Source organism: Chelonia mydas, chromosome 2 (genome assembly GCF_015237465.2).
Source record: "Chelonia mydas isolate rCheMyd1 chromosome 2, rCheMyd1.pri.v2, whole genome shotgun sequence".
NCBI classification, from domain to species: domain Eukaryota; kingdom Metazoa; phylum Chordata; order Testudines; family Cheloniidae; genus Chelonia; species Chelonia mydas.
Genome location: NC_057850.1, coordinates 204641913 through 204786091, shown reverse-complemented (window position 1 = coordinate 204786091; position 144179 = coordinate 204641913). Strand labels below are relative to the sequence as shown.

At 40.7% G+C, this 144179-nt stretch overlaps 1 protein-coding gene across 2 annotated transcripts; it reads left to right on the top strand.

Moving 5' to 3' along the window:
- The first annotated feature begins 71340 nt into the window (after positions 1 to 71340).
- On the top strand, positions 71341 to 140636 carry ITGB8 (integrin subunit beta 8). 2 transcript variants are annotated; one of them, XM_007069512.4, is made up of 14 exons: positions 71342 to 72070; positions 89936 to 90021; positions 94832 to 95006; positions 102625 to 102871; positions 104389 to 104554; positions 109505 to 109663; positions 116728 to 116823; positions 116915 to 117004; positions 125151 to 125285; positions 128593 to 128998; positions 132552 to 132777; positions 135097 to 135200; positions 136673 to 136836; positions 136928 to 140636. In XM_007069512.4, exons 1-14 carry the CDS (start codon positions 71944 to 71946, stop codon positions 137048 to 137050), a joined length of 2304 nt encoding a protein of 767 aa, XP_007069574.1. In that variant the 5' UTR covers positions 71342 to 71943; the 3' UTR covers positions 137051 to 140636. The 2 variants fall into 2 exon arrangements, with proteins under 2 accessions (XP_043397032.1, XP_007069574.1); XM_043541097.1 differs by lacking the exon at positions 116915 to 117004 and having other exon boundaries at positions 71341 to 72070.
- Positions 140637 to 144179: the final 3543 nt, after the last annotated feature.

Below are 144179 nucleotides of genomic sequence, written 5' to 3'. Positions count from 1 at the left end.
ACTTCTGCTGGTGAAAGAGACAAGCTTTCATGTTACACAGAGCTCTTCCTCATGTCTGGGGCCTGGTCTACACTACAGTTAAGTCAACACAAGGCAGCTTATGTCAACCTAACTATGTCAATCTACACTAAAATTTCACTCCCACCAATGTAATTGCCCTGCTATGCTGACTTCATAACTCCACCTCTATGAGAGGCATAAAGTCACTGTCAATGTAGTTAAGTCAACGCAGTGTCTGTGTAGACGCTGGATTGCTTACGTCGACTGTTACTGGCTTTCAGAAGCTGACCCATACTGCCAGTATAGTGAGTACAAGCACTTTTGGTGAGGACATGCACCACTGACACAAGGAGCATAGTGTGAACACACACAAGCGATTTAAGTATGTGGCAGCCATATGCCGACGTAACTTAAGTCAAAATAATTTTGTAGTGTAGGCATGCACTGGGAAAAGTACACCGAGTGTCACAGCTAAATACAAGGTGGAACAGATAGTTTAGCATAAGTTGTTAACACATATTCTAAGTTTTGAGTTGGTGGGTCCAGGTCTATAAGGAGCTTGTTTCTGTTGATGTCAGGGGGTTGTTTGAAGGCCAGAAGAGGGGGTCAGGAAAGATTTTTTCAGGATATGGTCCCCGTTGAGCATGGGTTATAATTGTTTGATGATAACCTGTTTGGGTTCCAGTGTGGGGTGGTAGATGACAAGAAGAGGGGAGGGATTCCTTTCCCGTATTGAAGTAGGTTCTCTCAGGGTATTTCGGTAGTCCCTTCCATGATGCAATCTGCTTCTCTGGTAGAGTGTCCTTGTTTGGTGAAGGTGGGTTTGAGTGTGTTAAGGTGTATATCCCAGACTTTCTTCTCAGAGCATATTCTATGGCATCTGAGGGCCCAGCTGTATATAACAGATTTTTTGTTGTATTTAGGGTGTTTACTGGATCTGTGAAACTAAATGTGGTGACCCATCGGTTTCTTGTATATAATAGTCTGTAGGGTTCCACTGTTGAAGCTGATCATGGTGTCAAGGAAGTTGATGCTGGTGCAGGAGTGTTCCAGACAAAGTCTGATGGATCAGTGGCATTGCTGAAGTTACGGTGGAAATCTATGAGGGAGTTTAGGTCATCTGTCCAGAGGATGAAAATATCATTGATGTAGCTCAGATATATCATTGTTTTTGTGGTCCATTTGTCTTCATTGGGATTCTGACCATGTCAGTTACATGTTAGCTTACTCAAGGCAAGAGCACACCTTTTTTCCAGTGAAGACAAGGCCTTTGAGAGGAGCAGCAAGTCTAACACTTTTACAGACGTAAGGTAACTGGAAAACTGGTTTGGAGAATAAATAGGGGGTATCTTATTTAAGTCATGGGAGGTGTGGACCCAGAGTGAGGAGAAGGGGGAAAATGAGATCTCCGAACACTGAAAAAAATTCTTTCCTTCTTGGGTCAGTGAGGGGCTTGGAACTGTGACACTAGGGTGAGAACCGGAGAATGCGTTTTGAAATATGTATATATTTGTGTTTCCTTTCTTGAACTGAAGCTGAGAACAACTTGCCAATTTAGTTTACACATATTATAAATCCAAGTATGTTAAGCAAACTGCTTCTTTTTGTGTTTACTCCATATTCTCTGTTTCCTTAAAAAAAAAAGCATTCAAAAGAGGTTCTGGAATCTAAACCCCTTACTCTCATGTCAGTCAATAAAGCCCAAGCGAAGGTGCCCACTCCCCATAAAGGCTGTGGTGAGCAAAGACTCAGGGAGATGCCAACGGAATCAAGGAAGAGTTGACAGTGGGGTCCCAATTCTTAGTGTTAGATTGGCCCCAAGTGTAACCCACACACCATCAGGGTGTGGTGTTCTGTCCCATTTAGTGGTACTGAGACCACTTAAAGAGAGAGAGTTAAATGAGTCCGCTCTACAGTCTTAGCTAACAGGTAGTTGGCATTTAGCTCATGTGGTAAAGGCTCATGCACTAAGCTCCAAAAGTCCCTGGTTCAATTCCCACCGCCGACAACCAGTGTCTGTCAGCGTTACACAAGCATAGCAGCTCCTGTGGCAGATAGATTGTGTTTTTCACCTGCTTTCTCACTAAATCCCTTGTCTTAATTAAAAGAGAGTGATTCATTTATACTAAATCACCACCACAAGTTCTCTTTTGGTGTTCTCTAAAAACATTTAGCTGGCAAGAATGTTGAGCCAAAGAATGGGACTTGAGCCAGGAATTTCTCCTCTTAAAATAGCAGTTGTTCAGTGAAGCAAAAGGTGCTGTGCTATTCTCAGCCGGATTGTCTCTTGGATTACTTCTGATACTATGCGTCTAGATATAATTAGTGCATTGTTCCCAACTGCATACTGCTAGTAAAGGACAGATAATTAGAGAGCTCTTTTGGAGGGGAGATTCCATTTCAATTTCTTTAAAAAAAAAAATCAGGAAAAAGTCTATTTTTCCTTTTCAAACAAACTATCTAGGCACAGCAAGGGCAGTTTTTAGTAGAAATTAAGAACCAGAATCTGATCTTATTGTAAATCCAGAGTAACTCCACTGAAATAAATTGAATTGCTCCAGTTTAAAGCCTTGATTCAGCAAAGTATATAAACACATGCCTAACTTTCATCACGTGAATAGTGAAATTGGGCCAGATTTTCAACAACTACAGTGCTGAGCTCTTTTGAAAATCTGGCCATAAGTGTCACAATGGGACACTTGTTTAAGTGCCTAAATGAGAGCTGAGTCCTTGAAAATCTGTCCCTGAGTTATTTAGAAAACCTGGATCATTGACGTCAGTAGGTATGTCCACATGGATATAAAAGACCCACGGCACAGCCGCGGCTGGCCCAGGTCAGCTGACTCAGGCTTACAGGGCTCAGGCTGGGGCTCAGGCTGAAAAATTACGGTGTATACATTCGGGCTCAGGCTTGAGCTCAAGCTCTGGGACCCTGCGAGGGTGGACGGCCCTAGAGCTCGGGTTCCAGTCCGAGCCCAAAAACTCCACTACAATTTTATAGCGCACAGCCTGAGCCCTGCAAGCCCAAGTCAGCTGACCTGGGCCAGCCATGGGTGTTTAACTGCTGTGTCCATGTCTATTAAAAATTGCCCTTGCTGTGTAAATGACTATTTGCTTCTCTTGTTCAAAATAATAGAAAGCAAACAATATGTATTTATCAGCTAGAGTTTTATTTATTTATTTTTGAGCAAGACAAGTAAAATTCTGAAAAAATACAGTACTTTCATATTATTACTTTCTACCAGGTTCTACAATCTTTTCCTAAATTTACATAAATCACAGCACAATTATAATATCTAGAGCTATGAAAAAATAACTTGTATTTTGATATTGTGTCTTTATTCTGAGGCTCTCAAAGCTTATTACAAACAATGAATCACAACACTCCAGTAAAACAGGTAAGTATAACTTCTCATTTTACAGCGGGGTAAAACAAGGCATATGAAAGGCTAAGGCCGTGTTCAGCCAAGCATTTAAGCTTCTGCTTCACGTTAACTGTACTTGGACTTACTCACATGCCCAAGTTTAATTGCGTTGCTGAACTGGGGCCTAAGTAACTTGCCCTACAAGTCAGTGGTGAAGCTAAGGATGGAATTTGAGTGCTGACTTCCAGTCTCTTCTTGTCATCACTTGGCCAGATTTTGCTGTCAGTTACACTAATGTGTGTTTACTCAACAGAGGTAAATGGAATTATACCAGAGTTCTATTTGGGTAACTGAGAGAATAATCTTGTCCATTACATTTTTTTTTCTGCATAGGTACATGCCTACCACCTTAACTATTCATTAGTCATATTTACCATGTAGGTGCTTAAGCTAAGGAACTATAAGGAGTTGCTTTCAAATGTCAGCTTCAACTGAAAATAGGACTAAAGGTTTAAATAATGTACACTGGCTCCTGGTGCGGTCTTCTGAGGGGTCTCTGCTGCTCCTGATTGGCCCTCCTTAGTTTACCTTCGGTCAAGGCAGTTCTTGGACCCTCACCTCTAATGAAGTCTAGCAGTCTGCTTCAGTCTCTTGGCTGTGTTCGTGGAGGCAGTCTGGTGCAAGGATGTCGCCCTTTGCTGTCCGAGACCTTTCTGCCTTCCTTTCCTTCTCTGTACTGTCCCCTTTACAGCAGGCCTTGTTTCCTCTATTGGCTGCAACTATGTGTGCCTGTCTTTATGATTGGCAGCACTGGCAGCTGCAAGGGGGTGGGGTCAAGCTGCTTGCTCGTAAACATGTAAGGCTCTCCTCCCCCTTCTGTCTATGCTCAGTGTGGGTTTTGTAGATCCCATTACAAATGCCAATGGCATGAAAAAGATGTATTCAGTTCTGTGCAAAGTTAGCATGAATCTGTAGAACAGAGCTGATATTAATTTGTTTTGATAATATACACATCAATTCATAGATGAAATATCTCAGAGTTCAGTTACACTTCTTGTTTACTTTCCTAGATCATTAAATCATATTTATATCAATAAAGTAATTAATTGAATTATTCTGTGCCTTTAACAGATGCCTTAAGTGCAGAATTGTGAATCTGATCCTCTTTTTCTTATCTTGCTCTTTTCACAATTGTACTAGTTACATAAAACAAGGCACATTATTTAACTTGAACGAGTATATCTATGGGTGCAGTAGCAGTGTAAAGAAAAGAAGAAAAAGAGTTCCTTTGATAAGAACACATTTAAACTATGTAAGAATTTAGATGTTGAAATTAAGACCCTGATTCAGAGAAGTAATAATTGCATGCTTAAATCCCTTTGAGTCAATGCAATTTAATCACGTGTTTAAAGCTAATCGTGTGCTTACGTGTTTTGCTGTATAGGGCTGGAAACATCTGACTTAATTTTTTAGATATATGCTTAAGTGTTTTTCTGAATGCAGATTTAAACAACAAAGGGTATGTCTCAGTTCTACCAATTGCATGTCCTAAGTAGAAAGTGTTACAATCTTGAAAATAATAGCAATCCACCTGTTAAAAGTTAAACTTCCAAAAGGACTCACAAAGGAGATTCATTAATCTGTAATATACTAAATCGGACATTGAAATATTGTTTGTATCATGTGACTCCAGTGGGTGTTACTGATCCTTTGTGTATCCTAAATCTGGTGTAATTGCTGAAAATGGACACAGTTGCTGGCAGTACTGCTCTGTGCAGGAAAGTAGGACCTGATATAACTCTCCATTTGTGCATCTGGCTGTGGAAGAGCTTCCAGGCAGGAGGAGATGTGCACGCTCTCTGCGTGGGACCACTGTGTTCCACATATGGGTCTAGTAAGAAGAAAGTAACGTGCGCGTGTCAGGTTTTCTGTCAATTTTGTGCTTGCCTGTGGTTTGAGTTTCAGCTGTTATGTTTGAGGGAGGAGGGATGGGCTTTTAGTATTTCTTAAAACACAATTTCCCAAACACTAGAAGAAAACCTGCAGCAAGCATATAACAAATAAGGCTATATAAGGACAGAGTATGCAAATCCCTACGTGGCCGAGCTGGTTGGGACAGGTAGCTAAGTCCACATTATTACTGCTTTTGAAGTCAGTGAAAGTAATTAAGGTATCTGTGAGGACAAATTCTGGCCCATACAGTTCAGACATACTGCATCATGTGAAGTTACTGGGCAACAGTTGTTTCTCCTGGCCTCAGGATGAAGTAATTCTGATATGCAGCCATTTGCATGTATAGAATGTAGTGAGGTTGATCTCTGACAACCCACACATGGTTTTTTCCTGCCCCACATGCAGGAGCAGACAGGCGGTACATTGATATTGGCAGGTAAAAATGGTGAACAAGCCTTAAGCAACCCACTGCAGCATGTGGAAAAGTCACTTTGTCCAGGTAGTTTGTTTGCACATGGAGTCATGGAAAAGTGGCCTGCAATAGGAGAAATTGAATCATTGCAGCAGGTTTACAACAAACAAAAGGAAGTATTTTTTCTCACAATGCACAGTCAACCTGTGGAACTCCTTGCCAAAAGATGTTGTAAAGTCCAAGACTATAACAAGGTTCAAAAAAGAACTAGATAAATTCATGGAGGATAGGTCCATCAATGGCTATTAGCCAGGATGGACAGGGATGGTGTCCCTAGCCCCTGTTTGCCAGAAGCTGGGAATGGGTGACAGGGAATGAAGCACTTGATGATTACCTGTTCTGTTCATTCCCTCTGGGGCACCTGGCATTGGCCACTGTCAGAAGACAGGATACTGGTCTAGTTGGACCTTTGGTCTGACCCAGTATGGCCGTTCTTATGTTCTTGTGCCAGTTCAGTCCCCATATGTATACTAAAAGTCTGAAATGGCTATGGGGTGGGTTATTAGGCCAGCTTTTTTGCTTCTAGAACAAATTGAAGAAGGAGGAGGAGAAAGAGAAGGAGAATCATGAATTTAAGAATTTAAAGGGAGAATTTAAAGGGACTATAAGGGAGATTCTGGGAAAGAAAATATAAATATAGTGAAACTTTTTTTATGCAACTACTCAAGACTACAGAGAACAATTGTTATTGTACAGCGTGACTGTCATAAATATAAAGGAAAGGGTAACCACCATGCTGTATACAGTGCTATAAAATCCGTCCTGGCCAGAGGCAACATCCTGTTACCTGTAAAGGGTTAAGAAGCTCAGCTAACCTGGCTGGCACCTGACCCAAAGGACCAATAAGGGAACAAGATACTTTCAAATCTTGGGGCAGGGAAAGACTTCTGTTTGTGCTCTTTGTTTACGTGTTAGTTCTCTCTTGGGACTGAGAGAGGCCAGACAGAAATCCATCTTCTCCAACCCATCCTAATCCCACTCTCCAATATTGCAACCAGTATAGGTAAGTCAGGCAAGGCGGATTAGTTTATCTTTTGTTTTATGTGAATTTTCCCTGTGTTAAGAGGGAGGTTTATTCCTGTTTTCTGTAACTTTAAGGTTTTGCCCAGAGGGAGATCCTCTGTGTTTTGAATCTGAATACCCTGCAAGTATTTTCCGTCCTGATTTTACAGAGGTGATTCTTTGACCTTTTCTTTCATTAAAATTCTTCTTTTAAGCACCTGATTGATTTTTCATTGTTCTTAAGATCCAAGGGTTTGGGTACAAATTGGTGAGGATTATTATCAAGCCTTTCCCAGGAGAGGGGGTGTAGGGCTTGGGGGGATATTTTGGGGGAAGACGTCTCCAAGTGGGCTCTTTCCTTGTTCTTTGTTTAAAACGCTTGGTGGTGGCAGCATACGGTTCAAGGCCAAGGCAAAGTTTGTAACTTGGGGAAGTTTTTAACCTAAGCTGGTAAGAATAAGATTAGGGGGTCTTTCATGCAGGTCCCCACATCTGTACCCTAGAGTTCAGAGTGGAGAAGGAACCCTGACAGTGACAAAGGCCAAACAAAATTGTGCTGGAAATATTATCTGAAATCCTTAAAGTGGTTCCCTAGGATAGTATACAGGTATCTATTGGTGCGGTGTTCTATATTTCATTGTACTTTTAAATGTATGACATCTAACAAAATGAACTTATGTACGTATTGGTCTTTAATAATTGAGAGTGGCATGTTTTGGAGGACCTATGTAAGGAAGTTATGGGGATAATTCTGTGAACTGCTGAGCACTTCCTGCCAGGTGCTGAGTGCTTTCAATTCCCATTGCCGTTAGTGAGAAGTGACACTTGTTAGTGTGTTGTCTTCATTTTGAGATTGATTTATTTCTGTAAACACCCACAGGAGAGGGATAAGAAGAAATAATTAGGTATATTGAATTTTGTTTATTAAATGACATAGGCGGTTTCAGGAAACATTTTACAACAAAACAATGTAATCTGTGATCTCTGAAGCTAACGTCTTGAAGTGTAGAATACAATTATCTTGGCATTTTTAAATGATTTTTCAAAAGAACAGCATAAGCCCTGCAGAGAGAAAGTGAGAAAGATGTTATTATTCAGGGCTGATGGAATTGAGACTGAGCCAGATTCAGCCGTGATGCTACTCGTCGCACTGACTTCAGATGTTTTACACCAGTGGTAATTTTGCCCAGGCGAGTTGGATTTCTGGTGACAACAACAAATAAAAAGGGTTGTAAGTTTTTCTTAAAACATTGCAAATAAACCACCCATTTCTAGAAAACTCACACACACAAATCAATCAAGGCTGCGTAACATGGCATCAGACTACATTTTGGATCATAGAGGATGTTTTTCATTAAAATCTCCTTTTTGTAGACATTTCTTGCTATAGGACTGTGACAGGGCACTATAAGTGGTAGTACCCTGGTCACTGCAGTTCAATGTGTAATGACCCTAGGTCTAGTGGAACAAGCCTGGAGAAAACCGACATGCTGGAGGACTTGTGGGGAAGAGAACAGTTCAAGTAGGGGGCAGTGAAGCAGGCAGTGCTAGGCCAGGGACACCTAGAGGAGAAGGAGGGCAGAGGCTTGACTGACTCCGAGGAGGAGTAAGCCACAGACAAGGCACAGGATGCAGATCAAACTGAAGAGAAAGAGGAAGCCTTGGTGAGTGAACATACCCCCAAGAGTCCTGAAGCAGGGGCAAGGTAAACAAGGAGAAGAGAGGGATCCTGAGATTGTGGCTCTAGGGGGACAATTCATGGGGGTCGATACAAGCCAGAAGCAAAGTAAACTGGAGGAAAGACCTATGGGATATGATTGGTGTGATGATCAATGGGCCAAGAAAGAGCTGTGGGGGAAACCTCCGGACTCTGTGTACCTTGTGTAGGTGGAAAGCAGGAGTCCCTCACTGATGGTCCATTGAAGGCCAGTCTTAAAGGGTGCAGGAACCCCCAGTAGAAATTAGGGCTGTCAAGCAATTAAAAATATTAATGGTGATTAATTGCACTGTTAAACAATAATAGAATACCATTTATTTAAATATTTTGGATGTTATATATATTTTCAAATATATTGATTTCAATTATAGCACAGAATACAAAGGCTACAGTGCTCACTTTATATTTATTTTTATTACAAATATTTGCGCTGTAAAAAACAAAAGAACTAGTATTTTTCAATTTACCTCATACAAGTACTGTAGTGCAATCTCTTTATCATGAAAGTTGAATTTACAAATGTAGAATTATGTACAAAAAAATTGCCTTCCAAAATAAAACAATGTAAAACTTTAGAGCCTACTAGTCCACAAGTGGGCAGAAATGATGACAATTTTATTCACATTTTTATGTAAGCACTTTTAAAAAATAAAAATTTTGATGGAATTTTTTTGACCAGCTCTATTATTAAAGTAACTTATTCAAGGTCACACAGAAAGTTGGTAGCAGAGCTGAGGAACTGAATCCAGATTTTCTAAATCCCAGTCTAAAATCAACCTTCCTCTCAGTTCTGTATTTCCAAATTTTATACCCCCACGCGTTCACTGAAGTGCCAGCTTCCTCTAATTGTATTCATTTTTATTGTTCCTGAAAATCGTGAAACTAGGAAAAGAGCAAGATCTGAAGAAAACAAACTCTGTTTGGTAATGCACAGCTGAAAGTCTCAGGTTCATCTTCATCAGAAACGGCAATACAGCCAGAAGAGAAATGTGCATTTATAGCACTGAACTTCAGCAGAAATACTGATGCAACTGAGATACACAAACACCTTGAAAAATTATTTTATCTAATTAGAAAAGTAAAAAACAAAAGAGTAGCATTTATTTTTTCCTGACTAAAACATAATTCGCCCTCACCTCTTCTCTTCTTCTTTCATTTCACTAAAAAATGGTCCCTAGTTTAGTGAACCATCACAGAGCAGAAGTTCAGAGGCCCCGTATAATACCGTAGAAAGGGAAAAATAACGTTCTATACATTAAAAATCACAATAAAATTCTAACCACATATGCTTAGGTTTTTCAGCTATCTACTGTTAAGTTACTTTATAGCATGAGCAGGCATTTCAACATCTTTAATATTTTACATGCACACCTTAATGATGTAATGGTTTTATCAATATGGGATAGCATAAATATGCTTTTATGCATGTTTTTTTTCAGTACCGAGTTCCATTAGCAATTAGTTTAATTCACTTGTGTACTATATGGTTAATTTCCTTTTCCTTTAGGCCCGGATTCAGGAAAGTACTTAAGTGTTTCCTTAACTTTAAACATAAGTAAGTGATTAAAGTTAAGTATGTGCTTTCCTGAATTGGGGTATTCAAACAGAATTAAAGGGCTGAGATTCAATATTGTTGAAAAATTGTCAGTATTTTAATACACTGTAATAGATGCCACGTGGAATGTTGCACAGAAGATGTGAAGTGATGTTTATCTTTCGTGAGTTATATTCAGAATTATTTGAATCTTGAGATTATTGAACGTGATCTGTATATAAATAGTGGAAATTGGGGTTAACAGACCCACTTTTAAAAGAGAGGCTATAATGTCTTTTACAATTATTTCCATTGACAAAACATCAGTGATTTGTATCTTAAAAGCTTTGCAATAAAAAAAGCTGCTATAAAAGGGCTTTATTATACACATACAAAAATGCTGGAACCTCACATTGGTTTTATAGTAGGATAAATTCTGCTCCAGAGGTTACTACTTTGCCAGCTTTTTCCTATGGAGACAGAAATATTCCTCTATGAAATACAAGGGTTGGAACACATTACACTTGATCAGCTGAAAAGAGTGTGGATTTCTGCAAACCCAAGTAAGTGAAATACAGTTTCAAAGAAAGGAAACTATATTAAAAATGTATTTTGTATTTTAGTCAACAAATCAATATATATTATAAATGAAGGATTCATGCTGGTGACTAGATGTAGAATTAAATAATAACATGAATGAAAAGTTGAGGTAACACTTTCTAAAACATTTTAGAATTTTCCAAATAGAAAAGGGTTTTATTTTGATTTTTTTATTATTTCAAAGTGTACAATATAGATGATAAATTTACCTTCTAATTGCCACGTCACTGAATTTAAGTAATCTGTTTACAAAATTAGGGCCAAATCCTCACTAGCTCAAATAGTCCTATTGACATTACTGAGGTTTGTCACATGAATAGGGCAACCTGGCAAGTTTGGGCCATTTAATACAAAGCAGTGCAAGTATCACAGAGCCATATCCTGCCAGCATTTCAGGCACAGAACTTCATTTGAAGTCAGAGAAAATAATGCAATGCATAAAACATGATTGTAGCTTATGGCTCTTAGAGAAAATCAGTGATAGACTGGCATAGAGAGCATCTAACTTTGGTAAACAATGGAATTTAGTTATATATCCCCCTGCCATTAGAAGGTCTGTTAGAAGCAGCTCCCAGAGGCACCAGCTCAGAAGCAATCGCTGGGGGGAAAATGACAAAGTGAAATGTTTGTTTGGCGACACTGGAAGTTTATCCGGAGCCTTCAGAAAGGAGTGAAGCTGCACGGACTCCAAAGGTCTGTCTTACCTGTATGCTTGAGACATGGACAGCCTGTGAGGACTAGGACAGGGAAAAGGAGGCAGAGTTACCAGGCCAAGAACCTGATTGACATACAGTGACACCTAACTGTAGGCCCAGGATAGCTAGCATAAAGCCTGGGTCCAGGCGGACACATGCACTGAGTTCAGACAGTCAGTTCAGACAGTGTTTTGGAGAAAGGACCTGGCTGCAAAGGATCAGGCTCTAGCAGCAGGAGGAGACAACCGCTCAGTGGTAAGAAAAAAGACATGAAACAGATGTTACTACCAGGGCTGATTAAATGAAGTTGACTGTGTTGTGTACCTTCAGGAAAGCCAGTAATTAGTGGGGAGATTTTCAAAGGCACATACAGCAGTTGGGCATCTATCTCCTATTGAATTTCAAGGGGTGCTGGGAAGATAACTGCTAATGTGAAAACTGCCCACTAGAATTGTTTTTACATATCAGTCTTGAAATGTTTGAAGTTTATGCTTTAAGGAAACGTTTCTAGGAAGTTATCTGACTTAATCTTTTCAAAGTTCCACCTCTGCACCCACCTCTCAGCAAGTAAAAGCACACCAGACTTCAGCAGCACTTAATCAGAATAATGCCACTGTAAAACTGTTCTGTGATTTTCATGTTAAGGAAACCTATGATAGGGCGCACTCACCCCACGCTGGACTGAGGGGGGTTAACCCTACATTGTGGGCTGAGGAAGCCATGCAGCCTCAACTTTCCTGGGCATGCTCCAAATGCACCAGTATAAAAGGGAGCAGCTCCGCTCAGTTGGGGCTGGCTGCCAGAGGGTAAGGAGGCATGCTGCAGGCTCCAGCCATGGATCAGCCAAAGCCAGAGGCCATAGGAGCTGGAGATGTTACAACCCAGGCAGATGCTAGGCTACCCACAGAGGCTCTGAAGAGTCTAGAGTTGCTGTGGACAGCACAGCCCAGGGAACCCAGAGACAGCCAAGATATCCATACCGCAGCGGCAAGAAACATGGTAGGAAGAAGCCCAGGGGAGACAAATAGTGGCCCGGTGGCTAGTGAACTGGAGTATGGAGTCAGTGTGTTTTGGTTGGATTCTCCCCTGCTGACTTGGTGGCACATGCTCCTGCCACTACCAGGGCCCTGGGCTGGGGCCCAGTGGAGAGGGAGGGCCTGGGTCCCCCTACCTGGGCAGCCACTACCTCCCTTTCTGGGTGTGGTGGCCCCCTATCCAGACTGAGGCCACTGGCCTTTGGGCCATACTGCCCTGCGAATGGGGGTAAATCCATTGACTGTGGCCCCTGTGCCACCCTTCCCTGCTAACAGTGGCAGATACAGTGACTTTGGTCCCTAGGCCTTGCGGCCTGGCAAACTGGGGCAAATCCATTGACCCTGGCCGCTAGGCCTTACTGCCCTGCCAAGAGGGAGGATCTATTGACTCTGGCCATTGAGCCATACTGCCCCGCTGAGCAGGGCTAATACATTGACTTCGGCCATTAGACCTCATTTCCCTGCTAATAGAGGCGAGTATATTGACTCTGGTTATGGAGACATAGACGCAGGTGACATACACCCTGCACGCTTACACCTAAGGGAGATGAGGCACACTTGCCCCGCACTAGACGGGGTCCCTCCAACCCTGTCACAAAACCTCTCATCACTTAAGGCTAGTCTACTCTATCGCATTACCCCACTGATGCAGCTGTGTTGTTGTAGCCCGTCTAGTGAAGACACGCTATGCCAGGAGGAGAGCGCTCTCCCTTCAGCATAATTACGCCACCTCAGCGAGAGGCAGAAGTTATGTTGGCAGGAGAGCATCTCTCATTGACTGAGTGCTGGTGTGGACAGCGCTTAGGTCGATGTAACTTGTGTCACTCAGGGGGGTGGCTTTTTCACCCCCCTTAGTGACTTAAGTTACATCAACTTAAGCGGTAGTATAGACTAGCCCTTAGTAATTTCCCAGTTGAACCTGAAAATGTGGTGACATTGGACCCAGGGGGCACATTGATCTAAAAGTAGACAACAGAATCCCTTAAGAGGGAGGAATAAATGGGGTTTTACTAATCCTGGGAGGCAAGGGGGAGTACAGTTATTACAAATAATCATAGGACCCTATGATAACATTAGCTCCACACGCTGTATTGGCAAAATGTCATGCTGTCTGCCGCATAAAATAATATAGCCTCTGAAATGTTGCTCTTAAAAAAAAAAAACAAAAACAAAAAACCATGTGGGGCCTGATCCAAAGCCCAGGGAAATCCAGAACAGAATAATGTACAGCTCTTACAAATGTGCATGGACAAGCAAAGGGGCCAGCTGCAGGAAGCACTGGGTATGATCCCCAAATGAAGTCACTAAATGCTATTATCACCTTCCTGAAAAGATCAGACTGAGAAATACGGAACACAAGTTGAGGGTGAATTTAACAGCAGTTGGAAGCAATAAGGTCATCTGCCTTTGCACTGCTGATAGCAGAAGCTCACTAGTCAGTTCTGTCTGAGCAGCACATTCCACAGGTTCGGTTTGGTCCCACTGCAGATATTTAAACCATGTTGATAGTGGGGTTGGGGATGAGGTAACCACATATACTTTTTCTCTGGCATCTGTCATGGAATGACTTGGTGGCTGTTACACACACGGGATTTAATGCTCACCTAGCTTACACGAGCTAGTATAAATGAGGAGGGGCTCTACTGGAGTCAATGGAGTTACCTGGTTGTAAAATTGGTGAGAGAGGAAAATCAGGCCCAAAGTTTAAGCTACACCCCCCATCGGCCATGGCTATTCTATGGTCCAGTTTTACACACACTTACTCCCATGAGCCGCCTTTACATGTGCAAGTCATCCCATTGACTTCAATAGTCAATGCTCACAAAAGCCTAAATAGCAGCGCTTAGATACTATGATATTAGATAGAAATGACCCTTAGATTTCACAAATGACGTAGCCAAATTATCAAAACTGAAATATTATCAGATCTAAACATCCCACAGTTAATAGAAATTCTGGCTGTCTTGCTAATTCTTTTTTGTTACCTTCTCTTTTGATATTCAGACATCACGTGTCTTCTTAAGGGACAGGAGCAGTGGTTTTCTTTCATCTTCTGAAATTACTCAAAGCAGTATTTCTGTGCATTCTTTTTGCAATAGTGAGCAATTTAAGTGAGGTAAAATCCATGGGTTTTTCCCTTGCTCAGTTCATGTAATAGTTGTCACATATTAATGCAAAAGATTTTAATACTGTTCTACAAGACTTAAGGATAGTTTGGAGGTATCTGCTTCTCGTCTGTTTTAACTGAGTTGTCCAAAAAATAGACACACTGGACCACATTGCTCCCTTCTGTGAAGAAACCCATTAAAGGGAGGCAGAGAATCAGGAAACCTTGAGGAGTTTCAGGCAAATCATGTCTTTAGAGGAGTAGTTTGGGACACTGGGGAGCACAGAATTAGGGGAACTTGAGGCCTCCCCCAGAATCTGCAAAGAAAGGGCCTCCTGGGGTGGGGGAGGAAGCATGTGATCATGTAATTCAATGGGGATGAACTAAGCTTGCATGGGCATCCTTAATTCTGGCATTTAATTTCTGAGTGCTAACCTCAGTAGCATTTTTTTAAGAAATAATAATAAAAGGAGAGGGACTGGCCATATCAAGTCACTCCCATCCTTCGTTGGATGGAGGGGGACAACACCAGATGTTACTTGATGGGGAAGAAGGACTATCAGGCCCCCCTACAGATATTGGAGGAGATATCAGGCTGTAGTATCTTCCCATAAACCTGGGGCCTGTTATGAGGGTGTGGGGGCTAGTGTCATGGACCCTTTGGGTTGTAAAGAACTGTTAGGAGAATAAGTCCAGAGGGCTTTATCAAAGTTTTTCCTATTTTCAAACAAGCCTCCGGTAACTCTCTGACCCTTTGGAGGATTATCCTCAATTAAACTGAACTAGAAACCTTTGGAAGTGCTCCCATTGCTAGGAACAGTATTCTTGCTAAAATAGATGCGCAGTTTGTCACTGAGATTTGAAACAGCGGGTTGCTTTTACATGAAATTGTTTGGGGAGTTGATTGTATTAAATCAGACATTCTATAAAAATGCCATTTTTTAGCGTGATTAGCATGCAACATATTTTTCAGTCTACAGGGAAATCAGTCAACTCTTTCCCTTCTTTGGGGGCTTTTCAGTTTTTAGTTTCACATTTTTCTCCTACGTCTCAGTGCCAACAGAGGTCATTCTTGCCAGCGACTGTGACTGCAGCTCTTGATGACAAATAGCTCACTTCAGCATGGAAATATGATTTTTGTGGGGGTGGGGGAACTGAACTATGCTCACTAGTAAGTGTCTGAAGGATCAGACCCTAAGTAAATTGGGGCCATCTAATAATAGTATCAGCAAAGCCTTGTATAGTTAAATGATCTAATGACAATGAAGGATGTTTATCAGTAAAAGCAAACTATCCTATAGTCTTTTGTGTGTCTATGATTCTCATTAGCATCAGGATGGACACATGGGCAGAGATGGCATACACAAATCCAGTGTTTAACTGGTCAAGCAATTTAGGTGCAGCCCTGCATTGATACAGTGCAGAACAGCCACATACAGGGAGCCCTCCATTGGCCATTCCACCTCAGGGAGGATCAATTGCTCCTAGAGCTCCCTGAAATGAGGGGAAAGTGCAACTGCTAATGCCTCCCTTCAGGGTTGACTGCCTGGCTGCTTCCACTGTCTGGTGGCCTGTGAGGCTATGGGGAAAATATTGCATCCCCAAACCCACATAAAGGGCATAGTCTATGATTGTGCCTAGCTGGTGTGTCTGTGTGCGTGCACACTTTGTGGTGACTTACCTCACAGAACAGCTCAGCACTCTCTGACCCCTAGCCCAAGTGTAAAATGAAAGTGAAATGTGCCAACATGTATTTGTTCACTGAGCAGCCTCCTGTGCGTCTGTTGGGACTGCTTCAGATGCTCAGTTGGAGAGTCGCATTAATCTGTGAATGGAATTAAAGGACCACGTTTTAAAACAAAATCAGTAACGTTGTTAGCCTGACAGTATGATGCCCAGAGTACTATCGGTGCCAAAGACTCTGCAGTACAGTTTTAGCCCTAACAATAGCACTAATCTTTAGACGACTGATGTCCCTGTACCTTAGGTTTTTGTACTGTTGGCCATCACTGTAGTATCTGAGCATCTTCCATATAATGGCTCCTGATGAACTCGATGGAATCTATGGCTGTTGTCTTTTTGGTTATAAAAAGCTTTGCTTGGGGTAGGTTTTTGCTGTTTTTTTTTTCTAAAATGGGGTCAGATAAAAGGAGCTGATGTGAAAATCATTCTGTTTAAGGTGGAAAAACTATTTAATAAAAAAGGTTTTGCAGCCATAGGTGCTGACTTCGTGGGTGCTCCGAGGCTGGAGCACCCACGGGGAAAAAAATAGTGGGTGCTTAGCACCCATCAGCAGCCCTACCAATCAGCTTCCCCTTTTATCCCCCCATCGCCTCCCGCCTGCCAGTGGGCCCTGCCGATCAGCTCCTCCCCCTCCCTCCCAGCACCTCCCCGCACTCCCACCCACTGTGGATCAGCTGTTCAGCAACATGCAGAAGGCGCTCAGGGGATGGGGCAGAGCGAGGGCAGGGTGCTTTGGGGAGGGGGTGGAACAGGGCAGGAAGAGGCAGGGTGGAGGCAGAGCAGGGGCAGGAAGAGGCAGGGTAGGGTCTTGGGGGAAGGGGTGGAGTGGGGGCAGGGCCTGGGGCGGGTGCAGTGGGGGTCAAGCACTCCTGGGGAAATTAGAAAGCCAGTGCCTCTGTTTGCAGCATTTCCTAATGGTGGTCAGAGTCTTTATTCATTTAATCTCCTCTAGAAGTTTGTTTCACAGCCTCTCATTTGCACTCTTCATTCTGGCCTTTGTATCTGCACTGTCCCAGAGGAGCACAACTGTCTTGATGGGTCCTAAATATATATTTTTTTTTTCTCTCGGGCCAGATTTTCCTAAAGGCATTCATCTTGCCTTCTGCAGTTATTCTAGCAGCGTTTCATGTCCAACCTTTACGTGTGCAAAAACTTGAATTCTGCACGTAAATCAGATAGTTAACCCATTCATGTGTAAGATTTGAGTTGTACATGTAAAAAACAAGAGCCCGTTCCTGTTCCCATTGGGAGCATAATCAGAACCATAGGCATGAAAAATTGTGGGCTCAAGTCTTCAGGCCGCTTTTGAAAATTTGGCCTTTAATCAAGTGATTTGTCAAAATACTTAGGATTTAGGGAAAATCCAGATGTGGAACTTTATTTGTTCCAAGAAAAGAACAACAACTCAAATATGACTGGAAAGTCTCCTACAGCGAGTAATGAAGAATCCTTGGACTAGTGATAGTACTGTATATCACGCTTTCATCTGGCAGATTAACAAGCATAAACATATTCCAGAGTATTAACAGAAGCACGGAAGCATTCAAACCTTGTAAATGAACAGACTTGGGGTCCAGTCCTGTAAAGTGTTGAGCATTTTCAATTCCCACTGTTGTCAATGGGAGTTGAAGGCACTTAACACCTGACAGGATCACACTTTTATACAGTAAATACTGTTATTTCTAGAGGAGGGAATTTCCTAAAAAGGCACCTAAATAATCCCCTAAAACAATGTATTACTCAATAGGAAAGATGGTCCAGCAGTTAGGGTACTAAGCTTGGATTCCAGAGACCTTGCTCTGTCAAAGACTTCCTGTGTGCCCTGGGGTAAGTCACTTAGTCTCTCTGTGCCTCAGTTCCCATAAAATTGGGATAATAGCACTTCTGTATCTCTCAGGGGTATTGTGACGCTAAACACATTGAAGACTTTAAGGCACTCAGATGCAACCATCATGGGGGCCGTGGTAAGCAAAAATTACACTGTTAATGAAGCATTACAGATTGATTTATATATTCACAATATTTTGCCTCATTTGAGAGAGAGGACAATGAAATCATAAATTACAATAACAAAAAAGTCAGTCTGTGCACTTCAAAGTCCAGACACTGTGTTTCAGTTGAATTCAGCCATTAGCTTGGAAGTTAATTTTTGGCCTGCTATCATTTAAAGCTATTTTTAAATGAGATGTCACTAGAAACTTGCTTACTCTCATCATTTTTGAAAGCTGTAAATTACAGCTGTAAATGGAGGAGTGGCAGTAGTTATTCCTTCCCTCCCCGTCCCCTCTTCGCCCCACCACCACCAGTGTGAATCATTCCAATACATTAATCAGAAATATTAAAGGTTTGGTTCCTTTAAAAGGAATACCCCACCCCACCTGCACGCACATATGCACACATACACAGTTTCTTATTTTTTTACATTCAAGGCCACTTAGTCTATTATGCTTAAATAAAACATTTTCTAAAGGAGTATATTGGTATTTTTATTTAGACCTGGGGAGAGCTATCCTAGAGCTGCTTAACGTGTTAAGATTTGATAGATCATATGCATGTTTCTCAATGATTTCCAGATGAAACCTGCTGAAATATAAAAATAAAAAAGTTTTCTAACTGCCAGCCAATTAAACTCTATCTGGAACCCAAGTCAAACTGAGTCCTTTCAGGCTCACACAGCATCAGCAATAAAAATTGGACAGCTGGAACTCGGTTAACAATTCTGCGCATGATACATGAGCCAAGTTAGAATCTAGCTCACTCTGTCAGAATTTGTTGATTCTATTTCTTATTTTTTGTCCTGTGGTAGCCCACTAGCCTCTGGGTTTTAGGTTACTATTGTGCTAGGTATGGAAAACACATGTACTGACAGGCCAACTCTGCCCCAAATGTTTGCAAATGCACAGGGCTTATGAGTGAAAAGTTTTAAAAACTCAGGCTACACTTAAGATTTAAATCAACGTAGCTGTGTCACTCAGGGGTGTGAAAAATCCACACTCCTGAGCCACATAGCTATGCTGACCTAACCCCCAGTGTAGATGATCTAGGTGGATGGAAGAATGCTTGGGGAGGTTGTGTTCCTATAGGGGAGAAAACCCTCTATGCTACAGTCAGTGCTATGGTGCCATAGCTATGCCAGTATGATCCCCATCATGTACACACAGCCTTATATTAGTTACTAAAATAAGTGGGTGTGATGCCGAATATACTTAGGGGGCAGATCTGTTGGGCAAGAAGGTGCTATTTTTACATAGTCACTTTTTAGAGCATGAGTTTGCATATGCAAAGTCTATCGTTTGTGCATATGTGCTAGTGTTAAAAATGTGTGTGAAAATGTGCACAATGAATGTATTCTATTTAGGTTATTGCATTGTGTCCATCACCATGGAATGATGTGTTCCTGGTCTGAAATTCATCTATGAGTAACCTGGCTTTGCATGGAACACATACACACACACCCCTTCAGCCCACAGGAAGATTATCGAGCTGTAGTGAAGCCCCTCTGTTGCAGTTATTCCACTCAATATGCTAACATAGATGGTACAGTTTGACAGCAGCTAGTATCTGGGGAGATTGGGGAGAGACGGAGCTGGAATATGAATTCATGACTCCTGCACATTCCAGTATTGCCAGCTTTTGCAATTTTATTGCAAGTCTGGCAATATTGGGTGTTTTTTTCTAAAACCCCAGCTCCTGGAGTTAAGTGATTAGGGAGAATCTCTGCTTTCATTTTTTATATTTTTTTTAATGTTTCAGGAAAAGGCTAAAAAGCAGAAGGCAAACAAAAGGAGACAAACATTTTATTATTTTAATAATATGATTTTTAAGTTAATCTCATGATTTTGAGGGGACTGTCTAACTCATACATTTTGAATGGCTGGGTTTGGCGGTTCAGCCCTCCTAGTAGAAATTACAACAGTAAACTCACACCACACAACAGAACCACTAACCCAGGAACCTATCCTTGCAACAAAGCCCGTTGCCAGCTGTGTCCACATATCTATTCAGGGGACACCATCATAGGGCCTAATCACATCAGCCACACTATCAGAGGCTCGTTCACCTGCACATCTACCAATGTGATGTATGCCATCATGTGCCAGCAATGCCCCTCTGCCATGTACATTGGTCAAACTGGACAGTCTCTACGTAAAAGAAGAAGTGGACACAAATCAGACATCAAGAATTATAACATTCAAAAACCAGTTGGAGAACACTTCAATCTCTTTGGTCACTCGATTGCAGACCTAAAAGTTGCAATTCTTCAACAAAAAAACTTCAAAAACAGACTCCAACGAGAGACTGCTGAATTGGATTTAATTTGCAAACTGGATACAATTAACTTAGGCTTGAATAGAGACTGGGAGTGGATGGGTCACAGGGGTGAAAGTAAGTCCAGTGACTTACCGATACTCTGGGGCCAGCTCTGGCCCCCGGAAGGGGTGGGGCCTAGGGCAGAAGGGGTGGGGTTGAGGGGGTCAGAGCCAGCTGCACCCCCAGCCCACCCTGTAAGGTAAGTGCCCCATGCACAGGGGTAGCAGCAGCAGCCCGGGGCTCCGGGGGCTATTTAAAGGGACCAGGGCTCCCCTGCTTCTACCGCCCCGGTCCTTTAAATAGCCGCCGGAGCCCTGGAGTAGCGGTGGCATGGGCTCTAGCGGCTATTTAAAGGGCCCAGGCGGTACAAGCAGGGGAGCCCCAGGCCCTTTAAATAGCTGCCAGAGCCCTGCAGCCGCTACCCCAGGGCTCCAGCAGCGGGGCTCTAGAGGCAATTTAAAGGGTCTGGGGCTCCAGCCACTGCTGGGAGCCCCAGGCCCTTTAAATTGCCCCCTGGGGAAGCCGGGCTGCCCCAGTATGGTGCACCGGCTCTTACCGGTACGCCGTGCCGGGGCATACCGGCTTACTTTCACCTCTGAAGGGTCATAGGGGGCCATTTAGGGATCAGGGGCAATAATTGGGGATTGGTCCTGATTTAAGCAGGGGGTTTGCCTAGATGACCTCCTGCGGTCCCTTCCAAACCTGATATTCTATGATTACACAAAGTAAAACTATTTCCCCACGTTTATTCCCCCCCTCCAACCCACTGTTCCTCAGACGTTCTTGTCAACTGCTGGAAATGGCCCACCTTGATTATCACTACAAAAGGTTTCCCCCCTCCCCCCGCTCTCCTGTGGTAATAGCTCACCTTAAGTGATCACTCTCTTGTTACAGTGTGTATGGTAACACCCATTGTTTCATGTTCTCTATGTATATAAATCTCCCCACTGTATTTTCCACTGAATGCATCCGATGAAGTGAGCTGTAGCTCATGAAAGCTTACACTCAAATAAATTTGTTAGTCTCTAAGGTGCCACAAGTACTCCTTTTCTTTTTGCGAATACAGACTAACATGGCTGCTACTCTGAAACAGTAAACTCTGTGTTTCTGAAAATGTGATCTGCAACAGAGCCCTAGGAGGTGAGCAATTTGGAGTAGTAGCGAGGCTTTGTTGTTGGGTGGGTGTTTTTTTGTTTGTTTGTTTTAATGTTAGTAAAAATAAATTTAGAGTTCAGTGGGAGTTAATGTACTCCTACAGAAAAGAATAGTGTACATTAAAACATAAATTTACAAGATTTATACAACTGTTTAAAGTAATGGAAACTGAAATTTGTAAGTGGTAGATTACGCTGTAACAAATCCATAGCTATCTGAGTTCACAGTTGAGTCTATACTGCACACTATCATCACTCAAATTTCTTAACTGTGGTGAGAGGACCCAGATTCTCCTGCTCCAAAAGCACACAGCCCTACCTCTAAAGCTAAAGGAGAATTTCTGCCAGCTGCTAGCACTAAGGGCCTATGACACAGATGAGCATTTCTGATTCTAGTAGAAGGCAGCTGTGTGCAAACACACATGTATGCACACTAGTTCAGTACAACACCGAGACCCCTTGCAAACTGAGCTGCTGCATCTTGATCACATCTACTAAATTGTCATCACTTAAGCAATAGAATGTTTTTTACACAACTGACACGTCTGTGATGTGTATTTATCAGAAACAGGATTTCTATCCATCTTTCATGAAGTTCAAAAATATGTTTATGAAACCACAAAATGTAATGGTGCACACATCAGTGCTTGTGGTTGACCTACTTTTTCATTTTTGTTATACACTTAGGACCAGATTTGTAAGTATCTTCTGGAGACTCTACACTGCTCTGGTGATGTAAAGCAGCAGTAAAACCATCTGAAATGACTGACTCAGGTGGTTTACAGCTGTTTTGCATGAGCAGAGCAGTACAAAGCACTGGAATTTACCAATAAATCTGGACCATAATATACTGGTTTATACATTCATTCCACTGTGAAATCAATAAGCACTTTTTAATTGATTCCAATTCACACTGAGACAACTTCCTTCAAATGTGCACTAAAGACAAGCTTGTTTCTGCATATGTCTATGAATCAGTCTGTACTTATCTGTAGACTAATGTATGCAACTGCATTGACTATGAACTTTATCACTTTGAACTGCAGATCAAATCTGTAACAGTGTCTCATATTTTGTATTAATTAGTGTTTTAACTTGTTCAGTATTTTGTTTTTTTTTATTTGAGTCAATGGACATTTTAATTCTTCTCTTGTTTCAACCTTTGTAATCTGTGGGGAAGAACCTTGCTAGCTACTCAAAACATGAAATATTAAAAAGGTCAAAAAACTCAGAGTTATGACTAGACCAGAGTGAGACATAAATCATGTAAAATGGGACAAACTCTGCTTGTGCTTGTATGTTGATGCAAATGTATTGACTTCCGTGTAGGTACTCAGTGTGCAGCTAACATAGCCAGCACCTATGAGCATCATAGCCTTCCTCACCTGTGTACTTTATGATCTTATCAGGAAAAACGACTGTCTTTAATGAACATCAGTATTTGGGCCTCAATTTGATGTATCGTCACAAAGATTTCACCTCCAACAGCACAGTGACCCCATTTCAAGTCCTTGGTTCATCATTTTTGGCCTCTGGTTAAGTTCTAACTCAGATGGAGAGTTCCACCTGTGGGTAACCTAAGAAAAGCTAATATGAAAATATATAACAGTTGTGATTTACACTGATTTACAGATAAAGAAGACATGAGGGAGGTCCAAATTTAGTATCTACTAACCTATGCACAGTGCAAAGGAATAACGGCATTAAACAACTCCACCACAGCTTCTTGACCAATTGTTGCCACTTTTAGCAATGCTTTCCTGGCACACTGGTCAGTATATGTGTAGTTCTATAGGTTAATCCCAATTTACCCACTTTATGGGTAATAAACTCATCAAATAGGAAATTACCATGACCCTCTGTCCATCAGGATTTCACGGTTTGCTTCTAAAGTTTTAGCTCATTGAGATTACCTAAAAAGCAAGAGGAAGAACCAACTATTACCATATGTTCAGCACTAACAGCCATTCATTCATGTGTTAAAATGGAGTAAGATCACTGGCAACACTCATCTTCTGAATATTCTAGATATCTTGAGAAAACTGTCTATCTCTGTGACAGACTCAGACCAGAAGGATAAGAGAGTGGCCTTATTGGGATCCAGGAAGCGGGCGGGCTTTGCTAAAGGATCCCCCCCAGCCTAAGGGGGGGGTCCACAGGACCTGGGAAACCAATTAATTACGGGGGACAACTAATGAACAACGGGGACAAGAGTGCGGTCAAAGGGTCAAACGATAAGAGAGTAGCAGAAGGCAGGTATATCAGTCTTAGAATGAGCAGGTACCTGTTCCCTGGATAGCCAAACAAAGGCTACTCCAGGCCAATCAAGACACCTGATGCCACTTAACCAGTTAAGGTCATTAGGCTAATGTTGGCACCTGACCCCAATTAACTGGCAAAGGGTCAGTTAAGACTGTTAGGCTAACGAAGACTGCTGGAACCAATCAAGGTCTCTCTCATACTGCTTAAAAGCTCTCCTCCCCCAGTTCTCCTGGGGGAGAAGTCCAGGTGAAAGGAGATGGAGGTGAGGAAGCATTGCTGTATCCTGAAATAAGGGTGAAGTTAGGAAAAAGGGGACCATGGGGGAAGTGGCCCAGGGAATCAAAGCAGCTGCAGTGGTGAAGGTGAAACCACCAACAGCTGCTACCATTAGGGTCCCTGGGCTGGAACCTGGAGTAGAGGGTGGGCCCAGGTTCTCCCTCCTCCTCCTTCCCCCTCACCCCCCCCACCCACCCCCCACCCCCGCTCCACAGAGATCCCCTTGAGAGGGGAAGCAGGCCTCGATCCAGCCAGGAGGCCGAACTGTGCCTACTGAGTTCTATGGAGTGAGAAAGACTGTGGGGTATTTCCCCTTCCCAACCGCCATACTGGCCTGTGATGAAAGTAACTTAATAGGTGTGACTCTTGCTGCTACACTGTGAAAGGAAGGTCACATTGGGGCCTTAGTGAGTTTCTGAGGCCACTGAATCTGCCTGGAAGCGTGGGACCCACCAATACAGGCTCGGAACTTTGTCACCCTCTCAACCCACTTACCAGCTAATCGAGAATTGTTTGTATATTGGAACCTTGCTTCCATTTATTGAATTGTGTGGAACTTGAGCAATATGGTAATCATTCTACTGATGGAACTCTCTCTCTCCTGAACCGGCTTTGGTTTGTATTTTAATCATCAGAATTTGGGGATCCAAATTTATTACTGGTGTAAGCAGGCTTAATTCCATGGGCTTTAATGGAATTGCACCACCAATGCTGGGAAGGAATCATCACAACTTTCTCTGCTACAATATGCTGTATTGGATATAAACAGGTATCTTTTTTGCCAATCCAGAGAGCAGCATCATGTAATCACAAGATGGGAAGAATTCTGGAGCAAAGCCAATAACTGTGTGATCTCATTTGGAATGGTTTTTCCAAGGTAGTGGGGTGTGTACATTTCTTGGCTGGTGACTCTTCTTAGATGCTCCTGGAGTACACCATCAAACTAAGCCATTAGGTTGACAATTTTAAGGAAGTTTCCATTGTTTGGCACATACAGCTGATCTGAAGTGCCACACAGTGCTAGGTTTTGTGTAGCAAGCATTCTCACAATGGCAATGAGCCTTTTCAGAACATTTTGCCAGTAAAGAGACTCTGATGCAATCTTCTCTTGATGCTGATCATCTAGGGTGGCCTTTAAACTTAGTCTCATCTCAAGCTCTTTCCACCTATGGGATGCTCTCTGGCATGCCATGAGAAGGCAGCAAATCATCAGATTTCTAGCCAGATTTTTCCAGTCCTTTGTTCCTGTAGAACCCAATGTGGCTAGGACATTAGACTGAAAGTTTGCAACAAAAACAGTATGCAGCATTCGGGGTTTTTGAGTACATAAGCCATGGCCTCTCCACTTTGTCACCACTGGGGATTTCATGCCAGTAATGTGTTGGATGGAAACTTCTATTTTCATTGTCTTTGGGGGACATTAAGTTTTTCACTTGCAGTGGCCCATGCAGTACAAGGAAGTCCCTCAGGCTACTGCTCAAGTGGGTCCACGGTCCTGGATCATCTAGACTTAAGGAACTAAACTCAGCAGCAGCTGTTTCTTGTGCCTCCACCACAAGTTTCTCTGATCTACACTTTTCTTCAGGAATGTGCATGGTTACATCCATTTGAGATGGAGATATGGGTGCTGCAGTAGTTGCCAGGTCACCTGCACTCTGACTTAACTGGAAGATCAGGCATCGCCTCACCACTCACATCCTCACTGGGGCCGGAAGGCTCACCGTGAGCATTTGTGTTTATAAAAAAAACCAAGGAGTGCTTGTGGCACCTTAAAGACTAACAAATTTATTTGGGCCTAAGCTTTCGTGGGCTAAAACCCTGAGCTAAAACCTAGAGCAGAGAGAATACATATGCACCAGCAGCAGACACAATTTTCTACACTCTGAGTCCTAGTGGCACCCCCACACAGTCTGGCACCTGAGGCGGTCACCTCATTTCGCCTCATGGTAAGGCCAGTCCTGTGGGATGAGAAACATAGGAGAGAAGTATGTACCCATAGATTAGGGTTTTGTAAAGGTTACCCAGTTTTGAAATCTGAATTGAACTTCACATGCAAATTGATAAGACTTGAAAATGTTGTGGGCTCAGTAAATGAGGCTCAGTGAAAATTGGACCCTTACTGTTGATTGAATATCCTCTTTGCAGAGACATCATTATTTAACATTTCTATTTCATGTCATAGATGTGCATGACACTTTAAGTAGAAACTAAAGATATGAGGTGAAATCCTGGCCCCATTGGAGTTGATGGGAATTTTGCCACTGACTTCAATAGAGCCAGAATTTCAGCCCTGACCCATGGAGTTTACAATCTAGGAGCATAAACTCACAGATACTCCCATTGACCTCAGTGGGATCACTCACAGTAGTAACTGCTCCATTGCTAGTGTTCACAGTATTGATCCCTAAGTTAAATACAACAAAGCATGATGCAGAGAACAGTTATGATGAAGGGAAGAGGATGGAGATGAGGTAGCTTGCGTTTACACGTTATGGCTCAAATTAGGACTTTTTTTGAGGGGGTTAGGGTTTGATTCTGTAACAGCTCACATGTGTAGTCTCCCCTTTCAAGCCTCTGTTTTCTTCATCTTGTCTCCTCATCCAGCTCTGATTGTTTTGTGATGAGAGATCCACCGAGGGCTGTCCAGGAAATGGACTTTCATGGAAAACAAATAGGTTTTTAGTTTTAAAAAAAAACTTGTCCTGAATCATACTGAAAATCCAAAATCTTAGAAACTGAAGTCCACAATTCTTCATTTCAGAAACACCAATACCAACAATATTTCTGAAACGACATATGCTTCCATGTTTCCTGGGCTTCCTGCTCCTGGACAGCCTGCCTGGTGTGCTGCTGAGGAGCAGGGAGACTGGCAGCCCTGAGAAATTAGATGAAGGGTTCCCAAGGCTTCCCGTTCCTTGACAGCCCACCAGGCAAGCTGCCTAGGAGCCTGCAAGCCCTGAGTGTGTGGAAAAACATTTCATCAGACTATTTCCAGCCAATTCTACTTCTATAGCTCTCTCCTTCACTTCATTTCCATGAAATCAGCCATGCAGAGTGATATCTAATCTAATTTTATCCATCTATTCATTATGGCTCCAACTTTAGCTTCAAATCCTAACTTCTCTCTCCAATTAGTTTTGAAACCTCTTTTAACTGTAGTGTGTGTATGTATATATAATCCCTGCAAATGCTTAGTTGTTCCAGTTTGTATAGTGCCCCTTGATCTTAGTGCTTTGCTTTTTTTAATACCTGTCTCTTGGGAGGAAGGAAGAGCAAGCACCTCCTTATCGAAATATTTTGAGGTAGGCTTTCCAGTAATTGCACTGACAGTTTGCTCTTCCTGAAAAATCCTTGGCGTACATAATTAGCTCATGTTAAAGAGCACCATGGTGCTCTTCATACCCAGTACAGGTTGGTGACAGCTTTGTATTAAATAAAATGAAAGACCAAGTGAAAACCAAAATACAACGTCCATAGAATCCTAGCTGCAAGTTTAGAGATGGAAAAGACTTGTCAGTCACCTTGTCCAGCTATTGCAGGGCTGTTTCCTTATCGTACTGCAATGTTTCCCCTTCATCGCTAGCTTTGAGTGGGGCTAGAGAGATGATATAAGGGAATGTAGAAGCTAAGTGGTTTTGCTGTTTCCTGTAGCCAGCTCTAGGGGAGACATCACCTTTTATAGGTAGATAGGGCCTCATGCCCCACAGATTTAGCCTCAATGATCAATGTGTTTGTGACTTCCAGTTTTGATTACTGCATCTCCTCATTTATATCACTGAAGCATCATCAAACCCTGAAATGGCTCCAACTGGTAGAAATGCAGCAGTTTGTCTATTTTGGCAACACAGTAACCTCTGCGCTGTTAATGAACTCTGTTTTTAAAGGTCTCTGTGCTAATATTCTCGGTGCTCAATAGGATTGACCTGAACTACCTGAAAGATCGCCTCTCTGCCTTCATGACCATTACGTTCCTCCACACCTATGTGCCAATAGAACTATTGCATGTATCAGCCAATAGCATGAGGTTTGAGTGCCAGAGACAGAATATTCACTGGAACTGCCTATATCGTAGGGTAATAGCCATGGACTTGAGTGTTCAGAACTGAATTCAAAGCCCATCTCTTGACGTAATGTTCTCACAATAGCTTTCCACATACATAGTTACCTGCACACGCACACGCATACACACACTCCATCTACTCCATCTCCATTCAAGTTTATTCCTACAACTGGGGAAGGGAGAATGTTTTTGTAAATTGTTATTGTTACTACTTGGGAGTACTGGGGTGACAAGTGTCTATGCAGAAAGATATTAAGGTCTGTTGGATTGAAGGAATTGTGGTTTCTCCCCTTCATTCAGATACAACAGAGTTTCCATTGGTGTCACAGTTGCAGGATGGTGCTGAACTTGATCCACACTGGAATATAGAATAAAGACGTACCAAGCAAGTGTTACTGCTACAATCTGAAAGCAACAGAAGAGGCTAGATTTAGGGAAGACCAAGGAATGAAGGAGAGAAGGCTGAGACAGATGGAGGACCTCCTATAGAAGGCAAACAGAGAAATGGGGAGATCTGATGCCAGCTAATGGGTGTGGAGAGCTTGGTTTATGCTTCTTGGTACATATCTTATCTGAACTCTGTATAAATGTAATGTAAACAGAATCCATTTAATAATTTCTAGTGTCTTGAACTTCCAGAACTGTAACTTTTTTATCTAAGGCATCCAAGTGTGAAATACCTGCTGACCAATCAGTTTTCAGTGGCTTGGCCGGAATGATAAATTATTCAGTGGCTTCAGTCACATGCTCCATTTGTAGCATATAAAATAGTACAACTTTATTGGATTCAAATCTGTCCTGACTTTGGACTCTTTTTTTTTCTAAATATTGCATCATATGATTTTAGACATTATTTATTGTTCATTGGACCAATTCTCTGTGAGATGCAGGAGGTTTAAGACTTTATTGAACTCTTACCAAAGGAATTTCAGTATATCTGTTTGGACAATATTTTAAATTCTGGTCTCCTTTATTTTGATGGAATAAACTTGCACAGTTGGCATTATCCTTTAATAAAAATGGTTCTTATATTCAAAGAAAAATGATCCCACCTTTATTTATTCAGATGCTTCCATATAATCTCCAGTTCTTTGGGTACTGAACTGAGAGTCAAGAGACAAAGATTGCATTCCTGGCTCTGCCACTGAGCTGATGTTTGACCTTGGGCAGATCATGCTATGTGGCTAAATTTCACCATCTGTGAAATGGAGATGTTTACCTGCCAATCGAGTTCCAAAGAACTGAAGTGTGGCAGGTTTTATGACTTCCCTTGGGACTTTATTGCAAGTCAAATCATGCTCAGTCTTAAAAATTTCTACTGATATTTACCTAAATTTTGTTTTGCTCAATATCATCCCATTCCATTACTCCCTAGTTATACTCCCATGTTCCTTCCTATACGATTCTCTAAACTTTATCCAGGCTCTTTGTTCATCACCTGCCAGATAACATCCTCTCTCGCAAGGTTTGTAAATCCTTTTGACAAAAGATAACATTTTCAAAAGTACCTAGATTACTTGGAAGCCTAAAATGCATTTTCAAATGCATCAAAGTCACTTGCACTGTTAGTACCATGGGCTCCCATCTCTGATACATAAGTTTTACAATAGTATAATTCTCTTGAGTTCAGTGGACCAACTCCTGATTTGAAATGGTATCAATTAGAGGAAAATTTGGGCCCACAGTGTCATGTTAACAATTAGTAGACCTGATCAAAAATCAGAATTTTCATCCTACAGAAAATTGATATTTTGACATTCATTTTTTTCCCCCAATTGAGACAAAGTTGAAATATCAAAAAAAATTTCTGGACTGAAAAGTTCCAAAAATTTTTGATTTGTTAGAAAAATATCAATATTTCCAAAACAATTTTTAACATTCTTGACATGTTTTAACAACCTGTTTCATATGAGTCAGTTTGACATTAATATAGTATTCCCCTGACCTCCCACAGTGCCTCATGGGAATTGTAGTTTGGGTTCCTCAGGCCCCCATTCTCCTCTATAGTCCAGGCTAATTGACCAGACTACTTTATCTCCCATGATGCACCACACTCCAGGACATCCATGATGTATCATGGCAGCTCAACTAGAGGAGACTCCATGGTAGGTTGTGGGGCCTTTGCTCATGGGGGAGAACAGGGGCATTAGTTACCTGAACTACAACTCTTATGAAGCATCACAACAACTCAGGCGGACACAGATTAATTTGTCAAGGTTCCTCCCCCACTCTGAACTCTAGGGTACAGATGTGGGGACCTGCATGAAAAAAACCTCCTAAGCTTATCTTTACCAGCTTAGGTCAAAACTTCCCCAAGGTACAAAATATTCCACCCTTTGTCCTTGGATTGGCCGCTACCACCACCAAACAAATACTGGTTACTGGGGAAGAGCTGTTTGGACACGTCTTTCCCCCCAAAATACTTCCCAAAACCTTGCACCCCACTTCCTGGACAAGGTTTGGTAAAAAGCCTCACCAATTTGCCTAGGTGACTACAGACCCAGACCCTTGGATCTTAAGAACAATGAACAATCCTCCCAACACTTGCACCCCCCCTTTCCAGGGAAATGTTGGATAAAAAGCCTCACCAATTTGCATAGGTGACCACAGACCCAAACCCTTGGATCTGAGAACAAGGAAAAAGCATTCAGTTTTCTTACAAGAAGACTTTTAATAGAAATAGAAGTAAATAGAAATAAAAAAAAATCCCCCCTGTAAAATCAGGATGGTAAATACTTTACAGGGTAATTAGATTCAAAACATAGAGAACCCCTCTAGGCAAAACCTTAAGTTACAAAAAAGATACACAGACAGAAATAGTTATTCTATTCAGCACAATTCTTTTCTCAGCCATTTAAAGAAATCATAATCTAACACGTACCTAGCTAGATTACTTACTAAAAGTTCTAAGGCTTCATTCCTGGTCTATCCCCGGCAAAGACAAAATATAGACAGACCCACATACCCTTTGTTTCTCTCCCTCCTCCCAGCTTTTGAAATTATCTTGTCTCCTCATTGGTCATTTTGGTCAGGTGCCAGCGAGGTTACCTTTAGCTTCTTAACCCTTTACAGGTGAGAGGAGATTTCCTCTGGCCAGGAGGGATTTTACAGGGGTTTACCCTTCCCTTTATATTTATGACACGCCCCCCAAATCTCAGCTAGGGTGAAACACTGGCTGGGATTTCTTCCTGGAGCTCTAGGAAAAACAGAGTTAATAAGACACATGCATCTCTAAATATACTACCAAGTACATAAAGACTAACAATATTTTCTACATCTCAAGGACGATTTTAACCAGTTGATTCTGGGAAACTTTCACGGGAGAGTGCATCAGCCACTTTGTTAGAAGCTCCTGAGATGTGTTGGATGTCAAAATCAAAATCTTGGAGAGCTAAACTCCACCGAAGAAGTTTTTTGCTATTTTCTTTGACCGTGTGAAGCCACTTCAGTGCAGCATGGTCGGTTTGCAGGTGGAAACGCCGTCCCCAAACATATGGGCGTAGCTTTTCCAGAGCGTAGACAATGGCGTAACATTCTTTTTCAGTGACTGACCAGTGGCTTTCCCTCTCAGACAGTTTTTTGCTGAGAAACACTACAGGGTGGAATTCTTGATCAGGTCCTTTCTGCATTAAAACTGCTCCCACACCACGCTCGGACGCATCTGTGGTTACTAGGAACGGTTTGTCAAAGTCTGGGGCCCTTAGTACAGGGTCAGACATGAGTGTCGCTTTAAGCTTGTTAAAGGCCTTCTGACACTTTTCGGTCCACTGAACCGCATTTGGCTGTTTCTTTTTGGTTAGGTCTGTCAGTGGGGCGGCGATTTGGCTGTAGTGCGGTACAAATCGTCTGTAATAACCGGCCAAGCCTAAGAAGGATTGAACCTGTTTCTTTGACTTTGGGACAGGCCACTTTTGGATAGCATCCACTTTGGCCTGTAGGGGGCTGATAGTTCCTTGACCCACCTGGTGTCCAAGGTAAGTCACTCTGTTTAGGCCTATTTGACACTTCTTAGCCTTAACAGTTAGTCCTGCCTCCCTTATGCGCTCAAGGACTTTTTGTAGATGTTCCAGGTGGTCTGCCCAGGAATCCGAAAATATGGCCACATCGTCAAGGTAGGCGACTGCATATTCTCCTAATCCTGCTAGGAGACCATCTACAAGTCTTTGGAAGGTGGCGGGTGCATTTCGCAGCCCGAAAGGGAGTACATTAAATTCATACAGCCCGAGATGTGTGGTGAAGGCTGACCTTTCCTTGGCAGATTCATCTAGCGGTACCTGCCAGTACCCCTTGGTTAAGTCCAAGGTAGAGATGAACTGGGCCCGTCCCAGTTTCTCTAATAGTTCATCTGTGCGTGGCATTGGATAGTTGTCTGGGCGAGTTACAGCATTTAGCTTACGGTAGTCCACGCAAAAACGTATTTCCCCATCTGGTTTGGGAACTAGAACCACTGGAGATGCCCATGCACTTTCAGAGGGGCGGATTACACCCATCTGTAACATATCCCGGATCTCCCGTTCTATAGCAGTTTTAGCTTGAGGAGACACCCGGTAAGGTTGGACTCTAATTGGGCGAGCATTACCTGTGTCAATGGAGTGGTATGCCCGTTCAGTCAGTCCTGGGGTGGCTGAGAACGTTGGCGCGTAGCTAGTGCACAGCTCCTGGATCTGCTGTCGCTGCATACGCCCAAGGGTCATGGAGAGGTTCACCTCTTCCACACCACCAGCACATTTCCCTTCGTAGTAGACACCTTCAGGCCACTCAGCGTCGTCTCCTCCCTGGGCTGTAAACTGACAAACCTTTAATTCTCTGGAATAAAAGGGCTTTAGAGAATTAATATGGTACACCTTAGGCTTTCGGTTGGAGGTGGGGAATGCTATGAGATAATTAACAGCTCCCAGGCGCTCCTGGACCGTGAATGGCCCTTCCCACGACGCTTCCATTTTATGGGCCTGGAGCGCCTTTAAGACCATGACCTGGTCCCCTACTTTGAAGGAACGCTCTCTGGCATGTTTATCATACCAGGCTTTTTGCTCCTTTTGAGCATCCTGTAAGTTTTCTTTAGCAAGGGCTAAAGAGGTTCGGAGGGTGTTTTGTAGGTTGGTTACAAAGTCCAGAATGTTAGTTCCTGGAGAAGGTGTAAATCCCTCCCATTGCTGCTTCACCAACTGCAATGGCCCCTTAACCTCACGGCCATATACAAGTTCAAATGGGGAAAACCCTAAACTGGGGTGTGGTACAGCTCTGTAGGCAAAGAGCAACTGCTGCAACACTAGGTCCCAATCATTGGAGTGCTCATTTACGAATTTACGTATCATGGCCCCCAAAGTTCCATTAAACTTCTCCACCATGCCATTTGTTTGATGGTGGTAAGGAGTGGCAACCAAGTGATTTACCCCATGAGCTTCCCAAAGGTTTTTCATAGTTCCTGCCAGGAAATTAGTCCCTGCATCTGTGAGGATGTCGGAGGGCCAACCTACCCTGGCAAAAATGTCTGCTAGTGCCTGGCACACACTTTTAGCCCTGGTGTTGCTTAGAGCTACTGCTTCCGGCCATCGGGTGGCAAAATCCATGAAAGTCAGTATGTACTGCTTTCCTCTGGGTGTCTTTTTCGGAAAAGGACCCAGAATATCCACAGCTACTCGCTGAAATGGAACTTCAATGATGGGGAGTGGCTGGAGAGGGGCTTTGACCTGGTCTTGGGGCTTTCCCACTCTTTGGCACACCTCACAAGACTGGACATAGGTAGAAACATCCTTGCCCATTCCCTCCCAGTGGAATGACCCCCCCAAACGGTCTTTGGTCCTGTTCACCCCAGCATGGCCACTAGGGTGATCATGGGCTAAGCTCAAGAGCTTGGCCCGGTATTTAGTTGGAACTACCAACTGTCTCTGAGGATGCCAGTCTTCCTGGTGTCCACCAGAAAGAGTTTCCTTGTATAAAAGTCCTCTTTCTACAACAAACCTGGATCGATTAGAAGAGCTGAGAGGCGGTGGGTGGCTCCGTGCCGCCGTCCAAGCTCTCTGGAGGCTTTCATCTGCTTCCTGTTCGGTCTGGAACTGTTCCCTTGATGCTGGAGACATCAGTTCCTTATTGGATTGTGGACCTAGGCTTGGTCCCTCTGGAAGCGATATAGGGGATGGGGCTGTTTCTGTTGACTGTGAACCGCTCTCCGCTGGTGAACTATGTTGGGATTCAGGCTCCGGCTGAGCCTCTTGTGTCGGGTTATCGGCTGCTGTCGGTTCAGGGTCGGTGGGGCCCTCTGGTGTTGAGGTTGCAAGTACTGGATTCAGTGCTGGCAATGGGTCTGGTGTTGGTTGTTCGGCTGGTTCCGGTTCTGGGACTGGTTCCGTCTGGGTCTCTGGGACTGGATCCACTACTGCTGTTGCAGACATTGGTCTGGGGTCCGGATCCATCACCTCTGACCGGGTCCTGATAGAAGTTTCCGGAACAGAGCTAGGCCTCACGGCTTGGTTAGCCTGGCTGCGGGTGACCGTTCCCACCCTCTTGGCCTGCTTCACATGATTGGCCAAGTCTTCCCCCAACAGCATGGGGATGGGATAATCATCATAGACTGCAAAAGTCCACGTTCCGGACCAGCCCTTGTACTGGACAGGCAACTTGGCTGTAGGCAAATCGAAAGAGTTGGACTTGAAGGGTTGAATCGTCACTTGGATCTCTGGGTTGATTAAATTGGGGTCCACTAAGGAAGCATGGATAGCTGACACTTGTGCTCCGGTGTCCCTCCACGCGGTGACCTTCTTCCCGCCCACACTCACAGTTTCCCTCCGCTCCAAGGGTATCTGGGAGGTATCTGGGCCTGTGGACCTCTGGTGCGATTCCGGTGCAATGAACTGTAATCTGTTGGGGTTCTTGGGCAGTTGGCCTTTACATGCCCCAGCTCGTTACATTTAAAACATCGTCCAGCTGACTGGTCACTGGGGCGAGGAGGGTTGCTGGAGAACGGGGTGGAGGGACGATAAGGGGTCTGGAGGGTTCTTTGGGAGGTAGGTGGGGCTTTGGGCGGCCCCCGGTAATAGGGTGTGGTCTGGGGTTGTCCCTTCTGGTCTCCGCTCCAACTGCGACCAGTTTTCTTCTTCTCTGCCACCTCCACCCATCTGGCTCCAATCTCTCCTGCCTCGATTACAGTTTTGGGCTTCCCATCTAGGATGTACCTTTCTATTTCTTCAGGAACACCCTCTAAGAATTGTTCCATTTGCATTAGGAAGGGCAAATTTACTGGAGATTCAACACTTGCTCCGGATATCCAGGCATCCCAATGTTTCACAATGTGGTAGGCATGTCGGGTAAATGACACGTCTGGTTTCCACCTTAGGGCTCTGAACCTCCGACGAGACTGCTCGGGTGTTATCCCCATTCTGACTCTCGCCTTGGATTTAAACAGTTCATACTTGTTCATGTGTTCTTTAGGCATTTCAGCCGCCACCTCAGCTAAGGGTCCACTGAGCTGCGGCCTCAGCTCTACCATGTATTGGTCAGTAGAGATGTTGTACCCAAGGCAGGCCCTTTCGAAGTTTTCTAAGAAGGCCTCAGTATCATCACCTGCCTTGTAGGTGGGGAACTTTCTGGGATGGGAAGTGGTACCTGGAGAAGGATTGCTAGGGTTTGTTGGTATATTCTGCTGAGCCTTTATCTTCTCCACCTCCTCCACATGCTTCCTCTCTTTTTCCTTCTCCTCCTCCACATGCTTCCTCTCTTTTTCCTTCTCCTCCTCCACATGCTTCCTCTCTTGTTCCTTCTCCTCCTTCTTCAGCCGCATGAGTTCTATCTGTCTTTCATGTTCCCTTTGTCTTTCCTCAGCCTGAAATCTGGCTAATTCCAGCTGTAGTCGAGCTGCAGATTTTGTCATTCTAACCTCTCTGTTTTTAACTAACTTTACACCCGAGGTTTAGAATAAACAAACAAAACTTGGCTGTAAAATTTTGCTGTGCTGGAATAGAATACCTATTCTCTGATAGTGATTGTCAGCCTACAGAAAAAGACAATTCCCTTGTCTCTGCTCTGGGCCCAAATCAAAGCAAAAACTTCCAGCTACTTTGAAACCTGTTTACCCAGCCCAAAGAAAAAACAAGTTTCCTTTTTAAACTTGTGCTCCTTGTAAAAAATCAAAATCCAAAAAAAAAAAACCCTGCCCCTTTTGTCTCCAGGCAAATGGGTAGAACACCCCCCCTTCTATTTACTTTTAGGGAAAAAAAAAACTCTGGGTTGGAAGACTGTGAATTTCCCTGCAGGAGTTAAGTACCCTGCCTCCAGGCAAAGAAAACCTGCAATTCACAAAGATAATCCCCTTTTGTCTCTGCTTGGCCACAAAGCAGAGAAAAAAACAAGCTGCTTTCAGTTTCAGCTGCTTCTGGACTTCCTTTTTAAAAATCTGTATTTCTAGTTCAACAAAATCTCAACTGGATCTCAAAATGATTTCAGGTTAATCCCACCACTCTGCCACCATGTCAAGGTTCCTCCCCCACTCTGAACTCTAGGGTACAGATGTGGGGACCTGCATGAAAAAAACCTCCTAAGCTTATCTTTACCAGCTTAGGTCAAAACTTCCCCAAGGTACAAAATATTCCACCCTTTGTCCTTGGATTGGCCGCTACCACCACCAAACAAATACTGGTTACTGGGGAAGAGCTGTTTGGACACGTCTTTCCCCCCAAAATACTTCCCAAAACCTTGCACCCCACTTCCTGGACAAGGTTTGGTAAAAAGCCTCACCAATTTGCCTAGGTGACTACAGACCCAGACCCTTGGATCTTAAGAACAATGAACAATCCTCCCAACACTTGCACCCCCCCTTTCCAGGGAAATGTTGGATAAAAAGCCTCACCAATTTGCATAGGTGACCACAGACCCAAACCCTTGGATCTGAGAACAAGGAAAAAGCATTCAGTTTTCTTACAAGAAGACTTTTAATAGAAATAGAAGTAAATAGAAATAAAAAAAAATCCCCCCTGTAAAATCAGGATGGTAAATACTTTACAGGGTAATTAGATTCAAAACATAGAGAACCCCTCTAGGCAAAACCTTAAGTTACAAAAAAGATACACAGACAGAAATAGTTATTCTATTCAGCACAATTCTTTTCTCAGCCATTTAAAGAAATCATAATCTAACACGTACCTAGCTAGATTACTTACTAAAAGTTCTAAGGCTTCATTCCTGGTCTATCCCCGGCAAAGACAAAATATAGACAGACCCACATACCCTTTGTTTCTCTCCCTCCTCCCAGCTTTTGAAATTATCTTGTCTCCTCATTGGTCATTTTGGTCAGGTGCCAGCGAGGTTACCTTTAGCTTCTTAACCCTTTACAGGTGAGAGGAGATTTCCTCTGGCCAGGAGGGATTTTACAGGGGTTTACCCTTCCCTTTATATTTATGACAGACTCCATGGTAGGTTGTGGGGCCTTTGCTCATGGGGGAGAACAGGGGCATTAGTTACCTGAACTACAACTCTTATGAAGCATCACAACAACTCAGGCGGACACAGATTAATGTCAAACTGACCCAAACCAAAATATTTCAATATGCTTTGACAAACTGAAATGTTTCAATTCAAGACAATCCATCCCAAAAATGAAATACTTGATTTGGATTTTCCCAACAGAAAATTTAGACATTTTAGCAAAAACAAAATTTACCCTCAGAAAATGTTGATTTTTGGGGAATCCACATTTTCTGTAGCAATAACATTTTGATGGAAAATTCTCAACTAGTTCTAATAATTAGCATATATCAACAAGCTGTCACTTCCTCTTACAAAGTTCCTCTGTAATTGTTTTCCATTCTGTCAGACATTTACATTAGTTTAGTATTTCTGTCCTTCTAGATATGACTGTATCCTTTACAATCACTTCCGTTATCAGGTAGATTTCATGCAAACGACAGTACTCTATGCCTTGTCGTATTCTATTTTTTTGTCGTTAGACCTTTTGTGGTTTTGTATTTATAGCATACGTACTCTGAATAACATCGGACCTTCCATTTTTGGTAGTCTACAATGAATTGTTGAGATATTACAATCCTTCTCCTGTCTCTGTGTAAAGCAATCTTGTCATATCTGATATTCCAATTAACTCCTCTTGGGTTTCCTATATACTGAGTAAGAGATTTTTGCTGACGTGGAATAGAGAGGCCAAAGTACAAGAGGGGAAAGGGCATGGGGAGGTAAAAGTGGCTTGAAGCTGGAGTGGCCTAGTGGCAAAATAACACCCACTGTTAGGGGCTACTCTGACTTAAGCAGTTATGAGGTGAGTGTCACAAGGGCTGCTGTGCAGCACAGAATAGGTGGGAGGCTCTGTGTTCCCAGAAGTCTCTACACTAGAACTGAGAGAGGTAGCATAGGAGCATATTCACCATCCCAGCACTGCTCCAGCACCAGGAAAATTCCTCCATGTGCTTTATGTATTCCATTTACAGTTCCTATATGCTGTCAGAGAAGTGTAAACAAGGGCCACAGTGGAGACCAAGATCTTCCCACTGACTTTCAATGTTCTCTGGGAAATATTTCACTGAGTTGTCTCCCATTATTAAAAAGAGGATTTACTGAAACTGGGGCTCATACTTCATTTCTATATTAGGGAAGGCAAGTTCTGTAAAACTGTCAATATGGCCTAGCATTTACTTTCTCTTTTGAATGGTTCCTTTATTCTCATCTCTGCTGTCAAATTAGACAAATGGTGCTCAAGGTCTGTCTGATATAAGGAAGGGGAATTTGATGTAGAATGGAAATCCCCAAATAAGTGCCTTTTTTAATTATTTTATTTGCTAGGGTTTAGTGTCACTAAAAACCTATGATGTGGACACACAAAACTGAAGTGCCCATTCCAAAGTATTTGGCAGTGTGACCTTGTTTGTGTGGAATTAAGAAGTGAGCATCTGGCCTGACTGTCTAATACTAATATGGTTTTATTCTGAATACTAACTCAACCTGTTTGATGACTTAATCATTTTTAATATATTGTGTATGCCTGATGAACTCTATCTTCTTTTGCCTTGCTCTGTATCTGTTATGCTGTGTGGACTTTCTGCTTGAGAGAATTTTAATAGGGTTGTGTCTGCTACCAGTTTTCAGAGGCTAAATGTGCTGTTATTTTTTGACCTCTAATTTTGTTGTCTGTCTGGCGACATGTATACGATTTTCAAGGGCGGGGGAATCTTTCAGACAAAATAACTTCTACAAGCAATCCTGCACATTAATGCTATTAGAAGTTAGCAGAACTGTATGTAGCTTGTGATGGGATTTAGAGACCCCACACAAAGACTTGTCTACATTTGCAGCATTGCAGAGGCACAGCTGCATCCAGCTATGCCACTGTAGTGCTCAGCGAAGACTCTACCTACACCGAAGGGACAGCTTCTCCCATCAGTGTAGGTATTCCACCTCCCTGAGAGGTGGGAGCTATATCAACGGGAGAAGCCCTCCTGTCATCATAGCGCTGTCTACAGTGGGAGTTTGGTCAGTATACCTGTCCTGAGCAACGTAGTTATAGCAACATAAGTTTATAGTGTAGACCTGGGCTAAGGGAGTGGCGGAGCAATATTGGGCCAACAGGGCCCTGCCCCTCAGCAGCTGCGGAGCATATTCCAAATGGAGGTGTCCTGGAGTCTGGCACTCTCAGTTGTGAGTCACATTTCAATCTTAGGTCAGACCGTCAGAAAACAGGGCAGACACCCCAAACTGGGGTTTTATAATTCTATAATTTAGATTCCACCAAGCCAGTAACAAATGTGTACTCTGGTTACCATATTAGTCTCACTATAATTTGTTAGTCTCTAAGGTGCCACAAGTACCCCTCTTTTTGCGAATACAGACTAATACGGCTGCTACTCTGAAATCAGTCCCCTTAAGCTCTCCAGCACTTAGACAAGCTGGACTTCTGTGATGAAAGGTTATTAAAACCAAAAATCACCTCACATTAGGTTACTCCCAGCCCTAAAGGGCCAGTCATTGGATGCTCTGGATCTCACACCAAAAACAATGCTGGTAGCCTATCCTTTAATAAACTAACTAAAGATTTATTAGCTAAGAAAAAGAAATGAATTATTGAGAGGTTAAAGCTGGTAAAATACATAACAGATGAGGCAGAGTTTCTAAGTCCAAATGATAGCAGTGATGTGGTATCTGCTAGTTTCCCATATGTCTCTCAGGGTTGCTTTGGGGATCCCTGTCTTGTACCTGGAATGCCTCCTGACAGCATCCAAATAGATCAGAGATTCAGAATCGCTCCCAGGGTCCCTTCTTATAGCTGAAAACAGTCTGTCAAGCATTTCCATCACAGCATAGGTCCATAGATTCCCCATTGTTGAACACACAACGACCCACACTTTGAAGTCAACAGATTCCTTCATTTATGTTCCCAAGGCTCCAATCTCCAGTGGGTAAACATAATTTAACCACAATGTGATAGCTAGAAACAATTCTTCATTAGTTTTCATGCAGCTTTACACATCAAGTAAATTCACATTTAAGTGCTAACACACATTTCAGTTAAGTACAGGATACAGACCCAATGAAAACAATACAAATCAACATCTCTCTTGATTTTTATCAGCAGAAATGAATTTGCCTGAGTACATAAAAAGAAAAGGAGTACTTGTGACACCTTAGAGACTAACCAATTTATTTGAGCATAAGCTTTCGTGAGCTACAGCTCACTTCATCGGATGCATACTGTAGAAAATACACAAAATGTTTTTATACACACAAACCATGAAAAAATGGGTGTTTATCACTACAAAAGGTTTTCTCTCCCCTCCCCCACCCTACTCTCCTGCTGGTAATAGCTAATCTAAAGTGATCACTCTCCTTACAATGTGTATGATAAACAAGGTGGGCCATTTCCAGCACAAATCCAGGTTTTCTCCCCCCCTCCCCCCCCCCCACACACAAACCCACTCTCCTGTTGGTAATAGCTTATCTAAAGTGATCACTCTCCTTACAATGTGTATGATAATCAAGGTGGGCCATTTCCAAGGTGGCCCACCTTGATTATCATACACTTTGTAAGGAGAGTGATCACTTTAGATAAGCTATTACCAACAGGAGAGTGGATTTGTTTTGGGGGGGAGAAAACCCGGATCTGTGCTGGAAATGGCCCACCTTGATTATCATACACATTGTAAGGAGAGTGATCACTTTAGATAAGCTATTACCAGCAGGAGAGTGGGGGGGGGGGGAGAAAACCTTTTGTAGTGATAAACACCCATTTTTTCATGGTTTGTGTGTATAAAAACATCTTCCGTATTTTCCACAGTATGCATCCGATGAAGTGAGCTGTAGCTCACGAAAGCTTATGCTCAAATAAATTGGTTAGTCTCTAAGGTGCCACAAATACTCCTTTTCTTTTTGCGAATACAGACTAACATGGCTGTTACTCTGAAACCTGAGTACATAGTGACCCACTCAACCCTTCTTTGATATTCAAACACAAGTGAATTGCCCTGTTGCTCAGATCTGAGGTGGTCTGTCTGCATCACAGAGCTGGTAACCTGTCTAGAAAGCATCACAGGAAGATCTGCTCAAAAGGGGACTTGACAGTAAAGTAGAGAGAGGGAGGCTGAGGCTTGCATTTCTTGACGACCGGGCTGCTGAGGGTCTAGGTAATAGCTGGGAGAACCAGAGTGCTGGCTGGCTCAGGGAAAGTCAGACCTAGCTATGGAGTGGGGAAGGCTCTGGGGGAAGAGGTGCCTGGTCTGAAGACTGAACTGCTCTACAAGACTAGGAAGGAGAACAAATGGAGATGGAAGATTTAATGAATGATACTGAAGCTATTTTAGAAAATGTAGAAGGGGATGGCAGGGAGAAGACTTGGTTGAAGGTTAGAAAAAAGAAAAAGGTGGATGTGTCTGATCCAGAAGAAGGAGCAGCAAGGAATGAGCAGTGGGGGAAACTTCATAATTGTGAAATCACTGCTAACAGATGTGAAGATAGGGGATATCAACCCCCTGAGAGTAGCAGAGTGGATTCAAAATGTGATGGTGATACAGTAAGAGCTAAGAAACTACAGGTGGTGATTTGTTAGTGGAATATAAAAACAAAGAACAAGTGGGGGAACTACATAAGGTTAAGGGTCTAGGAAAACTGAAAGTAAGCTGTCAGCTGCTCAAATTTCTGATGAAAACCAGAGGGCTAGTTTATGCTATGCTGATTGAAGATGCAATAAAGGAATGTATAGGTAATGATAAGGTGATTTATGCTAAGTGGTTAATCAGCAGGAGAAGAGGTGAAACAAGCCCTCAATAGCTGTCCTAGTCACATATAAAAGGGTCTCTGTCAGAAAGAATGACAATAGGGTACCAGATTTTCTGGACTAAGCCATATATCCATTCTCTTTTGAGATGCTACAGATGCCAAAGATTTCAACATGTGGCAAATAATTGTAAAGGGAAAATGAGAAGCAGTAAATGTGGAGGAGAGCACTCATTTGACAGTTGGGTGGAAGGGGCAGAATTAAAGTGTAGCAACTGTGGAGGAAAACATAGGTCAGCATGCGGGGGATGTACTGTAGCAAAAGGAAATGCAAAAATTAAGATCACTAGTAACATACACAAAAGCTGTTAGGAGACAACAAAGAAAAAAGGGGAGAAAGAGAGGAAGCACAATAAGGGAAAAGAAATAATAAAGCAAAAAGTTTTGGAAAGGGTGTTATGAGTGATACTGGGGATAAAAAGATGACATGGTGTTTACAGAGAAAGAGGGAACATAAGAATGGCCATACTGGGTCAGACCAATTGTCCTTCTAACCCAGTATCCTGTCTGTGACGCTGGCCAGTGCCACATGCTTCAGAGGGAGTGAACGGAATAGGGCAATTTCCAGTAATCTATCTCCTGGCATCCAGTTTCAGCTTCTGGCAGTTGGAGGTGTAGGGACACCCAGAACATGGAGTTGTGTCCCTGACCATTTCGGCTAATAGCAATTGATGGACCTAGCTTCAATGAACTTAACAAATTCTTTTCTGAACCCAGCTGTATTTCTGACCTTATCAATATCCCATGGCAGTAAGCTCCACAGGTTGACTGTGTGTTGTGTGAAGAAGTACTTGTTTTTATTTGTTTTAAACCTGCTGCCTATTAACTTCATCAGATGACCCCTAGTTTTTTGTGTTATGTGAAGGGGTAAATAACACTTCCCTATTCACTTTCTCCAGATCATTCATGACTTTATAGAACTCTGTCGTATCCCTCTTCAGGCATCTCTTCTCTAAACTGAACAATCTCAGTCTTTTTAATCTCTCCTCATATGGAAGCTGTTCCAAACCCCTAATCATTTTTGTTTTCCTTCTCTGCAACTTTTCCAATTCTAATACTGTATATCTTTTTTGAGGTGGGGCACCCAGAACTGGAGGTAGTATTTAAGGTATGGGCATACCATGGATTTATATAGTGGCTTTATGTTATTTTCTGTCTCATCTATCCCTTTCCTGATGCTTCCTAACACTCTGTTAGCATTTTTGGCTGCTACTGCACATTGAGTGGATATTTTCAGATAACTATCCACAATGACTCCAATAGCTCTTTCTTGAGTGGTAACAGCTAATTTGGACCCCATCATTTTGGAGCTATCATTGGTATTATGTTTTCAAATGTGCATTACTTTGCACTTATCGACATTGAATTTCATCTGCCATTTGTCACTCAGTCACCCAGTTTTGTGAGATTTCTTTTTAACTCTTTGCAGTCAGCTCTGGACTTACTATCTTGTCTACAAATTTTTGCTACCTCATTGTTCACCCTCTTTTCCATATCATTTATGAATATGTTGAACAGCACAGGTCTCTGAACAGATCCTTGGGAGACCATGCTATTTACCTCTCTCCATTGTGAAAACTGACCATTTATTCCTGCTCTTTGTTTCCTGTCTTTTAACCAGTTACTGATCCATGAGAGGATTTTCACTTTTACCCTATGAGTGCTTGCTTTGCTTAAGAGCCTTTGGTGAGGGGCCTTGTCAAAGGCTGTTTGTAATACATGATTTCCCTTTACAAAAGCTATGTTGACTCTTCCCCAACAAATCATGTTTATCTACGAGTCTGATCATTTTGTTCTTTACTGCAGCTTCAACCAATTTGTGTGGTACTGACATTAAGCTTATTGGCCTGTAATTGCCACGATTGCCTCTGGAATCTTTTTTTTAAAAATAGGCATTATATTACCTACCCTCCAGTCATCTGGTCAAGAGGCTGATTTATGGGATAAGTTAGTAGTTCTGCAATTTCATATTTGACTTCCTTCAGAACTCTTGAGTGAATACCATCTGGTCTTAAGTTATTATTGTTTAATTTATCATTTTGTTCCAAAATCTCCTCTTTTAATACTTCAGTCAGGGACAACTCATCAGGTTTAGCAACCTATCAGCAGAACAACTCTATGCTTTCCTAAGCGAAGGAAGTATTGATGGTTAAAATTGAATGCTGGTGACAATTTTTAGTTGGAATCCACACAGCCTGATAGTGCATGGGCAAGAATTAAAGAAAAATATTGTTGATATGAAAACAAAACTTGATGATGTTTGCATTCAATGCCTTATGTGCCATGTTATATACTAATAAAGAATATAGACTAATAGGCTAAGAATATAGGCTAATAAAGAATATAGACTATAGAATCACTGGATATGGTGGAACAGAAAAATAGGAAGGGTTGAGGGGGGGTTATGTTCATTAAAGAGAATCTAAAATATTCTGAAGTAGAGATGAAAAGCTCTAATATTTAGTGTAATTCTATTGAGATTCCAATGCAAAATAATTCCATGTCACTAAGAATATATCACATGTACAATTTATGCAGAAAACTAGTGGCCAAGGAACTGAAAGAGATTATTGCAGATGCCACAAGCCTGGATAATATAACAGATTGTGGGGAAGTAGGAAAAATTATAATAATGGAAAATGTCTAGAGCAATTCATTGATGAAAATAATTTAGTAATTCTGAATGATGGAACACCTACCAGATATGATAGCAAGATTATACTGAAAATATTACAGATAAGTGTAAAGGCAGAATCAACTTACTTAAAAGTTTCAGAGTAACAGCCGTGTTAGCCTGTATTCGCAAAAAGAAAAGGAGAACTTGTGGCACCTTAGAGACTAACCAATTTGTTTGAGCATAAGCTTTCTTCTACACTTTCTACAGTATGCATCCGATGAAGCGAGCTGTAGCTCACGAAAGCTTATGCTCAAATAAATTGGTTAGTCTCTAAGGTGCCACAAGTTCTCCTTTTCTTTTTACTTAAAAGTATTTCTGGAACTTCTTGTGGTGTGGTTAAGAAAGCAGTGGGAATACAATACAGAACGCTAATAAGACCATTTATTGAGTATGGGTATCAGGCTTTTAGTTTGGCATCAATAATGAATTTAAGAAAGCTCGACGCAGTCCAAGTTAAGGTGTTGTGAATTGCTTGTGGTATCTTTAACACAATACCACTGTGTGTACTGCAGATAGCTGTGGGTGAAATGCCTGTTACTTTAAGAATGAAGCTTTTAGACTTAACCTTTTAGGCTAAAGTAATTGGAAACCATGAAAAAGGAAAAACTAAATTAATATATGATCAATGCTGAGAATTAAGCTGTCAATGTGTAGAACAAAAACTCAAAATGACTCAGGTGAGTAGGTTTAAAATGTGGACAAAGGATCTTAGTGAAAAGAAAGACCTAAAAGAGGTTAAAATCTATAGCTTTGGGAAAATCCATTATAATTGGAAAATTTTGCATCCTGAGGTAGATATGGAATTGTATATTGAAATGAAAAGAGGAAAAGGAGTGATAAATGTGCAAGATATAGCAAATAAATACATTTGTGATAAGTGGGGTTGCTACTGCCTAATGTATACTGATGGCTCCGGAGAGGGTAAAAACAGGAAGAGTGGGAACAGTATTTTGTGTTCCTTTGCTCGGAATCAAGACAATGGTATGGCTATCAAATTTTGTAAATGTTTTGATGGCTGAACTGGCAAGGATAATCCTGGCATTAAATTGGGTCATAGATGTGCACCCAGCTGCTGTGGTCATCCTCTCTGATTCCTTATCAGGATTACTGGTGAACAGAAACGGTGCTTCAGACAGCAGAAACTACATACTTAATGAAATATTGCTGTTAACAGAATTGATGCAGTTGGATTTAATCATAGTAATAACATAGATCCCAGCACATGTAGACATTGTGGATAATGAGATGGCAGACAAAGTAGTAAAAGATGCTGTCAAACGTGAGCAAATTGGTTTAAATAAACTGGAATTTTAAAATGTAATTCAGAAAGGAATGGCAGGATCTATGGGCAAAAGAAACAAAGGGAAAATATTCTGGGAAATATGCCCAAGAGAAGAAAATGCTGATATACTCCAAGGCCCTGACAGAGTGAAGTGAATCTATTTAGAATTTTAACTGGCCATTGTAGCTTAAATGGTAATTTGTTTCTAAGAAACAGGCATAAAGATGGATTATGTGGGATGTGCAAGGTCCGGAAAACAGTTGATCATCTCCTTTGGGGGTGTAAAGAGTGTGCGATCAAAAGGAGGTATTCATATGAAAACTTAAAGGCTTTAAAATATCAAAATTTTCACTGCAAAACCTATTATGGGCAGTCAAGCAAATGGGGCCCTATATTAAAAAGCTATACTGAAATTCTTTAAGAATACTTGGAAAAGTAAAAGACTTTAATTCTTTAATTATCTATGGTGTCCAGTGCTCGGTGGTCGTAGAGTCAACAACTAAGTCTGATTTCCATGAAATAAAAGAAGGAGACGGAGAGTGAAGAAGAGGTAGTCCAGAAGGAGGAAGCTGGTTTTCAGCTTCTGGGGACAAACTGATCCACAGGAGAGGGTCTGGACCATGGGTAATACTCAACTAGGAAGATAGAGGCCTGCCCCTTTTCCTCTCCCCCACTTTCTGCTCAGGGAGAATTACTGGACACTAGGAAGAGAGCTGGGGCATGCTCAGTTAACTGACTGAGCTGCTGGGACTGATTGGGAACTCCTGCTGGGGAGAAAGCAGGCTGTTACCACACCCCAAACTGAAGAGAGTGTGGGGAGGTAGGAAGCAAACCAGGGGATGATGGTCAGATGCACCAGAAAGAGGTGACCAAGACATTCCAGGCCTATCCCCTTTGGGGCCTGGGCTGGACCCAATGGAGTGGGAGGACCTAGGCACATACTAGCCACCGCTTTCCCCAGCCCCCATTGGCCTGCAGCGGTGAACCGTGGCCAGTGGGAACCACGATCGGCTGAACCTGCGGATCCGGCAGGTAAACAAACCGGCCTGGCCCGCCAGGGGCTTTCCCTGAACAAGCGGCATCCCAAGTTTGGGAAACACTGATCTATAGCAAGACTTGGAAGGATCACACAAAACATGTTGCTGCAAACTTGCAGACTCTCAAAATGTCAGGGCTTACAGCCAACCCATCCAACTGCCACTTAGCTTACCAAGAAGTGATGTACCTCTGGTATACAATGGGGAGGTAGTCCCACACCCTGGTGGGAAAGATGCAGGCTTTGGCAGAATGCCCTGTGTCACCAACAAAAAGTTGAGACTAAGTCACTTTTAAAAATGAGACCTAACCCTTTAAGTCAGTTTGGCCTTGCAGTCCTGATCAGAGCAATGCCTAAGTACCTTTAAAAATCTAGGCTTTAATGCATGGACTCTGTATTCATTCACAATCACAGACCCCAAAAACTTTGATTTTAGGATTGATTTTGGGGGGCTACTGAGAAAGGAAGTCAACCAACACCTAGCTTTGACATATATTGTGATGCTACCTTGTGGCACATCACTGTAAAATCCAAATACACTTATGATTCTTTAGTTGTCGTGCAAGCTACTGTATACTTGCAGCAAAGGCCAGACCCATGAAAATAAGACCTATCCTGTAAACTGTAGGAATGGTGGCAACTTGCCTATTTAATAGAATGGACTATCATGCATGATAACTTAGTAGAGAGCTAGGGACAGATTATAATGCTGTGAGAACTATTTAATTTGAAATGGAAACTGTTATTAGACAGCATATGTATATATAATGGTGTGTTTCTATAAATTTTCAGTAAGTCAGAGAATTACTGGCTTCTGTAGAGAAGCATCATTATAATATCCCCTTTTGTGATTACCTGAGCCCTAAATGACTTTCACAGTTTTATATTTGGGTTGTAATGAATTGGCTAGTGTATATACCACTAGCCTCTAAGGGACAAAATCAGAACTGCTCAGTCATGTGTTATAAACAGGCTTGGAAAGATTAGATTTTTATCCATAAACGTTTCTAGATGTCAATTTCACTGCACACACACACACCGACGAAAAAATATTTCCACCAATAATAACCAAAATGTACAGGTAGGCAAAGTAAGAAAAATGCTGTATGAGAACTTCTTAGACGTGGATTTAAGGCTATTTACTTTGTACATTTTTATATGAGATCTTCACAAAGTGTATTAATGGTTATAAAGCTTTAATTTCTTGAATCTCAACATCTACTGTCACTACATAATTATTTTCTGACTCCCGATATTGTCTGATCTTCTCATAATTTTCCAGAACTGTGAAAACTTAAATAGATAAAAATTGGAAAAATGCTTTGTTGCAGGGTAGTTATACGCTGGGGATGTTATGACCCTGCCATCAAGTCCAAATAACCACTCTTCTTCTCAGGCAATATGACCTACTGGCCAGAGTCCATAGGGCCTCCCTCCTGCACCGGGCGGCACGGCCCAGTGGCCGGAGTCAGTAAGGCCGCCCTCCTGCGTAAGGTGGTGTTGCCTAATGGCCTAAACGGGGGGAGGGGAGGGGGAGGGGGCACTATCCAGGAGTGGGTTGCTGGCTGGGGTAGGGGACCCCAGGCCCTTCCTACTCCACTGAGTCCCAGCCCATGGCCCTATCAGTGGCAAGCTTACCTGGTGGAGGGTCAGCAGGGATCCCTCTGAAACACGCTGACTCTGTTTCCAGTACCACAACCAGATCAGTGTCTGGTTCCCCTGGGTTACTTCCTACTCTGTCTTTCTGCTCTGTAGTCTGCAGGCCCTCTGGTTCTCCAGGGTAGGCGACAGGAAAGGTTCCTGACAACACCTTCCCTGCTTGGGTTTCTTCAGACAGGAAGGTATTAACCTGGGTCTTGGCACACCTGGCTTTCTGGTCAGGGGCTCCGACAGCTCCCGGGTAAGAGCCTGCAACGCACATCCTCTTTCCTCCTCAGTCAGGCCAGACTGAGCTGAGATGCTCCCTCTTATACTGTGGGTCCAGTTGATACATGCCCACCAAGAGAAAGGGGGCATGGTCTCTTCAGTCCATAGTATGGAGTTAACCACTTCCGGCCTAGTGCAGGGCAGGTATACCCCATCACCTATGTTCCCTCTAATTTTTTCTATCCATGTGTGGAATGAATTTTGTTATGTGCATCATATTGAGGTAATGTGCGGATGTGTGCCACCAGTAGAAACAAAACACCTAGATATAATATATATATTTTAAAATGTTACCATAGGGATAATTACTCCAGCCAGGACAGGTTAGGCATTTTAGAGCTCACTATTCAAAGAATTAAATTTAAGCGTAAGAGAAATAAAAAGTCAAAAAAATAAAAAAACACACTTTGAAAGAAGTATCAAGTAACAACAACAATAATACAAGTATGTGTTGGGAAGTGAGTGTGAAAGACAGTGTGTGTGTGTGTGTGTCTGTGAGACAGAGACACTGTGTGTGTGTGTGTGAGAGAGAGAGAGAGAGACACACACACACAATGTGTGTGAAACAGACACACTCTGTGTGTGTGTATAACAGACACAGTGTGCGTGTATGTGACAGAGAGATACACAGTGTGTGTGTGTGTGTGTGTGTGGTGTGTGTGTGTGTGAGAGAGAGAGAGAGAGAGACATGTGCTGCCTCTTTAAGTACACTGCCCTTTTAAGTAGACCAGCATTCAGCAGTCTGTAGCCTCCAACAGCTGCCAGCAAGCTCTCTCCGTCCTGAGCCCTATCCTGCACTGTCATGTCCCATCCCCCCACTCTGTGGAGATGGGGTACAGGGTTGGGAGGAGGGGTACACTCTGATATCAGCACTACTCTGCACAGCAAGCAGGAGGCTCTGCGGAGCACCTGGCCAGGGGCTCCAAGGCAGAGGGCAGGAGCAGCGCAGCAGTCAGGGGAGGGACATCTGAAGTGCATGGCACTTGATAGCCAACTGGGCAACCTCCCGGCCACGCAGCTTAGAGGGAACTTAGCCCATCACATGCTTAAAAAATAAACACTGATATTATCCATCAAAATTATTTTTAAAAAAATAAAAAATCGAATTCTGCCAAGCCTAGTTATAATCCTATAATCTGAACAGCTAATGGAGATTCTTTCTTAGATCAAGTGGTAGGGGCCTTTTGGAGAAGGAGGATCTGACTTTTTTCTCTGCTCTCTCTGTTCCAAATAGCCTTTTTGCAAAGTATAGTGATAGCAGGGATGTACTAGATGGCTATAGATTTCCCTTCGCATTAATAAAGCTCCAATCTCTGCTTTTTTCTGCAAACATTATCTTTGGGGTGGGGGGTTGTTCTCTTGTTATTTATTGCCCCTTATATTGTAATAAAGCTTGATGTAGCCATAAAAAGATTGCTGTACTGTCATTTTATCTAAAAAGAGATAAACTATTTTTAAAGGGTGCTTAATCTTTTTCGTAAAGCAGTTCCCAGTAATAGTGGAAGATTGTGGATATTTTATTGTATCTTTGAAGCAGCAGTTCTCCAAAACAAGACATGTCTGGACAGGGCTTATACTATTCAAGTATTTAACTTATGTCATGAATTAAGTTCCTCCAGAGAATCTATCTGTATCTATATTTTGTCTTTGCTACAGTCCATCTCCATAGCAACATGTTTGTTCCCATGGAGAAAGAAGATGAATAATTTTGAATTGAGCCTGAAATTTTTAAAATATGGATTCTGGTTTTTATGGAATAATTCTGGACAAGAAGAGCATAAAAAAGACAGAAAATACAGCTATTTTCCTGGGCTTCTTTCACCCCATCCTAGATATTTGCTATAAACAATCCTTTGGTGTTTCTTTACCCTGATGTTCAGACTGGGAGCAGGTTTATACCCATGACTTTAGCAGCTGTTATAAAATCTGTTTGTTTGTTTTTTCATTCCAATTTGAAAGGTTCACTTATTGTATTCACTAATTGTGGTATCATACAGGGATTCCAATTTTTGGTTAGAAATTAAGATCTTAGTTTAAAAAAACTTCGGAGGAGGGGGAGGGCAAGATAGCTTTTAAAAGACTTTCAAAATAAGACAGGTCCTCTTCAGATTGTCCGCTGTAAATTACAGCTGGTATCACTTCCTGTTCATGCTTTCTGTGGTTCACTATTTGTCACACACAGCAACAATATGGCCAATATGGTTTTTTATTGTATGGTAACAGAAAACATAAGAATGGCCCTACTTGGTCAGACTAAATGTCCATCTAGCCCAGTATCCTGTCTTCTGACAGTGGCCAGTGCCAGGTGCCCCAGAGGGAATGAACAGAGCAGGTAATCATCAAGTGATCCATCCCCTGTCATTCATTCCCAGCTTTTGGCAAACAGAGGTTAGGGACACCATTCCTGCCCATCCTGGCTAATAGCCATTGTTTGACCTATCCTCCATGAATTTATCTAGTTCTTTTTTGAACCCTGTGATGGTCTTGGCCTTCACAACATCCTCTGGCAAGGAGTTTCACAGGTTGACTGTGCGTTGTGTGAAGAAATACTTCCTTTTGTTTGTTTTAAACCTGCTGCCTATTCATTTCATTTGGTCAACCCTAGTTCTTGTGTTATGAGAAGTAGTAAACAACACTTCCTTATCTACTTTCTCTATACAAGTCATGATTTTATAGACCTCAATCATATCTCCCCTTAATTGTCTCTTTTCCAAGCTGAAAAGTCCCAGTCTTATTAATCTCTCCTCATACAGAAGCCGTTCCATACCCATAATCATTTTTGTTGCCCTTTTCTGAACCTTTTCCAATTCCAATATATCTTTTTTGAGATGGGGTGACCACATCTGCACACAGTATTCAAGATATGGGCTTACCATGGATTTATATAGAGGCAACATGATATTTTCTGTCCTATCAGCTATCCCTTTCTTAATGATGCCCAGCATTCTGTTCGCTTTTTTGGCTGCCGCTGCACATTGAGTAGATGTTTTCAGAGAACTATCCACAACGACTCCAAGATCTCTTTCTTGAGTGGTAACAGCTAATTTAGACCCCATCATTTTATATGTATAGTTGAGATTATGCTTTCCAATATGCATTACTTTGCATTTATCAACATTAAATTTCATCTGCCATTTTGTTGCCCAGTCACCCAGTTTTGAGAGATGCAAGTGATAAGATTGTTTTCAAGCTTTTATTTCTTTTTAACATTTTATGTTTATTTCAATGCTAGTGAAACAAGAGATTGTTTGCTTAAATTTATTCAGTCACAATTCAGATAAACCTAGAAAAATTATTTTATTCTAAACTTACTAGGCACAAAAATAACCAGTGAAAATGAGAAAAATTGAATCCCTAACTATATACTCTGTTATTTTATAGTAAGATTTCATGTACCGAATTAGAAGTCTTTGTAAGTTTAGTGGTAAAATGATCCACTTCGATTTTCACTAAAACAATTTCAGGAATTCACATAGAATTGCCAGATTTGGCTGACCAAAATCAGCCTTCTTGCATTGCACAATATACCAAACTGAAAAAGCTGTGTATAAACTAGCATAGAAGAAAGACCTCTCTTTGCACGGGCAGGAGAATGTTAGGGGGTTAACCTATTGAATTCAACTCAGATGATGATAGTAAACGTTTACCAGCATTATCTTATGTTACTGCTACAAAGTCAAAGCAATTCTGTAATAGTTTAAGACAAACCCAACATCTGCATCATCTGGAGATAATGGGGCTTTCATTTATTTATGCCAACTATTCAAGTTTTATATCTGACATTCAAAAAGTTTTCACAGATGGTCTGTCCTAACCTGTTCTTTCTCTACATCCTCTTGGCCTGTATTTTTGTTAGGCATTTCCCATCTGCCTGCTGTAAGATCTTTAAATAGGTTGAATATTCTGGCGAAAGAAAGAAATACTGTTATTCTGTCTGCACATTCTTTCCCAGTGATGCCACTTCCACATTAGTGCTGGCATGTGAATTCTTTGACAAGAGGCATACAGTCGAGAAGAAAATATGGACCTGCTTTATATAACAGTGAATCACACTGTTGTATTTCCAGCATAGATTACAAACAAAAAGGAGAAAATGAACTGTCCGTGATTTAGCTGATAACTTTAGATAAAGGCTGTCTGGAGACACTATTGTCTCTCTCAGGCATAATCAGTTACAAGACAGGTATTATACCATCAGACAATAGAGAAATGTTTTTAAAATCTACTTGATATGATAAACATGTACAGTTCAGAAAATAATTTCTGGATATAAATTAGGACAGTATACTTAAATGGTATGAAAATGATTCAGGGATCTTTAATAAAGAAAGAAAGTAGTGTTGTTCATCCTGATGAAGGGTGATAATATAAAAAAGATAGGTGCCTTTGCTTTACTCTTATGTGAAAACTAAAGATAATGGACATGAACAACTGTTTGTAATTATTAGATTGTTAATCAAAATAGCACTGAAAGATTTCTAACTTTGAGCATAATCATTTAAAGCAGGATTACTAAGGATCGATAGCATTTATCTAGGAAAAAATATACATGCAACTGCAGTGTGGCCTTAGTTAGGAATGAACATCAGTTTCCCCGAAAAAGAATCTGTGTGGGTGGGTGGGTGTCTCTGTGGTTGCTGTGTGTACACTGCATCTCAAGTTTTAAGTCTGAAATCCAGTTTATTTTAGTTGGCGCCTAGGGTGCTTGGGCACCTCTGAAAATCAGGCCCTAGCTAGCTAGCTAATGTTGGGTATCCTAAAACTGAAATATTCAGAATTATAAGCTGTTTTAGAACATTTTGAGCTTCAATGCATGGAAAGGATATTTCTCTTGCAGAGTCCACTTAATGCTTGTCATTCAACAATTCTTTGTTTGAACGATGTGTGAAAAATACAGAAAAAATTGAAAGATTTTCAGCAGAATTGAGGAAACTGAAGATGTTACAGTTGAGTCTCTGAGGTCCTGACGCTTGCATTCAACAAAGATATCATGCAGTATAACATCAATGTAGCATGCCACAGTGGAGCAGAATCATGAACACTCACCAAATGGACAGAACAAAACTAAAAGTAGGTCAGAGAAGCATTGAAAGACAAATTTTTATGTTACTTGGAGAAGTAGAACAAACAAATAGATAAAAAGAGTGACCCAAAATCTTGAAATATGTGAAAAAGCAAAATGAACAATAGGTTGACTATGTTGCAAAAAACTGAGGTGGATAATATACTGTATCTACAATTTTTAAAAAATATGAAACAAGGAGCCTGCACAGCAATGAGATTCTCCTTGTAAAAAGGAGAGGAATTAGTAGCTTTTTCATGCTAAAAGAATATTGGAGGGTCATTAGTTAATCACGTAAAACGATGGTTAAATAAACTTCCTCTTGTTTAGGAACTTCCTCTAAAAGTATGGAGACATCATTGGAAGCCCATGGGAATTTTGTGTGTTTTTGGATCACATAACAAGTAAATGCCTTTTGCCTGTAGTCATATTGGAACCTATGGTTTACCAAAGGTTGGGGTATGTAAAATTTTTATAGGAAGGTAAACATATACCGTAACTAGTCAATTGAATAAAGTGAGCCGTCCTCTTATTTATAAGACTATGACAATATCTATTTTATATAGACACACATACTATTCTATTCTATATAGTATCTTACACTGTGCTCACCATCATTGTATCTGAGCACTTTCCAGTAGTTCGTTAAGTAATGTGACTAACATCTGTCACGTGGTGTTTGTCCTCTCATTCTCTCCCCAGGGGGAGAAGTGTGTGCAGAGGAGTATCTTGCTTAGGTATTTTTTTTAAATATACATGTTGCTATGTATTTATGTTAAAGATAGGACAAAGGAATGTGCCTTTCACTTGGAGTGGAAGGTGGTGAAGTTTGTGCCAGTCCTTAGTTGCTGGGGGAGTTCATTCCACAGTCTTGGACTGGACCATGAGAAAGTTGTGTCTTCTGTATAGATTCTTTACTCTGATTATAGAGTTCCATTGTGCCAGAGGAGTGTACAAGAGTCGTTCAGAAAGTGTCTAGCCTGACCTATTTAATTATACGTCAGGACCCAACACATTTAACACATCAAAATACTGATGTTTTGATATGCTGCTTTATTAGCAGCCATTTTTTTCATTTGTGCAGACCTTGTACAGAGATTTGTTGAAGAGAGTCAGTCACCGAAGATATGAAAAATGGAAAAGAATGAAATCAGAGCATTTCTTGCTATTGTAGGGTATTTTATGGGTATTTTATTACTTGAAAACCATAACCACTTAAAATGTGGCAGTTTAGTAGGAGTTGCTTAGAAATTCAAATGTAGCCACTTCAGAAGGCATTTTCACCACAGGGTAATTACTCACAACTGCTATTATTATTTGTGTGAGCAGACAGCCAAATTCCTTCTACATCACACTAGAACTGTACTGTTATCTCTCACAAACAAGGCAGGATTTTACAATCCAACAGAAATACTGTAACTTGGGAGATTATTTTTAACATGTTTCTCAAACTAGCATTTTAAAAATCACCCATAACAACAAATGGCATGCCATTCCCTACGAAGTTAAATGTCAGACAAGAACTTATTCTAGCTCAGCGTAGGAGAGAACATAAATGATCCACTGATCATAGGTATTTGGAATATCACTGTGATATGAAGCATAGGATCAAAAGAAATATTATTCCTTGAGAGACTGCATGCCTGAATGGGATATTTGCCCAGTGATAAGTTATTTAATTAAAAACAAGTGCATTTAACAGCTCTGCTTCTGAGGCTTGGTCTACACTACAAACTTGTGTCAGCATAGGGGTGAGGAAAATCCAGTGATGTAATTATACCAACCTAACTCCTGGTGTAGATAGCACTAAGTTGATGGGAGGGCTTCTCCCATTGACATAGTTACCACCTCTTGAGGAGGCAGAGTACCTATGCTGTTGGGAGAAGCTCTCCTCCTGACGTAGGTAGCTTCTTCACTAAACGCTACAGTGGCACCTCTGCAGCACTGTAAATGTAGACAAGCCCTAAAAATTCATTCTGCAATGTTTTGTTATGTAAGTGAACATAAAGTGCCAGTATCAATGAAAATTTACATGAAAGAAACTGTTGTCAGGTCTTCTGGGTGAAAGACTCTAGTAGCCACTTCTAATAATTTAAATATCCTATGTCGCTTCTTGCAAGTGTAGGGGAACCTTTTATTGTGTCCCGGCTAAATTCCATAATGGTTAACAACATTCTGCTTACCTAAGTTCCTCTAAAAGAAAAGGAGTACTTATCGCACTCCTTTTCTTTTTGCGGATACAGACTAACACAACTGCTACTCTGAAACCTAAGATCCTCTGTTACTTTGATTAGATGTGGTATTCTTCACTTCCTTGGCCAAATTCAGCCAATTGCATCTAGGAATAAACAGAATGCTCACTTGCAAGGTGGGGAGAGTTGATCCAATAGTGCGTGTAAGGGGTATAAAAGCAAAGTAGTTGCTAAGCTTGCAGTCATTGGGAATTCAGTGGGTGTATACTGTGAATTTAATCAATATGCAGAGTGGAAGGAGTAGCAGGAAAAGCAACTGCGGAAGGTGTCAGCTGAAGCAAGCCCTTCTTACTTTAACAAACACCCATAAATTCAGCCCAGCATAAAATGTTGCAAGCCATTGTAATGGAAGTTGCACAGCCATGGTTAAAATGGTGTAAACTGCTTGGCCCCTTACACATGTTTTCTGATGTGGAACACATACAACTACTTATATCACTGCTGAATTTGGATCACTGCTCCCTGTTGTGTAAGGTTATTAGTGCCATTATAATGAACACTGCAATTTATCCTAGAGATGGCAACAGAGCATATGCTGCATTTTACTTTAGAGGTAGTTGCATTTTGCTACCGAGTAAACAAACGGATTCTTTTCCATGTATAGTTGTTAATTATGTGAAGCACGTTGAAGATTATAAAATAAATATTTGCCACTATTTGAAAGTCTTTCACATTTCCCATTTCTAGAACTGCAGAGTGTACACTGCAGAGTCACCAATTTTCTTATGTGAAAATGGTAGGATGGTAGTCCTTATTGTGACCGATCTTGGGTACCCAGGACTATGAATTACCTTGTTACCCCGGCTTCTAGCAAGAGGGAGTCTTGTCTATGGTAACTGGGTGCTACCTTCCTAACACCATCAGCCTTTCAGCCACTCCTTGTCTGGGCTATGCGAGCCCTGCCTTTGCCTTGCAGGTTAACAATAGGTGCATCCCAGTCCCCGAGTCCCCTTGAAGCATTCTTCTGTGATTTCCAGCCCCTGGCACTGGCTACTCATGGAAATCCCACATCCTTTGCTCCCAAAGGAACAGTGTACTCCAGTTTACCAGTTTTACCTCAAATCACTGCTCCTGTATAATGCACAATACGTGTGAGGATTTATAATAAAGCAAAAGAAGGTTTATTTAGAAAGAATGGAGGTTCTACTAAAAATGAGAGAATGATGGAAACGGTCACAATACAAAACAAAATCATAAAATGCAAACTAGGGCCTACACTTACTAACAATTACCTTTCCTATCTACTAAAGTAGCGCTCCAAAGTTCAGTCTGCTGCAGAGCTGGCTGGCTCCCTAAGAACCAGGATCTAATCTTTCATGAAACACCCCTGCTCAACAAGACGTTTCCTCAGTGAATGGATACAGAGTCTCTTTCTCCACCCTGTGCTATTCTGAGTCATTCTTTTGTCTTTCTTCCCAGAAAGGGTGATCCACTGTCTGTTATAATGTTCCCTTGTACCTCCAAGTGGTTTTGATGTTTATAGTTTATCTTCAATGGTTTTCCATTGACTTTTCTGGATTGGTGCAAAAGTAGACAATTGAGCAATACATTACATAATCAGCTAGATAGGGAGGGGTGACAACTCCCTCCCGCTTGAATGGGCCAGCATTGAGACACATAATTCCCTGGTGACTCACTTTCACTCCAAGACCGCAAAGGCATCATTTTCAGTATAGTTAGATTATTCCTTACAAATCATTGTACTCTGGCCCTGCTCTGTTGGCCTGTGTGGAGGGAAGGGGGATGAAGGCAGAGTGATACCCCCCTCCTTCCTCCCCTTTCCAGATGACTTGGAGGAATGGAGAGGACAGGCAGTCCCAGCTCACAATAATTGTTACTGCTGTGGGCCCTTGAGCAGGGTACAGGAAGGAGGTGAGGAGAGAGATACCACCTTGTATGCCTCCACCCCACCCATGGATGCATGCCCCAGGACTAATAAGCGCCTGACCCAGAGGTAGCAGGCCAGATTAGCAGAACAACTAAGATTTTAGGCTTAATGGGAAAAGTGTTTTTTCAGAAGCGATCTGCAGGAGAACAGAGTGGAGGCATTGTGGCTGGCTGGGCCAGGAAGGGAGGACCCAGTTACATTCCAATGTGTCTAAATGTATATTTAGCGGACGTCTTGCTATAAGTGTTAAATTTCTATTTAATTTTGCCTCTGGGTGGACTGGAAACTCATTCTTCTAATAGGTATTCTCTACTTTGTTAGAACTAGAGTCCATAAACTGCACACAAGCGTAAATATAGGAGTTCAAATTGTAGCCCTTGGCTGCCACCTAAAGGTTTCATATGCTTTAAGGGCACACCATCAGCTTAACATTTCCATGCATCACACTTTATGCATGGAAATGTTTTACTGCTGTTGTTATAAGCAACAGCTAAGGTCACTGTAGCTGCAAGAGATTAGAGGGACAAAACTGAATTGAAAAAAATAAATCTTGTATGCATGTGGCAGCCCTCCAAAAAGTATAACTCTTCCCATCTGCACATCCTCTGGATTTGCGATGACAGATCTAAAAATGAGGACAAATTTCTGGTCACACCAACTGGCTTTAGTGAAAAACAAACATATCCCACACCTTTAAGCAACAGATAGCTCTTGAGCTAATTGAGAGCCAAAGTGTGTCCAACTATCTAATGGGTTGTGCAAAGGAGGAGGGCAGTATGCAGTGGTGGAGTTAGGCACCTGCAGCCCATGTAATCACACTGAGTCAGTGAGGGGCCCTCTGACATAGTGATTCAGTTACTTGAACCTGGTGACAAACACAGTGGAAGTGGAGCCAGAATGCGCCCTACCTGTGTGGAGGATGCCATTTTGTAGGAAAATGACATCTTCTGAACACGTAGGAGCCCCAGAAATGAGCTTTGCAGAGGGACCCCATGGAACAAATGCCACTGCTCACAGCAGGCAGGCTCAGCTGCAGTCCTTGCATGCCCCATAGACTGCTCTCTCCGTGTATCCTCTGGAATGCAAACACTCCAGCAGTTCAGAGGAGGCAGGAGCATAGCTATGGTCCCCTTATGTACTCTCCTGCAGAACTCCAGTCTCCACTCTGATGCTAACTGCCTTAGTAACTCTGGCTAAGCCACTTAGCCTCATTTTCCCCATCTGTAGTAAGGGGATAATACCTGCCTACTTCAGAGGTGTCTGAAATCCATTATAAATTAGGACATTTCAATAAAAAGTCGGTTGTATATGGTGGAATCTTATACAAGTAAGTAATTTATAAAAGGGGGCCATGGATCAGCATTCATGTCACACTCCCCATCTGTACCCAGCCCAGGCTGGGGAAGCTAATGATCCAACCAGCGGACCAAATTCAGTGATGAATCCTGGTCACGTGCCGCCTGAGGCATGTTGCACATCCACTAAGAAGAAGAATTTATAAAAATTATTGTGGGCAATGCTACAGTTATTATTCAGATTATATAGTCAAATTGATAAATATCTCTCTAGATTGGATAATCTAATACAGTGAATCTCATACTGTGGTCCTTTGATCACCAGTGGCCCACAGAGCTGTTCCGGTGGACTATAGAATTTTGAATGGGGAACTGGGATGTTGGAAAAAAGGTCCCTGAGGAGATCTACCCGTGATATTATCCATAGAATGATAGTATAAGAACCACTGAGCTAATCTATAGTTTATAATAAAAGTTATACTCTCCTTTACAGAATTAGAGCTGTTTTAACGCACAGTCTTTTAATGTTTGGGTAATTTACATGGTACTATGCTTTAGAGAAGAGAGAAAGAAAGAAAGAAAGCAAGAAAGAGTCATAGGTTAAAAGAATTGTTGGGGAACTAAGAACTCTTTTTTCTGTCAATCCCTGCAGACTCTGTCTAGCATAATATTGGTTGTGAAACTAATCCTGATTCACAAACCCTAATCTACTTGGCTTCTCCACAGAGACTGATTCTTTATTGTTGGCTTACCCTTTCCTCCTCCAGGAATACACCTCTCGTGCTCTTATGAGGAAGTGGCTTGACCATCTGGCAATGATGTTGTATTAAGAAATAAATCATGACTCCACAGAGAACTGATGGCTTTCACCCACTTGTGGGAAGAGAGTACTGACTGACATCACCACTTTAACCCCCTGTTGTAAAAATTAAAATCCACAAGTTTCCAATAAATGCATTTTCAAACTCTGGTAGTTACAACATGTTCTTGTCCCTCTCTTATACCTAGTCAGTTAATGGTAAAGAGCAAAAAATAGTCGCTATTGTGTTCTTCTCTTACTTGTGCTCCATATAACAAGGACAGTGTCTAAACCTTCATGTTGAAAAAAAATGCATAAGATCATGTTTGCCTTAGTGTCTTCTAAAAATATTTACTCCCTTCTCAGAACGAATGCACAGGTTATATTTTATCCTGATATCCTGATCTACTACGGCATTTTGTTTCTTTATTTTTGTTGTTACGTACAAGGTACCTGTCACTATGATATTTTTTCCGAATTATGGTGCTGATTGACTTCTCAATTACACTGATTTTACGCTAGTGTTGCTCTATTTAAATAAATGGCATTACTTATGATTTAAACCAGTGTACATGAGAACCCAGTCAGGCCCTATATGCCTCCAGCCACGTGTAAACGATATTTTCTACCCCAGGTTTTTCTAAGGAAGAAATCTCAGGCTCCCACAGGAAAAGCACCTGTCCTGTCTTATGTTATCTTTCCTCCACTCCCCAGGTATTCTTTTTTCAGTACTTTGTGTAACATGATGATCATTCAACTCCAGAATTCCTGCATTATTGGCCACACCCACCTCATCCAATCCAGCTCTCACATGAGGATAAGGAATTAAATTGTTCATAGAACAGGGGAAGTTTAAAAGATTCATAGATTTTTTTTGGGGGGGGGATGGGTACAGAAGAGATCATCTAGTACAATGTCCTACACAACAAAGGCCATAAAACCTCACTCAGTAATTTCTGCATAAATTCTGTAATTGCAATTTGAACTATACCATATCTCTTAGAAAGACATCCAGTCTTGGTTTAAGTACTGTACATGATGGAGAAGAGAATAGAGAAAAAGTCTAATCAGATGTTCTTATCTTCTTCCACAGTTAAATTTTGGGGCATCTTCACAAATTTCTTTGCAATCTTTTACTTCCACTTGTGCCCCAAAGTTCTCCAGTCTAGTACCCCAGCTAGTGATTGTTTGCTGGTCATATCTTTCATTAACTAAATTCTAATGTGCTTTATTAATAGTTTAGATCTCTTAAAATTGCTTAAAGTACTTTCAGTGTGAGATACAGAATTCATGACCTAGCCCTTGAATTCCAAGTAGCTATATGCTTTTACCACGTAGTAGTCCACAATCCCTCAGAGTTTGAGGATGATCGTCTTCCATGAAACGATAGCCAGTTATTGTTGGTGGATCCGCAGGTAGCTAATGAGACCAATCCAGGATCCACAGATCTTATCACAGTTGGGGCAGATGTTTCCTGGTGGAAGGGGGGATCTAGATTGTTGAGTCAGACAGCAGCACGTTCTTTCCTCCTTTCCCGTTTCTCCATTTCCTGTTGTCTTCATTGGGTATCAAAATGCTGGGATCCTTGCCACAAGATCCTTCTCCACTTTAATCAGTCGAGGGCTTGGGTTTTCCAGGAGTTTATGTTGATGTTGCTCTTCTTCATTCTTCGGCTTTGAGGGGGTCTTTGATTGCTTTTTTTGCCCTACCCTCATCCACTGGCCTTGGCTCAGTTGTGAGAACATGACTTGCTTTGGGAGTCGATTGTCTGACATTCAAAGAACCAGCCCAACGGAGTTGGTGGCAAATGATCATCGCTTCAATGCTGGAAGTTTTGGCTTGGTACAGAACACTAATGTTGGTGTGTCGGTCATCCCACTTGATTCAGAAGATCTTGTGTAGGCACCGTTGATTGTATTGTTCAAGAGCCTAGAGGTGTCTACAGTACATGACCCAGGTTTTGGCACCATAGAGGAGAGCAGGGATAATGATGGCCTGGTACACAAGAAGCTTGGTTTGGTTCTTGATGTCACAATCTTTGAAGACATGTTTTCTCAAGTGTCCAAATGCTGCACTGGTGCATTGGAAACAGTGTTGAATCTCCTAGTCAATGTTGGCTGTCTGTGACCGATAGCTGTCAAGGTAGAGGAAGTGCTTGATATTCTCCAGGTTCTCTTTGTTGATCTTGATTGCGGGAGCAGGATCCTGGCGGTTCAGAACCTGTTCGGAACCTGTTGGTGGAGTACTTTAGTTTTCTTGGTGTTGAGCATGAGGCCCAGTTGGTTGTAGGTCTCAGAGATGTTGACTGTTTATTGAAGATCTTCTTCCTAATGGGTGCACAGAGCTCAGTTGTCTGCATATTGGAGTTTAATGACTGATTTAGTAATAGTCTTTGTCTTGGTTTGGAGGTGATTGAGTTTGAAGAACTTGCCATCCATTCTGTATTGGATATCAGGTCCGGAGGGGAGCTTGTCAGCAATGAGGACAAGGATGACAGCAAGGAAGATGGAGAAGAGGATTGGAGCGATGACACAGCCTTGCTTGACTCCGATCTTGACTAGGAAAGGGTCCGTTTCAGATCCATTGCTGATGACCCTCACGGACATTTTGTTGTGGAGGAATTGGAGAACAGCAACAAATTTTGGTGAGCATCTTTTAATGTGGAGACAGATTGAACACCAGAATCCACATGGGCCTTGACAGGATGAGGATCTTTTGCTCATGGCAGAGGAACCAAGATGATTGGAGACCACCATCCTCCTGCAGCTTTTATCTGCCTTCGCAGCCATTGAGAGAAATTATCTCTTCATCTGCCTGCACTACCATTGAGGATTTGCGGGGGGGTCAGATCACTGTTCATCTGGAACCTTACCTTCGATATTACGGCCTTGGGTGACCCTAACAGGAGTGCAAGACTCCTGTCAACATTGGTCTGAGGACCATGGGAACACTCAAGCTGCTCCAATATGTCAAGGTAGCAATCCACTGGGGCAGTATACACAAATGGACTGACTGTGAACTTAGTGTAAGCTTGTCCCCACAATTTCTCGCAAAGTACTCTTCCTGTTAAAATATTAATGAGCACATCAGCTATGTCTAGAAGCCTCTCTGCCAAACTGGAGAAAGGAATGAGGAATGGATGAACTGCCATGTAGTGTTAAACCCGTGGGCCATCTAATCCAGTATCCTGTCTCCACTAGTGGCCTGTACCAAATGCCTCTGAGGAAGGTATTAAAGCTCTATTCAGTTATGCAAAATATTATTCAGAATATGCCTGTGTGGGTCATTTCTCCCTAACCCCAGATAGTTAATGGTTGGTTTTTATTCTGAAGCTTGAAAGGTTATCTCCCTTATGAGCTATTATCTTAGCTAATGTAGTGGCAGATAAAATTCATATAAATGTCTTGTGTATTTTTAAACTCCATAGAGTCCTTATCTTGAAGCAAAGAGTCCTACAAGTTAATATACTCATTGTTTGAAGAAGAGCCATGGCTCTACCTTTGACTTGACTGTCCCATTGATCTAATGAGAAATACATTGTTTAAAATATTAACCATTCTACTTGTCTTTGGAATTGTGTCAGAGAAGAGTTATCCATAATGAATGAATTGTTCTTATTTCAGAACTGGGGCTCTATTGTGCTAGCTGCTGCACAAACATACCTGCAAACATGGTTCCTACCCCAAAGAGAGAGAGAAAAGGGGTGGAGAGAAAAGGGAGGCAAGTAAATATATCTACACTTTATACAAATAAACACTTGTAATATTACATAAGTCAGTAAATGATTTCTCCAAATGCCTCTCAACTGCTGAACTCCACTGTTCCTTAGCCTGGCCACTAAGCATTTCCTGACTTCTTGTAGTTGTCACGGCCTCAGTGAGTCATGAGATGGGATTTGGAGGAGGAGAGGATAGCAGCTTTATGGATCAGGTCAGAGAGCGTGTTCCATACATAATAGGCACACCAAATTTCAAGATTGTAACTTTAAACATAGCACTTGAATAGTTGAAACGCCTCCCATTAGACTGATAACCTCTTGGTGACCTCTAATGGAAAAGTCAACAATTAAAGTTTGCCTTTGGATTTTTACCTGTATTTGTCAGTCCATAATTGAGTGCGCCAAATGTCATGAAACTAGCATTGTGTCTGTGAATCACTCATCCTATATGCAGTGTAGTTGTAGCCTATCTAGTAACTGTAGTGATACTATAAGGATCCTTTGGATACTCCTCTCTTTTCTGTGCTAAAACTGACCCTATATTGTTACAGGTTTGGGGGAATAACTGAGGTGTCCGGTTAAAGTGATGGGGAAGAAAACAGAGGAAAGGAGAGTAAAATAAATAGAGAAAGCAAAGAGGGAAGCCGAATAGGGGAAATAGTCTTCAATACGAAGGAGAGAAGAATTCCCCTCTGGGAATTAGGGGGACGTGAAGAGTGCACAGTTCTGATTTGTAATATACATACATAGATTCATACATAGAATTTGATTGACTGATGGATATATAGAATAAGGGGAAGAAATGTACTGTGTGGGTGTTTGTAATGATTTTGTACCTCTTTTATTTATTTTTTTTATTTTAAAGTGGTCCTGGTACTTAGAACACAGGAGAGGACTTCTTTCATGTTATATTTAAATCCAAATAAATGGTGAACAATATCATTCACAAATGCAACATACCAGACTCCACTGGGCTGAAAAGCAAGGAAAGGGAAGTTACTACTAAACCTGTCTCCTGCATGACAATTGTCATTGACACATATACTCAGTGAAGTCAAGAAGATAGGCTATGTACACACTACAGCTTACGGTAGAAATTATGTTACTCGGGAGTGTGAATAAGCCATCCCCCTGAGCAACATAAGTTACACTGACCTAAGTACTAGTATGGACAACTCTGTGTCGGTGGGAGAGCTTCTCCCACCAACATAGCTACTGTGGCTTGCAGGGGCTGGAGTAATTATGTTGACGGGAGAACTCTCTTTTCCTCACATGTGCATTCTGAAGTTCAGTGATGTTGACCTAGTATCTTCTTCTATGTATCTTCTCATTAATAATATCTAGCATTTTGTCCTCTAAAACTAGAAATTATTAGCAAACAGTGTTACGCCATGAAAAATAAGTGCCAATGTGCAAAATGTTTACATCTTATAATGAAATGTATCACAGCTTTTTTCAAAGATGTGCAGCATATTAATAATATTAACCATATTGGATTAGGATAATTGGAATTGTATGCATAATTACGATGGGCATGAAAAATGGTGTATCATGTAGTCTGTATCACTAAAAGAGAGAACTACAACTTTCAAGAGGGGCACATCCTTGTGGGTTGGTAGATAAGGTTTGTCAGTCAGTGGTGAAGTGCTATTTTTATAGAAGCTACAGGTACCTCTATTCTATGAGATCAGCTGTTGAGTCTGAATAGTCCAGCTTTTGCACATTTGTGGAACAAGAAAACAAGTTAACACACTGATTTTCTTTATTCTTTGATATAATGGCCACAAAAGAGATGCCTTTTAAATTCAAAGTAAAAAAGCAAAATAAGTATGATTGTATGTAACAGACAAGTATGTGGCTCTTCTATATAGTTGTGTGGCAGAAGACCAGGACCTGTTCAGATTAATGTCAATGGGAGCAAGAGAAGGCCTAAAATGTAAAACTAATTACCATAATCTAAAAAGATAGTAAAATATTATTCAAAAAGTAATAATTCATAGTGAGGTTGTATAGACATAGGAGATGTAGAGAAGCAGGAGAAAACTTAGAATTAATTTAGTTTAGTTATATCAGAAGTTCTCTAATTTATTTTAATTGTGTATGAAGTAAACACTATATTAATGAAGCTGACTTGTGTAACTTTCATGTTTGAAATTATATATGAAAACCTAATCTTCATATTTTAAATAAGTACAAACTACATTTCCAAAGCCATACATTTCTTATGTGTAGATCAGTTGCTCTTGGTATATTAAAATATATTGCTTTTAATTTTTTCTATTATTTTGCATTTGAAAACCATAACCATATGAAATGTAATATTTTTACTATAATTTATTCTGTACCAGAAACTGACTTGCTGTTCAGTAGATGCATGTTGTGTCTCAGGATTGAGTTAATTTCAGACATGATTTTTAGACATATTAGGTTATTCTGCTACCATATCAGATTTTATAGTGCAGTTATGAAGTCTCTGCATGCTTTGAGTTGCATAAAGTCTACAGGTTCAGTGAACTGTCCATATCTATACATGGCAGTGCTATGCAAGCAATTCAAGTTGTGGTGACCATAGTTTTCAACTCTGTTGCAGATGGCAAGGTGATACCCTAAAATAAAAGGACAAACCTTTGGCATTTGCTCCATCCCGCCCTGGGAACACTCCCCTTTTAATGCAGAGTTCTGGGGGCATGGTGTTTCTGAGAAGGTGTCTCAGATGTTTATTTCTTGGAAGAAATCTGCCAAAAATATTCATAGTTCAGGTTTGTGGTGGTGTGCTCACAGGTCCTTTGGGTCTCCTTAACTGGTCCTCATGAACTGCTTGATCACCTTTCATTTGCCTAGTTTTCAGACAAATTGCATACTTTATTTATGGGGTAGATATGTTGGCCTCTCTGGACCTAAATGGAAGGTGGTCCAGTGTTTCTGTAGCCCCTCGCTGTCCATTTCACACAAGGAAACCCATATTTAAAACTCCCCTGCACTGTGAGTTCTTAAATCCATCTGGACAAAATATTTGTTGTGCTTAGACTTACTCATTTCCTGGTGACAATGATATCAGTCTGCACAGTGAATGGTCTTCAGGCTCTGCTGACTGATCCACACTATTCTATGTTTTCAGTGTTTAATTAGTGCCTATATGTTCATTTTGGTGAAGTCCTTCTCCCCAAATTCAACATTAAAAAGATTTGTTTTTTTTTTCTTAGATTAAAGGCATTTGTGGTCTATCCAGCTTTGTTTCTTCTGAGACTAGTTCCTTGGATCTCACTTTCAAAAAGATATCCGTATTTCCATCTCTCACTAGTGTGATGAATAACTAGTCTCTAAGGTGCCACAAGTACTCCTCGTTCTTTTATATAATTTAAGTTCACAAAATGGTTCCTGCTATCTAATGTAAAGCAGTTTTCACTGTCATGCTTACAGATGTTTTAATTCTGTTCAGATACAGGTAGCTACGTGACCCTTGTGGCATACACTTATAAAGCAATATTGTTGGTATTCTTCAAACCTCACTTGGATTATGGATAGAGTGCAGATACAGAATTTTTATCCACATCCGATCCGCAATCCTCAAAAATGGTCTGTGGATATCTCCATCGTGGATATCAGCGGATATAAAGTGGATATCTGCAGATTTGCAGGGCTTTAATTATGAAGAGCTCAGAGGCCAATCTCCAAAGCAGAGGGGTTCAAGCTTTCTCAGTCCCCTAGAGCTTTTGTTTCTTTTGGGATGTCCCTTGTTTTTGCTTTTATGAACTTTTTTCTTTTTTATGGAATGCATGGTTAAAGCTCTTCGGGTTTAGCTCTCATGCTGTTTGGAAGTACTTGATTCCTTCCTTGGTTCAACCAAAAACGTTTCAGTTGCTTGTTTAGCGTGGCCCTCTATCTTCATCACTGCCTGAATTAGTAAGTAGTATTGCTTTTCCTCATACTACCTAATCCTTAGAGTAAGAATCTCCTGAAGGGAGATTTCTTCTCTTGTAATTCTCCTTGTCTGCAGAGACTGTCACACAAATTTTCACTCACCCACCTCCCCTTTGAGTTTAGAAACTTTGCTTTTAAAGTGGTAGGTTGTATCTTTATAGCAGCACACAAGGGAGTATTTCATTATTTTGCTTGAAAAAGAAACTGACGAGGTTACCAGTGGGCTGTACCACTCACATGTTCCATCTACTGATGGGGGAGGGATATGCAGGCCTCCCACAACTAGTGTTCATAGCCAATATTGTGCTAGAGACCCGAAGAGTGAAAATTCTGTGCGATATCCTCAAACAAATAAAATTGCAAAGTTATATTCCCTTCTAATGGAACTTTCTGACTTACAATATTTGCTTGAAAGTAGAAAACAAGCTTTTATTTGTATATAAAAACTCCAAGACTACATTCAGAAAGATGTTAGCCACCCAGACAACTTTGAATAGGTTTTTGATAATGCAGGTCACCTGTAATCAGGTCGCCATTGCAGGATTTTTTTAGGTCTTGCAGACTAATTAAAATATTCCAGATTTATTTGGAGTGTCTTGACACAATTATTTAGACATTGTGGATAAGAGTGAGCCAAGCTTAGGGTGTCCCCAACATGCTTCATTTCAGTCTCAAAGTTACATAGGTTCCATACAAACTTGGCAATCCTTCCCTTTTATTGTTTTACATCAAAAACTGAAATTGTAGAGTTATTTTATGCCAAAGGAATGGATCCCACAGCATTAAATTCCTTGAATGAATAATTTTTGTTCCCATAATTTATGAGTCTGTTTGCATTCCACATTAGGGCCTTCACAGGTTGAGGTCTGGTACCCAAAATTAATTTTACGAAGGGGGAAATTTTGAGACAGAATGATAGTGTAGCATTTTAAAACACCAGTTTGGCAGTGGAGATGTTGGTTCCATTTCCATCTCTTCCCCAGATTTATGCTGTAATCTTAGGCAAGCGATTTAACCTAAGCTTTACTTTCTTCAGTTTCTAAAATAGGGAAAATAAAATATGCTTATCTCACAGTGTTGTGAGGCTTACTGCATTTCTTGGAAAGTGCTTTGAGATCCTCACTTTTTAAGGACATTAGATGTGACAGGTACTGTTAGGTGTCATTTTGTCAAGAATTATGTTTCAGTTACATTTGAATGAATTATTAATTCTATACAAATCAATAACACAGACAAACGTTTATACCATTTCTGGATAAGTACCCTGTCCTACATGTCCACTGATGTCAACAATAATGGAAGCTTAAGTGTTATGATATATTTTTAGATTAATTTTAATTTGTATTATAGTAGTGCCTAGAATCTCTGCCCCTGAAGAGCTACAATCTAAATAATCAAGAAAGACAGCCAAAAATCAAAAGAACTTGACTGTATTCATAGGCCCTTGAACTTTTGACTGATAAAGAACAAGCTGTACAGATATGCATGTGTATCTACTTGGTTTGAAACATGTCATGCTTGTCTAATTCCACATGTGGCTGCTTAGATGCACAAATCCTGGTCCTCTCAGATGTAAACAAAGCAACATGTAATCTTTTGAAAACTGAGCCCCAAAATAAATGATTTAATAAACTGAATTGAGTTAAATTTTCTTAAGAAGATTTGAGATGTTATTGTGATAGGTACAAGTGACAGAATGCACCTGCGGACAGGGAGGGAGTTTCCTAGCTTTTGCTTGAAAGCAAGGTACTTTCCACTCACTTACTAACTCACTCAGGAGTTAACCTTTGAACACTCCTACTTTGCCTGAGGGGGTGGAAACCCAGACTAGAAGACTGCCTGAGAGGGGTGACAGGAGGAGATAAAGGAGGGGTTACAAACTAATTTATTTTTGTTTTTACCTGATCTGAGGTAGAGTAAAATAAGTATTAAAAGAGAACCAACACAGAGTGGCATGGAAGGGGGCTAGGGTATTCCCATAGGGTCACAGGCATTCCCAATGGGAACAAGGCATCCTAGGAGAAAAGGGAACTAGGCAATCAAATGGTGGTGAACTGGGAGTTACAACTGGGCAGCACAGGTGGTGAGATATGGGAGCAGACGTATTATCCAAGAGGTGTGTGACAGAGAGAGTGCGGGTGTACAAGGGCAGATGCCAACATTCAGCACAAATACCCTGGTCAGGCTTCATGCTTCATATAGCAGGAAACCTTACAGCGAACATGGTACTCACTGCTGCCAGATCTGCCCTACCATGCAGGGTGTGATTGAGATGTACTGCCCTCTTCCCATTTTTGCACAGACGGGAGGCTAGGAGGATCCTGAGGCTTCAGAGACAACTGCGGTTCCTCACAGGGATGGGAGCAAGGGGGGCCAGGGGAGGACTGTGGGGATGGGGCGGGGGGACGGAGAGGTGCCCTGGGGACGGATGGGGGGTGGGCGGGGGTGGCGAGGGGAGGAGGTGAAGAGGGATGGAAGATTCCGGATGGAGGGTGCATGAGAGCAGGGGGCCAAGGGGAAGAGGTGCCGGGGGGTGAGGGGAGGCGGTGCCGGGGGTGGGGGGGCGAGGGCAGAAGACGCAGGGGAACGGGTGCGGGGGGAGGGCGAGGGGGTGCAGTGGGGGCAGGTGCGGGGGAGGGGGCAGGGGAGGAGGTGCAGGAGGACTCCGGATGGTGGGGGTGCATGGGAGTCGCGAGGCTGGGTCCCCCCCGGGGGTGCAATGGCAGAGGGATGGGGGGGCCTGGGGGAGCAGGGGGCGGGGCTAAGGCTGGGGACGCCGTGCCAAGGCAGGCGCCCGCTCGGCCCCGCTGGAGCGAGGCACCGCCGCCGAAGACGGGGCGGGGAGAGCGCCGTGATTCCGCAGCTCGGCGCAACAAAGGGAGCAGGGCGGGGGCGGAGACTGGGCGCCCCGCCCCGCGCGCCGCAGCCGGAGCTCAGCGCCCCCAGCACCCGGACGGGCTCGGAGCCTGCCCTGCCGCTGGTGGTCTCCTAGCAACGCGGGACCCCGCGAGCCGGACTCGCCGCACGCCGGCGGGGGCAACGGCGGCCCGCGCGCCCAGAGCCTTCTCTGCTCCCGGGGAGGGGCAGCCCGGGGCCACCGACCCTGCCCCGGCAGAGCCCACCTGGCGGGCCGGGCCGGGCCCCGCGGGAGGGTGGTGCCCTGAGTCGGGGGGCAGCGTAACGCCTTGCTTCTGGGGCTTTGCCAAGTGCCGCCGCCGCCGCCGGGCAGGGGGAGACAAAAGCCCTTTGTGAGCCGGGCTGGGGGCGGATGGAGGCACCCGCCGTCCCTGCCCGGAAAGGACCCGGCTCCTGCTGCCGCCAAGTGGCTTTGCGCTGGGCTCGGGGGTCCCTACGCTCCCCCTGACATGCGGCGCCGCACGCCGCCCCTGCCCTGCCTCCTACCTGCGAAGGGTGCGTCCCTCCTCCCGCTTCTCCTCCTCCCCCGCAGCCGCCCGAGCCCCCGGCGGGGCTGAGAGCGAGCGAGCCGCCCAGCCGAGACTTGGCCGCCAGGACAGGGAGAGGTGCCGTCTGCTTCGCATTATGTGGATCCCACTCCTGGCTTTTCTTACTGCTGGAATCGTCTCTCTGCAGAAATGCCAACGAGGGCCTGGCCCCATGCTGCGGGCAGCCAGTGTGCTCGCAGCTGTGCCGGGGCTGTGCCAGCGCCGTAAGTTGCCGGGCTTTGTTTTGGGTCGGTTTTTTGCTCTCTCGTGAGTGGGTTGAACGGGGGGCAAGTGAGCAGCTGCCGGGCAGGTTTGAAGAAAGTGGCGCCTGAAAGGTGCAGGGCTCCTGACTCATAGAAACTGCCAGCAGGAGCTATAAGTCTTGGGAAACTTGCACTTGACAGCTGGAGGGTTGTAGATAGGTTAATCCTGCAGGATCCTTCCCCGTGTGCCTTGGGAACGGGCTCCTCCCTTGAGGCCAGGTGCATCCTGCCTAATTCCTGTCCCTTTGACGTTGAATCGACTTTCTAGAGAAAACTGCAGGAGGAACAACGTTCCCATCGGAGCAGCCCATAAGGTTAAGGAGAGAGAGAGAAACTTTGATAAAGAGTTTCATGGTGCCACCCTCTGTCTGCACGTACAGTGTGTGTTATTCCTATGTGCTGTTTTCAGTATGGATAATGCAGGTCATTGTAGCGCTAAATGATGAAGCAAAGGTACAGTTTATAGTCAGAGTGAAAACATTTAACTGTTTCATCAATACTGTTCAGCCCAGTAAAGGGTGATTGTTTCTTTCCCTCATCCTCCCCCCCCCCCCCCCCAAGAAAGAAAAAATAGCATTAATGATGAGAGAGAATTTAAATTCCTTACACAGGTTATACAGGTGGTATTACAACAAGCGTTAGCCCAAAAGTGTAGGCTATAGGGCACTGACAGGCAGAAGTTCCATTGACTTCAATACGGGTCCTGCATGCAGACTGAGGGCCATGCATGCAAATGGCTCTAAATTCATAAAGAAATTTAGTCATGAAATTAAATCTCCCCCCCACCTTTAACCTCCTGCACTAGAAAAGGGTTTAACCAATTTTAGTAACTTTGTAGAGTAAAATGTACTCTTAGGTATTAAAATTGTATGCCAAGTTTCAGCCTGGAGTTAATTAAAATGTGCAAATTATAACCCTACAAAATAAGATTTATGATGGGAACAGCATCTTAGCTTTAATTGTTGCATATGTAACAAGCTAATGTCTAATTCAATAAGATTTACTCAGTACTATTAAATGACATACAATGGAATAACTTCAGTTAACTTTCATGGTGTGGGTTTTTTTGTTTTGTTTTTGCTTTGTTTTTTTAATTAAAAATGAACCAAACTAAATGTCAATGAGAAAAAAAGTTTAATATCAAGTTGCTTATGAAACAGTGACATCCTGTATTTGGTGTCTTCTATACAATATGAATGATCACGTTCGCCCTGAAGTTTTGACCTATGATTGAGCTGAGTTCAACATGGGCTGGGCTTGAGGGAGTGGCTGCAGTGGTTCTTAAATTTTTGTACTGGTGACCCCTTTCACATAGCAAGTCTCTGAGTGTGACCCCCCCTTATAAATTAAAAACACTTTTCTCTATATTTAACGCGATTATAAATGCTGGAGCCAAAGTGAGGTTTGGGGTGGAGGCTGACAGCTTGTGACCCCCCCCCCATGTAGTAACTTCACGACCCCCAGTTTGAGAACCCCTGGGTTAGGGTGACTAAGGCATCTTTGCACCCTTTCCCTAACTCTCACTGTGCTACAACAGCTCCCTATGGACATCTAGCAGTAAGAGTAATTGGACAGCCATGCCTCTTTGCTCCCTCCCTGGTATGCCCCTATGCCAGGTGTGGTAGAAGATCATTTTTCTTGCTTCCATCCTGCCATACAGCCCTATTCCAGTGGGGGTATTTCCCTGTGAGAAGATACTCTGGTTTGTGGTTTTTGTACGTTTGCAGAGCTCGTGTGTGGAGGTAACAATCCAGACCTATGTATTTGCTGTATTGCACCTGTGAAAGAGAAAAAGAAACATGCTTGCATAGAGATACATAATTTAAAACACAGAATTTTACTCATTCTTGTTGACACGTTTGTAATGTATTATTGATAAAAATATACTATTTTATTCTATTTAACTATTGCTTGTAATTCTACTTAACAGTTGCATTAAAAATAGCACCAAATTCACTTATACCCATGGAAGTCTTTGGCATGGGGAGTTGCATGGGTGTGTAAATTAAGGTAGAATTTGATCCTTCATTTGGATTAAGGTTGGAGCACAAAATAAAATCTGAGAAAATACTGCAAAGTTGCACGTCTCACTAAATGTCCTCTAAGCATAGATAAAAGATTAGTTTTCCTGCCACCGACAAAGGATCTCTTGTTCAGAAACATTTACCAAAGGAAATTTGCAGTTCAGTTAAGCCAAATAAAACAAATACCTGACACGAGAATGGAACTTTTGCTAAATGAGATTTGCCAAGTAGCAATTTACACAGATCCTGGGCTTATAAAATACTAAAAAACAAATACCTCTTAATTTAGTAAACCACTGAACAGAATAAAAGATAAATACAAGACATTGCTATACTGGGCCATGTTAATCAGCTAGTTAATGCTTATGACTTCCATAGAGATACAGCATCAGTTAACTCATCTTGTTGACAAACTATATAGAACAATAATTCTACAGTTTGTCAGTTATGTACATATATGAAACTTTTCAAAGAGCTACATTCTGAGAAATAGTTGGTAGAGATTAACAAGAGATCGTGGGTTTAAATTCCAGCAGTGGCTCAAAATAAGCTTTTACATTTGTTGGAATTCATGTACTTTGGTCTTGGCGGGAGCCTTAGAAATACCTAGATTATGATCCCTGTGTTAACGTTAAGTAAGCAGGCTTTACCCTGACTACCCATGCAAGGGTTGGATGGTGTGGAATCTTTATCTCTAATTTGGAGCCAGAAGTTTGGAGCACCGACATAACAGTTCCATGGCTGTTGCTGCAGCATCCAGGGTTGACAAAACTTTTGATCTTCAGAGTTTATATTCTCTTTATGTCAAGTTTCACGTAGAGGGGCAGGTTGGGAGGGTTAGGAGAGTGGAAGATCCTTTGATCATAGCATGGACAGATGTTTATTGGTCCGTCCCAATAGAATGATTTCTAACTCCAAATATAATAATGGTCAGTTGTTCTCTCTTCTGCTCCTTTGGTGTTTTGCCAGTCTTACCACATCTCATTCTCATGCCTGTTTGTTCTAGCACAGAACGTTTCCTACTTCATTATTGTGTTACTTCTCTAAGGTACAGGGAATACTATTCAAGCCTCCCATGAAGGAAATATATTTTAAAAGGAGGAGTCCCTCAAGAAAAAATTGGAAGCAAATAGTGTATTTTGGTAGTTAGTGTTAGCATGTGGACAGGCCTGCCTGTTGATTTCTTTTTCTTGCTGGCTCATTTCCATTGAGGACTCAGTGAAAGCTGTATTGTATAGAATACTCAATATTCAGACAGCTCTGCTTTTCCTGAGCCTTAAATGAAAACAATCCAGCAAGAAGAAAAATCCTTTTTTCATTTTCCTTGAGCCTGCTTGGGTGATCCTCTTCTGGAAGAGATTTGACCCTCCTCAGGTAAACGAGTCTAAATGAGGAAAAAAATACTCTAGGACATGTAGTCCTTCTGTTTTTTTCTGCTCACCTATTCATTATTTCCGTTCTTCTATGCCTGATAAATGCCTTTTACCAAAGGCATGAATTGCTGAAACAGTTTCAGGATACCCTCTTCACATTGGCTGCTGATGCACTCTCTTCTAGTTTCTATGTTCTTTCTGTTGCTTGTCCATGATAAAGGAAACAGCCCCATGCACAGCACTCCACACTACAGAAGCCTTATAATAGATTTGTTCTGGAATGGTTAGGGTGTAAGCTGTGAAGGGGGCCCTCTGTACTTCTTATGCGCTACTGTGATTAGCTGCATGTAACTAACATGCTATTGCAGAAGGGAGCATTGAATGGAAGCTGGGGATTGCACTGGCCAGGAATACCCTTACCACAGGTGTCCAAGGGATAGTAGTTGCTTTTCTGATCCTTAGGCTGCAGTGTAGTAATAGCTGCAAAAGAGTTGATCTGCAGTCCCATGGCCTCTGTTAGAAATGACAATCATATTCTACCAATCAATGCATCTGAAATGGATGGCTCTCGTCATTAAAATAGAATCCAGGTCAAACGTTCTCTCCAGAGCAAGAGTAAAATATTGCAGGTGTGCTCTTTATCAGAATGTTTAACAGAATTAAGAAAATCTGCATCAAATAAACCCTGACCTGCTCAGCCATTCAACAAAGGTGACTAACACATGGAATCAATGAATATTATAATCTGCCTTTGAATTAACAAAGGGCTTGAATGCTTGAAATGTTTTACAAACAAGTCCCTAAAGAGAAGAATTAAGAATCGTAAGATAAGAATATTAGGAACACCTTTCACAAAGATGACTCCTGAAGATGAAAACACATCAGTACCAGAAATAAGCACAAATATAACAACATATAAAGCCAGAAACAATAGAACCTTAAAAATTAAAAATCAAAATGTGAATAATCTCCATTAGTATGCTAATGATCAGATCTTGAGCACTCTGTGAGGGAGGAAGTATATGACACTATGATTAGATTGCGTAAGCTGAAAATATTTCTTCTTTGATGGCTGCTAGCATTTTTTAAGTCTACAGTCACAAGGCCAAAATAATCATTAGCATAGTCGATTGTAACTCCATTGTAGTGAATGGAGACTTACTTCCTTTCTTGAGCACTAAACTAGGCTCACAAATGTTAAACCCACAATGCAGAAAAATAACTGAAGTCAGAAACATGGGATATTTTTGCATGATGGATATACACCTTAAAAGCTGGTCCACACTAGTATTTAAGATCAAATAATTTTTATAAATATTGTGACCATTGTACATCTTATTCTGTGAGTGTAATTTTATGAGTGCTTTGGATGTAAGAACCACAAGCCAAATTTAGTGGTTCTGGCAGCTATACCACTCGGGAGATAATTCACACTTAAATACATCTCCAAGCACTTCTACAAACATTAAAGACCCAGAGTCATATAATATGGTATATGGATATGGCTTCTGGTTTGGGGCGGGGGGGGGAGTGGAGTTTAGCAATTTTGAGTTCTGTGGAGGTGTCCACAAACTGGGGTGTTTTGGGGACTTTCCCTTGGTATATACATGTACTATACTGTATTACTGTACTGTAACACATTATGTTAAAGCATACTAGGTAACCTTTAGTGTGCACCAGCAAGGTCTACAGGGATGAATTTATGCATGACAGATTAGTGTGCTTTGGAAATCACATTCTCTGTGTATATAAGCCCTTAGATGAAAGCCAGGGAGCCTAGGTAGTGCCTGAATAAACAAACTGCACTGGAAAGGAGTGAAATCAGCACAGCTTGAGTAACTATTTCTGGTACATTTCTGTTTATTGGATAAACACCAATTTCAGTGTGGGTTATTTATTTATTTTGAGGGTGTTTTATCAGTTGTTGTTTTTGGTTAAAACCTAAAATCAGAAGCCCAATATATGGAAAATACCCTGTGCTTGTACTGGAGGCTGGTAGTCCAGACACTTTGATGTAAAGCTGGCTTATCAAGCCTAATGCTTTGAAAATAAAATACTGGAGGGAAAAATGATATTTTTAACTGGACTCTTATCAAACTTCTCGCAACTAAGAGTCTCCATTCCAAATTATATATCTCCCTTCCCAGCTAACTCTAAAGTCAAAGCTATTGTCCTAACTTCTGCTTTCTCTCCAGCCTAATTAAAAGACTTTCTGCCTTCTTCCCATCTGCTTAGAACAGGCATAAGTTATGATGAACAAAATAGAATATGCCTTATTATTCTGTTCTAAGCCTCTTGAAGGTTATTAATTAAAATCATTCCATTTCTGGCAGTTCAGTATTGAAGTTGATTGTTAATATAAATGGACTTGGCTATTTTGTGCAGTCTTTTGAGAGGGAAGAACAGCTCTAATGAATTAGTGTACTGTCCATTGTAATGGAACCTTTTGGGAAGAAAAGTAAACTCCTTGCCAGCCATTCAGGATTCTCTCTTGTTCTGGTGGCAGAATAAGAATAACCCCTTGAGCAAAATGTAAGTGTTTCAGGAGGATAGGAATTTACAGCATCAGCAAGCTGCCAAGAAACAACTTCTATGTTTGCCTAAGTTCAAGTATTTGCAAAGTTGATAATTGAGCATTCTCTTCATATGTTTCTGCATTTTCCATTGCTTCATTGTTATGGGTCTGAAGTAATTTCTGCCTGCTATTACTAGTAATAGGCAACAGTAATGAGTAAGAATAATTTATAACTGTTAAAAAAATCTGGAGACTGTGCAGTTTCCCCCCCTCTTTAATTTTCTTTAATTAGTGGCTCAGGTAAGGAATATGCCCTTGCTGCAGGCAAGAGGGTGTTACTTCTAGTGGTTGGATTTTTCAAATTTTCAAAGTACTTTCTATTCCCCTTGCTTTCTTTGGGAGTTAAGGATGCTCATTGCCTTGCAGGATTGGACTCAAAGCTTTAAAATACCCAAAGTTTTTGGCATGTTGCTTTTGTACCTTTTGTATAAGTATAGCTGCATATTATTTTTTAGTACTAGTGTAATTAAAATAAGTACCGGTATGTTCCATTTTCTGTTCATGAAGAGGAGGAGGAGTATCTACTTAACATTGGCCCCCATCGCTGAAGGTCCTCCATATCTCTGTCAGAGTGGTGAGGACCCCCCATTTTCTCCCCCTTTTGCTTTATATTTGGTCCTCAAAACCCCACGTCATGGCCACCTTCCGTCCCGGCATTTGACTGATTTCCCTTCAGACCGCATCCATGTGTGGTGCGTATATTCCTCTACACAACAGAATTGTTGCTTAATTGGCTGAGGGGATCACTGTTGAATGCCTTAAGATACCTGCACCCTCAGGAGATGAAGGTCGCTGGCAGCTATTTGTTTTGGTAAAGTAAAGATCAGAACTAGGAATCAAACACATCTAGTGCCTTAAAAACAAGATCCTCTCTCCCTCAACATCTTTGAGTCTAACCCACTGCATTGCCTGCTGATGTCCATCAGGATAATATGTGTGTTTTCTGCCTGATTCTGGTACATCAATAAAATATATAAGTATGCTAGCATGGACGTATGATAAATGTGCTATGAGACAGAAATATTTCTGTTTTTATGTTCATTTTCCAGAAGAAAGGTTAGCGTTTTTGGTAATATTAGTGGAATAAACTTCTTTTACTTGCTGTAATTTGTTTCTTTTACATTTTCTATCATCTTGGCAACTTCAGAAATAAAATTATTTAACAATGAACAATTACAATACATTGTGCTGGACTAGCACAAATGACCTGATGAGAGAACACCAGAGCTGTATAGCTTGTTCACTGGAATGAAAATGTTATTACCTTCTTGCTCACTTTTGATATGGGAGAATATGTAAAAGATGATCTTGTTGACTTCAAACCAGCATAGACCTTTTAAATACCTGTCTATAGTGATAATGGGAACTGTCTTTTAATACTTAAAAAGGATACGCTGGGCTAGTACAGAGGACAAACTATGTTAGTTTAAGGTCACTGTAGAACAAAAATGGATTTCAGGAAAGCTCAACTGAGGTAATGAATAATTTTTCCTTCTCTCTCACTTCCACACTGTTAAATCAAATCATAAACAATTTCCTGTGGGACTAAAACATGTGTATTATAATAGCCGGTACAACAGATGGTTCTTCAGTTATATATTGATGGTTTAATTTGTGCCCAGTAATTTTAATAGCTGTGTATTTTACAGTAGTATTGGAAAAAGGACAGATTTGAAAATAGATGAGGGCAAACGTAAGACAACAACCTGACTTTGCTTCACACAATAATGAAAGTGGCTCCCTTTCCAGGTTATGGCAGCCATGGCTACTGCCATGTTAGGCCAGTAGTAACCCCAGTCAGTATAGGGGAAGGGGTTACTTTTGCCTGTACTCTGTTCCATTTCAGATATCAACTGACAGAACTCTTGCCTAGACTGTCAGTTATTTGGGAACCTACCCTCTTCTTCCACTAAGCTGGGATGGGGCTCTCTGTGTTGTCAATGGCTCCCAAATATCCCTTCCCGCTCAGAGTTAGAGTAGAGTCCAACACCATCTCTAGGCAGGGCTGGGATTGGGTAGCTGCGATGGAGTGGGGTGGGTTCCTTAAAAATTTGATTAAGCTGCAGCAAGCTCCTTATTGCAGAGGTGGTAGCACTGATAGGGCCCAAGGATTTGTCATCGTCTCTAAAATTCATAGCAGTTATCCTGCTAAGAACAGTGGCCCTTCCCTCCCCCTTCAGTCTGGTGAAACATCAGTATATTCCGGCACTACTTTAAAATTCAGGATAATTTTGTCCATTTTTGTGGTGGCTGGCCAGTGCCGTTGCAAAAATGAGTGGAGCTGGGCCAAGTGAGTGCACCTAGAGGAGTTGCTGATTCAGCCAAGCAGCTCCCCTCTCCCAGAGTGAATCCCTCTAGTATACAGGTATCTGTGCTGGAGAACTGGGGTGAGTCATGTACATTTCTGCTGTACTTAACACCTGGTTTCATTCCCATTTTCATCTTCTCAGACTGATAGAGTTTTGCAGTTTTGTGACAAAAGCACATTTCTATGGGATGGGAATTCCTTGTCACTCCATGACCCCTACTGTCCCTAGAATGGAGAGCTTAGTAATTTTCAGGGAAAACATAGGATCCACTGTGCTTGTACAAAGACCCCCATGCCCCTCCACCCCTCCTCCCCCCAAGAAATATGAAGTCTATCAGGGATTTAAAGTTTGGCAAGAATGACACAGAATATCTTTAGCTAAAACAAAGCTAATGACATAATTAAGTGTGCTCTTCCAATCTAAACAACTGTAAATTTTCATTTTGCCTTGGAAGTGCTGTGGAATGGTTTTGAAACATTAAAAGACTAATTAACTGTTTAAAGTCTGGCAATGTATTGTCTGTTTTCCACCCTTGTATACCTAAACTGCACCTGCAAAACACTGGAATGAACAAATGAATTTGCAAGCACAACAGAAAAATTGCATATAAAAAAGTGTGTTTACACATACGATTACAATGGGTGTATGAGTCTGTATATTTTATGGGCACAACTTAGATCTTTCTTTTTTTTTTTTTTTTGCTTTTGTTTTTAAATCTTGACCTCAACATTAGCAATAAATACAGTTTAAAAAAATTATTCTGTAATCTGTTCCATCGCTTAACTGTCAAGTCATGCATTCAGGAGTGTGATCCTTCTCCCTTTGAAAACAATGACAAACCTCCCAACTGACTTTATTGAGAAGAGGATTCTAAAAACCTAAAACAGAACACAGGAACTGCCTGCTCTTAGGTGTGTTTGAGGTCAAAAATTGCTGCAACAAAGCACAAATGCTGAACTCATAATTTAACAGAACAATAAAAGGAACCGACTTCACAGTATTGTGTTTATAAGATGTAGTAGCGTATTCAATCATTTTAAGGCCAGACACTTACAAAATCTCTATAGCTTAGTTCATCTTTATGAATTTATTCTTAGACAATTCATCAGTTACAGGCACTGTCTATTGCCTTGTGTACCACAAATTGAAGAGGATATTTCTTAATTAACTATTCTAAGTTCAAAGGGTGCAAAACCAAACCAAAACAGTTTAATACCTGAAACTCTTTTCCTGAAATTTTATTTACCATACTCCCCGAGATTCATGTTAATCATTTACCATATTTTAAGATTACAAAAGTCTATTGAAAAATTACCAAGCACTGTTTTTTCTTTTTCTTTCTGTATTCCAAAAGTCAATCAAAACATTAAAATACCCTCACAAAGAGATTATATCTTCAAAAGGTTAAATATTGCCACTGAACACAGAGTCCCAGAAGGATGGGGTCCAGCCTGTTTGCTATTAATTTTACTTTTTGTATAAATAGTGGTTTTTAAACGTGTGTGATTCTAAAATATGTATTTTCCCCATATCATTGCATATACTACATGCAAAGGGCCTACTGTTATTTCAGTGTTGATGAAGTACTAATGGAAGTGCTGCTCATAGATATTAGGCTAGAGAGGGAACTTAGTTGTAGCTGAGATATTGGCTCCTGGTTCCCAGTGCAACACAGAGTAGAGTTCAGTCTGTTCTAAATTATGCACAGCTGCAAAGGACCATTCCAGCGTCTGGAGATTAGGGCATAAAGACACCCACATCCACAGTCCCTTCCAGGAATGCTCCTAGAGCAGGAACCAAGGGTATTTTCTTGTAGCTGGTAGGCCAGCTCTATGCATTCTGAGGTCCCCTTTACTCCAGGGTAATCCTCAAAGATGCAATTAAGACAGCTTTCTTGGTATTTTACAACATCACTTTGCTGCAGAGCAACTTGAGTAGATCCAAGAATGTGACCCATCGAACTTAGGACACAGCAGCTAATGGGTGTGGGATGAGTATTTCCAAATGATATGATCATCTTAAATTACTGTGTATACTTGTATCTGTGAGAGAGAGATTCAGAATAAGGATGGTTTCAGAAACAGAATATTCTTTGACTCAGTGTTTACAGGCATGTATCGCACCAAGGAATTGTAGCCATCTTATCTAAAGGCAGACAGCTCCACAAGAAAATGCAGGGAGAGAAGAAGGGCTAGATGTGAATGATGGGGATATTCACCAACTTCAAGGATGACTTGAAAAATGTTCCAGACACCTACTAGCTGTAGGACTAAACCTGTTGGACAGGGGAAGATATGAAGGCCAAGAGAAGGTCCAGAGGCAGCATCCTGATGAAGGTCAGCATCCATGTCATCGCCCTGCTGCTAGAGAGGGGGAGGGTGCTCTCTCTGAGCACCACTTGGTGGTTCCATCTCTCCTTGTCTGCCTTAGGGTAGTATATTTCTGATAAACTTGCTCCAATCCCTCCATCCCCAACGACCTGTCTCCTCTCTTTCCCTCACAGCCTCTTGGATGCTGTGTTGGCAGAGGTCTCTGCCACTCTCTCTACCCCAGAACCCTCTGGCTATGAAGAGGGATAGAAAGAGATCTTGGTTACTCTTCCCCTAACTTCTGTCTCCTTGGTTGATCTTCCCAGTTAATAATTCCTATGACTGCCTCTGCTGCTGCTCCTAGATTTCCCATGCAGCATGAAACTGAGGTGACTGCTGTTGCCCACAGGGTTATGACTTGTGACCAGTTTCCTTAATCTCTGGCTACGTCTATACTATGAGCTAGGGGTGTGATTCCCCGTCTCACTTAGGTATATTCTCACTAGCTCTCATTGCGCTAATGTGAGTATAAATAGCAGTGTCGCCGTGGTAGGATGGATAGCAGCAACAGAGGAACAGCTGAGCCATATATGTCAGGGTCCAGTCCAAATTTACCACATTTCTTTTTTTAAAATCTTCTAGACTTGCTAATGCTCATCTCAGAGACCTGCAAACCTATGAGCAGCAAAGCTTCATGGAAATAATGCTGCATCACTTAACATTTTGAAGATTTTCTTTGTGACCATAGAGGCTTAGAAACTCTGCTTATTTAAAAATAAAGTTTACAGTATTCAGAAATTGATCTCACATGTCTTAGGATCGCCTGTACCTAGTTTTTTAAAATCCTGACTGCGTGTCAGTCTATACCGTGCACATGCAGGTAGTGCTTTTTATTCAGAGATCTCAGAGTGACTTGTAAAGGTTATTATTTCCATTTAGTCCTAAATGAGAGACAGAGGTTAACTGACCTACCAACAGCACACAGCAAGACAATGGTAGAGTTAGGACTAGAATCCAAATCCATCTCCCAGTCTTGCTCGCTAGCGATGCTTTCCACAGTATTTATCTAAATGAGTGCGTTTAACTCTTGTAGTTTGTTCTCTTTCAGTGAAACTGCCAGAACACTTCATTCAAGTTGACAGTGTTCCTTAAAATAAGGAAGTTTTTAAATTAGCCAGTTTTTTTTAAAAAAAAGTCTAGAAATTTTAAATGGGGGAAATAAATCTTAATGGTTATGGGAGTGGATTTTACTTCCTTACCATGTTGACAAAAGTCTCTTGGGTGGGCCAAGAGCAGCAATACCAAACCTGTTCAATCCTGCCCTCCTCCCCATTACCATTTTCTTTGTGCATGCATCTGCCTGCTACCTCTTCAGTTCAATTGCAGGTTTGCTGATGCTCTTGCTGTTAAGCACCCTCTTTCACATCCTGTGGAAGAGCATGCAGCTGAGATCCCATCAGAGCACCGTGTGAGAGTGGTGCAAGTGACCATCAATAAAATAGTGAAACAGGCTAAACTCAAATTACTGGCAACTGCACAAAGTACAGTGGAAAAAACAGAGGAAAAATGTTTTTCTCAAATGTTTCTTTTCTAGTAATCTGAGGGATTACTTGTAAAAATAGCAGTTGCTCAGGTTTTCATAAGGAATTTTTTTTTTCAAATTGGTCTTCCTTTACTCTGAAATTCTGTCCTTTGTTACACCTGTGCTATCGTACTGGGAAATTGGTTATAGCAAAAATTAATTTAAAGACATAGGTGCAACTCCCTGGAAAGAGCTAGTATGTCTACACTGCATTGTAAACCTGGGTCTGTGGGACCATGCCTTTTGGACTTAGTGTTTCCAAACCCGTGCTTTAGCATCCACACTGTATTGTAAACCTGGGTTTACAATTGCTTGACCTGGGTCTCATGGCTGTGCTGATGTGTCCACCTTCTGACTTGGGTCTGCCACTTGAGCTGCATCCAGACTGCAGAACAACAGGGCTTGGACCCAATGGATAGTGGGACTCAGACGATGACCCACTACCCTCGCTGAGTCCTAGGTTCTGAATGCTTGCTGATCCAAGTCAGATTTATTTGTGTGTGGACAAAAGAGGAGCTTGGGCTCAAACCTGAGTCAGGGCTTGGACTTAGTGTGTAGTGTAAGCATATCCTGATAGCTTAATTTACCCTGTACAATATTGTTGATGGTGGTATGCTAGCAGGAAAGAACTCATTTGGATTTTCAGATTCCAGGATGAGTTTGCAGGATTGGCAATTAAAATAAACCTTTTTCCCCCTTGGAAAGTGAGCAAGAAGTGTTAGACACAATAAATGGACACAAATCAGACGTCAAGAATTATAACATTCAAAAATCAGTCGGAGAACACTTCAATCTCCCTGGTCACTCCATTACAGACAGTAAAAGTGGCAGTACTTCAACAAAAAAACTTCAAAAACAGACTCCAACAAGAGATTGCTGAATTGGAATTAATTTGCAAACTGGACACCATTAAATTAGGCTTGAATAAAGACTGGGAGTGCATGTGTCATTACACAAAGTAAAACTATTTCCCCATGTTTATTCCACCCCCCCACACACACTGTTCCTCACACATTCTTGTCAACTGCTGGAAATGGCCCATCTTGATTATCACTACAAAAGGGGTGGGTTTTTTTTTTTTCTCTCCTGCTGGTAATAGCTCACCTTAACTGATCACTCTCGTTATAATAGGTATGATAATATCCATTGTTTCATGTTCTCTGTGTATATGTGTGTCTGTGTGTGTGTGTGTATATATATATATATAATCCTCCTACTGTATTTTCCACTGCATGCATCCGATGAAGTGGGTTTTAGCCCACGAAAGCTTATGCTCAAATAAATGTGTTAGTCTCTAAGGTGCCACAAGTACTCCTGTTCTTTTTGCAGATACAGACTAACACGGCTGCTACTCTGAAAACAATCATAATGGAAACCCTCCTGCTCCGTGCCATTTTTGCAATACTTTTTCAGTGTGCAAACTGTCTGTTATCTGGGGCAGTTGCTGGCTGTCATACTTATTGGGAATAAGCTGTCTGGCCTATTAAACAAGATAGAAGGGTGAAGGCAACTCTAATATACTGCATTACAGGCACAGGAAAAACCTGTGGCCTTCTTCCAAAGTGTTGCCACATAATGGCTATTATGGACCATAATAACTAGAGAGGCCTAGATAAGGAGTTGGTGTATTTAAGTCTTTCAGACAAGATCGGATGTCTTTCTAAAAGCTATGCTCTAGTTCCCAAAAAGTTTCTGGTCTTGTTACAGGAGTGACTGGGTGAAATTCTGTTATGTATGCTACATGATCATAAATTCCCATTCTCACCTTCAACTCCATGTACTCTTTTATTAAATAATCTGAGAGGGTACAAGTTGATGGTAATGTTTTTGGCTTGCCATCCTAAGAGTGTGCCTTCCAAAAAGCAGTGCATTCACTTCTTCAAACCTGTGATAATTATGATTTGTGTGGAGAATTCTTCTTTGTATGTGTGGCTGGATATATGCAGTTTAACCTGCTACACTTAGTTTTTATTATGTGCATATGCCTATGGTTCTCAAGCCAAAATTTGGGCCTTCTTGTTTAAAATACCTTTTGGCATACTTCAGTTCTAACTAAGCCAATAGAAACTTGCTCTTAACTTTGGCTGTATAGTAAGTCAGTCTTGTCTGGATTCTGTTGTCGGTGAAGTGGCAGAAAAATTCTCCGTTTTTTACTGAGCCAGCTCATAAAAATGTTTCTTATTTTTTGGAATAAGATTTTTTTAAAAACTGATTTAGTATAAGCTTTTCATTTTAAACTTTTAGAATAGACTTATAACTAAATAATAAATACTTTGTGAATGAAAACATGTCCATAAATGTAACTGTTATAAGAGATCATGTTGAAACAAAAACTTAGGAGCAACATTAATGATCTAGCCAGAGTCTATTTTGGGTATCAATAAATCAGTTTCAAGTTTTCCCTCCTCCTCATTCCAAATGAATTAATCTTTTAAGCCAGTGATAACAAGCCTTTCAATTGCCAGTCATTAATTTCATGATCGGAAAACAGAACTTCTGAGACTGAAGAATCGTCAGCAAAAAGATCTCCCTCTGACAGTACTCTAGATCTCCTTTGTTAATAGTCTTCCATGTGTTAACTATCACATGGAAAATCCCAACTGGAGTTTTAGGGCCTTCTCCTCTTTCTTGCTGTTTTCACTCCTGGCTATTTCTAACCAAATAGACTCTAGCTATATTCATAACCAACAATACCATTAATAAAAAAAATCTGGAAGAAGTTTTGTGCCTATTCAGCTTCCTGATGCTGTCCACTCATCCTGTTGATGATTGACATTCATTATCCTTCTTGGCAGGTGTGAGTGTGTGTGGATCATGTTACACATGCAGTGATATTTCATTCTGGGAAATGTTTAAGAAATACATTCAAGAACTCTGCAAGTAAATTACCTATATTATGCATATTGGAGTCTACATCTATAGTGGGGACTCTCTTAAATGAATATAAGAAATTCACTGGACCAAATTCATTTCTGGTTTAACTCCATTTATTACAATGATTACAAAGGATTAATTTGGCCCATTTATATCTATTTAGTCATACCTGCCAATACACCATATTAAAAGCTCTTAAGGGAAATGGCAATAGTAGAATTGATCTTCTCCATGTAACTAACAACGTTCTCCTTATTTCTGCTGAAGGCACTTTCTCCCTCCTGGTTCTTCTTGGCCTCAGTGCAGCCTTCAGTATTGTGGATCACTTTCTCCTGCTGGTTTCCTCCTGTAAACTTTCTGCTCTTACCTGTCAAACAACTCTTCTGCTAGAAGTGGCTGCATCTCAGTGGATCACATCAAGGTTTAGGTCTTAGCCTCTTTTCTCTTCTGTCCAGCTTCTCCCTACCTTTTGTCTTTGTTGCCACACTTATGATGATGATCAGCCGTTCTGTACCCTTTGGTACCTTTAATGACTTCTCTCTGTTCCTCTCTCTGTCTTTCATGACCAAATAAACTTCTGACTTCACCCCTGCTTCTGTAGATGTTGAATTGAAGAGAGAAGGGATTCTCTTGAGCAAGAAAATCCTCAAATGCAACTCCATCCCCTTTATTTCCTCCTCCAACACCTTGGCATCATCCTGGGCCCTCTTATTCCTGCAGATCTGTCTATCGTCAGCTTCACAACCCTGCCAGTGCACTGCCTTGACTGAAATCCTCATCTGTGCTGTCTTCTCCCGTCCTTTCAATTTGTAGTGCCACCTTCTCTGTGGCGTCCAAGTTCCAGCTCTCTAGATTTCAGCACATGGAGAATGCTGCTGCCCATCTTCTCACAAATGCAAAGAAGTTGGATGGTAACAAAGAATAACACTGCCCTGCCTTGCACTCATTTCAGGTCTAGTCCAAGCTTACCATGTTTCTTTTTTTTAAAGTACACCTCATAGACCAGTTTTTGCTCTTTTTACTTTCCTTGATGCTCCCTCCACTTACCTAGCACTGACGTCCTCGTTGTCCGTTCAAGCAGTTTCTCTTCTGCTGCAAGAACCTTCTCCTCTGCATCTCTTGCCATCTAAAATTGTGTTCCTGTATCTCTTCAGTTTATCAACACTCTGTCATCTGATAACACATATTTTCTCCCTTTTCTATGTGTTAATTTCTCTCTCTGCATTATTATTATTATATTTTATAATAAAACATTTTGGATACAGCTCGTATAAAATAGAAGGCAGATCAAACTTCTATTTAAGTCATTGTGAATTTTGTCACTAACTTAAAAATGTGACCTTAAGGTCCTATTCTATTAACATTGATCTATTTTGTTTATACCAGTAGTTCCCAAGCTATCATCAAGTGAGCATCAGTTATGCCAGGAGCTCTTGCTGGTTGCCTGCGGAGAGCTGGCTGATTGTGTAATGCTGGTTCTCCTCCTTGAATCCAGCTGCTAAAATCACATTAAAAGAAGCTAAAATATTAAATACTTTCTCAATATTATTTTTAGTGTGAGCTGTTGTTTTAACTGTCATAAGGATTTTGTTCTGGGAGGGGAAGTGGCCTGCATGATAATGAATGGGAAGGAGGTGATCTTTGAGATCTTTATTAAGGTGTGGTCAATGCTATGGAAAAGTTAGAGAACCCCTGGTTTATTCAATGTCAAAATCTTGAATGAAAAACAAGTGTCTCTTAAAGCAGCATGTGCATGTTATAATGGATGCAAGATTGTGTATTATAATATGCAGTGTACTGGTGGATCCCATGTGCTGTAATTTATTACGTTTGCACTTACTGACTTTGTTCCCAGTACAAATTACAGGTTTAACATTTGGACCATATGAAACTAAAATATTATCTTCCAAAATTTTAGCCTTACAGTGCTGCCGGCTTCTGTGCAAATTGATTGTGACATTTTCCAGCAGTGGTGTTGATCACTGTGTCTGCTGCACTCCAATTTAAATATACTTTCCTGTCAGGAAGAGTCTCTGCTACCACAGACATACACTCTGATGGAGAATCACTTAGGCTATGTCAACACTGCATACCTTACAATGGCACGGCTGCAGCAGCACGGCTGCAGCAGCACAGCTGCGCCGTTGTAAGGTATGCAGTGTAGCCTCTCTCTTTTGCCAGGAGAGAGCTCTCCTGATGACAAAATAAAACCACCCCTAATGAGGGGCAGTAGCTTTGTCAGCAGGAGAGTGTTTCCCACCAAAGAAGCGCTGACCACACTGGCACTTTTTGTCATTAAAAATTTTTTTTCACACCCCTGAGCAACAAAAGTTTTAACGATGAAAGTACAGTGTACACATAGCCTTACACTGAATATGCTGAAAGAGTCTGTTTAATGTTGATGCTCAGAGAGGGCTGATTAACTCTAGAAGAATAGATCTCGTTTCAGAGGCAAACTGCCAATCTTTTATATGAAAGGTTTGAGAATAGTGAGAGTTGACACCATGCCCTCCAAAAACACAGGCACGAAGCAATATGCTAAGCAGTGTAATGATGGGTGGGAAGAATATTTCCATTATCTGAATGTAGTGATTAAGATTTGCATAGGTGCTCTCTGTTTACCTGTCTTCTGTCCTTTCCTTCTCTTATTCAAAAACTTTGTCATCAGTCTTAATCTGCTAAATAGTAGTTTATTTAATCAGAGTTTAAAGTTAGGCATTTTACAGAGTTCCCACATACCATCATGAATCACTAATGTTTGTTTTTATATTTCATTACAGCGGAAAACAGATGTGCTACTTCAAATGCGCTAACGTGCACAGTGTGCCTTGCCCTGGGCCCAGAGTGTGGATGGTGTTCTCAGGAGGTGACCTATTTCTTTGTTTTATTGTTGTATTTATTTATTTTAGATGCTTCTAACACACGCAGATGAAGGAACTCCAAAATATGAAAAAGAAAGATATTGAGAAATCACAGGGGAAAATCTATTTAGACTTACTCTTGGAGACAACACCTGAGAAATCATGTGAAATATATTTTGTTGCCAAAAGAGAAAAAGTTACTTTTTTTTATTTGGAAAATTACAGTAATTTTTAAATAAAGTGTGAACCTTTTTATGTTTTCCATCTACTTTATAGACAGCATTGGCAGACTAAAAGTAACTTTGGGGAGTTCAAAAGTTTTTGGCCTCAACAACACGAAATTATTTATCAATAATTTGTCTTAAACACTCTCATTATATATCAGAAGCAAATCATTTTCATATTTGTGCTTATTACATTTCAGCAAGTTACTTTTCTAGTAATGTTTTGATTTTGAATTTCTTGGAGTCAATTTGATTTCATCATACATAATTTTCTTTGTCACATATGGAAAAACTGATGCTTTGCTATTTTTGACACAATAAACCTTCAGTTTTGTGAGTTACCAGGAATTATAATGCTTTCGTGATAAATTGAATTATTCTGAAATCAGTACTGTATTGAAAACAGAGAGGTTTCTGTTTTTGACAAACGACCACTTAATTACAATTTGTATATACCCAGTTATGAGTTTTCATGTCTCCGAAGGGTGTTAAGGGTGACTTGTAGGTTTTTATTTTATTTATTTGCAAGATTGTTTTCTGGCAATTAGAAGTTCACAAAAACTTTTAAGGGCACCTTTAGGCAATTAGTAATAGTGTAAGATGTCATCTGCTGTCTTTACAAGGGTTCATGTATTTTGATGCTCATATTGCAGCCAATGGGTTTCTCTCTCTCCACTTCATGCCAGCATAATTTTAGAGGCTGAATGGTGGGTCAGTTAAAATACTACATTATTACATTTAATCTTTGCGTATTTTTCCATATTGTTTTGTTATAGAATCACTTTTAAACTTTCCATTTTGTATATGCAATTTTTAAAGTGTGTATTTTATATTTCTTCAATATACTACAAAAATTGCTAATTTGATTGTTTTAAAGTTGTTAATTAGAACTGATGGTACTATTTTTCTCTTTCTGTTTATGCACTGACTGCAACTTCTACATGTGTATTTGTTACCCCCCAAGTGTTCATCCAGTAGTTTGTGAACAAACGTCACCCTTTCTCTTTCACTATGGGTATGTGTACACTTTAGGGACTATACTGGAATAGCTACAGTGCTGTAGCTTTGCCGCCATAACCCATCACTGTATGAACACCATCTCCATAAACAATGGGAATATTCTTCTATTGACCTAGCAGCATGTACACTGGGGGGGGGGGGTTTACGTCAGTATAGCTACGGCACTCAAGAGTGGATTTTTCACACCCCTGACCAACATAGCAATGTCAACCTACATTTTAAATGTAGAACAGGCCAATGTCTTTTACCCTTGTGCTATTTCTCATTGCCATGTGTGGTTGGTCATCTGAGTTGCCTGTTGTTGTTACTACTCCCCGGTTGAATGATTGTCTTGTTTTATTAGTTTGCTGAAGAGAATTCAGATAGTGACTAGCAAATAATGAATAACACACTGTCATTATGAATATTTTAGATGAATCATCTTTCCTGTTTAAAATTTATTAAACTTTCTGGATTTGCCACCCCTTTCATAAATAACTGGTGGCCATCCATACTCATGAATAACAATTAACATACCCCAGAAATGATAATTTGCTACATTATTTGCACGTAAACACAAACAAATTTGAAGCAATTCAACTAGCTCTCATATAACTAAATGAAAGACTTTCTGTCATCAAAACTAATTATTAAATTTTGTCTGTGCTTGTTATGACCATCTTTCAAAACTCCTTGTGTAAGAGAATTTTTTTGCAACTGCACCCTCTTTCTTTTTCTTTCCCATTTTATGTTTTCTGCATTTCTTTAACTGTGTGTGCTACTATGGGAGTATTTTATGAATTTCAGCAAACAAAGCCTGAGCTCATCTGTCAATAAAAGAAAAATTGATTGATCCACTTCTGTTTGATATTTTTTAAAGAAGTTCTCATACATTTAATTTATTCTTTGAAAACAACCTGTTTTGTGAAAGTAACCCACTAAAAAAATCTGTGGCCCCAGAAGTTAATTGAGTAAGGTTCCATGAAAGATCATTTCATTCTATAGTTTGCTTAGTCTGACACGCAAGCCATCCCTAAGGGTCTGGAATGCGGGGAAACATACCCAAACCCACCTCTGTCTAAAAGTTTTGGAGCTATAAGCAAGGGAGAGCTCCTTTGCAGAAGCCCCCTTTTACTGTCATCTACATCTCCCAGTATTTTGTCAATTTAAAACTAGGGCTGTCAAGCAATTAAAAAAAGTAAATATGCAATTAATCGCATGATTGAGCAATAATAGAATACCATTTATTTAAATACTTTTGGATGTTTTTTACATTTTCAAATATATTGATTGCAATTACAACACAGAATACAAAGTGTACAGTGCTCACTTTATATTTATTTTTGATTATGAATATTTGCACTGTTAAAAATAGTATCTTTCAATTTACCTAATATAAGTACTGCAGTGCAATCTCTTTATCATGAAAGTTGAACCTACAAATGTAGAATTATGTACAAAATATAACTGCATTCAAAAACAAAACTATGTAAAACTTTAGAGCTTGCAAGTCCACTCAGTCCTACTTCTTGTTCGGCCAATTGCTCAGACAAACAAGTTTTTTTACATTTGTAGGAGACAGTGCTGCCTGCTTCTTGTTTACAATATCACCTGAAAGTGAGAACAGGTGTTTGTATGGCGCTGTTGTAGCCGGCATCGCAAGATATTTACATGCCAGATTCACTAAAGATTAGTATGTCCCGCCATGCTTCAACCACCATTCCAGAGGGCATGCATCCATGCTGATGACGGGTTCTGCTCAATAACGATCCAAAGGAGTGCTGACTGATGCATGTTCATTTTCATCATCTGAGTTAGATGCCACCAGCAGAAGGTTGATTTTCTTTTTTGGTGGTTTAGGGTCTGTAGTTTCTGCATCAGAGTGTTGCTCTTTTAAGACTTCTGAAGGCATTCTCCACGCCTCATCCCTCTTAGATTTTGGAAGGCACTTCAAATTCTTAAACCTTGGGTCGAGTGCTGTAGCTATCTTTAGAAATCTCACATTGGTACCTTCTTGGCATTTTGTCAGTGAAAGTGTTCTTAAAACGAACAACATGTGCTGAGTCATCGTCCGAGACTGCTATAACATGAATTATATGGCAAAATGCGGGTAAAACAGACGAGGAGACGTACAATTCTCCCCAAGGAGTTGAGTCACAAATTGTACAAATTATTTTTTTACCAAGCATATCCTCTGGAATGGTGGCCAAAGTATGAGGGGGCATATGAATATTTAGCATATCTGGCACATAAATACCTTGTAATGTCAGAAACAAAAGTGCTGTGCAAACACACTTTCTCACTTTCAATTGACATAAATAAGAAGTGCGCAGTATTATCTCTCGTAAATGTAAACAAACTTGTTGGTCTTAGTGATTGGCTGAATAAGAAGTAGGACTGAGTGGACTTGTAGGCGCTAAAGTTTTACACTGTTTTGTTTTTGAGTGCAGTTATGTAACAAAAAAAATACATTTGTAAGTTACACTTTCGTGATGAAGAAATCAGCTACAGTACTTGTATGAGGTGAACTGAAAAATACTATTTCTGTTTATTATTTTTACAGTGCAGATATTTGTAATAAAATAAATATAAAGTGAGCACTGTACACTGTACATTTATAATTGAAATCAATATATTTGAAAATGTAGAAAAACATCCAAAAATATTTAATACATTTTAATTGTTATTCTATTGTTTAACAGTGTGATTAAAACTGTGATTAATCGCGATTTAATTTTTTTGAGTTGATTGCATGAGTTAACTGCAATTAATGGACAGCCCTATTTAAGACACTTCCTGTCCCATACACAGGCAACCACAAAACAAGGAGGATACTGGTCTAACTGTCTCTTCTGGCTTATGTAGGGGGAACAGATGGGCTCAGCAGCTTGTAGATTTTAAGGCCAGAAGAGACCATTAAATCATGTAGTCTGTCATCCTGTATAGCATGCGTCATAGAACTTCACCCCGGTTTTGAGCCCAGTACAGCTCACCCGCAGTTGTGCAATTGCTAGGAAGATGTAATAGGCTTCCTCCTCACCAAACACTCAAATACCCCCTACAAAAGACTTCCAGAAATACAGCAGTTCCCACTGCTATATTTGAGTAACTTAACTATAGATATTGGTCCTAATTTTGAAAATATTGTCTTAAACAAAATTTCCAGTAGACTTTTTCTGAGAAATGAGCAGTGCATTTTGAAGTAAAATAGTAAGTGTGGATCACACTACTTTGGTGGAACTGCTTTAGTGAATATAGCACAACAAACAATTTTACAGTGACATAATGACAGTGCATACCATCCTTTTTCCAAAGGCAGCTTGTTCTAATAGTGCAAAATCCTCTCTCTATTCAAAAAGTTTTGTCCTTTAAAGAAAAAATATTTTTAGATTTAACTTCTAGTTTAAACATTTGCTTGTCATTGTTCTTATTAATAACATGTGGCTTCCATGGCCTTGCACAACAGTCTTTGTAATTATAGTAGCATGTTCTAGTGTTTGAAACACTTGTTATTTGGTAACTTGGTTTCCTTTGAAGATTATATTTTTTTTTAACTTAAAATGGTTTGTACCTTTTGCTTCTTTTCAACCAGGATTTCATGGCAGGAGCAACACAGAAGGGACGATGTGACATGATTTTCAATTTAATAAAAAAAGGCTGCCAATCAGAATTTATAGAAAATCCCACCATTCGTGTAACGATACCCAGCGACCACAAAGAAAATACACAAGTAACACCGGGAGAGGTTTCAATCCAACTGCGTCCAGGTTTGGTTATCTAAAACATTGCTACTGTATTAAATCTAAACTAAATACAGGGATGCTTCAATCCAGTTTGTGAGGCAATGGCTGTAATTTATTGTTTAGAAGAATTAAACTAACCATCTTTCATCTATAAAACTATTTGTAGAATTATAACTCCAATGTTCCTATTGATATAGTTAAAAATTATATCTCTTGGCATCTATGCCCATTAACTCAGGATCAGGCTGCTATTTAGTTTCACAAACAGGGACATGGAGGTGAAGGTGAAAACATTTGCGGTGTTTTGTCTCATTTTTATTTGTTAGTTGTTTCCATCCTGATCCACCAAGTTAACGTCAAGAATGGAGTTTTGCACTTGGAAATATGCAGGTTAAGTTCCAGAGACTCACAAAAGACAGGTTATAGTTCTGTTGAATTATCCCAGAATTGGAAGAATGAAACCCACCTCATTAAACTAAATACTAAAACATTCTTTGGTCCATAATGTTGACTATCTAACCAAATTGTTACAAAGTGAGGTACTAGTTCATGCATCCAAACACAAAAAAGACATTTAGGATGTTTTTTGGATACACTCATCTTGAAATCAGATTTTTTTTTGCTTTTTTCTGTAGTGTAAATTTAATGCACATAAGTGCTAGAGTGAGAATGCTGGAGTATATTGTGTTGTAACAGAATAGAAGACTGTAGGGTTGTTGTAAAAACCCGCATAGAATTTTCTGACTCTCATGCAATTTAAAATGTCAGTAGTATTGTTGTAATGTAGTTATTTTCCCAAATATAATCTAAACCATGCCATATCATATGACCATGTCATCCCATTTGATGAAAACTACCCAGAAAGGTAATAGATAATACAAAATATACCTGGCTTAGAAGCCACAAGGCACCCCAGAAATTGCCTCATCCGGAAGGAGCGGGGAGAATCTAGTAGCTTCATGGATGGGAGCAGTGGTTGTAGGTCTTCTAATCATGAACACTCAAGAAGGCTCTGTATGGATGACCCCAAACTTGTGGATCCTGGAGCATAGCTTGGAATGCCTGCTCCTCTAGACTGCTCCCCAGCCATCTTCCTATTCCTTCAACCTCAAGCTCCTGGCTGGCTCAGTGGCCATGTTTCAGTTCATCCCTGGTCAACAGCCGTCCACTCTACCCCGTTCTCACAAGGGGATAGACATCATGTATTGGAGATTAATGCTGGTCTGAATAGCATTAATTTCCAGTGAAGTCATCGGTTGGAAAGTCCATGAGTTTTGAAGTGGTGCACGCTCTTTAGAGCAAGAGCTGCAACTCCTGCTACATTCTTTCCTGGTAGCAATGCCTCAGCCCCCATCTGCAAAACAATAGTGCCAAAGGGATGTTGATACCTTAGAGGAAAGGGAGCTGCTCCTTTTCCTACACAGTTTTCATATACAGCTCACACAGGTGACCTGTTTCCTCACCTCACTGGCACGTGTGCATATTCAAAAGTAGCACTTTGCTAAAGTGTGTGGTATTTGTTGTGAAGCTTGGGACATCACCTGAGACTTTCAAAGGGGCCTAAGGGACTTAGGCTTCCAAGTCCTATTGACTTTCAGTGGGAATTAGAACCTATTTCTTTTTGCTCCCTTTGAAAAATCCAAGCCATTATGTATACATCAGCTTTATTATGCACTTCAGGTTCAAAAATCATTAAATGGATTATGTGCACTTATATGAGCAGACTTTTTCATATGTATTATATTTAATAAGTAATTCAAGTGACTGTAAAATACAGTAATTTGCATTTTACTTAGCTGTTTCAGACCACAATTGAATGAAAATTGATAATACTATCTACCTCTGCTGTGCATCCCAATGAAGTGGTACACCGCTCTCTTACTGAAGCTTGCCTCTCAGTTTATGGTCTGTCAGAATTATAAAATATGCCTTTATTCTCTCAGAAAAGCCATATATTTCCAAATTAATGCAACTTTAACTGCAAAATATTGCAGTTCGTACTTCCCAAATAAATGGTATTGTTGGATCATGTTGGCGGTCAGTGCAAGGGTCATGGATCAGAGATGAAAAATAGAGAATAAATGTTATAAACTGTGAGATACTATTCCTTATGCTTATAACATTTACATCTCTTTTATCTGGTGAAGAAATGGGAGGAAGTCTTTACTAAATTGGACAACTAGAATGAAACCCAGCATAACAGTAGATTTTAAAAAGTGCATAATAGAAACTCATTGTCATAGCTCTAGGTTAAACACTGACCATATCTGGATGAAGCAGTGATATGAAATCATCTCCCACAGCTATATTCTCACACATGGATCTGTCAGAACAAAGAGAAGAGCATCCAATGTAAATTGTGCTGCCCTTAGCGGATGTATCAATAAACCTATTTTATTTTTCCCGTTTTCATACAAGAATCTGAATGACCTGTTATATGCCTGTTAATTTTGCAGAACTCATAATTTCTGGTACTGTAACATGAGGGTGTAACTTGGAGTATGAAGAAAGAGAAGATTTAGGCTGAATATATGGAAGAGACTTAGGGTGATATCTGTTAGGACCTAAAACAAACTTGTTTTAAGTACAGCTGTGAAATGTGGCTGGGACTCAACTTTGTTATAATAATATTTCTTCTTTCCTGAATAGACCCAAACCATAATTCTTATATTTATACTGCGAAATTTTAACATAGGGTGTTACCTGAGTTTAAACACTGTTCCTTAACAGGTTTATAATCTAATTGGGTGGGGAGTATTTCACACAGGCAAGAAGAAACATTTCTGTAATGCATTTGGGCCGCAGCCATGTTTCACAGTCATGTTCAAACAGGATTATTTTTGTAATGTAGATGGCGGCGCTGAGGTTGTAAAAAGACTTTTTTGAGAGAAATGGTGGAAGACTAGATTGGACAAAGCAGTAGACAGTGTACCATAGGGAACACCTGTCCTGGCAGGAGATAAACTAGATGTTCTAATATGTCCCTTCGTTTACTAGTTCCTGTTGGCCAAATTCTGTGGTCCCTGACTAAGGAAAACTCTCAACAGAGACTGCAGAATTTGGCACTTTAACCTTAAAATTGCTACTTCTTTTTTTCTGGTCTTTTCTATTTTGTGTTCTTCCTTTATCTTCTAAGTTTAGATTCTCCTATAAAAATAATCTTCCTTTGAGGATACATAATCTGTATTGCTTGTGAACCCATACAATAAATTTGTGAGCTAAAATTCCTAGATTGTAGATTTGTTTGGTTTTGTTTTTTTGTAGGGCTATCAATTTAATCGCAGTTAACTCATGTGATTAACTTAAAAAAATTAATCGTGATTAAAAAAATTAATTGCACTGTTATACAATAGAATACCAAATGAAATTTATGAAATATTTTGGATGTTTTTCTACATTTTCAAGTATATTGATTTCTATTACAGCACAGAATACAAAAGTGTACAGTGCTCACTTTATATTATTATTTTTGATTACCAATATTTCCACTGTAAAAATGATAAACAAAAGAAATAATATTTTTCAGTTTGCCTCATACAAGTACTGTAGTGCAATCTCTTTATCATGAAAGCGTAACTTACAAATGCAGATTTTTTTTAGTGCAATTATGTAACAAAAAATAAACAGTGTAAAACTTTAGAGCCTACAAGTCCACTCAGTCCTACTTCTTGTTCAACCAATTGCTAAGACAAACAAGTTTGTTTACATTTACAGGAGATACTGCTGCCTGCTTCTTATTTACAATGTCCCTGAAAGTGAGAACAGGCATTCCCCTTCAAGCTTTGGCCACCATTTCAGAGGATATGCTTCCATGCTGATGATGATCGTTAAAAACATAATGCATTAAATAAATTTGTGACTGAACTCCTTGGGGGAGAATTGTATGTCTCCTGTTTTGTTTTACCTGCATTCTGCCATATATTTCATGTTCTAGCAGTCTCGGATGATGACCCAGCATGTTTGCTTTAAGAACACTTTCACAGCAGATTTGACAAAATGCAAAGAAGGTACCAATGTGAGATTTCTAAAAATAGCTACAGCACTCGACCCAAGTTTTAAGAATCTGAAGTGCTTTCCAAAATCTGAGAGGGATGAGGTGTGGAGCATACTTTCAGAAGTCTTAAAAGAGCAGCACTCAGATGTGGAAACTACAGAACCTGAACCACCAAAAAGGGAAATCAGTCTTCTGCTGGTGGGATCTGACTCAGATGATGAAAATGAACATGTCGGTGTGTTCTGCTTTGGATCCTTATCGAGCCGAACCCGCCATCAGCATGGATGCATGTCCTCTGGAATGGTGGTTGAAGCATGAAGGGACATATGAATCTTTAGCACATCTGGCACATAAATGTCTTGCGACGCAAGCTACAACAGTACCATGCAAACGCCTGTTCTCACTTTCAGGTGACATTATAAACAAGAAGTGGGCAGCATTGTCTCCTACAAATTGTAACCGAACTTGTTTGTCTGAGCAATTGGCTGAAGTAGGACTGAGTGGACTTGTAGGCTCTAAAGTTATACATTGTTTTATTTTTGAATACAGGTTTTTTTTGTACATAATTCTACATTTGTAAGTTCAACTTTCATAATAAAGAGATTGCACTACAGCACTTGTATTGGGTGAATTGAAAAATATTTTCTTTTGTTTTTTATAGTGCAAATATTTATAATCAAAAATAAATATAAAGCGAGCACTGTGCACTTTGTATTCTGTGTTTAATTGAAATCAATATATCTGAAAATGTAGAAAACATCCAAAAATATTTAAATAAATTTTGTTCTATTATTAACAGCGCAATTAATTGCGATTAATGTTTTTTAATTGCGCTATTAAGCGTGATTGATTTTTTTAATTGCTTGACAGCACTATATTTTTGTTTGGTTTTTGTTCACATTTACTATCTGCTTGCAAAGGCGCCTAAAGTTGATATAAGGAATAACTTCCCAGGTACATCTGTACACCTAAACTTGTCCTCGAATGAATGGAAAGTCGTTGTCTGATCAACTCAAATATGTGTGATCATGTGTCCTTCAACTCACTGTAGCCTACACAAGGTGAAGTGAGGGGAGGAAATTTTTTTATCTTTATAATATCAAAAGTATACTACTGTAAACCTTCTATACAAATTATAGCCATCATCACAAAGACAATTGGACATTTAACGAGGAAGATGGGTCTTCTGTAGAAAAGCACTAAGGGAATTAAGGTCTGAGTCATCTTCAAGTCTTACCGCAGGAGTGAAACACAAGTGAATGTTAGCTGTCCACCTATTCCACCCCTCAAATTATTGAAATGGTGGGTCACATTCTGATGCCCTTATTCACACTGAATCATACTTTACTTCTCTAAAAATCCTATTGACTGCGGTAGGACTACTTGTAGAGTAAGGTGGAATTCAGGCTGAGTAGGGGTCTCAGAATCTGGGCCTATCTAGCAGCTGTATTAAATTCTTTTAGGAGGGCTCTGAAATGTTTTGGACTAATATGCAACACAACCTTCAGAAAAGCTGGTTAAGTAATCTGCTTCCTATAAGTGAAAATAAGTTTAGAGATCTCCTCCTAGTCCTAAATGAACATCTGTCCACGTCACAAAGTTTCACAGAGTAAGAGCAGCTGCCAGTTCTTGCTCAAGAGTGGCATAAGACGGAAATTGCCCACGGTGCTAAGACTCAGAATTGAATAGATTGGCCACATTCTGCCCTTAGTTATACCCAGTGGAGTTGCATAGGTATAACTGTGGAAGGAATTTGACTCGCAGTATGGCGTTTGTATGGTATGTTATGCAGAATAACAGTGTGTGGGGGGGAAGGATTTTTGTTTTGTTTTTAATCCTGGCTTTTAGGATTCACTTACGTAATCAGAAAAGCCAGGATTTATGTGGAAGAAAATAAAAGCTCTATTTATGACAAAATATTTTACATCGTGGGAGTTGCATTGCAAATTAAAGACTGTGAGGTTCATTTACAAAAAAAAATTGTTTTCATTGGCAAGTAGGATGCATATAGGTGGAGTTTCAGCATACTGAAACTTTGTTTTGTTCATACAAGAGCTGATCATGGACAAAAGCAGAAATTTTCAGACGGAAAATGTTCATATATACCCCTCCCTGCCCTTCACCTCTCCCCCCCCCCAAATCATCAAGCAATTTGCCTTTAAAATAGATATATTTGCAGTTTTCATTTTAACTCAATGGGGCAGATCCTCAGTTGGTGTAAATTGCAATAGCTCTATTAAAGTCAATGGAACTTCACCAGTTAACACTAGCTGAGGATCTTGTCGAGTAGTGTCATTGTAGACTAATGTCGGGAATAAATGCATAGCCACATTTTTTATGATTTTTTTTTAAATAGCTTCTGGTCAAGCATGTTGCACACTAGCTTTTGGTGAGCAGCTACAATAATTTCTGCTGTAACCTCTATCCTGCACTTGTCCCTCCCTATTGGTTTGCTATTTCCTCGTTGTGTCATATCATACTAGATGGCATGATCCCTCCAGAAGGATCTTACAATCTTATTTGTTCTGCGAAGTGTCTAGCATATTTTTGGGTGCTGTGAAATAACAAATAATTCAAACCCTCACAATGCTGAAATTAAATGCTACCCAGTTGTGTATTCATGTTGCTGTTTTTTGCTGGTATTGCAAAAACAACAAATAATGCAATAGGCTGTTCTTTTTAAAGGTTAGTGATTTTTGTTACATAAGAGATTGTAATGTGGCTCTGGGGGACAGACGGCATTTGACATCCTGAGATAAAAGGTTACCTGTGTTTGTTTTTGTCTGAGGTCAGCATAGGGATTTTTCTTCTTAAACTCGCATTTAGTTTTTCTTTAATCCTTGAAAGATTTCTCACTGACTTCTTTAGCAACAATGTAATGGAAAACTTGAAGCCGTACATAACTAGGCATTTCAGGTCCTGTTCTCTCTGGGGTATGTGTATATATAATACTTCTAGAGTTAGACACACCCGTCATGGGGATATCAGACCCATTTGTTAGCAAAGTAAAATGGTACAGTGAGGCCTGGTCTACACTGTGGGGGGGATTGATCTAAGTTATGCAACTTCAGCTATGTGAATAATGTAGCTGAAGTCGACGTACTTAGATTTACTTACTGCGGTGTCTTCACTGAGGTAGTCGACTGCTGATGCTCCCCCATCGACTGCACCTACACTTCTCACTCTGGTGGAGTACCGGAGTCGACGGGAGAGCACTCGGCGGTCGATTTATCTTCACTAGATGCGATAAATCAACCCCCGCTGGATGGATCACTCTGGAGGTAAGTGTAGACATGCCCTTAGAAACTATCAACCTTGAAGTGATTGAAATTCTTTCAGTTTTTGAGTCATGGTTCCTGACTGGTATAATGCCAAATGGATTGTGTAATGAAGAATTTAAAAGATAATAGGAAAAGGCCCATTTTTAACAATAACCCACAAAGGAGACCAGCTAAATAAGTTTTATAAACAGACCCTTTAAAATTTATTTTGAATGTACATTTAAAACCCTCGTTTAATTTTTAATTTATTTTTTCTGTTTGCCTGCAAGTGTTTATAGTGCCTGCAACATTAAAGGTAAATTTGCAGTATTGTTAAAAGGGTATATTTGAAAATATGTAATAAACTTGTTTGTTTCCTTTTAACCAGGAGGTAAAGCAAGCTTTATGTTAAAAGTCCATCCTCTAGAGAAGTATCCAGTGGACCTTTATTATTTAGTTGATGTCTCAGCTTCTATGCATGACAACATAGAAAAATTAAATTCTGTTGGATTTGATTTATCTAAAAAGATGGCAAATATTTCCGTTGATTTTCGACTTGGCTTTGGATCATATGTGGACAAGACTGCATCACCCTATATTAGCATTCACCCAGAAAGAATCCATAATCAGTGCCGGTATGTAATGATGTGTGTTTTTTTGGGAAATGCCAAGTGACAAAAAATGTATAAATAATAAGTTAATTAAACATGTTATGCTACATTATAATTTTTTTTAACTTCACAATGAGTCTTTCTCTTTGATATCAGCTTGGTTTCCCATCAATGTTCGGTTTCTAAGAAAAAAAGGCTTCTTTCACGCAGTATTTGGTGGTTATTTTTAAAATTTCAGAACCGCTTAAGACATATGTTTTGTATATTTTACATATGCTTTGTGTTTAAAACAGTAAGATGTTGTGATTGATTATTTTACATGTTTATTTCCTAGGTACAGTACTTTCAAAACTTGGGTGTTAAAATGCTTCCCTTGAAATTTTCCCTTTCATCCCTGTAATACATATTTCTCCCAGTCTATTTAACAAACAAAATAAGAACCTTTTGGGTTTGCTTCTGTCATTCTTACTTGGCCAAACCCCCATTTTCCCTAAGTGAGAAGTACAGGTTTGGACCAATTATTTTTGCATGTCACAGACATTATTCCTTGTATTCAACATGCATGTAAGGTGAGGGATCACTGTCCGTAACCTCTACAGAACAAGACTTCACACAACAAATCCAAATACCCTTATAGCTAAATCAGATTGTTTATGAATAATTAATATTAATCTTTTTTACATCATATATACTCGTTGCTACATATTAGCTCTGTTGTAAGGGCCTGAGTCCGTTTAATCAGTGGGCATCTTTTCAATTATTTCATGGGCTTTGGATAGGGAACTGTGTCTCTGAATTATTTAAGCACTTATGTATGTGCCTCATTCCCACTGAAGTCAGTGCTTAACTATGTTGCAGAAAAAGGGCCTAATCTATGGGTTCTGGAATCAGCCCAGCTATCTCTTCCTCAAAGCTTCCTTAACATAAAGTGGTAAAAATTGTTTAACCTCTGGGAATTTGAGAACTTACTCTTCCATCCATGTGGCTAGACAACTGTTATTAATCTCAATGTGAGGTATATGCATGTTTATGCCCTTTAGAGTTGATAGTTTTTAGGTTTTGATTCTCTAGCTCATAGTCATGTGAAATTGTTACAGGATCTGGTCCTTAGTATGTAGTAGTTTTTTATCAGGACACAGAAACTTTGAATGTGAAGTCTAATTGTTCTCTTTCTTAGGGATTCCAAAGGGATAATGTGCTGTTTGAGGTTATACTGTCTCTTGCCATGTTTTGCTGTACATTAAATTCTATACTTCAGCATTGCTTATTTTTTTTATGATTACATGAAAGCAATTAGGATTGGGTACACTTTTCACATAAATAGAAGAAAAAAGAACATAAACTATTTTTTGTTCAACGTAAACTAGAAATATTTATAGTTCCAGTGAGTCTAATAAAGATTCTTTTATAAAAAAACAAAATATATATTTTTCAAAATGGCTATATTCACATGTTCAGAAAACCCACTTAGTACTGCAGTTATAAAAATTATTTTTAAATAATAATATAATATGTTGGGCTTGCTTTGTTTTCTCTTACAGTGATTATAATTTAGATTGTATGCCACCTCATGGCTACATTCATGTGCTCTCCCTGACTGACAACATAGCAGAGTTCAAAAATGCAGTGAATAAACAAAAGATCTCTGGGAATATTGATACACCTGAAGGGGGGTTTGATGCTATGCTTCAGGCAGCTGTGTGCCAGGTAAGGAGATTTCTGAACAAACAACTGAATGGCAGTTCAGCAACAGATGTGTATTTATCATTGTTTCTGTTCTCAATGATACTGAGCCCTTTATAATACAGCAATCATGCTCCTTATTAACTTTATGCCTGACAGAGGCATGACATTTCCCCTCAGCCCCATTCCAATCTCCAAGCCATCATCAAGGCTCCCCTTGAAGTTCATTGTCCTTTTACTGGAGGAGGACTCCCTTTCAGGGAGGATAATTGATGTGGCTCTTGTGTGGGAAAAAAGGTTATTTAAAAATTAGGACTGTTGATTAATCGCAGTTAACTCACATGATTAACTCAAAAAAATTAATCATGATTAAAAAAAATTAATCACGATTAATTGCCGTTTTAATTGCATTGTTAAACAATAGAATACCAATTGAAATTTATTAAATATTTTAGATATTTTTCTACATTTTCAAATATATTAATTTCAAATACCACTCAGAATACAAAGTGTACAGTGCTCACTTTATATTATTATTTTTATTACAAATATTTGCACTGTAAAAACAATAAACAAAAGAAATAGTATTTTTCAGTTACCTCATACAAGTACCATAATGTGAAATAGGTAAACAAGTACCCTTTATTGTGAAAGTGCAACTTACAAATGTAGATTTTTTTTTTTTGGTTACATAACTGCACTCAAAAACAAAACAATGTAAAACTTTAGAGCCTACAAGTCCACTCAGTCCTACTTCTTATTCAGCCAATCGCTAGGACAAACAAGTTTGTTTACATTTATGGGAGATAATGCTGCCAGCTCCTTATTTACAATGTCACCTGAAATTGAGAACAGGCGTTCACATGGCACTTTTGTAGCTGGCATTGTGAGGTATTTATGTGCCAGATATACTAAACATTCAAATGCCCCTTTATCTTTGGCCACCATTCCAGACGACATGCTTCCATGCTGATGACGCTCGTTAAAAAAATAATGCATTCATTAAATTCTGACTGAACTCCTTGGGGAAGAATAGTATGTCTCCTTGACTGTTTTACCCGCGTTCTGTTACGTATTTCGTGTTCTAGCAGTCTCGGATGATGACCGAGCACATGTTGTTCATTTTAAGAACGCTTTCACTGCAGGTGTGACAAAACACAAAGAAGGTACCAATATGAGATTTCTAAAGATAGCTACAGCTCTTAACCCAAGGTTTAAGAATCTGAAGTGCCTTCCAAAATCTGAAAGGGACAAGGGGTGGAGCATGCTTTCAGAAGTCTTAAAAGAGCAACACTCTGATGCGGAAACTACAGACCCTGAACCATGAGAAAAGAAAATCAACCTTCTGCTGGTGGCATCTGACTCAGATGATGAAAGTGAACATGCATTGGATCTGCACTGCTTTGGATCATTATCTAGCAGAACCCGTCATCAGCATGGACACATGTCCTCTGGAATGGTGGTTGAAGTATGAAGGGACATATGAATCTTTAGCGCTTCTGGTATGTAAATATCTTGTGGCGTACGCTATAACAGTACCATGGGAATGCCTGTTCTCACTTTCAGGTGACATTGTAAACAAGAGGCAGGCAGCATTGTCTCCTGCAAATTTGAACAAACTTGTTTGTCTCAGTGACTGGCTGAACAAGCAGTAGGAGTGAGTGGACTTGTAGGCTCTAAAGTTTTACATTGTTTTATTTTTTAATGCTGTTTTTTTTGTATATATTTCTACATTTGTAAGTTCAACTTTCATGATAAAGAGATTGCATTACAGTACTTGTTTTTGGTGAATTGAAAAATATTATTTATTTTGTTTTTTACAGCACAAACATTTGTAATAAAAATAAATATAAAGTGAACACTGTACACTTTGTATTCTGTGTTGTAATTGAAATCAATATATTTGAAAATGTAGGAAACATTCAAAAATATTTAAATAAATGGTATTCTATTCTTATTTAACAGTGTGATTAATCGCGATTCATTTTGTTAATCACTTGACAGCCCTTGTAAAAATGGCACTTTCCTACTTAACAGATTTGGTCCGTGTGTGTGTGATCCGCTGCAAGAGTGCTGATTTTGGTGACAAAAAATAAGTTTTACAGTGTCTTATTCCCGTTAGCACAGCAGAGTCAACACCGCAATGGGAGACAGAGTTGGGAGCAAGTTCTCCTGCATCAACAGTATTGTTTACTAAGCTCCAATCAATTGCATTTACACAAGTTATTAAAGGTGTAATTTAAAGACAGGAGTTGAACGAGTGTAACTGAGTGTCAGATTTGGCCTGAAAACTTTTATTATTGACAATGGAAAATTCCCATCTTGATTCTCCTATCATGGGTTGGATTTTCAGGGTTGGCAGTTAGAAAAAACTAACTGTAAAAATATAAACTGAACATATTTTATATTTGTAAATGATTGAGACACAATAATGATAAAATCCCACGTAACAGTTTTAGGCTCTTTAAAGAGCGGACCTGTTCTTCAGCTCACCAAAGAAGGATCCCACTGAGCAATACAGAGTCCTCCCTCTACCTTTGTTCTAAGGGCTGCTCATGTGGTTTGAACTTCTAAAATCCTCCATTTTAGCAAATATTTGAGGACTAAATTGTCATTGCCTTGTATGGTTTTAGCACACAGATGCATTTCAGTGTCAGTTCAATCTTGTAAAGAGTTTGTACTTTAAAAAAAAAACAAAAAACCCACCTTACTGCATGCTTACAGAAACATCTTCATACTCTTGAATGAGGAAAGATCTACATGATTCATAAAGTTGAGTGCCATCCAGTCCTCTTACTTTTTGCTTTGTCAAGCAATGCAATTCCTGTCCAGCTTAGCAGGTAGGACTTCTGGACAATGGTACTGTTCAAGTCAAGAGGATCAGGCTTCTTTTCATGGTTCTTCTCTCTTATCCATTTATACATTTTCTTTTAGGAAAGGGGAATGAGTTGAGAGAATAATCACACAAAAAACACCCCACCAAAAACAGATTAACTGTGGGCTTCTTTATATTTAAAAGATAAATAGTGTAAAGCAGGAAAATAAACACAAAACATAGATATCCTGTTCACATCTGCTACAAAAATTACTTTGAAGCACTGAAAGGATTTCTCGCATTTAAATGTTGATCACTGGATACATTCCATACTTCTGACATTCAAGTTCGAAAGGGGTTATATGCTCCCAAAAATAATAGAATGAAAACATTCATGAGTATAGACAGTCTTTCCTGTTAATTGAATTAACTAAATGGACTAAAATGGATAGGAACAATGTGCATTTTATAACAACAAGTGTGAGCTGTAAGTTAATTAATATGAACTAATTTTTCATAGAGCAGAACTTTCTAACTTGCTTTGAGTAGGAGACTCATTGCCAAATACCATTTTTACAAATTAGAGAGTGAATGAAAAATTCTGAGAGGAAAAATAAAAGATACCATATCACAATATGTTCTCTGGTCACTTAATTTTTACAAGTATAGTTTAGCTTAATTGTTTAGGATAATACTTCACAGCCCACTCTTTTGCCATCCTTCAACTCACCATCCTTTGGTCTGTGCTTCTCAGAGTCATAGCTAATAAGTTTTGTGCAGCTCCATCTGACATTTTATCCAATTATTTAATGGACTAATTTGCATATGGCCATAAACTTCATCTTACTGTTGACATACCCTGTCCCAAGCAGTGGCAGGTTAGGACATGGAGCTACACAAATTTTGGCAGAGCAGGCACCACAGCTAGAAGGAGCCACAGGCCAGCTCTGCAGTTCCGCTGAATATATGCCTGGGTTGCCGAATGCATGGGTGTGATACATGATGCTGAACTTGATGTCATACGTGATGCTGCCAGCAGCAGCGAGCAACCTGGCCGCAGCCAGCCCCACCTCTTCCTGCCCCTGCTCTGCCCCCGCCCCATTCCAACCCTTTCCCCCAAGTCCCCGCCTCTTTCTGGTTTCTGCCCCCTCCCCCGAGCAACACTGGGAGCCAGCGGGGCGGAACAGGCTGGAGCCAGGTCGCTCGCTGCTGCCGACGCCAGGCCCCCGCTATTCCCCCAGTCCGCCCTGGACCCTGTGTCCCACTGAAGCGTGGGGCCCCCAAAGCACAGAGCCCCAGGCAGTTGCCCTGGTCTGTCCTATGGACGGGACGGCTCTGCTTGGACCCGTTCTGGGCACCACCAAAAATTACACAAACCTGGCGCCCATGATTGATAGTTGTGATTTTTTTTCATGTTAAATTTTGTTTAGTAGACTGACTGCAATATCCTAACTGATGCTATGTTTTGTGTCCCTTTTGAGAAGCTGTGTAGTAAAAGGAATTTACAAAAAAAAAAAGTGTTTCTCTTATTTTGATTCTGGTATCATTAAGTATATTCAAAAATGTGTTGCATTCATACAGAAAATTGCTTTGTGTATTTCTTGTATGTAGTGATCTCAAATCAAAGAATTTTACAAACACTGTGCAGTTGAGTTGATAGGTACTGACGTCACAAATGGAATTTTGCAGTTGTGTTGTACCAGCACATTGTATATTGCACAACAAATATTTCTGACTCAGTGTTTATGGGTTATTCCCCTTTTTTTTAAAAAAAAAAAAAAGGTAGAGGGAGGCGGGGGAGAGGAAACAAGTCAATGGAAAATAAATCCATCTGCTCCAAGGTGGATCGAAACTAACAGAACTCATTTCTTGTGGACTTGCTAACCCTATGCCTCAATTCTCTAAAGCATTTAAACATGTGCAGAACTTTGCTAAAAGAGTGCTTTTCAGGATAAATACCAGCCCCATATGTAAAGAATTAGTGCTTTAACTACTTTATCTGCCTTGAGTGTGTGCTTACACTCAGCTTCAGTGTTTGTTTTGTTTTTAAGCAGCGCAGTACCTAAAAGTAGACTTACATTGGACTTCCATAGTCATATTTACCATTATAGAATTAAAAGAGTTACATTTCATTCTCATGAAATTTTTTTTTCTTTTAGAGCCATATTGGTTGGCGCAAAGAAGCAAAGAGATTACTTCTTGTGATGACAGATCAGACCTCTCATCTGGCCCTTGATAGTAAATTGGCCGGGATAGTAATTCCCAATGATGGAAATTGCCATCTGAAAGATAATGTGTATATCAAAGCTACAAGTATGGTAAGGTATATGTCATACGCTCTTACCTTTGGGAAGCCAATGCATTGTCAAACTTAAAAATCAAGATTTTAAATTGGGACTAAACTGATGCTTCTACTTAAATTAGTAAAACATTAAGACTTGCCTTAGTAAGCAGGATGTGTAGGACCAAGAACAAGTGTGATGGAAATAAAATTATTGACATCCTTTCTATCTGATGTAAAATATTTCAGTAATCCATTCTGGTGGGGTCAGCAGTGTTCTGCAAAGCACAATATAGTGAGGTATTTTTAGGAGGTAAGTTACCATCTGATAGATCACCTGCCTCTGTTGTATAGAATGTAAAAGGGAAGGAGGGAAATCATCATTTGGTTGCATTACTCTGCGCGAGAATATCCTAGCAATTCACAGGAGTCTTGCATTATATGGTAGGGACTCCTTCTAGTAAATCAAACAGTGATGACAGTGCTTTAAGGTCAGGGAGGATGCTTTGTGGCATTGAAGGGAGTAGAGGATAGGGCCTTGTAGAAATCAGGCAGGAAGGATGACGTATAATAGTAAGGAACTAATTCGATCTTGGCACTCTAAAAGGAGTCTTGTGCCAGAGGGGTTTAAAGAGTTAGCACAGATTTAGATGCATCAGAATTCCACACGACATGACTTACTGTTTTATGTATTCATGCAAAAAATGCATCAAATACATTGGCATGCAATGATAACCTGTTTCTATTCAGCAGGCTTGTTTTAGCTTTCAAAAGTCTTCTTCAATAATGTATGAAAGATTCTATAGTTGTAGAAAGCAGTTTTTCTCAGATTTGTAGGGTTTAGTGAAATTGCTTAATATTAGTTCAGTTGGGGGAATAGGAATCACTGCCTAACCCATACATTAGAATCATAGAATATCAGGGTTGGAAGAGACCTCAGGAGGTCATTTAGTCCAACCCCCTGCTCAAAGGACCAATCCCCAACTAAATCATCCCAGCCAGGGCTTTGTCAAGCCTGACCTTAAAAACTTCTAAGGAAGGAGATTCCACCACCTCCTTAGGTAACGCATTCCAGTGCTTCACCACCCTCGTCGTGAAAAAGTTTTTCCTAATATCCAACCTAAACCTCCCCCACTGCAACTTGAGACCATCACTCCTTGTTTTGTCATCTGCTACCACTGAGAACAGTCTAGATCCATCCTCTTTGGAACCCCCTTTCAGGTAGTTGAAAGCAGCTATTAAATCCCCCCTCATTCTTCTCTTCCGCAGACTAAACAATCCCAGTTCCCTCAGCCTCTCCTCATAAGTCATGTGTTCCAGTCCCCTAATCATTTTTGTTGCCCTCCGCTGGACGTTTTCCAATTTTTCCACATCCTTCTTGTAGTGTGGGGTCCAAAACTGGACACAGTACTCCAGATGAGGCCTCACCAATGTCGAATAGAGGGGAACGATCACGTCCCTCGATCTGCTGGCAATGCCCCTACTTATACATCCCAAAATGCCATTGGCCTTCTTGGCAACAAGGGCACGCTGTTGACTCATATCCAACTTCTCGTCCACTGTAACCCCTGGGTCCTTTTCTGCAGAACTGCTGCCAAGCCATTCGGTCCCTAGTCTGTAGCGGTGCATGGGATTCTTCCATCCTAAGTGCAGGACTCTGCACTTGTCCTTGTTGAACCTCATCAGATTTCTTTTGGCCCAATCCTCTAATTTGTCTAGGTCCCTCTGTATCCTATCCCTACCCTCCAGCGTATCTACCTCTCCTCCCAGTTTAGTGTCATCTGCAAACTTGCTGAGGGTGCAATCCACACCATCCTCCAGATCATTTATGAAGATATTGAACAAAACAGGCCCAAGGACCAACCCTTGGGGCACTCCACTTGATACCGGCTGCCAACTAGACATGGAGCCATTGATCACTACCCGTTGAGCCCAACAATCTAGCCAACTTTCTATCCACCTTATAGTCCATTCATCCATCCCATACTTCTTTAACTTGCTGGCAAGAATACTGTGGGAGACCGTGTCAAAAGCTTTGCTAAAGTCAAGGAACAACACGTCCACTGCTTTCCCCTCATCCACAGAGCCAGTTATCTCGTCATAGAAGGCGATTAGATTAGTCAGGCATGACTTGCCCTTGGTGAATCCATGCTGACTCTTCCGGATCACTTTCCTCTCCTCTAAGTGCTTCAGAATTTCATTATAGTCAAATAAGCAGATACCAGAAATATTAAATGGCAGGTGGGTCTTTGGTTTATGCAGTGCCATTGCAACACTGCATCATCCATGAGACAAACATTGCCAACAGGCAACTTTGCTGCCTCCAGGAGCTCACACTATAAGACACGCATTTAGCTGTAGTGTAAGATGGCAGTAGTCCCCATTAACTCAGTAGGAATGCCGTCTGTATATGCCAGGGCTGATTTTGATCCCAAAAGCGCAGTGTACGAAGGAATCGCACAATAGAGCTAACAGTGCGTATGTACAAAAGCAGTAGAATACCTTCCAGAACAGCCACTTTGTATTGTGTGACCATTGAAGCTGAAATGCTTCTCGGAACAAGTGGGTGTTTAGAAGCTTGGCAGACTGACTGCAAGGCTGTTTGGATTTCAGATTATCTAATGTCCTTTCGTTAATTTACTCCTTCTGTCACCTTTTGTATATTTCCCCTTGCTTATCAGGCTTGTTTATTCCCCTTCGGCTAGCCTGTTTGGTTCAGTATTGTTATACTGCTCCAATGATGTAAACAACTATTCCATTTAATCTGTTTCATGAAAGTAATCCACAGGCATCCCTTCATCAGAACAGAAGACTATATACTTGTGAGTTATAGTATCTTTTCAGTTCCACTGGTGTGTGACCCCTTTTACTTCAGAGGAGTTGCACTACTATAACAGAGGAGAATTTGGCTCTGTATATTAAACAATTGCTTTAAATATAGATCTTTTCTCTGGTGCCAAAGACTCTTCTGATGTTCTAGATAGTCCATCTGTTACAAAGCAAGTCCATTGTTTTCTGTGATTGTCAAGAATTTAGCTGATAATTCAGTTTTCAGCTGGAAACACCAATATAAAACAAAACAAAAAATGAGCTTCTCTATTAAGCCAGGATGGCTGCTGATTGCAGAAAGGGTTTTAAATGATCTTTCTGAACTAAAGGCTTTTGTGGTCATACTCTTCTGTGGATGGATACTTCCAAATGGGGTCAAGCCTTGCCCTGAGTTTTTGTGACAGAGTTTTTGTGGAACAGGCAGTAGGTTTAGCCTCCCAAACCAAGTCATCCATGGATTTCCCCCAGTGAGGCATGTTTTGATACAACTGTTCTGCTGACCCTCTTTCCAGTTTTGCCATTGGCTGATGCATGCAGACATGTGGGAAGATGTGTAGCAGCAAACATGGGAAAGAGTTTCTCTGCACTCTGGATCTTTCACAATTTCAGACTTTTTGGAATAGATGTGATGCAGCAGCATAATGCTTATCCATGCAGGGCTGCTGTGCAGTTTCCTACACAAATTGTTGCTGTGTTTTTCTCCATACAGAGTACATGGCATGTCTGGTGGTCCCTGCCAGCCTGATCTTACAGATGGAAAAGATCTAGTACAGCGGTTCTCAAACTGTGGGTTGGGACTCTGTTTTAAAGGGGTTGCCAGGGCTGGTGTTAGACTTGCTGGGGCCCAGGGCTGAAGCTGAAGCCCGAGCCCCACCCCCCGGGGCCAAAACCGAAGCCCAAGGGCTTCATTCCTGGGCAGCGAGGCCCAGATTACACGCCTCCCACCTGCGTCTGAAACCTTTGGGCTTCGGCTTCACCCCCCACCCAGGGCAGGCTTTGGCTTTGGTTTCTTCTCCGTCCCCTTCCCCCCTGGGGCGGCGGGGCTCAAGCGATCTCAGGCTTCGGTCCCCTCTCCTGGGGCTGTGTAGTAACTTTTGTTATCAGAAGGGGGTTGCGGTGCAATGAAGTTTGAGATCTGCTGATCTAGTAGATCATTAGGTTCTCATTTGTGCACTACAGGCTGCTTCCCTGCCCTTTTAATAAATCAAATTTGTTGTGGCTTCTTCTAAGCATGCCCAGCAAGGTGTTGGGAGAGATAGGGATTGATGCTGTTTATTTCTTATAGAACACCTGGACAGACTGATTGGTTAGGTGATTCTGATTTTCTAATTACTGTAGGAATAGGGTTGTCAGATCTTGTCTACCCTGTTTTTGATGGAGGTTTCCTTTTATTCTGCCTTTAATTAAGGGACTCACTTTTTAATAAGATATTTTAAAATCTGGTGGAAAAGTCCTCCTCACCATTGATTAAGTTTTACTTTCTTGATACCTTTGATAATCCTACTTATCCTCTAGTCATCTAGAGACCCTTCCAAGAAAAACAGACACAGACCTGGCTTTCTAATAAAACAAGCAAAAACAAAAAAGAAAACTTCTGCATTGGTGTAGAAAGAAGACATGACTGTTTTTCCTCTTTGAAAATACATCCTACAAAAGAAAAAGCACTCACACCTATTTGTGTTTTGGTTTTATTTTTCTCCCTTATAGATCACTTTCCAACAATATTTTTTACAAAGTAGAGGAGCCATTTGCCATCAGGCTGTATTCCTACTAGCCTCTAGAAATAAACTAGGGAATAATAGAAGAAAGAGTAATTGGTGTGTTCTGTTTTCATTTAGCTGTGCCAGTTGAGAGGATTCTGCCTTATTTACATACAAATACTTGCCTTTAAGACAGAAATTGTTTCCAGTTTGCCACTTTTTTCCTTTGCTTCTTTCTGGCTTTTAAAGGTCCCCATGAGTGATGGGAGGAAAGGAGACTCTTTCCTTTTTTGATTAGAAAAGTCCTTGTTTCACTCCCTCACCTTCTCCCCTGAAATATTTAATATCTCTGATAATTATTTTCTAAATTCAAGAAAACAGTAGGTTCGAGTAGGAAAAGAGCAATGATGTAACTAAAACTAGACGGGCTGTCTCAAAATGGAGTACGTTTTCTTGGCTAGTAGAGAGAAAAGATAAGATAAAATACATAAAACATAGTAAGATTCTTACAGGAAGCAAAATGGGGTCAATGACTAATCCTTTTGCCAGCTGTGCCTTGTTATGATATTGTAATATGTTTGTAATATAATAGAAAATTAGCGCTCTCTGGAATTTTCTGTTGACATTTTTTACTTTGGCCTTATTTTTTTAAAATAAGAAACAGGTTTTCAAACTCATCTAGAATGATATTTTAATACATGACATAACAAATTCAGACATTACAATGAGTTAAAATGAAAATATAGGTAGCCTGTAGTTAAACTTATAAATTAACTAGCTGAGGCATAGACTTGAGACCCAGTCCTACAAACTGTTACATGCATAAGACTTCAGTGAGCCCCATCTAAGTAAGAGTTTGTGTCATCAGGCCTAAGAGCCCAGTCCTGCTCCCACAGAACTCGTTAAGAGCTTTTGCCATTGATTTTAGATTTGCCTCTGGCTGACTTTGCTTGAATGTTTGTTCCTGCAGTTTGACTACTGGGCTGGGCCTCACAATCTCAGAAATAGAGCTGAGTGAATAACTGATTTTTGAGTTCAGTGGTCAAACCAAAAAATCTGGAAAAAAGTTGGTTTATTTCAAACCACAATTGATTTTTTATTTCCCCCTGCATCTCCCAACTGGAAAAATTTCAGTTTTGGTTCAAAACTGTTTTGATCCTTTCAAAATTGTTTTCCTCCTTTTTTTTAAAAATTTATTTATTTTTTTATTCAGCCAAAACTGAATTCAACCCAAATTCATAAATTGCATTTTACCAGCTGTACTAAGGCTTGTCTACACTAGAACATTTCGGTGTTGCAACTCTAAAAAGCACCTTGCATCCACTCACACAATTCCCCTCCTTTGGTGAATGGGCTTTCAGTCTGCTTTTATGACTGCACTTGTTCTGAGTAAAGCTAAGCACTGTTTCACCCAACATGTTTTGCTGCTGTGCCAGTATAAACAGGAGCTGTTGCAGCTGCAATCGTACAGTTGGTCTTCCCATTGATATCCCATAGTGATCCTAATAAATGACATCTCCACAACTCCCTCCCCTTCCCCCGATCCGTACAGGCCAACGGTGCTGGTTGGGTGGTCCCATCTTATAAAGGCACAGAGACCTATTATAAGTAGACTTTATTTCAGTTTTCTCATTAGTTTTTCTACAGTAGTCTATACAGTAGGAGTTTTGTGGAAATGCCACATGGGACTACCAAAATAACTTTTATTCCAAAGTTTGCTACAAATAGGTGCAAAAGGGTCATTTTCCCTTGTTAGATCTGATTTCCTTGCAGGACTTTGATCTAGCCAGTGTGTGTCTGCCTGAGTGGTGGGCCCCCAAGGGTGTTGCTAAGTTAGTCTGGGGTGGGTGGGAGTGATGTGAATAGAAAGAAAGCAGTGGTCGGGATGGGTTCTATAACTCCTGTTACCTTACTCCAACAATGATGGGTAAGGTGCATCCTCCTGCGGTTGAATTATAAGCTTCCTCCCTTCCCTCCCTGCCACAAGTGAAAGTAGCCGCTTACTGGCACTAGCACAGCTATTCTCTGCTTCCATGACCACCTCATTTGTCAATAACAGGCATATGCAGTCTGCCCTTATGGAAACACCACCAAATACCCCAACCTCTATGTCCTTACGATTTTCATCATCTTGAGTAGTATGTTGTCTTCTGGTAACAAGGGAATGTAGAAGCTTGGGAGCAAACAGAAGAAGGGAAACAAACAGTGAAAAAGAAGCTGAAAAATGAGACAAGATATGGGTAGTGTCAGGAGAAAACAGGCATAGAAAAATACAAGAGAGGTGTGGGGGAAGTAGGTTAATAGGCAACAACTGTGGTACCAGTGCCCATAAAGCAATACAATGGAAGATGGTGTCTCTATCAAAAGGTTGAGAAGCATTGAACCAAGTCCTGATTAATTTCCCTGTACTTTACCATGAATCATATGTGTTTAATTTAATTTTTGTTAAGTATTCAAAGATTGGAATAACTCCCAAGTATGTTTATTTTACTGCTCAGAGACCACAGAATATGATTAACATGGGTTTTGTCTACCAAAACTGAAGTCTTTTATAGTTTATTATATTTTTCAGGAACATCCATCGCTTGGGCAACTTTCTGAAAAACTGATAGACAACAACATCAATGTTATCTTTGCAGTTCAAGGAAACCAGTTTCACTGGTATAAGGTGTGATCAAAGTCATAATTGCAATTGATTTCTTTTTAAAAAGTGCAGTCTTAAGATTATAATTGTGAATAAATTATTGCATTTTTCATAGGATCTTTTGCCTCTGTTGCCTGGTACTGTCGCAAGACAAATAGAATCACAAGCAGCTAATCTCAATGATTTGGTGGTAGAAGCCTATCAGGTGTGTTTCCCGTGAAGATTTTGTATTGTTTTTTTTTTTCTTGTTTGTGCAGTTTTCTTACATATAATAAACTACAGCCTAAGGCTGAGATTTTCAAAAGTGCCTAGGGCAGTTAGGTGCCTGACTCCTATTGAAAGTCCATAGGAGTTGGGTGCCTGGCTCCTTTGAAATTCCTAGCATGAGGTCCATATCTGGTGAACATTGTAAGTGACCTATTCCTCTGATGGTTAGGATGGGTTCTCAGTTTATTGGTGCCTTAATTGCTCCTGACTGTCCCAAGGAATCCTTTGCACCGGTTGTCATGCTACTTCCTAGGAAGTGGTTTGTGGGTTTAGGTGCATTTTCTGTGTCTCCGCCTTCCTTAACTTTTTTCTGTCACTTCTGCCTTCTCTAATTGTTTTCCTTTTTGGTCTCTCTTTTTTTCTCCCTCTTAGTTTTATATTCTATTTCTGTTCCCTCCTTTATCCTCTTACTTTTTACCCATTCTGTTTTCCTATACATATGCTTTCTTTTTTAGCTGTTTTTCCCAAAACCAATATTACATAAAGGCTAAGAAATGTAATACAAAACTATAGACATTGCATCTGCGATATGGCTGTATATTACAACATTTTTTTACTTGTAGGAGTTGGGAGTGTCTTATTTACTGATGTCCACTTGTGGTATAGTCTTAAAGTAGGTTTTGCCATAGCAGGATAACTATGTTAAAATTGGACTTGCAAGGAGATCTCAGAGCATTGGACATCTTTTGTGTAAGGAAAAAGTTTTACAAACCATTGTCTTTTGAGGTCTGAGGATTATCAAGGCATACCAAATAAGTCACTAAAGTATGTCACTGCACATTTAACTTGCAGTGCTGTTAAAGGCAGGCACTATGAAATAGCCAAAGACACACAAAATAGGGGGAGTTGAATTGATACAAATCAGTTTTTCAGTGAATTTAATCTGTGTTGTGTCTTCTCTGATCATGTTAATTTTGAAAGGTGATTTCCAGAAAACTTCCAAGGTTTGTGCTAAGCATCATTTGGTTAAGGCCACTGGCCTCTTTAGCATTCCATAGTATCAGTAGATTATTTCTTGCTACATCGTTTCTGACCTGTAACATGGCACATTTGTGTTAGTCATCAAATATCCTACCTCAATTTTTAGAAGATACCCCTGGACATAATGAGAAGAAATGAAAATTTCACAATGTAACCTTTTTGTTTTATCAAAGATTATTCGGGACTTTCCTGCTCCATCCACCCACACTCTCATCCTGTTTTTTACTTCTCAAATATCCATTATTTCTCTTCTTCCTTCCCTCCTCCCTTCCTTGTGGGTTTGGTACTTTCAGTTTTTAACATGGTTCTAGCATGTGTGCTGCACAAATACATTGTGAACTGGCCTTGGATGTTTTGCCTTCCTGAAATCAAATGTGTTAATATAAGAAAATAAATGTAGTGTTAATGTTAGATAGTGGGCGTTTTGCACTTGTGTTCTAAGCAGGGAAATCTTTTGGCTTATATATGGAAAACACTGCCTGAAAATCCTTGGCTAAAAAACGATAGATGAGTCACTGATTTTCAGAGGTCACAAAACATGTTTTCAGATTCATGTAATTTATCTTCCTTTTATAACAGCAAAAATGTCCAATTAAATATTTAAACCCCACTAAAATAGGGGAAAGTATACATATCACTTTTGTACAGATAGTAGTAGCTTTTAGCAATCAGTTTTAATAAATCTGTAATAAGCCAAATAGAAGAAATATTCCCTCTAAAATGAACAGGTGGACTCATTGCACAGTAGTGCAGTTTTTGATTATGTTGGGTTTTTGTTTCATATGACTGTAGCACTCAAATGCCCCAATCAGGATTGGCTGGTTGCCTGCTTAATACCATCTGTCCTGAATAAATCAGTTAGTATAATCCAGTAGCTTTTAGAATAACCTGAGCCTTGTCCTGAGAAAATTTTCCTAAGCAGATGCAAAATGTCATAAGAGGAAACTGTCAAGCTAATTTGGAACCCTTCCTGCTAGATAACAATAGATGCATACTTGCTCTTTTATTTAAAGAGTGCTGTTAAGACAGCATTGTCGCTGCAATAACCAGTTTTTGTTACACACAGTCATTAGAATAGGTTTTTCAATGGTCATAAATATACAGTCACAAAAGTATGTAAAAATATCAGGAAACTTGAATGTGGATACCCTAATCTTCTTCTTCGAGTGCTTGCTTATGTCTATTCCAATATAGTTGCGCGTATGTCACGTGCACCGTCGCTGGAAGTTTTCCCCCTGGTCGTATCCATCAGGTCGATTCTGGTACCCCCTGGAGTGGCGCCTTCATGATGTGGTATATAAGCACCTGCCACCTCCTCAGTTCCTTCTTCCCATCCATGACAGTCGCTGGAACGCTCTCCTTCTCTTGCTCTGCATGCAAATACTCCTTAGTGGTTTCCTGTAAAATAGAGTGTAAATAGTTCAATTAGTTGGTAGTTAGCAAATAGTTAGATAAGATAGGGTATTTGTAAGCTCCTGCACCATGGTGCTTACCACCAGGGTCCCGAGGCATGCCTTGGTCTCAGAGCTTCAAATAGTGTGCAAAATGCCACAAGCCCATGCTGGTAAGCAACCTGCATGACAGCTGCCTGAAGTGCCTGGGAGAGAGCCACATTCAGCAAAAGTGCCAACTCTGTAAGAACATTAAGCCCCGGACTAAGAAGAGAGACAATAGACTAAAATTTCTTTTAATGGAGGCAGCACTTCGCATCAAAACCCTCATTTAGAGAGGCTCAGCGAGACCCGGGATCCCTGGCACTGGTTATGCCAAGAAGTCAACCCTGGCTGGTTGGCACTGCTCCCCATCACCAGTGCAGAAGAAAAGGACAAAGAAGTCGGAACGGGGACAATTCACTCTGAGAAAAGCCACAGACAGAGTGAGACCTGTGTTGGGCCACTCTCACATGGGCAGCAACCAGCCTGCACCGTTGACTTCAGCCACGGGAAGGGACCCGTCGAGTCTGGTGCGCATGGGCTCCCCACCTAGGGTAAGCCAGAGGTGACTCAACCCTAGAGACATATGAGGCAGTGAGAGGCCTTCTGTCCCTTCCAGCGCCTCCTCTAAGCCAGGGCCCATCGGTGGCAGCCCAGGTACTCTAGGAACCTGTCCCACAGAGGCAAGGGCTTGTCTTGGGCAAGCCGACAATAATGGTGAAGCACTGCCTGGCATCTCGCTCATCCTCTAGTAGCTCCACTCCTCGCCGATTGCAGCCCCAGTGCCGGACGCAATTCCGACACCCGGTCACGACCCTGGCTCTGCTGCCCATTGAGGCGCTGATCACATTCCTGGAGCAAATCACCATTGAGGCACCGCTCCTCAACGTGGTTCCATTGCATAGCACTGATGGGTACAGCACCGCTATGATCACTCAGGAGCGGGTCCTTGGGCTCCAAAGTTGCAGGCAGGGTCTTATACCTCGCGACACAGCAGACATCAGGCGGACCTTGGGCATCCTGTGCCGGTGACCCAGGGGTTGGCCCAGGCGACATGGCCACCTGCCCAGTGGCAGATGCCCTACAGTGGCCAATGTGGACTCCATGGGCAGCGCAAACCTACCAAGCCTCCCACATGGGTCGGTCCCACTTGGTGCCCTCAGAGGTGAGGGTACCTCCACCTTCCCCTTTGGAGAGGGGTTCAGTTCCGGGGGCAGAAGTGGAGGAGGCCTAGGACACCCCCACAAGGGACCCACCAGCCATGGAGGACATGCAGTCCCAGATGACATTCCAAGCCTCCTCATCATCTTCTCCCACAAGGCAGTGGCAGGTATGTCCATAACACCCACGCAAGTTGATTACAGGGCCCATCAAGAGCTCTCATATCGAGTGGTTCAGAACCTGAATGTACAAGTGGAGGAGATAGGGGAATTTGCCCTGGCCTTGGTGGACATATTGACATCCTCAGGTCCAGCTCGAGTGGCTCTACCTTTAAACGATGCCATTTTACAGCCATCAAGGCAAACCCCTGCATCTCTCCAACCCACGGCTAAGAGAGTGGAACGAAAGTACTTTGTTCCCCTGAAGGGGTATGAGTACCTATATACTCATCCCCCGCTGGGTTCCCTAGTTGTGGCTGCTGCAAACAAGCGGGAGAGACAGCGACAACAAGAATCCTCGCCTAAGGCAAAGGAGGCCAGGAAACTAGACCTGTTGGGGAGAAAGTTCTACTCTACACAGGGCCTCCAACTGAGGATCTTGAACCACCAGGTCCTCGTAAGTTGTTATGACTTTAATTCATAGTCTGCCATGTTAAAGAGCTCTTACCGGCAGAGTCTAGAGCAGAGTTTGCAGCTTTGATGGAGGAAGGCAAGCTGTAGCCAAGGCATCCATCCAGGCGGCCTTGATGCTGCAGATGCGGCAGCCCACACCACAGCCACAGTTGTAGTAATGAGACTGAGCTCTTGGCTCCAGTCCTCTGGACTCTCTCTCATGAGATCCAGAAAACAATTCAGGACCTGCTGTTTGAGGGAAATTCTCTCTTTTCAGATTAAATGGATGCCCATCTTCATAATCTGAAGGATTCCAGGGCCACTCTGATGTCGTTAGGACTTCACACACCAGCCCCGGCTCATAAACTTTATAAGCCCCAACCTATGGGCCGATTCTACCAGCCTCATCAACTGCAGAGGCAGGACTTTGGTCGGCGGAGGAACAAGGGCTTTAGGAGGAGGCATACACCTCACGCCCCTTCACCATCCACGTCTGTGCCCTCAAAACAACCGGCGGGGTCTAAGCAGTCATTTTGTGGGTGCGCCCAAGGATGGCACACCAGACCAAAGCCTGGATCTTACCTCTATGTTTGTGGCCCATTTGTCCCATTTTTACTGTGCCTGGATCAACATCACTTCAGACCATTAGGTGCTCCACACGGTAGAAGTGGGATATACCCTGCAGTTCATTTCTTCCCCTCCTTCCCACCCTCCCTCCCTGTCCCTCTTCAGGGACCCTGAGACTTCTGGCCCATGAAGTATAGTTGTTCCTAAGGGTGGGAACCGTGGAAGTCGTTTCTGTGGAGTTAAGAGGCAAAGGGTTTTACTCACACTACTTCCTGATCCCGAAGGTCAACAGGGATCTCAGACCCATCCTAGACCTGCAGAACCTCAACAAGTTTATGAAGAAGTTGAATTTCAGTATGGTCTTCCTAGCCTCTAATATTCCTTCCCTAAGATTCAGGAGACTGATTTGCTACCCTGTCGGCAGCTCCACGAGTATTCACAAAGTGCATGGCAGTGGTGGTGGCCTTTCTCAGGAGGCAAGGAGTGCAGGTCTACCCTTACCTGGATGACTGGCTGATCAAAAGTTGTGAGAGATGTGCTGGAAGAGCATATGAACCTCATACAGTCCACTTTCAGGAACCTGGGGCTTCTGATAAACAAGCACAAGTCGATTTTCTCTCCTATTCAAAGGATAGAGTTCATAGGAGCGGTTCTCAACTCAAACCAGGCCAGAGCTTCCTTGCCAGAGAACTGCCTCAGGGCCATCCAAGAGATCATAAACAGCCTGAAGTCCTTTACCATCACCAGGGCATGGAGATGCCTGAGGCTCCTGGGACATATGGCCTCTTGTACCTACGTGGTGCAGCATGCACAGCTCAGACTGCAGCCTCTCCAAGCATGGGTGGCATCAGGTAACCAGGCCATCACCCATTGGACAGATGATCACTCTTCCCTCAGCAGGAATGCTCACTCTCCAGTGGTGGCTGGACTGAGACACAGTGTGTGCCAGTATCTCCTTCACAAGGCCCACCCCTTCAATGTTGCTGGTCACCAACAATTTGGACATGGGATGGGGAGCTCACTTGGGGCCCCTCAGGACTCAGGGCCTCTGGACGTCAGAGGAATTAGCCCTACATATCAGTGTCAGGGAATTAAGAGCAGTGCACCTAGCCTGTCAGGCATTCTGTCACAACCTACATGGCAAATGCGTGTCACAACCACAATGTTTTATATAAACAAACAAGGGGGTGGGCTCACTCCTCTCCCCCATGGCAGGAAGCGCTGAGGCTATGGGAGTACTGCATAGTCAATTCCATTCCCCTGGAAGCCTCCTGTCTACCAGGCACTCAGAACAGGCTGGCAGACCACCTGACAGATCCTTCACTAATCATCACGAGTGGTCCGTCTGACCAGACATCTTGAATGCAGTTTTCCAGAGGTCGGGGTTTCCCCAGGTGGAACTGTTTGCAACCAGATTTAACAGGAAATGCCCCCAGTTCTGCTCGTACCTGGGGCACAGCTCAGGCTCACTCTCGAATACCTTTCTCCTTCCCTGGAGAGGGAGGTTTCTCTACGCCTTTCCTCCCACGCTGCTCATCCATAGGGTGTTGCTCAAGGTAAGGAGGGACAAAGGTGCACATAATCTTTATAGCACCGGCATACCAGTCAGTCTTCTGGTGCTGCTGGACTTGATTGCCCAGGAGCACAGATGTATGCTCCACCCGAACCTGGAGTCCCCTATACTTGAAGGCCTGGAAGCTCCATGGCTGAGTGAGGCAGAACAGGACTGCTCGGCACTGGTGAAAGCAGTCAACTAGAGTGGCCTATTTGGCTGCGTGGAATAGGTTTATGCTGTGGTCACTGAAGAGAAAGATCCTACCTTTGGAGGCCCCACTGCCCGTTATCCTGGACTACCCATTCTACTTGAAGAAGGAAGGTCTTGCGGTATCATCCATCAGGGTTCACTTAGCTGCAATCTCGGCCCCAGCGGTGAATGGCTGGTTGGTATTTTCAAACCTGATCTGTGCCCGATACTTGAAGGTATTAGAGCATTTGTATCCACAAGTGTGCCAACCTCTGCCTCCTTCCGACCTCATCCTGGTAATGTCAAGACTGACAGGGCCACCGTTCGAGCCAATGGCAACATGCCCTTGCTCTACTTGTCCTGTAAGACAGTCTTCATGGTAGCCATTATTTTGGCCAGAAGAGTCTCAGAAAACTGAGCCCTCACCTCTGAACCGCTGTATACAGTTTTCTTCAAGGACAAGGTCCAACTTTGACCACATCCGTCCTTCTTTCCGAAAGTGGTCTCTTATTTTCACAGTAACCAGGACATTTTTTTCCCCATATTCTATTCCAAGCCTCATGCTAATAGGCCAGAGCAGAGGTTACGGTCTCTGGACGTTAGATGCGCACCTTTTTACATAGAAAGGACCAAGCCATTCCAGAAGACTACTCAGCTTTTTGTCGCTATTGCAGAGAGGATGAAGGGGAATCCTTGCTCGACACAGAGAATCTCCTCTTGGATCACATCCTGCATCCGCATGTGCTACGATGTAGCTTAAGTGTCACCTCCACTCTTGCCACAATTCCGAATAAAGAATCCACACTCCACAAGATCCCAAGCCTCTTCAGCGGCATTTGTGGCTCGAGTCCCGATCCTGGATATCTGCAGGGCGGTGACCTGATCTTCTGTCTACACATTCACCTCGCACTATGCCATCGCTCAACAGGTCAGAAATTCTGCAGCTTTTGGAACAGCAGTCCTCCAGTCTGTGTCTCAGCGAAACTCTGATCTCACCACCTGACTGATTGCTTGGGAATCACCTATATTGGAATGGATGTGAGCAAGCAATCAAAGAAGAAAAAATGGTCACTAACCTTTCTGTAACTGTTCTTCGAGATATGTTGCTCGTGACCATTCCACAACCCACCCACCTACCCCTCTGTTGGAGTTGTCAGCAAGAAGGAACTGAGGAGGCGGCAAAGCAGCAGGTGAATATATACTGCGCCATGAAGGCGCCACTCCAAGGGGCATCATAGTCAACCTGATTGATACCACTAGGGGAAAAACTTCTGGCGATGGTGCATCTGACGCACGCACACCTATGTTGGAATGGACATCAGCAACACATCCTGAAGAACAATAACCTTATGGAAAGGTTAGTAACCGTTTTTTCTTTTTCAGGATTACTAGTTAACTGATCGTATGTATTTGGAATATAATTGGGTCTTTATATGGAAAACAATGCTTTAATTCATTCCATTATTCGAACAGACAAGATTTTTTCATTTCAGTTAAATCCACTCAGTCAAGCATGGTCATGTTTTAGATGCTAATGCATATTACATGTTGAAATGCAATGTAATTAAAAATTGTTTTTCATTACAGAAACTAATCTCTGAAGTGAAAATTCAGGTGGATAACCAGATCCAAGATCTACACTTTAATGTAACTGCAATCTGTCCTGATGGAAGTAGAAAAACAGGCATGGAAGGATGCAAAAATGTGGCTTATAATGAAGAAGTATGTTGAGTTTCTCAGTTGCAAAGGAATTGAGCCATGTATTATATGTTTCTTAGTTGTATGGTATCTTCTAGAGCTTTTTTAAGACCAAAAGTAGATTTCTGTATTCTTGATTATCAACTCTCCAAATTCACCTTGGCGTTATTTCTCCTGAACCTTATTTAAAACCAAAAGCTAATGTTTGTTCTCACTGATCTCCTGGAGATAAGGTTCAAAGCATTGTTGTCAACAATCTAAATAATATTGATGAGGATCATTCCCCACAGCCCACCATTGGATGTGCTCATGTTTTATATGAAAGGTCTCTTCAGCTGAAGAGCCTTAAAGGTATGTAAGGAAAAGAGAAGAGTCATTAGAGGCAGATTGACAACTGCTTGACCATGGCTTGGGGCATTTTTTTTCTGCTTCTTTGCTTAAAAATTGTGTTTTCTACACATGCCCAGAGATCCTGGTAATTGGTTATATTGTGTAAATCAGATTAAAGGGTCAATTTATGTCCATCTGGAGCATTGTCCTCTAGTGGATGTAATTGGTTCTATTTGTGCGTGCATTTATATCTTTATTCCATTGCTTAAATTGGCAAAGCAATTTATTTAATTCATTAAAAAGAGGTCTGTGCTTTTTGGAGTGTAAGTTCAAGGAGTTCTATTCCTCTTACCAAGTTTATGTAGCTTAGCTAACGTCACTCATGTCTATGTATGTGTGCAGTCACAAATCAGTGGATTTGCTCTGTGAAATTTAGAAATTACACCATGGTTTATGCTTTTGTAGATTTTGTTTGCATGACTAGTTCCAGATCGGCTTGCTAGTTTTTTCCTTTAAGCTCAGCTACAGTGTTCCCACCTATGCTTGCCATAGATAGTATCATTGTAATATAGTTCTGTTTTCTAATGAACAGAAAAACAAATGTTTATCTGTTTCCTTTTAATAAAAAAAAAAGATAGCAAATGTGGTCCAAAACTTAGCAGCAGCTGAAAATCAGCCTTCTTCAAGAGGTTAACTTCTTAACAGTAAATCTTCCTTTCAGTATTTGTTTACTTGGAGAATGCTTTTCCTTAATTCTCACATTCCTTTCATTGCACAATCCTCCTTCCTTTCTCCTCCTACCAAAACACAAAACTTTGGAAGATTCTGTGACCTCTTCAGGGTATAAGCACTTCAGCTAGTCTTTCTAGTAAGGCTCGTCATAATGTTTGGTGGTCTTCATACTGTGTCCTAAAAGCACGATACTCTTTCAAATGTTGTATAGTGGTGTCCCAGGAGTTTAGGGTCATGCATCAAGAAAATACGGGAGAAAGACAATATACCATGTCCTGCTGCTTGGAGGCACGGCCTTTCTCCTCTGTTACCCATATACAAATCAGGTCTGAGGCTTTCTTCAGTCTGGTCCCAAGATAGAGGTAACTGCCAAACAAAGGCTGGCTTTCTTTAGCTGGGGGTCAGAGAGGTGTGGGGGAGAGAAGAAAAGGAGAAATAAGCAGTTTTAGTTTCTTGTACTTAGTCCAACTTCTTGTGTAATATAATAGTCCGTTTCTTATTTTCTGTATCTGGGCTTTGATTTAGAAGTCTGTAGACCTAGTTACCTCCTTAGACTGGAGAAGACTGAAGTAAAACATTTCCTTCTTCCCTAATTCTTTTACCACCCCTTCTTTCCGTTTATATTCCTGCTCTGATGAACACAGGTGGGAGCTTTCCCTTTCCAATCAGCAGGCTGAGCAGCTTTTCAAAAGAGGCCCCCATGCCTGGTTGCCTTCATAGGCAGTACCCTACCAGTGGAAAAGACAATGGAAATGTCAAGGTTTTAATACTCGGTTGACCCAACCCATGGGAAAATATCTACTGCCTTCAAAGTTTCCAAAGGCCATGGGTTTTAGTTCATCAGTGGGCTGGCATATCAAAGAAGATGGATATCCCATGACAGAAGGACCAGAAGAAAAAAGGACAGCTCTGCAGAAGTGATTTGCAGAACTACTACTGCCTTTAGCTCTCTATAGTTCTATGTTCTGCGACTGTCTGTCCTTCCCCTGCCCCTGCTAGAATCTAGATAGCCACCAAGAGCTCCCGTAGCCCTCTCTCATCACAGGGCAAGAGTTGGGTGTGTTCTGGGCTCAGATTTCAGGCTGGTTCTTGTTGCTGTTTTTGTTACATTTGTATAAGATCCAGGGGGTTGGAGGGAGGTATTTCCCATGCCTAACCACTTGAAAGTAGTGGGGATATATTGTTGAAGATTCCTTAGAAGATGGTCTTCTCCATCATCCCCTCCAGCTGGCTTTTTGTCCGGTGGAAGAAGGTTTGATGAGTCCCTGCTTTCTGTTTGCTGATAGCGGGAATGAGTTGGCAGCCAGAAAGATCTCACTCTGTACAGTCTACAAACCTTATTTTTTTCCTTGCTCATTTATAAGTCATAAAGGGAATAACCTACCCATGCACTCATTAAGATGCCAGCAACACACAGTGTTAAGGGTCACAGTGGTATCATATTTTGCATATTGGAAACTAAGTGTATGTAGTCCCCAAGTAGAAGAGGACATTCATGGCCTAATCCAAGGTATTCATGCAGAAGTCCTAAAAGCCAGATCAGGTCTCCAAAGGAAACATACATATGTTATCATTCAGATTACATAGTGAACCTTCAAATATTTAATATTTTAACTTTGTTTTATTTGCTGAGCTAGTGTTGGTGAAGTGCCAAAAAGTGTAAGTGGTGTTACAGTCTTAACAGTGCAATATGCATGTATATGTTGTTCAAACAAATACTTTTATTTAGATCTTAAAGTGACACAAAGGTTACTGATATGTTAACTCACTGATGTTAGGCTACTCTGAAAGGTTGATACATTTGTATTGGCATATATTGTAAACTCTTTGTGGCAGGGACATGTCCGTTGTACGGTGCCTTGCACTGCAGAATCCCAATTATGATCGAGGTTTCTAGGGGCTGTCATAATGTAAATAATAACAAGAAAAGAAAATTTCTAACATCATCATCAGAAGTTAGAAACAGAACAGCTACCTTTCCAAATTCTGTATTCCTTTCTTTAAATCTGCATTCTGCAGATCATGTACAATGTCTTTTCAACATGAAATGTAGGCTGTTTTTGTCTTGTACTATTGGGTTTCACTATGCTTGTTACTTTTGTCATTACTAAAATATGATGCATTCACTAATTGCTACTGTGTCTTCAGTCTTATTGCTTGGTAGGTATTATAAGTGGTATGATTTCTTGTTTAATTTATGATAGAATGTTGAAACAATTTACAGGAAATAATTACTACATTATAAATGCAGTATTTATTTTTGTCTTAGGTGCTTTTTAATGTCTCGGTTGCAATGAAAGGATGTGGTACAACTGGAGGAAGAAAATATGTGATAATCAGACCTATTGGTTTCAATGAAACCACCATAATTAATATATATAAAAACTGTGCCTGTCAGTGTGAGGACAGTGCGAGGCACAAAAGAATATGTGTCGATGAAACTTTTCTCGATGGTGAAAGCACCCATTGTGAAGACACTAACTGTAGTTCCAGTGAAGATACATTTCCTTCTGAGAGGTGTAAGTTGCACCCAGACCAGCCCATCTGCAGTGGTCAAGGAGACTGCATAGGTGGAAGATGTTTCTGTCACAAAACCAAGCTGGGCAAAGTGTATGGCAAATACTGTGAAATGGATGACTTTTCTTGCCCATATTACCATGGAAACCTGTGTGCTGGTAAGCTACAGAATTTAAGTGTGTTTTTGTTCAACCATGTGTTTTATATACAGTATGTAGTCTAACAATAATGAATATGGTTGTCAAACACTAAATATTTCATTAAGTTAATTTATTTATTTTTAAAATCTGGTAGAGTGTCTGTAGCTCTGGTGACTGAAACTCAAAATCTCCTACACTTTTGAGATTGTCTGAACCAAAACCCTGGACTTAGACAGTCTCTAAATTCAAGAATTTCAAGACTAAACTCTTACACATTTTTTTCCGGAGATAGCTTATCCATGATACCAGTATTGTTGTTTCTATAAAAGAAGAGAAGCAGCTTTTAAATATGAGTCCGTGCAAACACCACCAAACTTTGGGAAATATCTTTCTGGATCTGATTTTGTGTCTCAGGCTCATCTCTGGTTATATTATGACATGGATTCTGAAGAAGATGCAAATGCATAACATAGTATAACTACAGGTCACCCCAAATTAATGCCATCAGACCTTAGGTTGATCTTCAATTTCATATGCTAACAGACTAAAGTAGCTCAGAACAACCAAGCCAAAAACAGGACAGTGTGAGCAGTTTGAAACCAAATAAGCTCTTGATTTGGTACTTTAGGCCTTCATTCCATTCTTGGGGTGAAATTCTGTTCGCAAAGAAGTGTGAAAATGAAAATTTTGCCTGAGGCAGGAGTGTGACATGAATGCCAAAACACCATTATAACAGAAGCAAAGAGGCAGACAGTACCATTAGCATCGGTCAGCCAAAATTATTTTCTTTTTCTCAATGGAAATAAATTTAAATTTTTATTTTAATTTTTTATTTTAACATAACTTAATCTGTAAATATCTGTTTTGTAGTCCTCACTGTTTAACGAAATGCATCCATGTATTTAATTTCACTTCACTGTATAGTGCCCAACCTGTGGACTGATGGTCAAACTTAGGTCACAGTTACAGTAGTGCAAATTTAGAACAACTGCTCTGACTTCAGTAGAGTTATTCTGGTTTAACGCTACTGTAATTGTTGCAGTACCCGAGTAGGCTGCCCACGCTGAGACCCTTTTCCAGTCCCTTGAGAGTGCACCCCTTTCAAGTGTCAGGCATCCACTTCTCTTTGGGATGAGATCTTGCAATCCAACCACTCTCCAGCTGAGTTTCTGGGTTACTTCCCTGGTTGCCAGCCATATTATTTAGCAAGTTCAGTGAGCTTGGCACCTGCAAGATTTTTTTTCTCTGGGCGCCTGTGACAGCCTACATTTGCAATGATATAGAAACCGAAGCATGTTTTATTTTGCCCAACAGGTACACAGTGCTTAGAGAAGTACATTTAAAATAACTGACCTACACATAAGTTCCCTTACCTAAGCTTAACATTTCTATCCGGTGCTCAGGTTGGTATGGCTTATTCCCCATCTCTGAGTTGGGAAAACCAGCCTATGCTGCTTACAGCCTTCTTCACTGGAGACCTCACAGCCTGTCAGCTTTTTCCTGACACACCCAGGGCTGCCTCTCTCAGCTGACCCCTTTTCTCTCCCCCCAAAAAAACCCTCCTTTTCCAGGGGCACTTTTTAAAGCATTCCTGGTCTTTTGATCTTTTAGGATCTCTTTTGATCCCAGGGTTAGTCTTGGGAACAGTAAAACATCCTAACCTGAATGGAGCCAGCCACGCAAAGTCTGCCGCTAGCTGGAGGGCCCACCCGTTATATTAATTCCATGGAAGAAAACCAAGATACCTGAGAGCATGTCTTACCTGTGTCATTGTTTTACCTTTCCTGTTCAGTTCTGTAACAGCTTCTTCACAGCCTCCTTTGATATAGCTGTGTGCATTCAGTTAGGCAGCAATACAAAACAGAACAAGAAAACAGACTAATAATATATTCATAAAAATACATGTTCCCAGTTCATCACAGTAACTATGAACATAACTTTGCTCAGATGAAGTAGAAATAATACTGTCAGGTTTCAGAGTAGCAGCCGTGTTAGTCTGTATTCGCAAAAAGAAAAGGAGGACTTTTGGCACCTTAGAGACTAACAAATTTATTTGAGCATAAGCTTTCATGAGCTTATGAAGTATCCGATGAAGTGAGCCGTAGCTCATGAAAGCTTATGCTCAAATAAATTTGTTAGTCTCTAAGGTGCCACAAGTCCTCCTTTTCTTTTTGCAAATAATACTGTGTGATCATTTAAATAATTACAGTATTGTAATGCATATGCAGAAGGGGAGGGAGTTAAGGTTCACTTTTCCTGATTTTTGAATGCCGAACTTTGCAGCTTTACTGTTTTTTTAACATATGCTTTATATATTAGCATATAATATATGCCTGTGGTCTTCTTCCCTCCCCCGAAAATGCAAAGTTTAAAAGTATCTTTAGTCACATTTAGGGTGTATGGGGGGGGAAATAGACACTACCATATGTCAAAAGTGAAACTATATAAGTGTCTGCAACATGGAAAACTTGTCTGCACACATTTTTAGCTGTCTCAGGCTCCCGACATTTCACACAGAAAACTTTAAAGGATGTAAGGGCTTCTGTATAGCCCTTGACTCCTTTAGAATGTATGCTTAAATTCCCATTGAATGAAGCAGAGCTCATTACATGTGGTGGTGGTGGTGGTGGTGTTGTTACTGTGGTTCTAAATTAGATACAGCCCTCTTCGATTCAGAACACTAGGAGATGGTTGTTATAGTCCTGTCTTTAAAAACAAAAACAAACTACCATTCGTACATAATTTTTTTCAAACCTTTAGAGCTTGGCCAAATCAAACCATATTTCACTAAAGCACTAAAATGAGTTTTTCATCCTTAAAAACTATCTCCTTTCTAGATGTGCCCTTTTTAACTCTATCTGCTTTAATGTGAGACCTGTTTAGAAAATTTCAGAATAACATTGTATGATGAGAACAGTGTAACTGCTTTTTTTCAGATTCCCCCCCAAAAGGTAGGTATATATCATGCTGGGGAAATTTCAGCCTGAAAGGTGAAAATTTCAGTAAGTTATGAGCAAAACAGGTGCTTAGGTTAACTTACTTTTTTCCATTCTAACGCATTCATTTCTGAGAGATCATAGAAAAAGGCATCAGAGACAAAAACACAGAAAGCCATTTTGACCTCAAATGGCAATACAACCTATTAAATAATGGGATAGATCTTCCTCTTACCCTGAGCTGCGTGGACAGCGACAATTATGTTTCTCCGTGTCAGTATATCGGCCATCTAAGTAAGCTATCTGCATGGTTTGAAAATGGAGTGTTGTAAAGGTCCTCCTTAGTGAGTTATTAAACAAACTGTCTAAATATCTGGCATACTCATGAGTCTTTTTAATAAGGGAAAACTAAGGTGACATATTTGAAATAGAAACAACTGCCATATATAGTTGCTTATTAAAATCTTCTATTCTTAACTTGAATAGGGATTTCACACTTCTAAATTTAACTCTAATCGTTTCCGATTCTGAGAAATCTAGAGAATGCTAAGAATTTTGAATATGCTTGATCCAAGACATGCACTTACTAAGGCAGATGGTTTAACTCAACACTTATATACTCTCTGATGTTGCAGGCAATGGTGAATGTGAAGTTGGTAAATGTAAATGCTTTCATGGCTGGGAAGGTGACCGCTGTCAATGTTCATCATTGACAGCAGAACATTGCATAAATTCCAAAGGCCAGATTTGCAGTGGAAGAGGAGCATGCATATGTGGAAAATGCGAGTGTACTGATCCAAGGAGTTTTGGCCGGTTTTGTGAATATTGCCCTACTTGTAACAATGCCTGTGACGAAAACAGGTATGTTTCTAATACTTGACTTAATTTCCATTTTTAATGTTGTGTTGTCCTCTCCCAGAACATTCACATTCAGATGCTGTAGATATTAGAATTTTACTCTCAATGTAACCTTACTTAAACATGAAGCTTTGAGTCTCAAATTAAGGCTCGGACTGTACAGTTCATCTGCAGCTAAGGTATTCATGGTGACATGCTCAGATCCACATGCAATGCACTGAAACTTACTACAAGTAAAAAAAACAAACAAACAAAAAACAGTATCCCATTAACTGTAGTCAAGATGGTTGTTTTATATATTTCTCCATTAATACAGGATTATCATGGCAACATGTTTTCCCACTGCATTATTACTAAGCTGGAATAATTTAAAGATGGTCTGAAAGTGGTATTGCTACACAGATCGCTATCCCTTTATCAAAAAGGTTAAAACATAAAAAATAACATTCCTGCCAATGAAAACAAGGCTATTCATAAGTGGTTAAGGGAACACTGTTGTTTTGGGAACAGAGTAATAAAGGAGGGTAGTATATTCATTAATTTGGTTCTAAATACATCATCTACAGGGGCTGGCTGGGGAGGAAGTGCAGCTTTGAATTTTAAAGATGAATACTTAGGGTGACTAGTTCTGCTCCCATGTGCAAAGAGGTAGAAAGGGATCAATCCTGTTGCAATGCTTACTCTTGTAGAGAGATTAGTCACAACCCTGTCCTTGTGCTCTCTCCCCAAATAAGACAAGGAAGAATGAGCCTGGAGACAAAGGGCTTGTCTACAGTCAAAACACTACAGCAACACAGCTGCAGACACGACTTACACTGATGAGAGGGATTCTCCCATCAGTGTAGGTAATCCACCTCCCTGAGAAGCGGTAGCTAGGTCGACAGAATTGTTCTGTCAACTTAGTGCTGTCTGTGCAGGCATTTAGGTCAACTAAACTATGCTACTCAGGAGTGTGGAGTTTTCACACCCCTGAGCAACATACTTATGCCAGCCTAATTTTCTCATGTAGATCAGGCCTTAGCCATGTGTCTCTCAGGCACGCTGCTTCCAAAAGCTCCTGCTGGAATGTTGCATCTTTCTGCAATCCCCATTGTGGGCAATTTAACCCTTCATCTAAAAAAGAAAACAGTAAAAATAGAAAGAATTGATATTCATCAATTGAATTCTGAGCTGTTTAGTGTACATGCTGTTGGAGGTAAACCCCAGACCATGTCTGAAAAGGTGAATGCTAAGACTTGGCAGAATGATGTGAAAATAGACTATCTGGGTTATATCTGAAAGTCAAAGGGAGTTAGTGCCCATGCCTTTGAACAATCTATCTCAACTTAATTAAAAAGTCAATTGCATTTTTGTAGTAACATTACTGATGTTTGTCTTCTGTAGTCATTTAAAGTTCAGTTCTACTCTCAAAGTAGTAGTAAAAATGGCATTACCTACTCCCTGTTTGTATTCAGAGTCTGATCTGTTGACATTTAGTGACAACAGTAAGGTGTTTGCTACTTTACTTCTGTAGGCAATGCAGACCCAGCCCTGCGCAGAGAAGGTGCTCATATCTATTCTTCCTAATGTAGCATCAAAAGAATTCCGTTTGCAAGGCTAAATGTTTCCCTTTAATTATTCCTGTGCCTCCCATTGAAAACAGTGAAAATGTGGTGTAAGGGGGAATAAGTGGGCCGCAGGATCGTTACTACTATTGATAATGCATGAAAGGAAAGAACCCACCTTTGTTTTAGTAGCTCACGTTGAGTTTGTGGATCTGATAGCTAAAGAAACCACAAGGTAGATTCTGTGTTGCACCTCCTTAGATGTACAGCATGAAAGGTGTAGTCCAGGGCCAGGGGAGGGTGGCTTTGAGCCAGCATCTGACTATTTTACTTCACTACTTTTCACCAAATAGTTTTGAAAAATGTCATTGGGCTAAAGTAGACAGACAAGGTGAGTGCGGTAATATCTTTTATTGGACCTGTTGGTGAAATAGACAAGCTTTCAAGCTACACAAAGCTCTTCTTCTGGTCACTCTATTAGCTCTATGTAGCTTGAAAGCTTGTCTTTTTCACCACCAGAAGTTGGCCCAATAAAAGATATCACCTCCCCCACCTTGTCTCTCTAATACCCTGGGATCAACTCGGCTACAACAACACTGCAAATAACAATGGGTTAAAATATTGCAAGAGAGAGACAGCATGTCTCAAAGTTAATAAATAAATGCTTCTGTATTTTTCTAGCAGCAAGAGAACATTATTTGAACACACTAATTATTCTGTTGATTTAATCGTTTAAGGAAAATGCAGTAAAGTGCTATATTTATATGTTCATTTTCAGGAATTGTGTTCAATGCCATTATTCTAACAATGCATCACAAACTACACATGACCAGTGCAAAACCTCATGTGCTTATATGGTGCATTATATTGATCCAGCATCAGGTATGTAAAAACCTAGCTTTGCCTAATCACTTTAATAAAAGTGTGAAAACAATCAAAATTCATAGTGAAATTCACCCTCACTGTAGAGGACCCACACAACACACTAGGCATCACTTAAGAACCATTTAAATCTTTAAAATTGAGTGTAAGTTATGTATAGGATTTGGTATAGGCATTGGGATAAATTTTTCCCCTTAGTTAACAGTTAATACTTAATTGTAAAAAAGACTCCACTCTTCCCTTCCCCTATGCCTTCCACAGCCCTGCAAAATGCGGTACATCTTGACGTGTTATTTTGTAACAAAATTAAATCTGATATCGTCCTGCTTAAATATTCATATGAATGATGTATTTAACACTTGGCACTGATGCACAGATATTTCTGTAATAACATTCCTTGCTCTAGTTAGCATTTATATTCTCCTTCAGAAGTAGATTGTGATTGTTTGAAGAAAGTTTATGTTTTGCTTCAGGGGAAATGAAAGATAAATAATAACAGGAAATGTGATTGGCAAGCATTGCTAAATCAGATTTCCCAGATCCTTGAGAAGTTGCATCCAATAGTGAATCCTGCCTCAGTAATGTTTAAAGAAAGATTTACAGAAATCTATTATGGTATCCATCTGTTTTACTACTACTCATATGTTTACATTATTTCACATTACGAGAGCTGAACAAATGAAATAGAACGCATAGCTCAATGAAACATTTTAATGTGTCTTTAAGTGTACACAGCTGTAAAGTAATGAGGGTGTGTAAAAGTCTTTCTCTATTAATAAACACATCCAAAGCCCATTCACGTGACAGGGCCCAAACTGCAAAGAAAATTACATATATGTAATCACTTTTTGTCAGTTAATAGCTTTACGTAGACATTTTGTTTTAAAGAGGCATATAAAAGTGACAGTGATTCTATTTGGGACTTATAAGAAGGATCTGTCGATTTTTAAAACCATTAGAGGCCAAGACTATTGAGAGAAGCAGGTTGGTGCAGTGCATAGGCCTGGGAGTCAGGAGATCTGGGTTCTATTCCCGACTTTACTACTGAGCAGGAGGGAAAGTGACCAGCCTGAGTTTTACCTTCCACCCTTTGTCTGTCTTGTCTGGGGCAGAGACTATCTGTTACTCTGTTTTATGGTACCTAACACAATGGAGTCCTGATTTCAGTTGGGACCTCTAGGTGCTACTGTAACATTAAAGAATAAAAAAAATTGTGACTATATATCTGGATCTTCCTAATTGGAATTTTTTTCCTGCTAAAGTTATTTTAAAAATAGTTTGCATATGGCAATCTGAATAATTATTCATTCTTCATTAAATACTCTCACATGTAAAATCATTTGGGGTTATTTTAGGAATTTGGTTTAGTGAAGCTATGCTAAATTAATGTGCAGTGTTAAATTCAAACTTGTTTAATGGATGGCCCTTATCAATATTTTAGGTTTTACACTCTTGTTTTCCTTTTATTGCAGAATGTTTCTCTGACTCAAGCTACTTTAGAATCTTTTTCATAATCTTTATAGTTACATTTCTGATTGGGTTGCTTAATGTACTTATCATCAGGCAGATAATTCTACAGTGGAATAGCAATAAAGTTAAATCTTCCTCAGATTACAGAGCATCTGCAACAAAGAAGGTAATTGATTAGAGAAAATCATATTCAGTACATTTTTTGCTTGCATATAAGTGTTAGCTATTTGTTGATAAACTGTATCTTCTCCTTCAAGGACAAGATGTTTTTGCCTACTGTTTGTACGAGAACAGTAACATACAGACGTGACAAACCAGAAGAAATAAATATCGACATCAGCAAGTTACGATTAAATGAAACGTACAAGTGCGAGTTCTGAAGACTGTTTTCTGCAAATCTCTATTTCCATCATTTTCTAATTTTAAAAAAGCTATTTTATTTTTTATTGTGTAAGAGTCTTGACTGATACTGTTTGTTTTTGTGGCGTGCATTTTTTGAATACTGTAACAAACCAACATGTAAGCATAGTCACGTAATGTGACTATGTTTGAAGTTATGGCTGCTGTATTTTATGAAAGAGAAATGTGCATTACTACTGTTCAAGACCATTAGTGTTGGTGTAGCACTTTAATGTAAAATAATTTATTCAGTTATGCATAGAATGTAGATATGAACAGGGGTGACAAAGCACTGATCTCACTTTACATGTAGCTTGTATTGATGTGCGCTGTGGGAATGGGCAAAACTGTGATTAAAATATTAACATTCCTGTACATTATGGCAATAGATGGAGCTATTGGAGTACTTGTACATGTAAAAATGATACTTCTTAAAACTTCTTTGGTTTTCCTTTCAAAGTTCCACTGATCTTGTCTGCTTTGACATCAGTTTATCTTCTTATAGTTACTTATCAAAAATAACTGGATTAATGAGTGCTTAGTTACTACTGGTATTTTAAAAAATCTACAGATTATAATGTCACTTAAACAGGGTTTATTCTTCATATGTGATAAAGTGTATACATTTTAGTATTCCCTTTGTTCCAAAATAGAGGCTTTTATATATATATATTAAGATATGTGAAAATTGAGTCAGTATAAAAAGGGGAAGGGGAGAGTTGTTGTTGTGTGGTTTTGTTTTTTGTTTTAGCTGACTGGAATACTCTGGCTAAATTCAGCTCTGGGGTTGGCAAGAGGAGCTGCATTGAAGACAGTTAAGTTACACCAGGGCTGTATTTGGTCTGCTAGTTACATTTCAGTGTTTTGCCAGATAAGGGCTCTCTTCTTGTTAAATATTTGATATGCCTGATTTTTCCACATCTGCTACTTTTTAGCTGAGAGAATCAGTTTGCATGAATCCTTTATTTAACCACCTAAATTGTTGTTGCTGTTCACTGGGATATGTATCCAGTAGGATGTGAAGGTGTCAACTTCAGAAGAAGAAAAAGAATACAGAAAAAAGGAGAGGAATTTTCCCATGAGAACTAGTTGAATTGACTAATGTAGATTCAAATTCTGCATTCAGAAGTCTGCAAGATCCTTCCTAGATTCAATGGGACCAATATGGATGCTTCTGAGGGCAGAATTTGTAACACAGAATAAATTGTGCAAAGACACTCCGCTTCTCCATAAAACAAACTCTGCAACAATGGAGGCTGTCGTCTTGTTGCTATATGCCATATAAAGTGCACAGCCAGTAGTCAGAATGGCTTGTTTTACATTGTCGTAAAGTTAGGAAGTCCTGGTAACCCTCTTTGAAATATGCACTAAAATTTAGTTGGCAAAAAATTTTCTGAGATGATGTATGTTATCAGTGCTAAATACTGATATTCAATACTAATCTGTGCCTATTGCAGAGAATATTTGTTTCACTGAAACAAAGGGGGGAAAGTCTTTATTTAAAAAAAAAGCAGAATAGACATTGTTGAGGTACTTATAAGAAACGAGAAATATGAATTCTCCCAATTCTGCATTCCTTCTGTACAAGTAAGTTCCACTGAAATCTGTGAGAGATGTGCATGTGAAAGGAATGCAGGATTTGGAATAGATAATCAGCTTTATGGATTTTGTTTCACAGAGAGCATTCCCTAATACACTGATCAAATGGAAGTTTGGAAAAAAAAATCCTACAAAGACAATGGCTCAAAATGTCCATTGTCGTTGTTCTAACAGCTCTAGATATCAGTGGTAGTCACTACATACTTCCCCCTAATAAGGCACCTTTTAAACTCCTCTGTTAAGTATTTCTATGTCACACATCACAGTCGTATCTGAACTTCAGTTCAGACAGCTTAAAAATGTCTCACTAGAAATTGGAATACATTACACTGATTTTATTTGTGTTCATGATAACCTTCATTTTTATTTGTTAATTATAGATTATTGAAAAGTATATGGCATTGAGTCATTTAAACTTTATACTGTATTTAACTTGAATTATTTTTCTTTATACTGCACAGTGTGGGACTCAGTCCTCCTCCTGTGAAAGTTAATGGGATGATTACCATTGACTTTACAGGGAACAGCATAAAGGCCCATGAGAAATGAGCATACTTAATATTGCTCCGGTCATAAATTGTTAAAGAGAGGAGGAAACAGGGTACAGTCTGGATATCAGTAACTGTTTATTTAATTGAAAGATTTCATGTGCTTCACAAAAGATGTGAACCTATTCTTTAAATAATGGAATATGATTTTTAACCTAATTCTCTTGGAATGAAGCGTAATAGCCCTTAAGACAACATATAGTTAAGTGATATATTTGGTAAAAATAACTTATAATTGTTTAAAATAACTTCTCTTCATTGTTCACAAGTGTCAAATTATGGAACACAAGTGGAGTTGGGGACTTCACATACAGGAGAGAAAGAGGTCTTTATGGTAACATCTCCTCCCTACCTCCAAAATACATCCTATAGCTGTTTTTCTCCTCCTGTTGCACTTTGTTGGAACTGCGGCTCTACTCAAATGGGGGCATCGCCAGCATGTTGCCATCAGACCAGCTGCTCTATGTATTATATTCCACTCGAGTCAGTGGAACTTTGCAACATAAATTTCATTGTAAGCTGCTGCTGTCTTGAGTAGTTGTAACTCCCCCTTCCACTGTGTTAAGGTACCATGGTGGAGGTTACGAGTGGGCTACTGACAAAGAATTAGCTGCTAGCAATGCAGACGGCCAAGAGCTAATCTTTAGAAGGCCTGTTGGGAGGTCAGGCAGAACGAGATCCTCAAGACGGTGCCTGATTCTCATGGATGGCTGCCATGCATGAGAAACTGTGGCTTTGCCTGCCAGCTGTTCCCCTCGGCCACTGGCCCTGCTTTTCAGAAGGGATGGTGCAGAGGAGGAATGACCCAACAAATGCCTCACAAAGGTGGGGATCTGTGCTCCCATTTGCACATAACCTTAAATGAGAAAGCACTTACCCCATAATTCACAAGAAATTTGATCAGCACTTACGGTACTGTGGTTGTGCTTTGTGTAGCAGTTACTGTGTGAGCTATTGGAAACAAGATAGTTCTACATAGTTCATATCATGATTTCTTCTCTTTATATTGTGTCTCTAAGGTGTTCCCTCCAAACAAAAAATATAAAATTTGGCCTCAACAAAAGTCACTACAGGCTTATGAGAGAAAGGTAAGCCCACTGAAAAATGAAACAAATTTCAAATAATTTGACAGTAGGCCAGCTCCAAAATATGGAACACTTCATTAAAGAAATACACACAGGTACTAGATTTGTATTGTTAACTGGTCATTTGGGGATTTTTTTATTTTATTTGTTTTATTTTATGCCCCATAAGCACAATCTTTACATGAGCATCTGCAGAAAAATTGTTGGTCTTTGTTTAAACATCTGTATGAATGGTTTAATTAGTCTAATTCTAAACTAGACACTTGAGCATAGAGAGGGCTGAAGCCTATTCATCTCTAACTACTTGTTCGCGTATATTTTAGAAAGGACAGATGCTTATGCAGTAAAAAATGTGCACATTACTTCTGATTTTAAAAAAACACTGACACTGAGTCACTGTAATTCTATGAATTACTTCCAAGATTTATGAATACATTTATTATAGTGTCACAAATGAGTATGGGGAAATGGTTTGTTCATTTTGAAAATGTGCACATGATGTATGTGGAATTTTCATTTCGCCAGATTGAAATACTCCCATATATTCACAAGCGGTGTTTAAAGGAGACCTTAAAAAGAAACTGCATTTGTCTAGCCATTCTTAATGTGTTATCAGTTATTTGAATTGTATTAATTTTTTTCAGTGTGATGGCTCGAAAATCTCCTATGTAAAGTATGGTTTTGTATTGTATGAGAAGAAATAATTTTCTGTAGCTGGTAAAATATTATGATACCCTTGTTGTCTCAAGTCACACTAGGGAATTAGTTTTTTCCCATATGTGTGTGATTGTGACTGTGTTGCTAACTATGGCAGTGAACCTGTGAAACTTACTTTCAGGCAACACCTACTCTTCCTGTTAGCCACGTTGGGTTTTATGATGCCCTTTAAGGCACAGCTCGGGGTTGAGGGATGTGCAAAAATGTACTGCCTTAGCAGGAACTTGACAAGGCACAGTGTCTAAAGCAGGCAGAATGCATCCAAGAGCTTTGGGGAGTGAGGTTTGTGTGTAGTCCTTAAGAAGAGTACAGTATCCATCCTCTGTGCCCAACCTGTTCTACTAGCCAGTGCAGGAAACCATGCTCCTTCCCATATACTTGGAAGAGTCTCGACTGGAAGAGGCATTCACAAGGTATTCCTTGTGCATAGTAGAGTGTAAGGGCCATTTGTGTCCAGCCCCTGCATAGATGAGGAGGCTGTTTGCACCCCTGTACCTAACCCTGTTCTCTAATGTAAACACAAAGGGCAATGTTGACAACTGACAAAGAGGGACTACTTGAGGTAGGGTTGTAGGACTGGACTCTATGAGCCGCAACTGAAGCCCATTAAAGTCAGTGGAAATGTTTTCATTGACTTCAGTGGGCTTTGGAGCAGGCCCTAAGTAAGCAGTACAGTTCACAGTTAGAAAAATGCACTTCTGAAAGAAAACATCTGCTCTTATTTTTAGTTGGAAATGCCAAGGTGTGGAGCAAGAAATTTTATTGATTCACTGAACTATATCAATCAGTGCTGAATGAAACGCAAACTGTCCAATCAAATTAGAAATGAAATGTCTCCATAGTGTTTATGCCATGCATTTGGAATATAAAAAATAAGACTTACATGGTAAACAATAATGAAGCAGTAGTTAGGAAGAATGTTATTGTTTTTACCTATTGCTCTGTACCCAGAACTCTGATAGAAGTCAAGGGAAATTTGAGTGTACTGTACATTGATGTCAGCAATAGGTTAAAATTGCCCAGCAGGAATAGTTTGTATATAATGGGACAAATCAGTGCAGTTGCACGGAGTGTGAGCCAGTTTAGAATTAGAGCCCAGTATGTTTTTAATGTTGTTCAAGATGATTCTTTCTGAAAATAAATGTCCAGGAAATTCTTTTGCTTTAGAAATTCCTCTTCAGCTAGCATTTCCTCTTTGTTTTTGTTTTTTTTTGTTTTTTGTTTTTTTTCCTGTTGCACGCTCTTGAAACAAGGTACGTAGTTAGGAAAAAATGAGTAAAATGTCTGGCATGTGTTGATGTGAGTTGAAATCCTGTCCCCTTTCAAGTCAATGGGAGTTTTCACTGGGGCCACGGCTTCACCCCAGCTACCTACCTTTTTTTCCTGTTTGCAAGCACATTAGTTTTAGACACATTCACTGTGCTGAGATCTATTTCACGCTTACTACTACTGTTTTAAAAAAATAAAACTACTTTAAAGTGTCTCATTTAGCAAAGTAGTGATACAATTACTAATAATATAATATGGGGGTTATCTTCATGTTTAATGTGCTGCCTTTTGTAAAAAGAAAGTATGTGAATATATAATGATTCTTTAGATTTAAAAAGTTTGATACATAGAAAATGTTAGGAAGGGAAGCAGGTTTTTAATAGATGTGTAACTCTTATTGTTCATTTCCAGCTTGAAAGGACATTTTTTAAATGAATCACTACTTAAATTTGTCTCGAAAACGTTCTGACTGTTTTGTTTAAAATAATATACTTTTTTAGCTGGTTATTCATTTCAGTTGACTACTAACTTCTATTTTGATTATATTTATTAATGAATTGACACTGTAGTGTACTGTGAGATGTTTATTTTTCTATCAGAGCTTTAACAGCTATGACATAGCATTAAGTTAATGCAACGTTATTGTACTTGCTCTCTAAAAAAAATAAAATAAAAAAGCAGTATTTCATCCCTGTGGAGTGTCATGTTTTGTAATACACTCGTATTTTATCACTGATGCTGTAAAAAAATATTTGTTATCCTCACTATAATGCTTCGTCTAGGAATATAAAGGTAGTTCGTTAGTCTGTAGGACTATGTTAAGGAAAGAGGAGTTTGCTTAGAATTGATCTATGATGGAATAGGACTGTATAAAGAGTGCTGGACCAAAATCTCAAGAAGCATGATTATAGGTTTAGGTAAACATATGAAAGCACATGATGGTCCAGAACTCTGTCTGATAGTGTAGCTAGGAATTTATCAGCAAACAATTGGGCAGCATTGAGTATGTTGGAACAGTATCTGACTCCCTGAATTCAGGCCCCTTTGGGCATGTCTATGCTGCATCTGGAAGTGAGCCTTCCTGACTTGTGCTAGCCGCGCTCCTGCTTGTGCTCTAAAAATAGCTTTGTAGACAGTGCTTTGAGGTTGCAGAGCCTGAGTTCCAGCCTGAGCTGCAAGGTCTACACATGTATTTTTAGAGCACTAACATGAGCTCCACTGGCACAAGTCTGGGACCTGGGCTGGGAAGCTCGCTAGCAGATGCAGTGTAGACATGCCCTTTGAACCGTTGCTGAGACGCTACTTAGTAAACTGTCTCTGAGCCTCAGAGGAGTGTAACATAGCATAGCTAAGGGCATGAAGGCATGATCTGAATATTAATACGTGGCTAAAAATATCCCTCCTCCCTCTCTCTACAGATTGTTCCTATTCTGGGTAAAAATTGGCTTGTTGGGGTGGGCTTGGAATGGGGGTGTACTTTTGAGCATACATCTGTACCTTCATAGGACACAGTTATGCTGCTTTACTAACACTGGTCAAAATAGTGTCTGTAAATTGTGAAAGGGACATGCACTTTGTTCTTGTGTTGATTCTGGTCATAATAGTTTCCCTACAAAAATCTATGCCAAACCGTCGACATGAAAAGGACGTCTATGCTTTAAGAACATACCTGATCAACTATAGAGACCGACGAGGCCAAGAAAGTCTAAATGAGCAGAGCTGTTTTCAAAACTTGCCCATGATGTGACATCACCAAAATTAACCTTTTTAGGTCTGTTTTGATTCTTTCATCATGACCATAAATTGCTAATTCTGGCAAGAACTGTTTTTGCTTAATTGAAAATAGCACAACTGTGCCGGGACAAGGATTAGCATTCAAGTAAGGGCTGCTG

Excerpts from the sequence above, each read along its gene's own strand:
- ITGB8 (XM_007069512.4), top strand. The coding sequence starts at position 71,944 with ATGTGGATCCCACTCCTGGCTTTTCTTACTGCTGGAATCGTCTCTCTG. Across the intron at positions 128,999-132,551 it reads CCATGGAAACCTGTGTGCTG|GCAATGGTGAATGTGAAGTT; the intron begins GTAAGCTACAGA and ends CTGATGTTGCAG. Across the intron at positions 135,201-136,672 it reads TTATATTGATCCAGCATCAG|AATGTTTCTCTGACTCAAGC; the intron begins GTATGTAAAAAC and ends CTTTTATTGCAG.